Source organism: Xiphophorus couchianus, chromosome 3 (assembly GCF_001444195.1).
Source record: "Xiphophorus couchianus chromosome 3, X_couchianus-1.0, whole genome shotgun sequence".
NCBI classification, from domain to species: domain Eukaryota; kingdom Metazoa; phylum Chordata; class Actinopteri; order Cyprinodontiformes; family Poeciliidae; genus Xiphophorus; species Xiphophorus couchianus.
The window spans coordinates 6,198,286-6,333,704 of NC_040230.1; the positions used below are offsets into that span (position 1 = coordinate 6,198,286).

At 37.3% G+C, this 135,419-nt stretch overlaps 5 protein-coding genes and 2 long non-coding RNA genes across 9 annotated transcripts; 3 read left to right on the top strand and 4 right to left on the bottom strand.

Annotated features, from left to right (window-relative positions):
• Nucleotides 1–6,381: 6,381 nt before the first annotated feature.
• ica1 (islet cell autoantigen 1) lies at nucleotides 6,382–16,696 on the top strand. The gene is made up of 13 exons (XM_028012033.1): nucleotides 6,382–6,669; nucleotides 8,182–8,211; nucleotides 8,284–8,455; nucleotides 9,520–9,592; nucleotides 10,405–10,528; nucleotides 11,250–11,448; nucleotides 12,444–12,569; nucleotides 12,645–12,743; nucleotides 12,821–12,900; nucleotides 13,244–13,290; nucleotides 14,553–14,756; nucleotides 15,328–15,402; nucleotides 16,264–16,696. The coding sequence occupies exons 2-13, from the start codon at nucleotides 8,195–8,197 to the stop codon at nucleotides 16,383–16,385; spliced, it is 1,338 nt and encodes a 445-aa protein (XP_027867834.1). The 5' UTR covers nucleotides 6,382–6,669; nucleotides 8,182–8,194; the 3' UTR covers nucleotides 16,386–16,696.
• A 2,519-nt stretch (nucleotides 16,697–19,215) lies between these two features.
• On the bottom strand, nucleotides 19,216–52,421 carry LOC114141463 (glucocorticoid-induced transcript 1 protein). The gene is given in 10 exon segments (XM_075410488.1): nucleotides 19,216–22,832; nucleotides 23,226–23,346; nucleotides 23,985–24,177; nucleotides 27,654–27,791; nucleotides 29,037–29,156; nucleotides 31,621–31,710; nucleotides 43,742–43,890; nucleotides 51,625–51,969; nucleotides 51,972–52,006; nucleotides 52,155–52,421. Coding segments are annotated over 10 exon segments (1,530 nt in total). The 5' UTR covers nucleotides 52,172–52,421; the 3' UTR covers nucleotides 19,216–22,510.
• A 4,433-nt stretch (nucleotides 52,422–56,854) lies between these two features.
• mios (missing oocyte, meiosis regulator, homolog (Drosophila)) lies at nucleotides 56,855–70,758 on the bottom strand. Its single transcript, XM_028011984.1, has 12 exons — nucleotides 70,639–70,758; nucleotides 68,502–69,368; nucleotides 66,269–66,758; nucleotides 65,366–65,464; nucleotides 65,031–65,285; nucleotides 62,891–63,060; nucleotides 61,244–61,309; nucleotides 60,990–61,148; nucleotides 60,322–60,474; nucleotides 58,709–58,913; nucleotides 58,409–58,538; nucleotides 56,855–57,229 (listed from the first exon to the last, which is right to left on the bottom strand). The coding sequence occupies exons 2-12, from the start codon at nucleotides 69,318–69,320 to the stop codon at nucleotides 57,139–57,141; spliced, it is 2,637 nt and encodes an 878-aa protein (XP_027867785.1). The 5' UTR covers nucleotides 69,321–69,368; nucleotides 70,639–70,758; the 3' UTR covers nucleotides 56,855–57,138.
• A 4,084-nt stretch (nucleotides 70,759–74,842) lies between these two features.
• On the top strand, nucleotides 74,843–99,873 carry col28a1b (collagen, type XXVIII, alpha 1b). The gene is made up of 35 exons (XM_028011982.1): nucleotides 74,843–74,892; nucleotides 75,707–75,908; nucleotides 78,374–78,939; nucleotides 79,555–79,575; nucleotides 79,657–79,707; nucleotides 80,133–80,186; nucleotides 80,273–80,317; nucleotides 80,393–80,419; nucleotides 80,499–80,543; nucleotides 80,625–80,669; nucleotides 82,739–82,792; nucleotides 83,923–83,991; nucleotides 84,880–84,948; nucleotides 85,138–85,206; nucleotides 85,548–85,616; nucleotides 85,742–85,810; nucleotides 86,362–86,430; nucleotides 86,854–86,922; nucleotides 88,809–88,880; nucleotides 89,442–89,510; nucleotides 89,607–89,678; nucleotides 90,329–90,397; nucleotides 90,474–90,542; nucleotides 90,613–90,681; nucleotides 90,779–90,847; nucleotides 91,189–91,257; nucleotides 92,942–93,010; nucleotides 93,170–93,238; nucleotides 93,344–93,424; nucleotides 93,536–93,571; nucleotides 94,392–94,428; nucleotides 94,928–95,482; nucleotides 96,607–96,794; nucleotides 98,930–99,212; nucleotides 99,326–99,873. The coding sequence occupies exons 1-35, from the start codon at nucleotides 74,860–74,862 to the stop codon at nucleotides 99,493–99,495; spliced, it is 3,672 nt and encodes a 1,223-aa protein (XP_027867783.1). The 5' UTR covers nucleotides 74,843–74,859; the 3' UTR covers nucleotides 99,496–99,873.
• Nucleotides 99,874–102,028: 2,155 nt separating this feature from the next.
• On the top strand, nucleotides 102,029–106,590 carry LOC114141509 (uncharacterized). 2 transcript variants are annotated; one of them, XR_003594863.1, is made up of 3 exons: nucleotides 102,029–102,337; nucleotides 103,247–103,356; nucleotides 106,295–106,590. It is a non-coding gene; the product is annotated as an uncharacterized LOC114141509 (long non-coding RNA). The 2 variants fall into 2 exon arrangements; XR_003594864.1 differs by lacking the exon at nucleotides 106,295–106,590 and adding an exon at nucleotides 103,517–103,835.
• A 6,553-nt stretch (nucleotides 106,591–113,143) lies between these two features.
• LOC114141453 (uncharacterized) lies at nucleotides 113,144–124,186 on the bottom strand. Of its 2 annotated transcripts, none has more exons than XM_028012001.1 (12): nucleotides 123,383–124,186; nucleotides 122,325–122,461; nucleotides 121,244–121,419; nucleotides 120,361–120,521; nucleotides 119,505–119,645; nucleotides 118,342–118,463; nucleotides 117,437–117,605; nucleotides 116,444–116,589; nucleotides 115,030–115,154; nucleotides 114,824–114,950; nucleotides 113,730–113,863; nucleotides 113,144–113,351 (listed from the first exon to the last, which is right to left on the bottom strand). In XM_028012001.1, the coding sequence occupies exons 1-12, from the start codon at nucleotides 123,802–123,804 to the stop codon at nucleotides 113,226–113,228; spliced, it is 1,986 nt and encodes a 661-aa protein (XP_027867802.1). In that variant the 5' UTR covers nucleotides 123,805–124,186; the 3' UTR covers nucleotides 113,144–113,225. The 2 variants fall into 2 exon arrangements, with proteins under 2 accessions (XP_027867802.1, XP_027867797.1); XM_028011996.1 differs by having other exon boundaries at nucleotides 122,325–122,464; nucleotides 123,383–124,183.
• A 1,225-nt stretch (nucleotides 124,187–125,411) lies between these two features.
• LOC114141510 (uncharacterized) lies at nucleotides 125,412–127,732 on the bottom strand. The gene is made up of 2 exons (XR_003594865.1): nucleotides 126,885–127,732; nucleotides 125,412–126,282 (listed from the first exon to the last, which is right to left on the bottom strand). It is a non-coding gene; the product is annotated as an uncharacterized LOC114141510 (long non-coding RNA).
• Nucleotides 127,733–135,419: the final 7,687 nt, after the last annotated feature.

Sequence of the window (135,419 nt, forward strand, 5' to 3'; positions counted from 1 at the left end):
CTGCTGGGAGCCACCAGTGAACCTATATTTTCTGAGCAAAATGTCTTCTAGGCTGTTATGGTACACATAAAGCTTGTGGACTAAGAGATGTAGTGTGCATACAAACATTAGAAATAAAACACCTTCCAAGCAAGAACTCCCCGCTTTCCAATTTAGTTTCTGGGAAGAGACTATTATCAGTATCTGACTTGGTTTTTTTTAAACTTCCTCCACATTCATTGAGACATGTCATCCATCTATCTCAGCCTCGGGGTCCAGAAGCTCCTCGGCCATGAGTGCCTGCTGCGGCGGGGCTGTATTTCAGCATGTTGAAGTGCATGGAGAATTCCCATGAAGGGTAAGGGATTATGGATTTTGGCCTCTAAGCTGCCTGGATGCCCAGTGCGGATGTCTCTGAGCGTAGTAATCTTCAAACAGCACGCAGAGTGATGAGTGGGCACCGAGGAGTTCTACTCAGGATCTAAATGTGTTCCACCGAGTTAGAAAGAGATAGAAAAAAAAGAGCAAGAGAGGGAGGAAAAAAAACCATTTGATGCAGAAATGGAAAGGATCGACTCGGTGGCTCCTCGGGGCGAGAGACACTTTTGATCCTGTGACCTGTTTTAAGCCTAAAGTCTGCGTTGAAAACTGCTGCGGAGCTGCAGATCGCTTTGGAGTGGTGCAAATGTAAATGTCACGGTTCCTCATCACTACAGGTAACTGCGGATGGAAAAAGTCAATTGAGAAATTTTTGGGGTCATGCCAGGTACCCCAGGAAGAGCAGGGTGCCACTCATGTGAATGGGTCCCAGAAAAATGGCCGCTCTGTTTCAGGGTTCCTGAAGTTAACGGTGACCCATTATGCTTTACTGGTTAAGATAGTTTTATTCGCTACACAGAACACGTTTATTACATTATTTGTACAAAATCAGACTTATGTCATGAGACTCTCTGCCCACTTTGAGCTCCTCCATTTGTCTTAGGGTGTCCTGTCACTTTAAATCTTCACCGTTTATGGCTGGAAACAAATTCACAATTATACAACTGTACAGCTTTGAAAAGCAGAAGTAGAGCCTCCTGCGCAACCAACAAGAATACAGCAAGTGTTTTTTGATTTGTAAGTGAACAACAAAACAGTTGTCTTTTCCACAGAGTTGGGTAGAGTACCCAACTCTAGTTGGGTAAAGGTACCCATAGTTGTACTCAACTAAAAGTAGCACTACTTCAACATATTTTTAATCAAGCAAAAGTAAAAAGTACCCTTACTAAGTAGCATATCAAAACATCAATCGTTTAATATTCAAAAGTTAACAGACTGACCTAAATATGCATTTATGTGGGAACTATGGTATTTTAAGGACCAAAATTAAAGTAATTGATCAGAATTAAAAATCTAAAAAACAACACAATCATTCAAGACACATTTTTCCCAAATCAGTTTCTTTCAATATAAGACATAAGAATTTGTGAAAATCTGCAGGTGTGTCTGTATTTGGTGATTTTTTTTAGTTAAAATAATCAAGCTTGTTCTTCATTCAGTGAAGTTACTCCCAGTGGGTAGAGTATCCAGAAATTTTTCACAAAAGTAGCGATACTTTATAATAAAATTACTCAAGCGAAAGTAAAAAACATTTAGAATCGTAGAATTATTCTTAAAACTAAATTTTTCCCCAAAAGATTTCTCAAGTAAATGTAACTAGTTACTACCCAATTCTACTTTCCAGCAGTCATTGTGCAGTTCATATAGCAGTAAAACCAGCAGTCCAAACGGGCAGCTAATAACCCACTAATAACCCCAGTGGGTCACACTGGGGTTATTAGTCAAGGGCTTGCTGATTTATGACGTTAAATCCCAGAGGTTTTTGAAATGGCTCATTTTCTAGACACCAAAAAACATTAACTTATTGCCAAAAATAGGCCAGGTGTTTTTTTAAAGTGTCTGGTCTGTTTTTAGAAGCAATAGAGATGAAAATGGAGGTACAAAAATATGCAAAATGTGAATTTTTCATAATTAGCCTATGGCTTCTGAGGTGGAATAATAAAAACACGCCTCATTCTGTATAAAAAATCTCACGAGTGAAACAGCAGAATCTCCGAGTTAGAAAATGTCAGAGAAAATCAATAGTGACGTATGTCCCTGATCAATATCTGAAAGGAATTTCCCTGACTCTGTCTTGATTAAATTAGATCCCCTCAAAAAGCATCTCTTAATTTAATACCCTGATTGGTTCCTGCCTTATTCAAGTGAACTCAAATTGCTTTAATACAATGTAGGACCTGAACTTAAGATTGGAAGTGGACAAGGAAGATCAGATAGGTTCAAGGACACGGGCATTTAGAGAGATTACATTCGCTTTTCGTTATAGCCACTGTATCTTCCTGTTTGTATCAAAGACCTTTAGATGATATCGCAAGTCACGGTTAGGAGCTGTGTCGAAAAACTTCCTGCAGCAAATCAGGAGATATTTTGAAATTAAAGATGCAAAACACTCCAACAACGACGTGTTTTCTGAGAGCGCAGCGGATGAAAACAAGCTGCATTGTACATGACGTGACCTTCGGCGGCTGAAGGATCAAAGGGTTCAACATTACCTCAGTGATAATCAAATTAAGTCTGCAAAGCTTTACACAGAGCTCACTTTCCAACTATAAATCCATAACCTGCTGTTTAAATGTACCTCACGGTAACTGCTCAGAGAGCTGTATGCTGCTCACACACTCCTCAAGACTCTGCAGCACAAATACTGTCCAAGGCTACAAACAGGTACATCAATTTGGGAGCTTGACAAGAAATTCCCCTTTAGGTGACAACAAAATGTACATGCCATTAGATCAGCTGCAGTATACTGTGATGAAATAAATTGAAGCCAACAGATGAAAGCTTGGGGCCCCAAACACCAGAGAGAGGACTATTAAAGGTGTTTTCCCACTTCCTTTGTGCTACACTGCCATCTTTTGGTCAGAAACAGAACTGCACCTCGGTTGAGGTCTGATTGAGGCGTGGAAAAGAAAATCTAGTGAGGTTTTTTAATGGATAATTTGCTGCTACTGATTTTCTAGTGAATTTTACAACCTTTGTTACCTTCTTACATTTTATATCTTCCAGTCATAAAATGTGTGAATTTTGTGTTTTGCAACGCTCACACATTCAGGTTCGCAATATGTTTTTTTCCGAGTTTAGGATATTTCTTTACTTCCCTCACCATCGTCCACATTATGTGTGGTGGCCAGGGCCGCATTCAGGAGAATAAGAGCCCTGGGCAGGAGCCGGTTTTGGTTCCCTATAATTTATGCAAATTACAGAACATTATAAAGTAGTGTTGCACATTTACAGGCACAAACTAAAGGATTGTTGGTTTAAAATGTCTGGCAGATGACTCTACGTTGGCCCCAAAACTGTGATAATTTTCAAATATTACATATATTATTGTGTTTAAATTGATAAAAATACAATATTTTAAAGGGGAAGTTTTATGGTTTCCACGCACATTGTGATATAAAATGGCACAATCAGGTAACTAGGTGACCTTCAGTTGTTATAAAAACACTATATATGTCAAATATCACTTAAAAGAAATTACACTTTGTAATTATACGCATTGAAATTGGGCCTCTGTCACTTTAAAAACTCCGGATTTTTCTGAAACTACGCTTTTAGGAAGTCATCACAACAGCACTCCTCTATCAACCTTCTAACAACATTTTTACTAGTGGCTCCTATAATGACCTCAGCAGATCCTCAGTTCAACCAGGTGTTTGCTGATTGCTGCTGGCTAGTCTGAAGGAGCAGAGTGGGGGAGTCGTAGAGAATGACTGCTCTGTGAGGAGAAAGCTCAGAGGTTTGGAAACTGCAGCTCAGAAGAGGAACTGCGCCACGAAGGCTGAGCTAGATCCAACCAGGCGTTTTGAACAGCTGAATGGTTGCCATGGAGATTTAAGGATTTCTCAATCATGAATGAAAGAATTAAGGCAAAAATCAAGGTATGATTTTGAAAGCATTATAATATGAAGTAAAGCTTTCAAATGATTGGTAAACATCAACAATGCACATCAAATTTTTTTGGTTGGGCTTCCCCCCAAAACTCTGAGCCCTGGGCTACTGCCACTCTGAGCATGTTTTAAGTCTGGTCCTGGTGGTGGCAATGAAAACTTTGGTTTGTTTGTCACACTTGTTCACCCCACTCTGAATTTATAAAAGTGGTTATTTTCCCCCTCTCTATTACTCTTTCTGGATTTAAATATGTTTTAAATCATATTTCTAAAAGATATTCCATGGGTAACAAAGCTTATAAAAGCGATACATGAAAACCTATTATTTTTGTAAGAGTAGACGTTTAAACTGTAAATGCAGAGTTGTGGTAAGAAGTAAAATCTAATTTAAAAGCTTGATTCATTTTGTTTCCATACATCATAGTGCTATTATTCTACTTTTCTAGAGGAAAAAATAAATCAATGGCCATATACTGATTGCTCCTTTCACTTTACTTATACAAGCATTTATTTGATTTCAAATGACTGGATTGATTCCTTTGCCCACTCTGGGACATTACAACATTATCTGTAGAGCAGACAGAAGCTTTCAGCTGAACCACGCTGGAAAATGTATGGAGATAATTATGGAGGCTAATGTTTCACATACCCTTTAGTGAGACGTCACTGTCACTAAGGACGGATTCTGGAGAAAATCTGGCAGCAAACAGCAATGTTCATGAAGGCCACATTTTCTTTCATCACATATTTTTATACTGTCAACATAGAAAAAACTTTACTACAACCAAAGAGAAAACAAAAACACCTTTTGCTGTCAAATTACTAATTGATTAATCCAAAAACTAAGGGCTGACCTGTTTATTAGTTTATTAATGATCGGGCTGCTGATTGCAGCCAGTCCACAATGTTAGCAGAACTAGAGGGCCCCAAAACCACATTTTGCTTAGGGCCCCATGGAGGCTTGGGCCGCCTGTCCCTATATAATAGACTATAATTAGCCCAATATTAACTGGGCTAATTATAGACAGGCTATTGATTCTGTTAGCATGCACAGTTATCTAGCCTGTTAGCATGCTAAGATGTAACACATTACATTAACATCAGTAATGGAGTGGCGCTTCTTTCCAAACAACAAAACGTCTTTCTTGTAGACAGAACTGTGTAGAAGTGACAGAAAATGTGTAAAAAAATATATTTTTTAAATGGGTAAAAGAGCCTTAATGTGATCATACAATAAACTGTGGAAACCCTTTATATGTAAAAACTAGAATTTTTAAAACTGTGCTTTACCTTCAGAGAGGTAACCAGCTTCTCTTTGCAGACAGGAAACTCAGAGCAGATGAGAATTGTAAGAGAAATACAGAAAAGATACACGGTGGAGGTATAAAATAAAGCTATTTCATTTGTCTAATAAAACCACAAGGTATGGACCTGTCCTACACACCATAACTTTAAAAAAAAGTCAATATTTCTACACACCTTTGAAAGAAGCTTGAATACAGAGTAGTGTTTCCATAAAGCTGTTTGATTTTGTAAAATAAAACATGCGCAATAGAGCTCAGTAAATTGTTCAGTAGAGTTATTTAGCGCAAAACATTATTCTTAATGCACTTAATGACTAAAATCAGCAGAACTTTATTAGCGTTAGGTTTTATTTAATCACTTGTCCTCGGTTCAATTTGTTCCGGCGATACAGTTAACTTGGCACGATCCAATTCAGATTAAACCATTTTAAATTTTATTTTATTTTTAAAATGCATGTCTATCATTAAAATAGAGAATATAAACCTTTAAAAACTCCCACCTGTTGTTTTTTCCGTCTTTTGAGAGGATCAAAATGTCGTGGGGAAAGAAGCGCATGCGCAGATGTAGTCTTAATTAACGCAGTTAAATTAGACAGCAGGTATTCTCTGAATGTATAGGTGGGTGTACAACTGAAATGAGAATACAAATTGTAAAAAGAAATCAATTTTTAAAAGTAAGTAATGAAATCTTGAAATATTTCTCTCCCATTTTTTGATTCATTTCGTAGTTTTCTCCCCATTTCCCACTTTTGTTAATATTTTGCACATTTTCTGATTTCTTCAGTCAATTTCAAAACTACTGTTAAGTAAAAACACGCAAATTTTCATTGAAGCTTTGTGCAGGTGTTGGACTTAATTACTTGCATAAAAGTACAGAAGGAAACCGGAGGAAAAACATGTAAAATATAATATAATTTATTATTTAATTTGAAGCTAAAACGTATTAATAAACTGTTAATAAGAATCTAAATTCATTTTCATGTAAGCATAAAGTATACTGCAGTATATTTTATATTTTTTTTCAAATAGTTATTTAGTCTGGAGACCTTCTATTATCCGTTTTCCTCCGCTAATAGTGCACAACCATCTACATAAATCCGCTCAATGGGGCGTGTTGCCATGTTTGCGCCAGACAAACACTCCTGAATTGTGCGCTGCGGTGTGCAGAGTGGATGCAGGATGCGGGGATGTTTGTGTCTGCTCTATGAAGAGGAGGGGAGTGCGCTCTGATTGACGTCAGCTGGTTTCGTGCAGACGGACAATGAGCAGCTGTGTGTACAAATTCACAGAATAAACCCGGGCCTGAAATCCCGGCATCGCTGCTGCTGCTGCTGCTATTTATGCATCGATAGAAGAGATGCGACGTGCCGTTTCTGCATGCTGCCTTTTTCGCTCAGGTAAGTGAGGTTTATGTTGTTACTTTGTCTCTGATCGCAACTCGTTTCGACGTGATGCTCATGGATAATTCAGAGACACAGAAGCGCCGCTGGGCTTCCGCATAATGAGTCTGTTTATTTTATAAAAAATATTCCCAATTAAGACATTTTACGATCACTGATGATAAAGAAACAAATAAATGTAGTTTTTAAAGGTGACTCAGTTCGGTACTGAGGCTTAACGACGGACGGTTTGGTGAAACCCATCTCATTAACAGGAGTCGTGACGCGCGAGCTGCAGATGACGCTCCTCGCGCAGGAGGGAAGCCCGGAAGGGGGCGCCATTTTTAAACCAATATCTAAACATTTATGGTAGTGTAATAATATATATATTTACAGAAAAGCTTCCCTTTACTTAAATATATTACACAGATCTGATCTAGTCTTTTTTTGTTCAGAGTATTTTTAAATATAGCGAGTATAAATAAAATAAAATCCAAAACAGGCTTGAATGAGAATCACAAAACTTCCTCCATCTCACAGTTTTTCCAAATAATAGAAAAATAGATTGATGGGTATTGAGTAGTTAATATCTTATATTAATATTTAAATGCATTATGCATTTAAATAAATGCTTTATTTAAATAATTTAAATAAATGCATTTAAATAATGAAAATATATAGGCTATATATACTATATGTGGCATACGTATAGTCTATATCTGCACCGTTTCCAATCTAAAGAGTTATTTTATTGTCAGGCTAGCCAAATAAAAGGTGTTTAAAAAAACAAATATCTTCTGACATTTTGAAAATATCTACTTAGAAAATTTGTTGTAATTTGTAACCACCATTTTATTTCCATTTTTAGGAATTAAAATAAAGATAGACACAATTTAGCAAAAAGAAGATGTAAAAAATATTTTTAAAAATCCAACCTGATAAGGAGCAGGTCTGCACTAAAAGTACTGGGACTTTTAGTGTCATTCCATGTAGAAATGTAATGCATATAGAAAAAAAACTTAAAATCAGTTTTAAAAATCTGAGTTTCTTATTTAAGTTTATAAACAAAAGCTGGTTATTTTTAATGTTATTGAGAGTCATTGTGAAAGGTCCAAAAAGCTAATAAATTTACTTCTATAAACGTAAATTAAGTTTAAATTTTAAATATACGTCAAAAATATGCAAGAAAAAAAAACAAGGAATTTTTTAGATAAATATCAGTAATTTTCTAGCAAAAACTTGGATAATTTTGAATTTCAAAAGTCACAAATTTTTAGATTAATTTGAATTTTTTTGTAGCAGATTTTCACCTCTTCAGTCTCAGAAATTTCTGATTTTTTTCTAGAAAATTTTTGAGATCAGTCTCAAACTTTCTAATTTTTTTCTAGTGAACGTTCAACTTTTCAAGCTCAGAAATTTTCATTTGTTTCTGGGAAATTTCTGAGATTAATCTGAATTTTTGGGTGAAAATTTAGTCCTTTTTTTCTACAATTGTTCCAGTGTGTCTTCATACTTTCATTTCTTCCCCAGGTCTTCTTAAAAAATGGAGGGCAAACATTTGTGAGTATTCCTCAGTATTTAATGGGTTCTAACACCAGCTGTAGCACTGATCCAGTCCTCCTCTCTTCGTAGCGGCTCCTCTGGAGAATACCTGGACCGCTTCATCCAGAACCGAGACTCATCGGTGGTGAACAAGTTCCAGAAGAAGTTCTGGAAAACCAAGCAGACGCTGATCAAAGTCACCGGGAAGAAAGAGGATGAACACGTGGTGGCGTCAGACGCGGACCTGGACGCCAAGCTGGAGGCGAGGCAACAGCTTTTTTCTCACAGCTTTAAACTTTTAGTTATCACGTGACGTCACACTTCCGGTAACTTTGCCGCTGACAACATCTTGGAGGTCACCGTAGCAGCCATGGCAGTTGCTATGACAACAGTGAACTAGCCGCAATCTTAAAACTAGCTCTCGCCTCGTTCTTATCTTACTCATAAACAATATTAATACAACTGTTACTCGATTACATTAATTGAGCACTCTACCCACCTCTTTGTAATACGAAGATAAATATGAATGACATTTACTGTAGTACTCACTGCCGAACTAGCAAAATTAGCTTAGCTAATGTAGCTTTTAGCTGCTATAAGCTAAGGCTGGCATGTAGCCTACGTTTATACAGCTAGGTCCACTGATTGTATGTTTAGCCAAGTTTTTCATTCACAAGTGTAAATTCAGTAGAAAAATCCCTTGCTTTCTGACTATTTAACTACTTTTAGTTACTATGTCTTTCAAAAAAAAGTGTAAGGCAATTAAACCACTCAGTGTTTTATCTAACTTCAATTACACGATGTTACAACGCCTGCTGATGTTACTAATATTTCATTGTATACTGTTCTTTGTACACTTGTTGTTCTTTGTTTTCTAATACCGTAATAATAATTAAACAACAACAACAACAAACGTGTGCACAGGTGGGTAAAGTATCTGAAAATGTTACTCAAGTAATAGTAGCACTACTTCTACTTTTACTCAAGTAGTACTTTTACTCAAAGAAATGACTCAAGTAAGAGTAAAAAACACTTGAGTCACTTGTCTACCAAGATGGTGCTGACCACTTCTGGTTGGAACTATGCATTTCATTACTATTTAGTTTCATTACTAATATCACATCTCTTGTTTGTGGAAAAACACTTTAGTCTTTCCTGGCTTATAATGATCACTTTGTTCTAGATATCCACCTAATAAACTACTGAACTAAAGTATTAAACAGTGCTGAAGCATCAATCATACTTTCACAGAAATGACTATTTAGTTACCATTACTATTTAGTTATGTACGTAAAAATGTTCATGTTTTTTAAATCTCATCGGCAGGTCTTCCACTCCATCCAGAGAACATGCATGGAGCTGCTAAAGGTCATTGAGCAGTACCAGAGGAGGATCTGTTGTAAGTCCAGAAAACTCAGAAATATCAGATTGATGAAACTGAGCCAGTCAACCGGGGTATATTACTGTTCAAAATACCAGTAAGTGAGCAACAGGAACAAAAGGAATAGAAATACTTCAATACATTTTTTACTCTAGTGAAAGTAAGTAGCATTTCCAAGAAATTACCTCAAGTAATTTGGTAAAAAGGCTACTCAAGTATCTTTTCACCAAGTACTGAGTAACTGATCAAAACATCAATAATTTAACATCTAAAAATTATGTCAGACATACCAGAATATAAAGTTATGTGAAAATGCTAGTATTTTAAGAACCAAAGTTAAAATCACTTAGCTAAATAATAAAATATGGCAATATGTATTTTTTTTTTCAAATCAGTTTCTTTCAGTAAAGAACTTATGAAACTTTAACAAAAACTGCAGATGTTTGTCTGTGTTTGGTGAATGATTGGTTAAAACATGTTTGTTCTTCATTTAGTGAAGTTACTCACAGTGAATAAAGTACCAGAACGTTTACTCAGAAGTAGCAATACTTCATAGTAAAATTAGTCAAGCAAAGGTAAAAAGTAAAGCATAATAAAAATACTCCTGAAAGTAAATATAAGTAGTTACAACTCTGTTGACTAATGCCTACTTTTAAACATTTAGTTTGTATTAAATTTGGTCATCTGGATTACTTTTGTTCCTCTTTAAAACTCTTTATATGTTGGCTTATTAAGGTTTTAGTGGCTGGTTTTAATAGCAAAGACTGGGAATCAGATGAGAATCAGTATTTTATTTTCCTAAAACAACATTTTTCATCTTTACTTCTCAGTCCTCTCTCAGGAGGAAAACGAGCTGGGTCGTTTCCTTCGCTTCCAGGGGTCGCAGGATAAAAGCCGGGCTGGGAAGATCATGCAGGCGACAGGGAAAGCTCTCTGCTTCTCCTCCCAGCAGAGGTAGCCATCTCATATTCTGACATTATACCCACATAAATCCCTTCCTGGATCATTAGATTTAGGGATATAAAATTTCCACAAAATCATTCACATAAAGATAAAAGAGCCTAACATGGCGCAGCTGTTCACAAGGACCAAAAAAAAAGAAATTGAGTTAGCCACTGAAAAATAAAAAAAAATGTTCAAGATGGCCACCACAATTGTCATGTAAAATGTATTTATTTTTGCAGTAAAATCACCAACTAGATTATTGGTGATTGCTTGTCAACCAATCAATTGACAACTGGTGTGAGACCTGCAAACGGCGAGTCCTCAGTTTCAGTTTGGTGTCTGATTTTGCTTCGTATTATCACTTTAAATTTGTACAAAAAGGAACAAAGTCCAAAACATATGGCAGTGGGTAACATTTTTTGGCAATAATTGGTTTAATAAGCTCAAAAATGGTGGCCATCTTGAGAAATGGCCGTCATCCTGAACTTCAAGTGGCTAATGGGAAAAACCTGAGAGTGAGCATGCAATTTTTTATGCTTGTATCCACATTAGAATGATTTTTAAAGTAATATGCTAAATTATCAGGGGCCTAACATGTTAAAATCCCTCTAACAGACCTCAAAAAGCCAATCAGTGTCACAACGTTCATGATATTGTAAAATAAACATAGTTCTTGGATTATAGACTTTTGGAGGCTTGATTTTGAGGACAGCTCTTCTTCTTCTTCTAGGCTGGCTCTGAGGAAACCTCTGTGCCGTCTGTACCAGGAGATCGAGACTTTCCGTTACCGGGCCATCTCTGACACGTGGCTGACGGTGAATCGGATGGAGCAGTCCCGGACCGAGTACCGCGGAGCTTTGCTTTGGATGAAGGACGTCTCTCAGGAGCTCGATCCAGACACGCACAAACAGATGGAGAAATTTCGCAAGGTTTGTCCTCCACATAGAAAGGTCTACGGAAATAACAGATGGGAGTTCACCACTAAATATTCTAAATATCAACTAGTTCGCAGTAATTAGCAATATCTAACGGATTGTGGAGTGGTGTGACCAATGGATATCCAGGCTTTCTATGAGTCTTTGGCTGCTTTTACGATTGGCCTATGGGCCTTACAGAACATGATCATTACATTTTTTGCATAAGAGATTTTAGTCTGGTCAGTTCTGTCTATATTAATTTAGGTCTATTGTCACTTTAAATCTAAATAACCAGTTGTTGGCCACGCCCCCAACTCAGTGTTTACAATCACACGTGAAAATCACTGCAAACAGATGCACAATTGTACAACCATACAATACTGAAAAGCATTAGTAGAGCCTCCTGCACAGTCAACAAGAATGCAGCAAGTAGTTTCTTAAAATAACTTGTCTTTTCTAGCAGCCATTGTACAAATCTTGAGATGAACTTAAAAAGTTTAAAATTTGCTAAAAAAAACTTTGACATTTTTGATTAATCTCAGAAATTCTAATGAAAAGAAACATGAAAATTTCTGAGATTCTGTCTTTTGAAACCTAGAAATGCTTTTCGAATTAAATTTTTGAGAATAATCTCAAAATGTACGTTTTTTTAAGCACATTTTCGACTTTCCTTGTTTTTTTTTCTAGAAAATTTCTGATATTAATCCAAAAATTTCTGAGTTTTATTTGGTGGAAATTTACTCCTCTTCTTTTCTACCAACAATGGCCCTAATGCGCTATCGCAGAGTTGACTCCCAAAATTGAAAACTTTGCATACAGTAGATGAGCTGAACAAAACTTCATCTCTCATGTCCTCTATCAGATGTTTTCAACTCATCTTGTAAAGAAACAAGTTTCAGATTCTGTTTTTATGCGCCACTAGAGGGCAGAACTCGCCCAAAAACCACAACCAGTCAGCACTTTGCCCAGTTCAACTTGTTTATTTCTCCTTTTTAATTAAATCTTAGGTTCAGGCTCAGGTTCGGACGACTAAAAGCAGCTTCGACAAGTTAAAGAACGACGTCTGCCAGAAGGTTGACCTGCTGGGGGCGAGCCGCTGCAACCTCCTCTCACACATTCTGTCCACATACCAGGTTCATCTCCTCTATTGAGCTCTAATCAGAAAACCAATGGGAAATTGAATTAAACAGAAATTATCTGTGTTTCAGACGACTCTTTTGCACTTCTGGGGGAAAACGTCTCACACCATGGCGGCCATACACGAGAGCTTTAAGGGCTGCCAGCATAATGAGGTTTCCACAGTGAAGGTCAGAGCGTTTTTCCATGAGGAAAAGAATTACAGGCAAAAAATAAAGAACATGATAAGTTGGGTTATTGTTTACAGGATTCCATGGACAAAACGATGGAGAAGAAAACTTTGGAAAGGGAAACAGAGGAGAGAAGAAATGGGACAACTAATGACCAGCAAGTTTTCCATTTAGTTTTTACTTTTGATCACACTTCAGGGGAGAAAGGGGGAAAACATGCTAACAAAAACTGTTTTTACATATTCAGATGTGGCACCAATATTAGTACATCTAAAAATTTCTTTAAATGAACTGAATTTCTAGGAATTTATTAATCACTTCCTGTTTGACCGGAGCAACTATAAATGTGACACTTTACTGGTGTGCAGATTGAAGATAAAATGTTTCTGTTATTTTTATGCTTCTTTATTGATGTTGTCAACAAATGTGTTTAAATAGATACCAAAGCTCTTCCTTTGTATGTGCAAATTACTCTGATATTCTGCTTCTTAATTTTACAGACTAATCTCATTAGGACATGAAGAAAAAAGTGAAAATTTGAGAGAAGGTAAAATATGTTCAATACTCTTGCTTTTTAATTTTTACATTTTTTTGATGTTGTTGCATCACCAATTACTAATATATGCTTCTATTTTATAGACGTTGCCTTAATAATAAGAGTTGATTGAGTATCAATAATAAATTAGCATAAAATGGTGAGAAACTTAACTCTTCAATGCTCTGATTATTAGTGTAAACACATATAATAATGCAATAAAATAATAATTGCATTTGTATCAACGATATGTGGTTCAGAAAGCAGAATATATTACATTTTGACAGCAAACTCGGGTGTTTTTGTCATCAGAATGTCATTTTTATGCTTTACAAATAAAGTAAACTATTAACCTTGCTAGTATATTTTATATACTGTAAAAAGAAAAAATGAAATTATCAACTACAGCAGGGGAAAGCTGCTTATACTTAAGAATAGCACTATTTCAGCATACTTTTACTCAAATGAAAACAATTCAGCCATCCAGCAAAAAAGTATTTGGTAAAAAGGCTAATCAAGTAAACAATATAATATTTAAAAATTACATCATCAAAATGGACCAAAATATAAAGTTATGTGAGAAATGTTTGTATTTTAAAGATCAGAATGAAAATATCTGATAAAAATATTTTCCCAAACCATTTTCTTTCAATATAAAACCTATGAAACATTAATAAAAACTGAGCGTCTGTAGCTGTGTTTCCATTACAAATGTTAGCTATTTTTTTGTGTTTTAGAAACACAATTAAAATCACACGTGAATATGTTTGTTCATGCGATAAGTTTTTAAAAAACATATCGTACCGTTAAAAACTTCCTGTCTTCTGCGGGGTTGTGCCAATTGTTGCATCCGATTTTTGATCATGTGACTCGTGTGATGCAAAAAAAATTGTTTCCACTGCAGTTTTGCAAAATAAATAAATTTCTATATGGCTAAAAAAAACAACCACCTTTTCATCAAAAAATTAATTAGCGTGTTTCTATTAATCAAATTTATTTCTGAAATGTCAAATTGCTCAATTATATGGTCAATAGAAACAGATCTTGTGCCTGGTTAATTTTTTGAACAATAGCTTGTTCTTTATTTATTGGTAGAGTATCCAGATATTTTACTCCAGAAAGAGTAACTTAATAATAAAGCTACTCCAGTAAAAGTAAAGTGTAATACTCCTATTAGTATATTTTTGCCCAAAGTAAATGTAACTAGTTACTACCCATCTCTGAACTAGTAATTAAGCTGATAAGATTAAAAAGATTGCTTTCTCCTTTCTCAGAGTTGGATGGTGAGGAGGACAGTCTGGCTCTGCTCAATGAAATCCTGGGCGGTTTGTTTGTGGACGATTTTTCCCAGGAATGGACCAAAGGGTCTGGAGACACGGAGGCGAGCGCCGGGCCGCCCGACACCCAGCAGCAGGAACACTCGTTCTTTTTGCCGTCACAGCTTTTGGACCAAAGCTTGAACAAGTCTTCTGCCTCAGGTCAGAAAACAACCAAACCTCTGATTGTGCAGTTTGTTTTCCTTCAAACTTAAAACTTGTGGAATAATTAAAAGTTATATACTGTACTTTGTGGAAGTCTGTCTCACAAAAAGATCCTAATAAAATACATCAAAGCTAATGCACCTGTATTTGGGCCTATACTAAGAAATGGAAAATAAAACTAAATTAAGAGAACAAAGTTGTAACATATGAGAATAGTCATAATATTACGAGAGTAAAGTTGACATAATGAGACTAGAATTTATATTATGTCTTTATTCTTTGACTTTATACTTACACAAGCTTATTATCGCACTTTTTTTTTTCTTTCTTAGTAACCCTGTTGTAATATTGTCCATCCCTCCTCTGGATAATTAGTGCCAAATTAATAAATGCAAACAAAACAAGCAACATTCACATTTCTCAATGAAATATTCCTACATAATCTATTTCCTGGAAACATAAACGTGCCTAAAACAACATTTAAGAGCTGATAAGGAAACTTTTCAGACATTTATCAGATGTGTGGAATGATTTCTCTTTGAGTTGTCTTATTTTATTTGTGAATCAGACTGGACCGGGATCGTCCCACAGCCAGACTTATCACCTGGATCTGGACAGAACCCCGTAAAGCCAGCGGTGAAAGGTAGGACTAATGGATGCAAGTGGATTAATGGTATATTTGATTAAAATTTGTTCTAATTGATTAACTAATAGCGTCCGATTAGAACTTCTTTTAGAGTTGTAGTTTCGCCGCCATCCAACAGAGAGCGCTGCTTGTCATTCTTAAGCGGCGTGGTTGATACAGAAATTTAAGATGGCGGCGGTGCCGTAACAGAACGGTTAAGAGAAACGGTCCAGAGTTCGTTATGGAATGTAAAATCCACTTTATATTTTGAAATATAAACACTCAACAAGCTCCTTCAGTTATTGTCTGAATGTCGCTCATTCAGTCGAGCTTCATGACGGAGAATTATACAACGAGGAAGAAAAACATGGCGGCAATAAGTACGGTTGATTTTTTAGGCTGTAGCGAGTTAAAGCGCTTCATGGAGCGAAAGGTTTACCTTTCCTTCAAGAGCAACAACCGACGGTACTTCTGAATGGGAAATTAAGTGTGTCATATTTTATTCTTTTCGTGTTTTTATTTTTCTATTCAGCAACCTAATAGGTTTTGTTATGTTATATAAGTAAGTTTAAGACCAGAATTTTCTGTTTATTGAGTCAGTATTTACTTCAGTGGACATAAAATAATGTAAAAAATTTAAGGATTTTTTAAAATGCATCATATGAAAAATTTAGTCCTTCATGTTATGGAAAAACGGTCGGTTCTCGTGTTACAAACGAAAACTAAGAATTTTAAGAAAATGACTAATAATCAACTTTAGATTAACTCATTAACCGATAACTTGCATCCGTAGTAGCACTGAATTTCGACACTTTGAGAAACAAAGCAAGTTTAGATTTTCATTTTATGACTCGCATGTTTTGTTTTCCTGCTGTGTAGAAACAAGCGGACCATCCAAAGATCTGTCAGCGTGGTTCAACCTGTTCGCGGACCTGGACCCTCTCTCCAACCCAGATGCAATCGGAGCAGCCAGCAGAGAAAACGAGCTTCACAATGCATAATTCTTCCTGAGCAACGTGACACATTTAAAAACTACATCCATTTGTTTTGGTTTCAGCTGCAAACTGTTTCCAGTATGATGATAATCAGTGGTCAGAGGCTGGAAGACTGGATTTCTAAACTTCTTCCAAACGCCAAAAGAAACTAACACACAACAATCAAGTCAGAACAAGTTACCATATATAAAATCAATCACATTAAATTATAACAAAACGTAATGTACCAAATTTGTTGTAGTAATAGCTGCGTTTTCATTAACTATATAATTGTGTAATTTAACATTTTGAAAATAAATTCTCTTAATGGACACACGCCAATTTAGAAAAAAAATAGTTTTTTGATAAAAAGCTTTGATGTTAGGTGGTTTGAAATTGGTTTATTATTCAAAACTAAATTTGAAATATTGTTTTTTGCATTATGCACAAGTCAAATAATCAACAATTGGATGTTACTACTGGTAGAAACCACAAAGAAGAAGAAAGGAAGCAATATGAGGAAGATGGCAGAGCATTTACTTAAATGACTTATTGTGTGAACAAACTTATTCACACATGATTTAATTGCATTTCTTATTTAATAGAAATTGCAAAATTGTGTTTTTATATTAGCAAAATATAAAAGTTTTGCACACATTTGTAATGGAAACACAGGGATTGTCTTGAGGAATATTCCCCATAAAAATTAACCCTCCATTGCTGTTGTCATAACTCTTAACTATAGATGAAATTCTGCAATTATTCTTCAATTAAACAGTCAATGTTTCAGTAATCCAATTAAAATTTTGAAATTATATAGTGCAACTTTTAAACATTAATTTGTGTTTTAATTTGTATAACTTTCAACAAATAAAAGCAAAGTGTTGATTTGATTAGGGAATATTGTCATCTAAAGGTGGAAAAATGTAAAAAATAAAAATAATTTTAAAAAAAGACTCACCTACTGAAAATTTTAGCAAAAAGAAGTGAGAAAATCCAGCTTTCATCCAAACTCTGCTGTATTTTACAGCTGCAAAAGTTAGAAACTGGTCACAAAAAGTTGGTATTTTGATTCTTTATAACCATTATTACAAAAGTTTAACTTTAGCAATTGTTTGGAGATTTTAATCTAGATTTAAACTTGGTGAAATATTTAGAAAGTGTTTAATTTAAAAAATATTCAGATAATTTAAGTTTCACAAGGGATTTTATTAATCAAAACAGCGACTCGTGTTGCTGTCAGATGCAAAATGCACATCTGTTATTTTTCAGCTTAAATTTTTGTTTTGTAAACTTGAATTTAAGAACCTGTTAAGAGTCGTAGAAAGCAGACGTTTCTTCCACTCACAGTTCAAGCTTTCAATCAACACAACTTAATGGTTTTGCACTGTGAGTTTTTATAAGACATCCAGTTGGTGTTTAAACTGTTTGCTTTATTTGAAGAGATTCCCTCAGTAGTTGCATAAACTCATTACTGCATGCTGTCGCTAGTTATACTGTTGGTCATCACTGCTTTATTTCTTTTTCCAAAGTCTTTAGACGTATATATTTTCCAGGGCTGCTCCTTTTGGGCAATATTCAGCTTTAATTTTATTTTTTGAGCCAATAAAACAGAATAAGACACTATTTACTAACGTTGATGAAAATGCTGCATCAACAAGATATATATGAGGAGGAATGTCTTAAGACTGCCGTGTCAAACTCATTCTCATTGTGGGCCATATCAAAACAGTGAATGATTTCAAGAGCCGGTTGTGGCAGAATAAAACTGTCAAAATATTCACACTGATCAGTCCCTTCAGGATTTTGATATTGTTTTTGTGAGTTTTTTTTGTAATCACAGATTTTGTGATGTTAATTTAGAAATATTTTCATGGATTTTGTGATATTTGAGCTTCTGTATGATGGTAAATGTGACTTAAAGCTGAGGCAGCAGTGTAGTAGAAGTGAAAAATACTGCCACCTGCAGGTGGGAGTTGCAATTACAAATGTTGGCAAATCTTTGTAATCGGCCAAAGTTGAGATCCACAATTTTATAATTTTCATTATATAAGAAATGCAATTGAAATCACACAGAAATAAGTTTGTTTACGCGATAAGGCGTTAAAAAACATGCACCGCCACGGTTCTCCAACTACTTCCTGTCGTCTTCTCCTTCATGGTTTCCACCAGTGGTAACATCCTGTTTTTGATCATGTGACGTGATGTGAAAAATTGTTTCCATTGCAGTTTTGCAAAAAAAACCACCTCATCCTAAAGCTCAAAAACATATTAAAAAAAAAAAGCAGGATTTTTCTAAATTTGCTTGTATCCATTAAGAAAATATTACCAAAATGTCAGTTTGCGCAGTTATAAGGTAAATGGAAACACAGCTATGCACTTAAATGTTTCTGAACATTTTCGCACAAAATTAGCATTAAACTAATAATTATGCATTACCATGAAAAGATGCGGGGATCTGTTGATTTGTGGAAATTGTTCAATCGCAAAAAACTGCAGGGACTGATAGAAACTTTAGGATATGTTTAGTGCTCAAATATTATGTCAATCAAATCAAAGCGGTTTTTAAATTAAAATCTGTAAAATTCGTTTGTCAAGAGGCCCACATAAAAAGCTACGGTGGGCCGGATTTGCCCCCCAAGCCTCAAGTTTGACACACCAGCCCTAAGATATTTACAGATGAGACTCGTTGTGACTCTTGAAGCTACACGTTGTTTTAATTTTCCATCATCATATCGACTTTATGAAGAGCCTTAACTTTACCTCAGCCTCTACATGTGAGATGTTACCGAATGCTGATGTTTGTCCATGTGTGTCTCTACGCCCTTTAAAAAGAGAAGACATATCAATTCAAAAAGGCTTTTCTGTTTCCTTTATTGAAAAAAACAAGATCTACACAAAAACATATAAAACACAGAAGATTCATCATCATCGCCAACAACGGCAACTACTTCTTTAAACGTTCGGCATACTGAATGGATACGGTCGAAGATTCTGAAGTTGCAGAACAGATTTCATTTTTGAGGAATCGGTCATTATTTAGATAAATCTCAACAGGGTGTCATCAGCATATGAACTGCAACGTTTATGCTTTAATATCTCTGAAACGTGCTGAGAACTCAGCAGTAATATCAGACGTTACATGAGCGTTTTCCTTTATGGAGCCCAAACTATAAAACAAACTAGTGTCGTTTTTCTGCTAAATAAAAATCCATTGCACATTCTTCTGATTGTTTTAAGTAACAAACTGGAATACAGCACAGAACAGTGATTATCTTTTCCTTTCCAATTAAGTGCTTAAGCTTGGGTTTACAAAAAAAAAGAAAAGTTTGTGTGTTTCTCAAATTATGCAGCAATGGTTTTATGTTGAGCTGGTCATTTTTGCCCCCTTTTTTTATTTCTAATAATCCCCTGATAGCCTAATGTAAGGAAATGTTTTTATTCTAATAAACTTCATCAACCCTCAGAAGATCAGTCAAGGTCAAATCTGTCAATTTTGACCCAACAGGATTTATTTAAAGCTAGAAAACCAAAAAATCTTGAAAGAATGCTACAAATAAATCACAATCAGTGTTTAGATTAAATAATAAAGCAGGTAAAGAATTTTGATTGAAGCCGTCTACAACAGGAAGGCAACTGTAAACTGAGAATTGATTGTTTTCTTAAAGAAAAACATTTTCTATATAAATATGTTGGGTAGATGTGTGCTTACCTGTGGAGAACACAAAAAGATTAAATTAGCTCTTTTCCTAACAAGATCAGCTGGGAAATCTATAACTGAAGCAGGAAATCAATAGATTGCAGCTGTTTTTTTGAGCCTTTTTGGTAAAAAATACAGTTTTTTTCATCAATATTTAGCAACATTTGTTTTTCTTTTCTATGCATTTTAAATTCTCTCTGATCCACCACATGCACAGCTTTAGCTTCAGTGATGTTTTAGAGTCAGAAAACTAGATTTTCTAGAGTTTGAGTGGCAGATTAACCTAAAAGCAGCCAGAACACGATTAAAAAGAGAGACCTGCATATGTGCTCACCTAATATAAATTATTTTGGTTGCAGTTATTTCATGGATAGAAATCAATACTATCCATAAACAGGAGCAGAAATTACAATGTCCATCTACCAGGGGTGTCCAAAGTGCGGGGCGGGGGCCATTTGTGGCCCTTTGTACCCAAATTTGATCCGATGGAGACATTTTATTTCAAATCAAGATAAAATTATTGCTGATTTAATTTTCTTACAATAGAAAATAAATATGCCACAAAGTTTTACAAAGCTTTTGTAATATTAAAATCACATTTATTCATACACTTTATTTTAACGGAAAAGCCAACTTTAATGTACCAAAATCAGCTTTTTTAACTCATTAAACATGGCAAAATATAGCAAGCATTTAAAAAGAAAATCCTGTTATAACTGAGAATTGTTTTTTTTAATACAGCAAACAAGCAAAATCCTTGTAAAATTTGGGATCTACCATGAATAATTTCTCTTGGTTACAAAATGATGCTGGCAAGTAAACTTTTGGCCCACATGTCAGTTTGTGGTGATCTGATCTAAAACGTTCCCCTTATTGGTAAAATACAAACTCATTATGTAAAGAAATGTAAGAACTTCACTTTATAGCTTAAAAATATAAAGTAAAGTATTCTATTCTGCTGACATGTTTTTTTGGCAGGGGGGATTTTTGCCCTTTAAATGTACATTTTTTTCCCTGGTTTGATTTTTTTTCCATCTCATTGTTATATTGGACAGATATCATCCTCTTTCTCCATTCTGCTACCATCAGAAAACATTTTTCCAATCTCCCTCCTCACTCAATAAACCCCTTTATAAAACTTTTTGCATCCAAACAGGAAACTTTGCCTTCAGTTATTTCAGATTTTGAATAGCTGCCAGACTCTTTCAGCTTTTTTGTGTTTTTATTTCCCATTTTTATCGATTTTGACCACTGAAATAGATAAAACAGCAGCTTATTTACAGGTATAAAGTGGGGATACCGGTCCTGAAAGGGGCAAATAGACCCAGAGCCTCATATGACACTGAATCACTTTACAAAAATGAAAAACACACAAACATTCTGGCACAAAAAAATGCCCTGATATCTCGAATATGACGGTCTCTGTGCCGTTTTGTAGTTTGCTTTGGTTTGTGTTTAATATAATTGTTACGTAGCTGCAAAATTCTCATGCCAAATCAAAACAGCTTGTGAATTAAAGTAACTTATGCAGCTCGTTGTGGAATGTGTCGTAGACACCTGGAACTGGTTTCAATGTCAAAACCTAAAAAATTAAACCTGCGTTTCCTGGGAATGAAAAACAAAAGAGGACATTTTGGAAAAAAAATCTCCTTGTGAGAAAATCACTATAAACGCTGAGGAATGGCAGCACAGCCCCACCATTCGCTTCTAAACAACCTGAGTTACTGCTAACAGTCGGTTGAGCCAATAAGAAGGCGATAGGAAAGTCGTGTGCTTTGTGTTTACTTGGTCACTCATTAAACAGCTCGTATTTTTGCATTTTGTGCTTAGCTCGTCCTGTTGCCATGGTAATCACACTGTGTACAGGTTCAGGCCTGGCCTGAAGAAAACCTGCAACTGCATTCAACAAGTACTGCTGCTTCTCATTAACAAAACGCAACAAGTACATTCAAACATATATGTCAGAAATAATAACAATAACAATAAAAATGCCTTGTGCCCTTTAGAGCCAAAATGGGGTAAATTATAAGAAATCCCATTTGTGTTTTAGCTTCAACACTGAACAGCTGGACAATAACATGAACACAATGCAGTTTCTGCTGATATTGCATGGTTACAATTCTGGATTTTTTTTCTTTTTAAAATTTGTATTTATTTTATCTTGATAAGACTGCCAACGCTACATATAATTTAATTATTCAGTTCTATTTATTGCAGGATAAGCAAACGATTTCCTGCTATATGTGACGATGGTGGGTTAGGTTAGTGATGGGAGGAGAGCGGTCAGCAACAATGCCCAAACATCAAGTATTATCCTCAAACAGGAATCCATTTCCACGCCGAGGGCGCCCCCTGCTGGCTAATGTTAGGATTATCAGAGTGCAATTTTTTTGTTGTCATTTTTTTTCCTTTTTGTTTTTAAGCCAAACCACCAGGCTATTTGTAGGTGGTTTTATTTGTAGGTGGTTTGGTCATGAATACCTGAGGACCAGCTGGTGAGGACTACATGTGCTGAGCCGTCTCCTGACTCGGCACTCAGGCCGCCGCCGCCCCTCAGGTCTGCGGACGACAAAAACGTAGCTGCTGGCGCTGCGGGCTGAGTCGGGGTCACCTGAGTTGTGAGGCCGCTGTTGGCGTGAAAGCTGGGGCTGATTGGGGAGAACAGGGAGGAGCAGAGGAGTTTGACGGGGCAGAAGGCCGAGCCTCTGGGGATGAAGTTCACCTTGTTTTTGTCAGGGCACGAGAACAGAGGGAAGCCTTTGGATTTGCCCGATCTGAAAAGGACAGAAGTTACTCTTAAATTACGATGGCCTCCATTTTGTTCACAGCAATTTTGTTTTTTTATAAAAGAAATGTGGGAATATTTTAGTTTTTCTGCAATTAACAAACGACTAACAATTAATCGAATTAATCATAATTAATCAATTATTGAAATAATTGGCAACTAATTTAGTAATCAATTAATCATTAACTGGAGTATATTATATTATATATATTATTTCACTTGTAACTTGGGAAAATGTCTTATGTTATCCTGTTTCTCCTACAAGTAATTGTGGCGCAATGCCATGACAAAATGAAAGCTGCCACACCTTCAGAATGAGGTTTAAAAAAAAAATACATGTTAAAACTATGTAATAATGTAAATGCATCATGATGGCACTTACACCAGCTCATCAAACACTTTGACCCTCTCACATCCCTCTGGAGGTTCCCGTTTGAACATGTAGCTGTTGTTTGGTTTGGGCGAAGTGGCGAACTTGGGAAGAGGAGAGCTGCACCCGCTGTCTGAAAACAGAGAAAAACAAAGTAACGAATGGTGAGCAGGCCTGTCCCGATACGCAATAAACCAATTAATCGCACGATAATCGATCACAGTCTGGTGTCTTGGTCTTAACTAGCCGTCTTATGAAATACAAACACAGACTTCATAATTCATGCACTCCTATGTGTTGCATGTAGTGCAGGGGTGTTCAAAGTGCTGCCTGAGGCCATTTGTGGCCCCCAACTGCAGATCAACAGTAATACAAGTTTTAATGAGGGTTAAATTATCACCAACGTCATTTTCTTACAACGGAAAACGTTAAGTACAGCATAAAGTATTCATCATTTTATAGCCAACAGGTTTATCTCTGGACATTTAGTCTTTGACTAAAAAGCCGACTTTGCTGCAAAGGAATAAGCTTTTATTTAATTTATTGAATTTGGCTAAATATTAGCAAGTGTTTTGAAAGAAACAGACCCAATTTTATTCTAAAAGAATTTGAAAACTAGACAACTTTCTTTTAATATAGCAAACGTGCAAAATCCTATTTACTCGCTGAATCTATGATAAATAACATCCCTTTCCTTCCAAAAAATAAATAAATAAAATTGGACGACTTTATTTTAGAACAATAATACAACAAACTACCATCAGGACAAACCTTTATCGATTTCCTCAGCAGAACAGGGACTTCCGTCATGGGAGTGAAGGTGGTCGGAGCTGCTGGGTCGGGGCGACGGGCTCGATTCGCCGCTGGACGGGGCCTGTGTGTCCGTGTCCCGGGTGTCACCGCTACTGCTGCTGTAGCGGTTCGGAGGGAAGGGCGGGCGGCGGCCATCCACCGCCTCCATGGCCTGTGAGGAAATGAGGTGGTACAAAAATAGTGATGCAAATGATCGATTATTGGGTTAATCTAGAGTTTGATCGACTAAAGATTAATTGCAAAACGGTCATTTTCTTAGAAATTAGTTTTCTCTTTTATACAGAGGGTCGACCATCTTTCCATAACAGGAAGTGTTAAATAAAGGGCAGAATTTAAAAAAAATCATTAAAATGTAACATTATTTTGTGTTAGTTATGTTCAATACTCACTGAATAAATAGAAAACTGTGGTTTCCTCACGATTAAACTTAGACATATATATAAAATATAACAAACAAGACGTATAAGATTGCAGAATAGAAACATTTAAAAATGAAAATTACATTTGTGAAACGCTTAATTTCCCATGAACAGACATAAGAACCGTCTTGTTGCTCTTAAAGGAAAGTTAAAACTTCACTACGTGAAGTCTTGTATCCTCTTTGCTTTTCTATCGCCTTCGTAGCACATCAGTGACTTTTGGATGGGAAGCTAAAGCTACTCCGCCACACAAGTCGGCTGAATGAAGCGCCTTTAAAACCTAAGGAGCTTTTCTAATGTTTATATTTCAAAACAGAACGACATAAAGTGAATTTTACATTCCAAATCGGACTAAGTCTGGATCGATGCGGCCGCCATCTTTGTTTCTGAGTCAAAGGCTCCGGCTTAGGGAAGACCAGCGGCGCCACCTGCTGGCCGGCGGCCACACTACAACACTAATAGTGTAAAATCTGAATGTTCTTAAAGGTCCGGTTGTGCCAGAATGTATTGACAAAACCCATTAAAGTGTTAAAATTTCAATAAATAGCTGTTTGTTTCAGCATTCAGTAAGCGATTCTTAAAATAAACAAAATGGACTGACAAAGGTCAGTCCATTTTGCGATTGTTTTTGTGGGGTTTTTTGCAATCAAAATCATGAATTTTGAGGCGCTAATTTAGAAATATTTGTAAGGAACTTTTATGATCTTTGCGCAAATGTATGATATTAAATGTGACTTTTTAATTAATCGGCGTATTGATCAGAGACGATAACTTGACACCAAGTAAGGCTGATGGTGTGTTTACACCAAACGCTTCTGGTTTACATTCAGTCTATGTGGAGGCGTATTGAGGCGTGCAAGACGAGCCAAAATCGCTCTAGCTGTTGTTTTTCATTGCCGGCCTATTTGTTGGATGCATCTGACACATCAAAAGCTCCAAACGCGCCGGAACTTTTGGACCCTGCAAAGGGCCCTTTCAAAGTCCACATAGACTTTAAATGTAAACCTGACGCACCCGACGTGTGAAACGCGTTTGGGGTGAATGCAACCTAAGGCAGCAGGCATTCTTTTTAGCCAATGTTGAGAAAAATCTGCGGTGAAAATCTGATAAAATGTGGGGATCTGTTGATTTTGTGTGAATTTTGTAGATCTGTGAAACTGGAGGGACTTATTGATGTAATTTAAAGTCTAGAGGGCCACACAAAAGGATAAAGCGGGGCAGATCTTTAATTTATCAATTTGAAGTTGGAACAAATTTTTATCTAATAAATCATCAATGGACATCCCAGGTTAGAAATCATCTGTTAAAGTTTGTGAATGTGGTCGGACTGTCAGAGGAGAGAGAACTTTCTCAATTGGACTTGAGTTCTTCGAGTACCGATGCCAACAGATGGAGGGACTTTCAGTGAAACGTCTCTCTCTTCGGATGACGTCACATTAAACTCAAAGTGCCATCTAAAATGCCCAAAATCTTAAAACATCTCCAACTAAAAGCCCTGTGATGTGTTTATCTAAAGGGCAACTGCAGAAGCAAAAGGCACACCAGATGGTTCTTGCGAACAGCGTGATGTGAATTGTGTTGAGCTTTGGCTCAGCTGACTGAAAAGAGCGAACAGAAGGAAGGCAGAGTGCACAGCAAGCTGTAAATCTGCAGGTTAGCATGTGTTTGTTTGTGTGTTTAAGCCATGTGGGTGTGGAGCATCGCAGCCCTGCCAAGGTTTACAACCTCATATCAGGGCGGATTTACAGGCTTCTAAACAAGTGGACTCTCACGCTGTACAAATATATGCAGAAACTGACTTTACAAGCTTGGTTTTGCACAAATTTAACGAATCCTAAGCATAACTAACAAGTTTAATAGTAGTTCCATGTCTTTTTTTTAGTGAAGCCATTAAAAAGGCTCTTAAATGTTTAGTTTATGCAATAATTACTTTCGTAAAATGCAAAATGGAGATGATTTCTTCTGAGGTCCATGACAAAACGTATACACATTTAATTACCAAATTAATAATTGACAAACGGAACAAATGCAGAGCAGAGATCGGTATGTGTACGACTGAATTTACATGCACAATGGTGTGAAAAAGTATTATAGATTTCTTCTGTTTTTGCTTTTTTTTTTTTTTTTAAATCACACTTTAATATTTCAGATCAGACCAATTTTAATGTTGGATGAAGAAAACTTCATTAAGTCAAATGGAACCAAGGAAAAAGTGATAGTTGAAGCAATTAATTGAGATTAAACTATGTTTTTTGTAGACATTTTAAAACAGTAGAAGAACAAAAGGTATCCAGCTGTTTATGTACAACTTTAAGGCTTTATAATAAATAAGTAATCTTTGCAGAACTTCACTTCCATCCCTTACTGACTGTTGGAAGCTCAAGGAACTGCCAGATTATGACACAACTCCACTTAAAGCTGCAGTATGTAACTTTTATATAAAATATAAAAGAGATAACAGACAGATAATCCGTGAAAAAAAATCTAACTGCTTGTCAGTTTTAGCGCTGTCAATCACTCTCATTGTGGTGTTGCTCATGCCCATCTGTTTCTCCTCTCCTGTTATGAATGCTAAAGCTAGTTAGCATGGCTACAGATGACGGCGAATAAACGGAAAGTTGTTTCTCCAACATTACCACATTTAGCAGTGAGTACAAGAGGCTGATTGACAGCGCTGAGACCCTCCTTCTGGCTCTGATTGGTTGTTTTTGGTGCATTTCTCCAGACACCAATAGCAGCTCAGGAAGGAGGTGGAAGAGATCGATGTTTTTGCAAAACATTTTGTCATATAACAAACTGTCACAACATGGTGAAAAAATTTTATAACCCAAGACGGCGACGCCGCTGCACACGCCCTTTTCTCCAGACGTCCTTACAAACATACCCATCTCTGGTGTGGTTGTGGACTAAATGTCTTTCAAATTGGACATTTCCTGTCGGGTTCATAACAGTTTGTAGAAAAGGACAAAAACAAAGTGCAGATGCAGGATTGAATCACAACTTTATGAGTTTTCCCCTCATGATTCAGGTCCTAAAAGTGGTCTCAAAATGCCATTTGCAGTATTTTTGTTTTGTAGGAGATGCATTGTGAGCATTCCTTATTTAATGACTGAACTAAATTAGTCAGATAATAAACTTTACAGAACTTCATTGAGGTATAACAAGCAGTGGGCAGTAAATAATTACATATCGCAGCCAGATGCTGTACCTGCAGGCCGTGCTCCCAGTCGTCTCGGATGAAAACGTTTTCCAGCTCGTGGTTGATTCCCTCCACGCTGCTCGGCACTCTGCATATCAGCGACTTAGCCATCGGGTTTGACGTTAAAGTCGAAGAAGTTCCCTTGTACTGGAAAGAAACATCACACTTTTTGAAGGCGGATTAATTTTTTAGACATCTTGAAATAAGACAAAAATAACTTACAAGTAACTTCTCGGCACAATACTGCTATAATTTATTTAATATTGATTTTTTTAAAAAGTATTAGTTCCACTGGCAGATTATTTCACTTGCAACATGAAAAAATATTGTTAGAAATAAAAATAATTTACCAGTGGAAATAGTACTTTTTAGATACACTTTAAAGGAATTATTGACTTAAACCAAGCTCCAATATTTAGCTTAAAAGTCTTTTTTTAAAGTGTACTGAGATATTTGCACTAGAAAGACACGAGGGTTAAAATTAGATGCAACCACAACACTGCAAAACACAAAATCTTACCAAGTATTTTGTCTAGTTTCTAATGCAAATGAGACAAAACAAACTTACAAGTAACTTTTCAGTGATTTATAGGAGCCTGTTTTAAGTAAGTAATTCCTTAATATCCATAAAAAAGAACTAGTTTCACTGGCAGGTTATTTCATTTATAAAATGGGAAAAATGTCTTGTTATAAGTGAAATAATCTGTAGTACTTTAAAATAAATATTAAGGAATTGTTTACTCAAATAAACCTCCTATATCTTGCTGAAAAGTTACTTGTAAGTTAGTTTTGTCTCAAGATATCTGCACTAGAAATGAAACCAAAAATACTTGGTATGATTTTGTGTTTTTTAAAAAGAAAAGGTTTCAGTTAAAACGAACAGAGTTGTGGTCAGAAGCATCAGTATTAATGCTATGTGTGTGCAGCATTTCTTTTCCTGGGTCTCTGCTAATGAATGAGCTGCAGCTCAGAGGAAGACATGCCCAGACACATTCCCTCTCCTCTGCCTCCGTTTGACCTCAAAGATCAACTTCTCCTGTTTAGGAAAAGTTAGCGCACCCTGCATGTTAAACACATAATAAATCATGATATTTAATTAACACACAAATATAAACAACATACCACTAAATATAGATGCTGAAAGCTTAAATAAATATGAATTTAAAGGTATAAAATGTAGCTACACTGAATTGTTTACACAGTTTTATAATCTCCAGCAGCTGTGTTATAGTTTGGTAACCGTCCGTTTCGTTTAGATGTTGTCCTCCAAACTGCTAAGCTCCCTTATCATATCTGTGTGGCCTGTGTAAAATCTTGCATCATGAAGTTGAGTTAATGATAATGTTTTCACCCTAACGGAGCATGACGGCGAGCGTGACGTGAGAAGCCTACCTGTGATTGGCACGCGGCGCTGTGCTGCTGCTGCAGCTGCAGTGAGCTCTGCTCCCTGTCTTTGCTCTGCCTGGTCACCTGTTTGCTGCGCTGCAGCTGCAGGCGCAGCTTAGCGATCTGCTGAAAGTGAAATAAGACGGAGCCAGTAAACCAACATGAAAGACTCTGTTAAACGTCACAGCGATTGCAGTTTTCTGGCCGGTCACCGATTACTGATCTTTAACAAGCCTGACCTGCCGACTCTGATTTTTGTCTGAAATGTTGCTAAATGTAGCAAGAAAGTAGTTGAGTTGGCGACAGTGGAGTCTGAAAACATGCAGACATGAGCTGGTGGGCCGGTCTATTAGACAGACCTGAGGAAGAGGACAGTGGTTGGTTTTTATACCATGTAAGTATCAGCCGATCTCCCAAAATTAAGAAAATCAGAGCCGGTAAATTGGTCCACAACTCGTCACATGCCTCCAAATATTTAGGATCAGTTAAGAATTTATTTTGCAACAGTTAATGTATTTCTTTACTGCAGCTGCTTTTCCGTTAATGTTCAATAAAATCTTTGTTTTCTTATAAAAAAAAATGTTTTTAATTATTTGCATCTTTAAATGGTGTTTAAAATATCGTGTCAAAAAGGTTTAACTGGTTAAATGAAAATTTTTATCTGATTAATCATCAAAATAATCGTTTAATAAAATGCGATGAGTACTTTTGCTTTCTTTTGAAAAGATTTACTAAAACAAACTCGACTTGAATGCAGCCCTGCCACAACATCAAAATCTTCTGAACGATAAATTTCTCTAAGTTAATGCAATAAACATTAATATTGTTGTTTTGAGACAATTTTCCAGTAATATAACAGCAATAATGGCATAATAATGCAAGAACACATACTAAAGATCAATAAACTTTCAATTCTAATGAACATTTAAAGCTGGAACTGGAAGACATTTTAAATATCCAAAATAAACAAACAAAACAACAAATAAAATTAATTATGAAGTCTCTGTTAAAATTGTTCTTAAGAAAGAGATAGTTGAGACCAGAGTGAAGACTTTTAGGGTCCAGTTTTTGGTAGAAAAAGAGAAAAGAGAAAGATAATAAATCATTGAGCTTGTTTAAATTTATCATGAGATTTATTGCTTATTGCAACAGGCCTAGTTGAATGTTGCTGCAACACTTCCAGAATCAGTCTGCTGATGAAATGAGTTGGGTCAGTGGGTGTTGCTACATCTGGCCGAGTAACAGCACACAAAACAAAAAAACAGGATACCCTTTGTAAGACTAACAGACAGTTGTGGTGTGCAGACAAAGGTGTGGTTCTTCAACACAGATCTTGTACTCCAGGCAACACAGTCAACAAAGAGACGTGCTGCTTTTAGATGTCCTCCCACTCGTTAAATTGCAGAGGTTAGAGAGCAGGAATCCTGCTCTCTGCGCTCGCTTAGTGGAAGCAGTCGATAACGACAAGTCCAGGCAACCCGGGTGTAATCTTAGTTGATGGGAAAAGGGAGATTTTCCTGGCTGTGTTGAGCTATTGATTTCTAGGCCAAGTTGTTCAGGGATTGTCTGCAGATCAGTGAACACAACATTTTCCAGGCAGGTCAAGTTATAAAGTTAGAGGTGTGCTTAAAGGTGATTTATGAAATACGTAGCAGGAGGCCAGAAGCTGCTGCAAATGTATTTCATAAAAGATTTCATAACTTGTTTTATACCTGCTGTGTTGCACTGACAGTTTGCTTAATTTCAGCTAAACTGGAGCCACTACTGACTTCATGCACTACAAAAACACAAAGTCTCACCAAGTATTTTCTATCTAGTTTCTGAAATAAAACAAAGCTAACTGACTAGGAACTTTTCAACAAAATATATGAGCTTGGTTTAAGTAAATTATTCTTTATTTTTTATTTTAAAAACACTAATTCCACTGGCAATTTATTTCACTTATAACAAGACATTTTTTCCATGTTAGAAGTGAAATAATCTGCCTGTGAAACTAATACTTTTTGTATCAATATTAAAGGAATAATTTACTTAAACCAAGCAGCGTCCTGCTGAAAAGTTATTTGTAAGTTAGTTTTGTCTTCCAAGTGTACTAAGAAATTCGATCAAACATATTTGGTAAGAATTTATATTTTTGCAGTGTGGAGCGAAGGTGGAGCTCTCTAGAAGGAAAAAAAAGATCTGCTGATTTTAAAACGGGAAAGACGCAGCTGCATACTCTGCCCTCCTTCAGTGTGGATCCTCTATGACGTCTGAAAAACAACAGTCCATGATGAGATTCACACAGTGCAGCCGTGCGGAGAACAGAGGAGGATAAATTTAGCCTGTGGTCTGGAGGCATGGAGTCCATGTGGTCGGCTGGATGGCCTGCCAAGGCCAGCAGATAGACAGGAGTGGAAACCGACTTTAAGGAGGGTAATATTTAGGCTGACCTCAGACTCTGACAAATAAAAACACACTTTAAGTAAATGAAGAACCTCACGAATGACAGAAACATTTTCTTCACCCAGCTGTGTGGATATAATGACGCGTTAGCTGTGAGCAGCAGCAGTGACCGGATCGTCTGGGGGGTTAAAGAAGGGGAAAGTACCTCTTTCAGATGATCTGCGCTCCCCCACGACGCTGATCGCTGGTGAGGACTTCCCAGTTCAGCGGCTTCGTCAATCCAGAGACATGGAGTCTGAGAAAAACAAACAAAACAAAGAACATTACATGGTATCAAGTCAAAATTAAGACTCTTTAAGACCCTTTTTTAATGCCAGCTTGAACAAAATTTAGGCTGACAACACTATAAATATACAATATAAGTGACTCAGTGGCAAAATCAAACGTCCACTCAGTTGATGATACGTTTGCACTAAATTACCTGTGAGAGACGCAATAAATAGCTAAGTAGCTAGCTAGCAAGCATATATTAGCAGATAGTTACAAACCGCCTCTGCAACTTTCACCTTGCAGAAAAATCCTACAAGAATAATTAAAAAGAACTGCAATAGTCCAGCCAAACAAAATTTAAGAACCGCGATTAACGTATTTAAGACCGACTTACATTTTCTTAAATGAATTTAAGACATTTTAAGGCCTTTATTTTAAATACATGAGTTTAAGACTTTTTAAGGATATGTGGACAGTTACTAAAATGTTATCAAAACTTCTTGCACATCTGTTGTTCCCATTAAGTTGCACCTTTTCTGCAGAAAAGGCCGACAGATCCGAATGCTTGTTTGTGCAATTCAAAATGGGTGGAGTGCATGTTTCTGCATCTGGGTGAAAGTAAAAAAAAAGACTTGTTCACATTTGATTTAACTGCCTGTACATGAAATGTAAAATTGAAATACCATAAACCCATAAAAGAACAAATGTTTACAGCTACACTTGTTTGAAATGTACTAGAACACCATGAAAAATCTTCAATATTGCGTAAAAGTGCAATATTTTTTACCAGTCATCTTAGAAAGTGGAACTCGTTTGTTATATAGAATCGTCACACATACAGCAATCAAGCTTGTTACTCATAAATTGTATAACTTTAGTTTGTAGATAATGAAAACCCAAAATTCTGTGTCTTGGAAAATTAGAATTGGAAACTCCTGGCGTCACACAGCTAACTAACTCTAAACACCTTAAGATTAAATTTAAATATAATTGCATTGTTTTTGTTAACATCTTTTCAACAATAACATAGATATGCAATATTTTAATGAAAGTTGTTGGATTTTTGCTGAAGAATCTGCATTTTAAGTTTGTTTTTTGGTATAGAAAATAATTATTTTGTCCACTTTTCAGCAAAAAGAAGAGGCTGTGGATCCCGTTCTGGTCATAAGTCTCCATTTAAGTAAAAGTTTGGATATTTGTGGTTCTACTTACTATGAAAATAAAAAAGCAAGGAATAATGTGATTAATAACAGATGAATACGTTTGCCTTGCACCGAAAGTTTCTCATTTTAAGACTGTTTAATTTACCATAATCATAAACAATCTTACCCAAAATATTTTAAAAAGTTTGATCTGCACAAACCACCAAATGTGGACCATTTTGAAAACATTCGGAGGCCTCCAAATGGCCCATGCGCCGCACTTTGTACGCCCCTGATTTAAGGCCTCCAACAGAAACTTCATTTCAACAAAAACTGTTCAGAAAAATGATCAGAAAAATGTTCAGAAAACCCCATCTGAAAGCAAGTGGTGTGTGTTTCAAAATAAAGCTGCATACCTGGAATCAATGAAAATAAGTATAGCAGTCATGGGATACCATCCCTGAGGAAACAATCTCTTAAACAAAAACTTTTCCTTTTCTTCCTATTGCAAAGCAGAGTTGCACCAAACTGTGTTGCAAGACACTGAGCTCACATATTTGTCTTCTGACAAGAAAAACACTCCAAACAAAATCCAAACACATTTAAGAATCACGCTTACTTGCCATGAAGACATCTTTGTTAGTTAAAGGTGACATAAAGTTTCCGTCTTTATGTTCTTTCACCTTCAGCAATACAAATCCAGAAATTATCCAACAATGCTGACTCCAGTTACAACTGCAGGCGTATCAAAGCTGAATGAGCCAAGCAATAAACGTTGGGATGTTTGTAGATGATTACAGAAAATCAGCTGATAAACGAGATATTTCCTCCTAGACAGCATAGAGACAGTTCTGTCTCGATGAACTCGCCTTTTCGACCTCTGCTGAATGAATGAGGCAACGGTTAAATTATGTAAATTAATGCAAAACCAGAAGCAGGGAGCGGATCTTTCATAGGCCTGCAGAAACCACATACTTCCCCCTGATTGTGTGTATCAGCGCTCCGACATCACGAGCACAGCGGCGCAACACATCGTAAATGTCACCGTCTTCGCCCTGCCTTACGCCCGACTCCGCGCAAACAGAATCTTCTTTCTCTAAACAGCGCAGGGTGATATTCTATATCACCCTGCGAATAATGACGAACACCCATGGAGTTGTGTGAGCCGGCGCGCTGGCCATGGTTCCCTCCAGGAAAGGACACACATTAAATGGACGCTTGTGCTCTCGTAAAAAGGGACCTCTGTGCTTGGCCGCGCTGGATGGCAGATGTGTAACTAGCCTTTAGCATTAACATTTTGTCCATGGCCTCTGGAATGACTTGTGCAGTTTGAAGTTTCTGCCAAACATTCAGGAACTGGAAGCTGCAGTCAAATCTGTTCTTACTCAATGCAAATGGGTAGAAAGGGCACAGTGGCTTCACACAGTTCACTGCTGAGGAAAAAACTAAAGTTTCACTGGTGAACTGCATCAGAAATACAGCTTTAACACAAGGCATACATATATCTTTTAAACCTTTTATGATTTAAACAACTCTGAAAGCTAAAGATCTGAAGCATCTGTCTAGATTTGCAATCTGGAAACTGGAGCCACAAGTTGCTTTTAACAACTGGCTTCAGATGATTAGGAATCAACTAACGTTTTTAATACAAATATAATAACAAATGCTGCTTAAAGCCGTTTTTATCATGTAATAAATATTTATTTCACGACATAAATCACACTAATATTTCTAGCGGTGTTGTATTAGATTTATTTTTGTTAAGTTAAGTTGTAAACGATGTACCTGCTGCAGTCGAATCAACACAAATGGCTAGAAAGCGCTTCACACTGCTGAGGAACAAATAAAGTTTCACTGGCAAAATGAGTTTACTTGTGTCAGAGATGCAGTTTTAATGCGAGGCATATACTGTATATATGTTTTAAACTTTTTATGATTTGAACAACTTCAGTTGTTAAAGATTTGGTGCATGTTTCTACATCGTGTTCAAAATTATTATGCAAATTGAATTTAAGTGTCACAAAGATTAAATTTTTATTGTGCTATTAAATTTATAGATGGTATTGTGTGTCACTTATGAAGGATGTTCCACATTATTAATCAAGCCACAGGTTTCAAGCAATATGGGAAAGAGAAAGAATCTCTGCTGACTAAAATCATCAGATAGTGTAGTGTCGTATGACAAGATATGAAAACATTAGATATTTAAAGAAAATATCTAATGCGTTGTCGTACCGTGAAGAGATTAGTGGCTGATTCAGAACAAATGTGGGTTTGTACAGATAGAGGCATAATGAGGAAGGTTTCTGTTGGACAAATTCATCGGATTAAGAGAGCAGCTGTTAAAATGTCCTTACAAAGCAGCAAACAGTTATTTGAAGCTGCTGGAGCCTCAAGGTGGAGGATCCTCCAGAGGCCTGCGGTGCATGAACCTACTATTGGGCTACTGTTGACACTATTGATTTATACTGTAATCGTTCATGACTTGAAAATTATACTGACCATCATTTGCATTGACCATTTAGGAAAATCTGAGAAAATATCACTTGATAATAATCTGGAACATGGTGTAGATATGCAACCCGAGGTTCTAGGGTCCAACTCATTTTTGTTTTAGGCCAAATCAAGATCATGAATGATCTTCAAGAACCGGTATGTATTGATAAGACCTGTTAATATATCAATGAATTCTTAAAACTGCATTAATTTGACTGATAACATTATATTTAAGCACACTTCGTGTTTAGTCTAGAAGAGGGCCATATAAAAAGCTGTGGCGGGCCTGATTTGGCCCACGGGCCTCAACTTTGACACGTGTTCTAGAGCCACAAGTGGCTTTGCTTAAAATGATAAGGAATCAACTAATGTTTTTAATATAAATGTAATAAATGCTGTTTAAAGCAGTTTTTATCTAATAAAATGATATTCCTTGACAGAATCACATTAAAAATACCAGTGGTGGTGTTTAAATCTATTTTTTTTGCTTAAGTTGTGAACTACGTACGTTCTCCATTTCATTTTCCATAAATTTAAACCCCTCACAGAGGAAAACATATCCATCTTCTTTCTCCAAAAGGTTTGTTTTTCTGTAGTTTGAAATCTAAAAACAGAAATAGAATGGGATTCTTTTAACATGATAAGTTCCCTAAAGTAGACGTTTATCAAAAATTTAAGTTGCATTCTTTGTGGCTCTAAACGAGTCTTATTTAGCTGGACTGAAGGCAAACATGGGGCCGATACCGATATGTTAAACAACGACCGATACCGATGTTAATGTTGATATATTGTGCATCAGCAGCTGAAACTAGATGTTTCTCTCCTGGTGACATCAAATCAGACTAAAAACTTTGTTTCAGGTCAACTGATAACTCCAAAATTATTTATTTGTGCATCTTTTATTCACACTTTGTCCCATTTGATAGAATTGTTCTTTTAAAAATCAATTACTTGGGTCACATTTTAGGCCTCTGCTTACTATAATTACGGCTCATTTCTCCTGCCTGAATTAGCATAATTGGAGATTTTCATTCTGTGATTTACACATTTATTAACAGAAACGTCCCACCTCAGAATGAATTGAAGTCGACCCACCAGTATCACGTGTCTGATCCGTTATAGAGAAAGGTTTTGAGACACAAAGCAAAGATCAGCACAGAGCGGAAACACTTTATCATCCTCTACCGTTGAGTCGAGAAAATGTGTTGGTCGTAATATTAAATGCAGATAACAGACAACGGATGGCACGCCACAACGTTACCCGTATTTTAAGCTTTTTGATTTCCTGCACACATAAAGCACAGCTGCGTGAGGTTTCACCAAAGGTTTTCTATCAAAGCATTTCATCAGCTTCGATGTGAAAGGGCAAAGTGCTAACGAGTTTATTGTAGCATGCTACAATAACGGCTACATCATTCATTCATTTATTCTCAAGCTTTTATTTAACATCTACATCAGTGGTGTCCAAACTTTCTGCATCAAGGGCCAAAATCCACAAGTTGAAAGTATTCAGGGGCCAAAATTTCAATTAAAAACACAAAAATATTGAGGTGAATTCTCTCTCATTTACCTCCACAACAACAAAAATAAAACATATAACATTTTACATTTGCCTAAATGTTTAATTATTTACCTTTTTGAGCTAGTTACTTTCCGTTTATTAAGTCTATTAAACGTTTTTAAGCTTATTCCCAGCAACAAAAGTTAGAATTTTCTTCCATGACGTCTTCAGTATTTAGGCCAAATGTAACTTTTTAACATTACAGTTTTTTTGTTTTTTTTAACTCAAAAATATTTATATTTTTGAGTAAAAACTTCCTTGATATTAGGGGCACAATGTAATATAATAATTAAAAAATACTATTAAAAAGTCATTGTGTTGTTCTTAACATTTTCAGTTTTACAAGATATAAACTTGCCACGGAAATCTCATCCTAAAAAAAAGTACAAAAAGTGTTGAATGGCCAAATTTGTGCCATTCTTGAATTAAGGTCAGGGGCCACACAAAATTAATCCAAGGGCCACAAATGGCCACCGGGCCACATTTTGAACACCCCTGATCCAGTTGACTCAGATTTACTACGTCAACAGCAACACCTTGGCGGATGACATACAACTTCCTAATTCTGTCTCCACGGCCCAATAGAGTCCAAAATACTGACTGATGACTGAATTGGTCAGAGAAAAGACTGAAGCCACTGTTTTAGCAAAAATAATTTAAAAAATGGACCCAGTTTTACCAACCACAAGACGTTTAATACTAAATTAGTCATCTTTACAACATTGCCAGAGTAAAGGGTTTCCTACCAACGCCTGGTCTAAAAGCTCACATGTAGCTTAGATAATTGTGATGGTCTATAAAGCAGTCGCTGGAAAAACCAATCAGGTAGCTGCAACTTATCCAAAATCCTGTCTGAGCCCTGACCAACACCAGGAAAAAGAAATCAATGAGAAAACCTGACATGTGCAAAAACTATTGGTTTCTTCAAACCAGAACTGAGAACATTTTGGTTTACTGTAGCTTTCCTTTAGAGGCAGAACACTGCTGCCTTGCTTTACGTGTTTCATTGTGTTAATTTGTATTTATGTTATTCTTACAAGCTCTCTATTGTTGTTTTAATTGTTTCTTGTGTTTATTTTATTCATTTATCTATATTCCTTTATTTTCATGTAAAACACTTTGTGCATGTTTATGTTTTTGACAGGAAACCTCAAGCAAGAAGAAAAGTTTAAACGTTTTAAACAAGACGCCAGTGAAGTGAGAATCTTGTGAGGTTTTTGGTCCCATTGTTTGCATTTTTATTTATATTAATAAGAGATTTTGTTTTAAAAGAAGTCAAGCAAGCACATGTGGCAGGCACCGGTGGTAAGGCGCCTTAATGGTAATTAAGGCACCATTAAGGCGTGGTGCCTTAATCCCAATTCAATATGCTTCAAAGTGACCTGCTATGTTTTCTTGAACAGCATAAGACAAATCTATCGGCTATACAACATGTTCATTACATCATCTAAAATCATTCTTAGATAATGTGATTTTATAGTGCTCCGTTGTGCACACTAAAATCACAGTTTCAGACATCTTGTCCTTTAAATCCAAATGATCTGCTGCTGGCCACACCTTGAACTCAACGTTTACACTCGCACGTAAAAATGGCTGCAAACAGATGTGCAATTACACAACCGTACTTCTTCGAAAAGCAAAAGTAGAGCCTCCTGCACAACCAACAATAATGCAGCAAGTGGTTTCTGGATGGTAAGTCAACAACAAATCCCTTGTCTTTTCCAGCAGCCATTGTACAGCGCATACAGCGGTAAAACCAGCTGACCAAACGTGCTGGAGTTTGGCTGTGGTTGCTAGGTAACGGCACAGTGCTAGTCAACTGTGACAATGACACCATAAAATATTAACTTTTTGAGCTTGGGCTTCTTTTTTTTTTAGAAGCAGAGGAAAGTCATATGGAAGAATAAAAACGGCAAAATATGAATATTGCAAAAGAGGTTCTCTTTAAACCCCACTCTTAGTTTAAATTACAAAAGAAATGTTATGATAATTTTCTATTGACTACATTTCCACTCCCAACAACAGATTATCACAGACGGCCACTTTTATTGAACCTGCAGCCTTAGCTTGTGCGCCTTGTGAACAGGGTGCCAGGTGTTGTGCCTGATAATGTAATGCTGCACAGATAAAACTCATAGCCTGCAGCTCGCTTCCTATTGTGATTCCCACCCAAACGGTTACATGCCGACAACATCCTCAAGAATCCAGCTCAGCTCCAAAGCAGGAAATAATGACTGGGCTTCAATTGAATCACAGTGGAATTTGGGCTGTTTTGTTTAGATTGCACGCCGAGACATGCATGCAGAGTCCTGCTGCTATCATTTGGTGGGAGGGTTGAGGAAAGTGTGATGTGTTGGTTTAGCCACTAAATTGTTTATTTGAATGTTTTAAAGTTTAGGCACTTCTGCCTATGAGTTGTTGACGAAAGCTACGTATTAGAGGCATAACGTCCAATTTTCAAGTTCAGTCTGGGAGGATTATATTGATTTATGATCATGTCTGGGTTTTATTGTTTTTTTGGGACCAATAAGCATCCTTAAATTGACTATCGCGATACGGCAGCCTTTCTCCACCGGGAGCTGCTGCCTGGTGGCCGGTGTTCAGAGCGAACGGTGGTGAAGTGCGCAGCGGGTGTATTTATACAGGTGAGCGGGATAAACTCAACATGGCGGGCTGCTTCTCTGTCTTTGATGCTTAACGTAAGTGTAGCTTTATGGACGAATGAGAAAATAAATTTCATATCATCCCAATCTCAACAATTGAGTGACGGAGCGCATCGTGGGGGTACATAGATGGTAGATGTGCTTCTGTGTGTGACGAACGAAGGTGTCAAATCCCGTCGCTAACATGGAGACAAGAGCTATAAATGGCTGGACAAGGTGAGAATTCATCTGTTAAATTGACAGAGGATGAATGCAGAAACGAAAAGCTGGAGTATAGTCTTTATGATTAGATTTTTGTATACATTTTTCTTCAAGTTAACTTAGAAAGTGAGCTATTGTTGTTACAGGTTCATTTTCTAAACCACAGAAAAGTTATTGTTAGGGATGCTCAAATATGAAAATATCCAGTAGTAATAATGCTGCTATGGTAGAATTGACCAATATTTCATTTGATCCAATTTTTATTCGATTACTTGATTACGCATCAGAATAATCAACAGAATACTCGATTACTAAAATAATTGTAAATAAATATTTACAACAGACTTAATCTCAACATTTTTGTTCATTCACACTCCACAAACCAACAGGACTTTCCAGACAAGTGGACTGGGGTTGGATTAAAGCGGACTAAACACAACTGCTGTGGATGCACCCGTATTTAATGGCTCACCGCAAATTGCGATACTGTGTTTTTTTGACAAAGACTTGCATACATTCAAACGCAGCTACTGACGATCTGTGGTTTGTGCTCAGATATAACTAATAATGTAAAATGTCAGGCTACACAAACTGTTTGATCAGCCTGCCTTTCTTGTGTGTGAATTGGTGTGCCAGAGCTTTAATCTTCATACGGATTCTCTGTGCTCTGTAACCGCAGGGTCTAGGGCTTGCAGACATATCCTGGAAGCGCGATTAGCATATGTATGGACCCTCTGCTCCTCAACTCCCACACAAAAGGCAGGCAGCCATGAGGGCCAGGTGGTAAGCAGTGGGAATTCTCCTCGCCTCGCCTGGGGGACAGGTGCAAACAACGTCACCTCCATGCAGAGCTGCATTACAGCTCAAAGGAGAGGCCGTCTTGAACTGGCGCAATGCAAAACAAAAGAGAGCAGGGACCTTTTGTCTGCTGCTTTCTGCTGTCGTCTTATAAAAAAAGAGATGGGCTCAGGCAGAGCTTGCAAACAGGAAGTGGTCTATGACTATTCCTAAAGTGGGTACAAGCACCAAATCGTTCTGGGACTGTGAAAAAGTGCGTCGCATTTTTTCACATTATGATTTTTACTACCATAACAAATATTTTCCATCATTCACAGCTTTGGGTGAGTCAGACTCTTATGAGCTCATCTCACCGGGACAGGACAGGCTCAACATCACGATGTGCCAAAAAGGCATGAAGTCTATGAGATAACTGCATGTCTGGATGTTTCTCTGCATTTTTATCCTCTCTTTGATAATTGTCAAACTGATTTTCCATACTTTCCAGATCCAGACAGGAACCCTGTAATTAGATGTGTTTACTTTGCACATAGCCACTTCGAGAAATCTCACCAGCTCCCCTACCACTTCCTCAGAGTACAAACAAAGAAACGCAAGGCAAATGAGGGGTAAAGGGACGAAGCCCATGTAAATTAGGCTTGGCGGTCTTCATTCAGTCACATGAAAGGCTTCTGTTAGCAATAGGGAGAGCTGCCCTCTTGCAAATCATACATATTCAATATTCTTTCATAACACAACCCTGCAACAAGCCTCGGTCCTTCAAAAATTAAGCTTTTTCTGAAACTGGATAATCATGCGTGGGCTGCCAACCAACAGTGAAATCAGGCTAAATGTAAAACCGATGCATGGATATGGAGGGTCAATGGCAACAAACATCAGAAAAAAAGACTAATCAATTCTGGCAGATCAATACATTTTGAAATTTCTTTGGTTGTCAGCCAGTAATTTAGAAAAATCCTAATCCTTAACAAACTGCATCCAAACTTTTTGGACAATTATTCCGTCTGGTTTAGGATGCTTTAGGTAGTCGGACAGGTGATCACTTTTGTTTTGTTTGTTTTTTTTACAATTGGGAACAGCTAATTAGTTAGCATCTTAAAGCTAAAGTAATACATGAACTATGACCCCAAATCCCAGAGGAGGGCAGGACCAGAGAGCAAAGAGGAGGAGAAATTTCAAACCATCTCTTCCATCAATCACAATGATGATGAGCTCTAATCCCCTACTCCAACATCTCTCTGCCAAGACTTTCTAACCATACAGCCAGAGATGAAAAGATGAGCAGTAAAAGCAAGTGATGTGGATTAGCAGTGCTCGTCAACAACTGATGCTATTATGAAATATCGTCTTCGCTGCCCAGATATTATCAAGTCATGAAAGACAATCAGAACCAGCCATAAAACTGGATCCAGAACGACTCTTTGAAGACACTTGGATGACACAAGTTAAGACATTTAATTTCCATTTGGAACCGAATAAAACACATCAATATTTTTGATTCCCCTAATTTTGTTGAACAGAATGAGAACAAAATTCTCATTCTGTTCATTGATTGATTTTTCTTAAATCAATAAGAAAAAAGCACTTCCAGTTTCATTTCTTCTAATAATTACAAGTAGAAAATAAAAGGTAATATTCAGCCGTCAGACTGTTCAGGAATAAGACTGGACTTCATGAAGATGCTGGCTAAAGATGGAAAGAGAGTGAAATGAAACCTGAGGCCATTTGGGCTGAAAGGCCATTCAGCCAAGAAGAGGACATTACTTCAAAACCAGCATAAAAGTTAAATTACAATTTCCAAACCACTGAAGGATCAAGGCCTTACTTTCCAGAGACGTGTCCCGTGGTAGGATGAAGCTAAAATACAAGAGGCCAAAATGACTTTTGCCACAATTGGAGGAAAAGGGAGAAGGTTGTCAACCTGATTTTACAAGCAAGACTGTGACATTTTGTGTTGCATGGATTGTGTGTTGCAAGAGGAACTGGTTCACTTCATGGAATAAATGGGATCAGGAGGAACGAACATCATTTGGAAATATTGAAACAGCCAAAGTTTGTGCTTTCAAATGGAGAATGATGACCCAGAGCAAACAACTAAATTAATTACAAGGCGATGTTCGGACAAAAAAAGTTAATATTTTGCAGATGGACTAATAAACCCGTGATCTCAATTCTGTAGAAAATTTGTAGTCAGAGATGGAAACCTGACTTGTTTGCACAAATTATTTCAGGATGAATTGGCCAGATTTCCAGCAAACTGCTGGAAGAATCTTCTGGAAGGCCCAAACTGTTTGACCCGAGTCATATAGTTTAGAAACAGGTGAACGAAACTACTAAATATGTAATAAACTCAATTTGAATGATGTAAGAGGGCTACAATCAAATAAACTTTGATTTAAAACTTTTTAAATACAAAATTGGAAGTACATTAAAAGTTGCAAATAAAGAAATAATTCAATTCCTTTTATATAGGAAAATTAAACAGTTTTTGCCTAAATTGCTTTTTTTTAGTCTGTATACTCCAGTTTAATCAATTACCAAATTAGATGCCAATTATTTCAGTAATCAATTCATCATGATTAGTCCAATTAATCGTTTCAGCCCTACTCAAAATGTTTGACCCAAGTCATATAGTTTGAAAAGAAGACGTACAAAATGTAAACACTACAAAACTTCAAAGTCTTACCAAGTAATTTTGGTCTAGTTTCTAGTACAAATATCTTAGTACACTTGAAATAAGACAACATTAACTTGCATGTAAGTTTTAGTAATATAGAGGCTTATTTACAATAAACAATTCCTTAATATTGGTGAAAACCTTCTAGTTCCAATTAGCTTATAACAAGACATTTTCCCATGTTGTTAGTTAATTTATCTGCCAGTGAAACTAATACTTTTTCATCAAAATTGAGGAATTATTTACTTAAAACAAGCCTCTATATTTTCCTGAAAAGTTGCTTTTAATTTAGTTTGTTTTATTTCAAATGTATTAAGATATTTACACTAGAAACAAAAAGAAAAATATTTGGCAAGATTTTGTGTTTTTGCAGTGAAGGAATTGCATGCAAATGTGGAAAGTTATAAAAATCCTTGTATTATCTAAATAATTTTGGTAATGCGAGGTGAAAGGACTGTGATGGTTCCAGTAAACACCTGGTTTGAGCTGGACTCTGCTGTGGTTTGAGTGGTATGTACCTGTGTGGCTTTGTCTTTCATACAGGAAGGGTACGGAGCGTGGGAGTCCCGAGGCCACTGGCCAGTCAGGTAAGGTCCTGTGATGGCGTCCAAGGAAGACGCTCTCCGTATGGCACTGGAGCTCCGCACCTGTAGTTTGGATCGTTCCGCTGTGAAGCAGGACAGGAAACATTTGCTTTAACACACCATCTAAACGCAACATCAAAAAACTGAAGCAAAACAATTTCTCAGTTGGTTCATGTGTGAGTGACGTTACTTCAGCTTTTCATGTTTGACCTGAGGAGTTTGACCTTGATACCTTCTTATTTTCAAAGATGAAAGAAAGAAAGAGAGAGAGACAGAAAGAGCGAGAGAGAGAGAAAAAGAGAGAAAGAAAGAAAGGAGAGTGAAAGCAGAGAGAAAAGCCAGAGGCTGAGCAGGAGTATCTCATGTTATGGGAGCAATCTGCTGTGACCTAGAGCAGTTCAGCACACACCACCCACATAAAGAGCTCATAAGCCGCCACACTGCAATGCACATCAAAACTGCCTGCATCCACACAACAAGCCTGCAGAGGCACGCCCTGGAAGACCAAACAGGACACAACAAAACATGCAAATCCAAACCAACCACTAGACTATTTGAGGCTGTAGTGAAACGTGTTCGTTAGCCGAAATGAAACCATTCAGGTGTGTAATTACTGCAATTAAGCTGCTTCGTTTTGACGTCAAATGCTGAAGGACAGAATCATAGGTGGGAGATGTGCACATTTGTTTTACTTCTTGCCAGAGGAGCCAAGGCAAAGGCCTTTCACACATGCACAAAGCACACACAGACTAAACCATCTACATGAGGCGCCCCTTCCCTCGTGGAGCTGCACAGCCAGTCATTGTTGTTCTTTGTTCATAAAACACACAAGGCTACCCACCCAAAGGTATTGCCTAAGTAAGCTTACTGGGCTACAGTAAAATTCCCTGAAGCATTGCAGACAAGGGAAGCAAGCTAAATTTCCATCAATAAGCCATCGCTCCCTGAACTGGGATTGTGGTTATTTTCCATTCCCCCACTAACTCCCTCCTTCCCATTCACCAGACTACAATAATCTCCTTATGAGAAAAAAAAGGAAACAGTGAAAGAAGACGAGACATTAAAGAAGTCCATCTGCTGATTTCAGTAGTAAGAAAGTGGCACTGAAGGAAAAGTTTCATGTTGGGTTTTAACGTGAGCTTTCCCTTCACAACACATTTCCAGGCTTTTAGATGTTTGGCTTTATTAACTGAGAGGCAGAAGAAAATATAAAAACAAACATGCAGTTTGTCAGCAGTTTCCTGTGGGTTTTCACAAGGGTTCATCCTGACAACATCTGAAAACAAAATTCCCAGAACTTCTGATCTGAGAATCGCAAAACAAAAATCAGTCAGGATTTAGATTCACGCTTCACCTGTGGTTACAAACTTAACCCCAAGCATTTTCCAGATTTTATTATGACAGCAAAGTTTGATTATATTTATTCTTCTACTCCAGTGCTTTTCAAACTTTTTATACCAAGAAATGGTGCAGCATATGCCAACATTACACTGAAGCCTTTTAATGCAGAACTTGGATGTTACCAGTTGGTTTCTGGTTATTTTGTCACTTTGTACCCTAAATTTCCACTTACAAAATGGTGCTATAGGTAATGCAAAGTTTTTAAACAACATATACAGTGCAAGTAAAAATTTCAGTGTTTTTATGACCATTTATCTCCACAATTCATTAAGTTAAAATAAACTGATATGCAGTCATTTAAGGCATTCTTTCTCACTCAAACTAGCACTAAAAAGTTCCTTTTTTTGTTGCTTTTTTTAAACTTATTTTTCTTAATGTTTTTACGTCATTGTTTCTTTCACAGACAATGTCAGTTTTCCCAAACTAGCATCAGTTGTATTTCTATTTTACAGATGGTTTCATTATGTATAAAAACATAACAAAAGTAAAAACACTGCCCCTCTGTTGTTTGAAGCACATAATTCAATAATCCATTTCAGTTTTACTCTGAAGAAGAGATTTCAGTTTCATTCAACAAAATTATCAAAAGGGTTTTTCTGATTCCTACAGTCCAAGTAGGAAAATTACAGACTATCATCACCTTTGTTGGTAACAGATGAACGTTGTACTGTAAAACTGGCAATAAATTTTACATGATATTGTTAGTTGCAAAAAATTTAGCTAACTAGCTAGCAAGGGCACATTAGAGGCTAATTAGCAGCAGCCACAATCGCTTCAAGTAACAGAACAGCACAAAAATGTCTGTGAGCAAAACAAATGTTTACCTGACAGAAAAGATCCAGCAAGAAAATTAAACTACACAGAATGTAGGAAAGTAAATGCCACAACAAAATTTAAGACCTGATTAACATATTTAAGGCCAACTTACATTTCTTAAACAAATTTAAGGACATTTTAAGGCCGTACTTTTAGATGCAGGAATTTAATACTTTTTAAAGGATGCAGACACCTTGAGATGCATTTTCTGAAAAAGTAGTTCCTTCGATGACAAATCCTGCAAGTTTGAACATTAATTTTAAGTAGGAATGTCACAATAACAAATTTTGCTGGACGATAAATTGCTCCAACAGGTATTGCGATAAACGATGACACTGTTGCTTTGAGACCATTTTCAAGCAACATAATGGTAATGGCATAATAATGCAAGAACACATTCTCAGAGATTAATGAACTTTAAACTCCAACAAACATTTAACACTGGAGCTGGAAGACATTTTAAATATCCAGCACAAATAAACAAAACAACACAAACAACAAATAAAAGAATCATGTAGTCTCTGTAAACAAAACTGACCTTCAAAGAAATGGCTAGTTGAGACCAAAACACCAGTGTTACATGCCTGGCAGGCTGTTTGTTTCTTTTTCCCCCCCCCCTTTGTTTCTTTACAGGTACTAGGGAAAGCTGGTGTCAATCTCCTCTGATTGATCCTCATCAACTATGGGCCAATCAGCATGCAGGGAGGCCTTATACAAGCAGCCCAGCTGGGGAGAGTGGAGGAGCTGGCTTTGTTACCTGACACATGTCTTGTTGCTCTTTGTGTGAAGGTTTGTGGTGGGAGTTAGAGGGCGAGGTAAGTTTGGGGTACCCTGTACATCTCATCACGTAGGTGTATTTTCTGTTAGATACACTAGGTAAGGAGGTGGGTGCCACCCATGTAAAGTTTTGGTGGAAACTTTTGTTAGATTAGATAAACAGGGTTTTTGTTTTCTTTTTGTTTCCTTAGTTCAGACGGTAGTTAGGCCCTGTTTTGTTTTATTATTTTCTATGATTTGGCACCCCCCTAACCGCCCCTTTCTCCCCCACAGTTTGTGTGAGCCTTCCGGGATTTTCGTTATCAATAAATCCCTCTTTTTTTACAACATTCACCTGGACTCTGTCAAATGATTGTGGCTGTCGTGTTACTCCCCTCCTCACAAAAAAAGGGGGGGGGCCGTAACACCAGACTGAAGAATTTCATCATCCAGTTTTTGGTAGAAAGAGAAAAATGCTAAATCATGCTAATGGAAATTATTGAATTGGTTTTATTTTATTATGTAATAAACTGATTTATTGCTTATTGCAACAGTCCCAATATCAAAATGATATTGTGTATAACCAGCTAAAATTTTGTTTGGTAAAGACAACATTTACACTAACAAGTTAAACCATTTATAAAATGTGGCCAAAATATTATTAGAACAGAAATAAAAACTAACTTCGATAGCTTAATTCAACAGAATCAGATACTTAAACCTTTAAATCTCTAGATTTAAAGGTTTTACGGTCAGCTGTTTCAGCAGAGGCAACATTTTGACTGTGAGCAGTAAACAGTGTGGTGAAATGACGTCATGCTAGTGAACCTAAAAGGTCACAACAAGCTAACATGAAACTGTCGATGCATCTAGAAAGCAGGACCATCCTAATCCTCTGAACACAGTGCAAAAAATAGCCATAAAATCTGTGCTGATTGGCCGTTTGAGTGTTGGGAGTTCACCTTCATTTAGGAAAACCTAGCCTCCTCCATCACAACTGACATGAACAACCAGCTGGGGTTAGAGGTCATCTCTTTTGGAGGATTGAGGAATGTGCGGCATGCAGCTGGAGTAGGAAATCAACACCAAGCGCTAGCCGAACATGGCTAGCTCATATTCATCCTGCCTGGCAAATGTGACTTCAGACTTGTTATTGAAGGGACTTTGCTTCCTGTGCTGCATGGTAGGCTGGCCATCAAGGCTGGAGGTCATCCCGTTCAAAGAAACAATAAATGCAAAGCACTTCACAAGCAGTTACACCACAATGACCTGCACTGAGAAAAGTGGAGTACCATTTCAGCTAAAGGTAAGACTATAAGCTAATTTAATTCGATTCAAAAACACTTTATGTATCCCAAAGGGAAAATAAATGTTGTCATAACTCATATCCAAGTATTCTCAAATAGTCAGAGGCAGGATGCAATCATTGTGGTTGGCCTTACCAACCACAATGATTGCATCCTGCCTCTGACTTAAGACTGTAACTTTAACACTTTTATAGCTGTCATATCATGCTAACAGCTAATTATCCAGGCATCAGAGACGATATCCCACGAAGCTTCTCCTATATGGAAGTTCACAAACCAGGCAGATGTGAACCAAATCCACTTTTTCTGCCTATAATGTGACCCATAACAGCTCCCACAAGTTTGAACCGGAAGTGAACCGTGCCACTCAACCGCCATCTTGGTAGGCAAAGGGTAGATGAGCCATGGCTTCGACACCAACAAAATGAAAGTAGAGTACTCAAAAACTGTAATCGAGTAATAGTTGCAATGTACATATATTCTTTATAAATTAGATAGGAACTAGGTTCTAATGCTGCATTAACACCAAGCGCGATTTGAGCATCAGGAGCGTCTGGTTTCCATTCAAAGTCTATATGAACGGACGTCAAGGACTAGCGCTGCGCGACTGAAGTGACGACGTCAAGTGACTTATTTTTTGCAGTCTAGTGTGACACAACTAGACTGCAAAAATTATAAAATGTATAGTTTATAATGAAACAATAAATTGTCCCAGAAATTACTGCGACTAACAATAATATTGTTGTTTTAAGACCATTTTTAAGTAATATATTGGTAATAAAATCAAAACAGAATTTTATGAGTTATTCTCAAAACTCAATAAATTTTAAATTCTAATAAACATTTAACACAGGAACTGGAAAACATTTCAAATATCCAAAAATAAATAAAAACAACAAATATAATGAATTATGAAGTTTCTGTTAGCAAAATTGATCTTCAACAAAAGGGCTAGTTGAGACCAATAAACCAGACTGGAGACTTTTATCATCCAGTTTTTGGTAGAAAGAGTGAAAAGAGGAAAACTATATATTATGCAAATTGAAATTATAGAGCTTGTTTTAAATTATTATGCAATTAATTGATTTATTGCTTATTGTGACAGGCCTATTTGTCATACTAACATCAGAAAGAATTTCTTATTATATTCCCACAGGGAAGGAAAAAAGTAAAATCTTAATTTTCCATTTTTTAAGCATTAGTACAAAATCTGCAAAAACAACTATGAGAAGGAAAAAAGTTAGACAGGCTCAAATAGACAAATGAAAGGAACAAAGTCTGGAAATATAAAATTTTATATATTCTAATTTCCCACATTTTTCCAGACTATATTTATGGTAATAATCCCTAACTCATATTCCAGACCGTGTGGGAATCCTGTTTGTATCCTATTAATGATACACAATAGAATTGCAAACACATGATTTTCTAATATCCTGCAGGACGAACTGGGGCGTTCTGTTTCTGCCCTTTCCAGTGATACCAGTCATTAGGTAACATTCCCTCAGCCGTGTTTCTGCAGGGAATGAACTGGACAGATTACAAGCGGCAGCATGTCTCTCTGCCACGAGGTCCTTTCTCTGCTTCCTCTCAGAAACGGATTTACAGAACTTCTTCTAACCACATCATGAATGCCTAGCTGTGCGTGGAAAAAATACTTTTTTCAGGCTTTTAGATGATGTTTCCAAATGTTACATCCAGGGATGATTTTGTGCACAAAATCTACATTTTTAATGAGTTAACACTTTGTAAACCCCGACTTTTACTATATATGTTTCCAAAGACAATAATAGCAAGCTTTAAATTAAGAATCAGCAACTTTACTGTAACATTGTGAGTCATATTTTCAGCATACAGACAATCACAAAAGTGATGCAATACTATTATTGTTATTATTATCAAAAGGTTTCTTAGAGTGGACAGATATTTTGTTGTCTGAAAACCCTCTAAGACATTGGTCAATGTGTTGGCTACTAGGCTAGATGTGGGAGTTGTAGTTTGTTATATTTGTTATAACATTTTGATTAGGGGTGCAAGTTATCAATTAATGAATTAATATAAAGTTGTTTGATTTTATTGATTTACTAATTATTAATTAATAAGCAGCCACATTCTTAAAAATGTCTGCTTTCTCTTGGACGAAGATGGCCGACCATAAAGAGTTAAATTTTTCATAACATGCTGACTTGGCTGAATGAACGCTACTCAGGTGAAACTTAAGGAGTTTGACGAGTGTTTATATTTCAAAACAGAACTGCAAAAAGTTCATTTTCCATCCCACACTGGACTGCGTTTGGAATATTTCTCTTTCCAGTTCTGGTATTGCCGCCATCTTTGTTTCTGTATCACAGGCTTTGCCTAAGGATGACCAGCGGCGCCCTCTGCTGGATGACTTCCAAACCATGACACTAAAATAAGGTTTAAGCGGACATTATACACGGTTCTCATGTGACGGCACATTTCCGGGAAGTATGTAGCTGACAGCCATGTTGGTAGGTATCCGTAACCTCCATGACAGTTGCTATGGCGTTGCTATGACAACAATAAACTAGCTATAATCTCAGGACTAGCTCATCAATTACCCGATTGCAATTTTTGAACACTCTACAAATCTTTGTGTAATGCCAAGATAAATATCAGTCATATTTTCTGTACTGCGAAACTTGCAAAATTATCTTAGCTAATGTAGCTTTTAGCTGCTAGCTAAGACGGACATGTAGCCTACGTGTATGTTACATGTACTTTCTCTGCCAGTAACCAGAACCTTGTTATTTACCTGAAGAGTTCGCAGATCTTTTACAAATCCGTTTAAACATTGATTGTATGTATCCATGGTGTAGGCGCTGCTCACTAGGTAGTTAACTGTGTCATACTAAACCGGAGGCAGCTTGCCCACATCATCTGTTATGTTTCCATAACATGTTTCTCTGTCTCATACAGGTCGACCCCGACAGCAGCGATTTTGTTGATATATATTTTTCTTGGACACTAGTCAATATTTTTATTTTTGTTGGTCTTGAAGCCATGATTCAGCTACGCTTGACTACAAAGATGGCGGCTCTTTGTGATATTATTGTTTACATTATGTTTAGACACTGTGAGTTTCTCTACTCTCCCCAAACTTTGTTTGGTTTTTCCCCACTGTCTTGACTCTTTATACAGTGGCGATGTGCTACCTCAACCAAATAAATTTTTTAAAAAGTGAACTGTACATAAAGGGAATATTTTCATCCAAACTTCAGTAGAACAAATATTCCACTGGACTGCATGGCAACCAGTCCCAAACACTGATGTGTACCTAATAATCAACAATAGTGTAATCTGCATTCCTGAAAGAAAGTGTGTGTGCATAGGCCTCCACACTGGCTCTAGCCCAGGGGCCCACATGCTCCTAAATCCAGCCCTGAAATTTTAACACATGCTCACTTTCCACTCTAATTACACAACAGTAACAACAGAAAGCACAATGACAAGCTCTCAGGCGACCACACACGTGGCGATATATCATTTATGTGTGTAGTTTTCTTTTCGTTTTACCTTTTGACACTGGGGAGTCTGCGGGACAGGAAGCCTCCTTATTTTCGGGTGACACTCTTTGCTTTGTACTTCCTGAAGTGAGCGGGGGACTGGAGGGTGGGCTGCTACTCGAGACCCGGCTGGTTGTTGTTCCTCCGTGCAGGGTTTGCGGCCGTGTGGGGCTGCTCGGACCCCCACGCAGGAGCTGGTAAGGCACGGTGGCACGGATGGGGTGCAAGCGGCTGCAGCTGCTGCCGCTCTGGGTGAACGAGCCCGGGGAGCCCGCATTGCTGCGCCTCACCCTCGGCTGCTGAAGGGAGTTACTGGGCGCTGACATCTTCCGAAACTGGCTGCTTATCGCAGGGGGAAACACGCACTGCCCAAGGCTGCTGCTGCTGCTTCTCTAGAAAAGGAGGAGAAGGTTGGAGAACTATTGAGATAAACATCAGCCTGTTAGCGAAAAACGTTAGCTTCCTTTAAAATTTCTCAACTCCTGCGTTTAAGGAGGGTAAAAAAACAATCCGACATGACTTATTTTGAAGCAAACTTACCTGTAGGTTACTAACATGTGCTGTGATAAACTCCAAACATGGCATGGATAACTTTTAAAGTTGTTTTTACAACTTCTCGTTGCATTTTCTGCGTGTTTTCGCTGCTCAAGCCGTCCCCATCCTGTTCACTCACTTGACAGTTTTTCAGCTCGACTACTGGCTGGCGTAAGTGGGCGGGCCTTCGCTATGAGTCCCTTGGATTCTGATTGGTCAGTCACCGTGTACAGTAAGATCAGTGATTGGCTTCTGCCAGCCCACAGAGCGTTACTTTCAACCAATCAAAACTACATTATGTTAAACATTTTTCACGGTTTTTATTTTAAGAAAATAAAATATAATCAAATGTGTAAAGTTATTAATCCTTTCTGAACTTTATTCAGAAGTGTTTTATGTTTTCATACAAAACTTAATTGCAGTTAAAAGCTGTAGCTGTTCTGGAGCTTTCATTCATTGTAAAACAATTGAAATGATAAACATACTTACATTTACACGTAATAAATTATTTCCCCAATATGTTTCTGAAAAGTTTACTTCTAAACTATCATATTGCATTTGAATTGTTTAACCAGTAGAATATAACAGATTAAAATGTTCATCTCATCGTTTATATGCATTAATTTGACATAACTGCATACATTCAAGATCCAATGTTTAGTTATTGCAGTGTTTGTTTTTACTGCTCCTTATTCTCCATAGAAATGCTCGGAGAGCTTCAAGGAACTTGAGTCAAATTCCTTTGAACAACAAATTTCAATTAGTTTGCTTGAAAGACGTCAGACTGTCATGCAATCTTTCATGACTCAAAGGAAGTATTTCTAGATACACAAAGCAAAATGTTTTGTTACACCAGAACCACAAACCTCAGTGTATTTTAGGATCGCCACTGATGACTATTTTAGTAATTGATTAATCTGATTTTAAAAGTTGGCATATTCTACAGATTTTGCATTTAACCACTTAAGCTTATTTGGTACGATATAAGAAATACAATATAATACACAAATAACCATATAATTACATTAATTAAATAATGAACATTTTACTGCCCAAAATGCAATAATATAGCATTTCTTTAGTTTACATTTGATCATTTGTAGTAAAAGATGCATCTGCAGCTGAAAAAATACTCAGCTCTTTCTGCTTAAGATCTATATAATGTAGAGCTGATCGGTTGAATTTATTGATTAATAATTGGATAGAAACTTTGTCCTCATTCTCTGTTTTGAAACGCTTACTGTTTGAAGTTTTTGTACTTTGAAGTACCATGACTGAATAGAAAATGTCCAACAAACTCCTGGAAATTTATTGATTACCAATTTGAAATATTACAAGGAGTCTGAAAATAGAAAATGAGTGTCTATGGCCTATACAAAACATTTTCATTAGATATTTTTGTAACATAATCATTTTTAAATTAGATTTTATTCTGTCACTTTAAAATCCAAATAATCTGCTTCTGGCCATTCTCCCCAACTCAACATTTACAGTCATACATGAAAATAGCTGCAAACAGTTGCGCAATTATACAACCTTACATCTTTGAAAAGCAGACGTTGAGCCTCCTGCACAACCAAGAAAGTTGTAGCAAGTGGTTTCTGGATGGTAAGTTAACAACAAAGCACTTGTCTTTTCCAGCAGCCATTGTACAGTGCATACAGCAGTAAAACCAGCTGACCAAACGTGCTGGAACTCAGCTTGGGTTGCTAGGTAACGGCGCAGTGGTCGTCAAATGTGATTTAAAAATCAACACCAAAAAAAAAAAATTAACACACTACCAAAAAGGGCTAGGTGTATTTTTAAATGCTTAGGCTGTTTTTAGAAGCAGTTATGACCCAAGTGAAAATATAAAAATGTGTAAAAAGTGAATTTTGCATAATAAGTCCCCTTTAAAACTTTTTGCAAAGCACTGTTTTTGTGTAAACCTGTTTGGTTGGATTTTGAAAGGAAAGTCCAAATGTCCAAAATATATTGAATTCCCAGTTTATCTCCTGTAGTCAGGTGAAAATTTGAAATTCTGTTGACGTTTCCACATAAGATGAGGAAAAGATTCAGGAAGCACAAAACCACACCATCTGCGTCTATAAAACTTAACGTAAAATAAACCATGCAAACGTATGGAAAACACTTCCAATTCAACAGCACTTCGATTTGTCAACTGAGATTTATTTAAAAGGCAAAAACACAAAAAACGGTTGAAAAGGATGAAATCCCAGCCGCTCTGTTTTCCAGGGCTCACCAATTTGTCCGCCCAGATCCAAGATGGCCCACAAAGGGGAACGCAGGCCTTCAGAACCTCGGTGAACTCCTCCTCAGCACTCCATGACTAAGTGATTTAGCCAGCTATGGGGAAGGCCGTCCAATTTACAATCAGTTCCTGCGCTGGAGACCGCGCAAAGAAAGACAAAAACGCCATTTACAGACGACCGCTACCCCACAGATGGCGGCCGTCCCTGGATTCATGCGGTATGCATAGATTTTGGGTGCAATTTGGGCATTGGCGAGGGGAGAAAAGAAAGAGCAGGGCAGTGTGTTGATGTGGAGGTTGTGGGAGGGAGGGGAGTCGCTGTTCTGTCGTTTTCTCTTTGAGTCAATAGTGTTCCGGCAGCTGAGCTTCTTTATGAGGGGAACAATCTGGAGGGTCTTGTCAGGGTGCCGAGCAGCTGCCGTTTTCTGGGGAGCTTCTTTCACAGACCACAGGCCTGGAGTAGGCTGGTGAATACAGACGCACCCTCCCACACTCCTCTTCCTCCACAACGGCTCTAATCCGCCCCCCGTCCCTCCCTCCACAGCAAACCTTTCACACTGGAGAGCATCGCTGGAAAAACACCAAAGCTTATCAAGTCTAGTTTCTAATGCAGAGGTGTCAAACTCATCAAGATCATGGATCTCCTTAAGGGTGCAGTATGTAACTTTAATAAAAAAATATGTCTCTGTACATATTAAAACCATGTTGTCACACTTTGTTATGAGACAGATAATCTGTGAAACCATAAAGCTCCTCCGCCTTCTCCTTGAGCTATCATCACCTGAAGAAATGCAACACTCCCGGTAGAAAACAACCAATCAGAGCCAGGAGGAGGGACTTGGCGCTGTCAATCATGCTCATGCAATCGCTGCTAAATGTGCTAATTGCAGAGAAAAAACTTGCCATAACAGGAAAACCATTTATCTGTCATCATCCATGCTAGCTAGCCTTAGCATTCACAACAGGCAGAGAGCAATGGGAGGATGGGCAGCACCGTACAGAGGGTGATGGACAGCGCTAAGACCCACTTCCTGGCTCTGATTGGTTGTTAGCACTGTGAGAAGACAGGGAGCTCAACGCTTTCACAGATTAGCTGTCTCATAACAACATAGTGACAGTTTCAACATATATGTAAAAATATATTTTTTTATAAAAGTTACATACTGTGAATTTAAAGGGCCGTTTTTGCTATTACCATCTGAAGAAACGCACCACTCCCAACCAAAAACAACCAATCAGAGCCTTTTCAAGTCATATCAACTGGCACAACCTGTTCTGTAAAAAATAAAAAGAACAAATAAATAGCTTTCTCTGCATATGATGGAAACTTCTTCAAATTAAATAAAATTAAATTCTTTTCACATTGATGCAATTTGGCAATACAGATAAAAACTGTTTTAATTTGACTTATAAAATAATATTATGTGACCTACAATAGGTTCTAGTGGGCCACAAAAATAGCTATAGCGGGCCAGATTTGGCCCGTGCACCTCGAGTTTGACACGTGCTCTAGTGCAAACATCTTAGTACAATTTCAATAAGAAAAAAATAGCTTACAAGTAACTTTTCAGTAATAAATAGAAGCTTGTTTCAAGTAAATAATTCCTCAATATTAATTTATAAAAAGTGCTGGTTTCACTGGAAGATTATTTCACTAAGACATTTTCCCTTGTTTTACATAAAACTTGCAAGTTTAGCTAGAACTATTTAATCAATATTAAAGAATTATTTACTTAAAACAAGCTCATATATGTTTCTGTAAAAATACTTCTAAGTTAGCTTTGTCTTATTTCAAGTGTGCTAAGATATTTGCACTAAAAACTAGAATAAAAATACTTGGTAAGATTTGATGTTTTTGCAGTGCGTTATTATTGTAATCGCTCTCCGAACAAAACGTTTATGAGGTATGTGAAGGCTTTTTTTTTCCTCCACCAGACGATAAATACGGACTAAAACACAACAAAGCTCACTTCAGGAATAATGGCACGACCTGATATCTGACTGTATAGTTAAAAACAGCAGCATCCTGATCCAGGTTAGACTGGAAGAGGCTGGAAACAGCACAGCCTCTTGTGATTCTCCTGAGAGTGATTTTTATTAGTAGAGCAGTAAATTAGTATTTTACTTTTCACTTTAACATGGTTAGTCAAATCATTACCCACACTTTGATTCCCTTCTTCATATTGACCTCTGGTGTGATGCAACATTCCCTGGACTAATGCTTAACAGCATCACTCCAAACAACAAACATTTTTCATATTTTTGTTTAGTTTCAAGAGCAAATATCTTAGTAGATTTAAAATAAGACAAAACTAACTCACAAGTAACTTTAAGCAAGAAACAGGAGCTTTTAAAGTCAATAATTCCTTAATATTTTTGAAAAAGTACTAGTTCCATTGGTAGATTCTAAGATTTTTCATCAGTTTTAAGGAATTGTTGACTTAAACGAGCTGCTATTTCTTGCTGAAAGGTTACTTAAAGTTTGGTTTTATTTCAAACATGCTAGGATATTTGCAAAAGAAACTAGACAAAAACACTTGATAAGATTTTGTGTTTTTGCAGTGTAACTTTCAATCCAAGCAGCCACTTCAGAGCGGGTCGTCGCCGACGCTCACCGGTGTGCCGGCGCAGCAGCCAGTCTGCAGCAGCCAGTCTGCAGCAGCCAGCCTGCAGCAGCCAGCCTGCACCAGTTGGCTCCCGGTTCGTGTTTAGCTTCGGTTTCCGACACGCGTGTCCCGTTTAGCTGCTGTCTACCGGCACCAGGTTCCCTGTGGTGTCCAGCTGCATGCATTTACACGCACAGGCCGACACCGGGCACTCTGTGTGGTCTCTGTGGAGCACATATAGACACGTTTTTATTCACAGTTACCTGTAATGTGTTAGGGCTGCAACGAGGGAGGGGAACTGGGATCAATAAAGTATCGTTGAATTTGAATTGAATTTGATACGATTGCATTATCAATCTTGCTTATCGAGACAATTCCTCATTGAGTTAGGAAATAAACTCTTTAATTCAACATATGCATCAAGTTTTAATTTTCTTTGTTCGATTCAAACTACCGTAAATTAAAACTTGCTTAAACAATAAAATCTCCCTGTCACTTTAACACAAAATGCAACATTCTGAACATCAACAGTTTTTGTTTTTAACATAATAAACGAGCCTCGTCTGAAACCAAGTTCTAATTTATTAAATATGACTGTAAATGTTGGAGATTATTTGGTCAGAATGGTGCTAATATTAACACAATAACCAGGAAGTGGAAGAGTTTGATGCTAACTGGAACATTCATAGCAGGAGACGCTGGAATCCTTTTATTGTGATTAAAGTTTTGAGCAACCGACCCAACAATCATCTTTCTTTGTGTGTAATACGTATTTTCGAGCGTCTCTGAGCGACGCCATCTTGGTTATTCTCTAGCGCAGAATACGTAGCGTGTTCAATACATCACAAGTTACAGGAAGTGATAATGATTCTAAGTAACTGAACTCCTGAGAACCGGTCCTCGGTTCCCATCCCCAGCTGCACCTAACAATCTATCAATCGATTATTCTGACGGTTAATCAAATTCTTAAAAACTGCACAATCTGTCAATTTTTAGAAACACATTAGAAACACATTACACTATATGAAAGAAAAACTGCATTATACTTTAAGTCGTCTCTCAACTTGAATTATTTTGTTTGGAAGAAGTCAGAATATCAGGTTACCTTTCATAACTCAAACTCTGGACTTGTTTTCACGTGTTTGACCAAGTTTGTGAAGCTATTGGTGCTGAACTGGTGCAGAATTATCAAAGAAATTTTAAATTAAGTAAATTTATGTCTGTATTTAAAAAAAAGAAACTTTCGATTCAGCTCTGTTTTTCTGTATCGGATCGGTATCAGTCGATACTGAACCTCTGATATCTGTATCGATATCATAAGTGAATCCCTAACTTGAATACAATTTTTGGGTGTTACATGTGAATTTCAAAAACATGAAAATAATTTTCAAAATGTCTCCCACCTGAACCAGCTCAGCATGTGACCGGCATGGCCACCATGTCGACAGTTGTGACACCAGGTGAACCAGTTGTTGAACTGGGCGAGTTTGTTCTCCCTTGTTAAGTCCATTTTCTCATCCGACTTTCCAGTTCCTGAATCCAAAAGATTCAACATTTAAATCCGACTATCAGAGCTGTTAGGAGTGATGTCACAGCAGTAAATGTCCAGGTGCTAACGGGTTTTAAACGGCGACCAAAGTCCAGTCATTCCTCCTGAAGTCAAGCATTACAGCAGCTTCTGCTCCACGTTCGACTGATCCTACCTGAGCAACTGGAAACAGGTGTGCCCATGTTCATGAGGCAGAGTGCGCAGCGCGGCAGAGGCTTCCTGCAGCCAGGACAGCTGGTGACTTTTGATTTGGTGGGTGACCCGCTGACCCCGTACTGGCTGAAGCCCCGGCCCTGATGAGGCATCGCAGAGCAGCTGTAGGAGATGGACTTCCCGCAGAAATTACAGCTCACAAACACCTGCAGAGAGCAAAACACAGGACTGGAACTGAAACGATTAATCGATTATTTCAATAGCTTTATATCATAAAAACATCATAGAGACACCGAGTGTGAAAAAGCAATAAACATCACAATTTGTCAACATGAAATATGTTGATCAATATTCCACTTTCTACTAGGGCTGCAACTAAAGAATATTTGATTAATCGGATTAAAAAATGGCACATTCAACAAATTTTCTATTTAACCTTTTTTTAAAATACTATATTAGAAATAGTTCAATTAATTTTTTAATAAGAAAATAATCATTTAATTGACTAAAATGTAATCCCTTAGTGTTCCTTAGTTAATCTGAACCAGTATTTCAGATTAACTAATTTTGGCTAAAACATATTTACAGACAAATGTGTTTTACCTTCAATGCAAAATACATATTTTTTGTGGAGTTTTAACTTAATTCCTGCTCTGAATTTGTTGGATTTTTTCACCAAATGGCCTTTATTGAGATTGTATACTTCAGTTAACGATTAATCGATTAATAAATTAGTTGACAATGACTTCAAATATCGATTTCAACATCACTTACTACTAATCAAAGGCAACTCAGAACAGGAACTCATAGGAACTCAGTGTTTCAGCTGTTTTGAAGTTTTCTGGAAGTCAACTAATTTAGCAATTGTTAACTGGAGTACATAAGACTTCAAAAAGGTCATTTGCTGAAAGAACAACATACTTAGAGCAAGATTTAGGCCAAAAATATACTAAAAATATATGTATGTTCCACCTAGTATGTTTTGTATTTATTTTTGCAGTTATTTTTATTTCTGAATTTATCTATGTTATGTATTTTTTGTTGTTCATGTTTTATGTGTAGATGCAGGGAATTGCAACTAATGGGGATCCAAATGAAAGAAACCTGGTTCAAATTCTTAAAAACAATCTCCTATTAAGTTTTTGTTATCCAGTTATTAATTGGTTAATGCAAAAATTAATCCCCAGATCAGCCCTACACTGCATTGATAAGCAGAAATGTCTGAGCTTTTCACATGTTGATGTTAGAAGTATTTTTTTAAGTTGCTTAATTGGATCATTTTCTACAAATGATCAAGTATTTACAAAATGGATGCCATGTTATTGCATTTTAGGCAATAAAATGTTTATTTACTTAAAAAATGTATTAAATTGCATTTTTAATGTGTAATCATATTTTATTAAAGGTGGTTAAATGAAAAATCAACAGAATGTAGCAATTTTTTAAATCCGATTAATCGACAGAAGAATCGATTATTAAATTAATCGATAGTTGTAACCTTGTGTAGGACTAAAGGCATAATGAGTGTAAAACCAACAGCTTCATGCTCACCGGCTGCCTGGGTTTACATTTTGTTGGGTTTAAAGGCTCTGCAGCAGAAATGAACGTCGTTACCTGAGCTAGTGGTTTGGAGCTGGGGTCCAGTTTGCCTCTGAGGATGTCAAACTCGGCTCGTTTGTGCCAGAACCTCCATGCGTCCAGCAGGTTGCGGTAGTTTTCGATCCAGCACTGGACCCGGGGGTCTTTCAACACGTCGCCAGGGGAGCCCTGACAGCACAGATCAGGTGTGAAAGCACCCTTTGACCTTTTCATTTTAGAGCAGTTAGCAGAGCAACAGACAGCCTCATGGTAGCAACATGTTGCTCTATAAAGGCGCGGCTGCGGGTGAGTGCTTCAGTACCAATGGCATGTTAGAACAAGAAAGCTAAAGTAACAATTAAATAACACTTTAATGTTTTAGTGTCGCTTTATCGGAATAAGTAGATTTGCAGGTTTAGTACACAAAATTTAGGGTTTTTTCCCCCTCTCACTTTTACTGTAAGCAATTACTTTGCAAGATGATGAAACTTTCTAGAGAAAATGTTATGATTCGCTTGTTTTTAGCTACTAACTATATATCAGCTACGGCTATTATAAATGACTATTTTAGAAATCAAATAATCTATTGGATATTCTGATGATTAATCAAGTAATCAAGTGAAACATAATCACGTTCCGTAGTAGCTATGTAAGCTAGCAAAAGAAACATATGGAAGAGAAAATGCTAGTGTTCATCAGAGTACCTTTAGCATGCAGAAGCTGGCGGTCTGAACGTCCCCGGTCCGGTCCACATAGCTCTCCATCAGATCGACGCCATCTTTGGTGAGTCCGGTCAGCAGGATTCCCTCCAGGTTTCCTGCCCCCTTCATCTCGGTGGTCAGTTTGTCGATGTAACGCGGCAGCTGCAGAGAAAACAGCAGCAGACTCAGATGAAGCCGCTTCATTGCATGTGACACTCGGCACCTCGATGTGCTGCAAGAAGTTTCGCTCTGATTACCTGAGCATCGTTGAGAAACATGCAGGCGAAGGCGACTCTGTCCCGGACGGCAACTTTGCTCTCATACTGAAACAGAAACAAAGGAAATGCAACATAATGCTTCTCTACCAGGGCAGAGGTGACGAGAAAATACTTACATTTAGTTGAGTAACTTTTTGGGGGAAAAAAATTATTTTTACTACTCTGTACTTTATATTTATACTTGAGTAAAATTTATGGATTCTCCAGCAACTGAATGAAAAACAAAAAATTCCCCAGACAGACACACACCTGCAGTTTTTGTTTCATAAACTTTATATTGAAAGCAAATTATATTTTGCCTAATTTTGTTATTTTGTAATTGTGTTATTTCTATTAACTATTTTCATTTCAAAATGCCAAAATAAGCTCATTTTTAAACTGTTCTTTAAGCTTTTTTCAAGAACATTTAACACTAACTGTTCAGGTGATTATTAAAAATAGATAGAAATAAATTAAGTATTTTAATATTTATTTCAACCAATGAAAGGTGGAAATTTTATCAGATTTGATTAAAGTGTGACAATTTTAAATATTAAGCCACGTCACTAATGTCCAGGAACTTTTTACTCAAAAACGTAATTATTTTTGAGTAAAAAAATAAATAAAATTCAGTAATGATCAAAAAATTATTACTGAGGTCATGCTGTATTTAGCATGACCTCTGCTGTATTTAGCATGACCTCTGCTGTATTTAGCATGACCTCTGCTGTATTTAGCATGACCTCTGCTAAATACAGCAGAGGTCATGGAAGAGAATTCTTGTTTTTATTGCTGGGAATAAACCTAAAAACATTTCACAGATTTAAAAAATGAAAATTAGAAAATTATTAAACATTTAGGCAAACGTAAAATATTCTATGTTTTTTTTTTTATTGTTGTGCAGGTAAAAGAGAAAATATTAACAACAATATTTTAGTGTTTTTCAATTAAATGTTGGACCCTTAATACTTTCAGCCTGGGGATTTTGGCCCTTGGACAGCACTGCTGTAAGTTTTTTTAAATTTTTTTTACCTGGAATAAATTTGATAATGTTTCTTTTGATAATACATATAAGAAATAAAATCATTAAGTAGAATTTTTTTGTGTTCCTTATCATTTTATCAGACCAGAAAAAGTAAATATGCAGTTTTTTTAAGACTGCATGGGAACTCGTGCTTGTGTTTTAGACTTTGAGCCTGAACAGTGACATTGCAGGGTCAGCCTGATCTGGAAACATTTCTGAAGGCAAACATCCACAGCTCCTCATCATTTCTATAAAAATCCAACCAGCCCGGCTTGGAAATGACTCACTGGATAGTCTTATCTCATTACGCGGTTTTACCAAGAAAAGGTTTGAGAGAATTTTCAGCTGAAAGGAAAAACAAACATGGATTCTGGCCTGGGCTGCAGTTTCTCCTTTACGCAACAGTTTTATGACTAATAAAGCCAACAGTGGAAATGGAAAACAAGTCTCTTCCTGTGCACCTGAAGTTTTTCCACATAAAACCACTGAAGTAATACCAGCCAATTTATTACTCTGTTAAGTATAAATAAACCTCTTTACGGACTCAGAACAAAAGGGCCACTGTCTTGGCTTTTCTGTATCGACTAACTGGCTCGCTAAAAGTCGACGGCGCAGATATTTACCAGCACGCCGTCGTAGGCTCCAGGCTCACTGGTGAGGAAGGCGAACATGACACAGAGGTAGGGATTCTTCAGCTGCAGCCTCAGAGAGCTGCACATCTCCCTCCACAGGGACGACTTCTCGTCGGTGTAGCCCGACAGCGCCATGGCAACAACGTTCAGGTTCAGGTCGCCTGTAAGTAACACGAAACTATTGATAGAGTCGTTCATGGCCTGCTGTTAAGGAGAGAAGCCTCTGGAAACGTCTGATATAAACCTTTATTTATACTTCAGTTTGTTTGTCTAGAACAGGGGTCAAACTCAAGGCCCGGGGTCCAAATCCGGCTACACAGCTTTATATGTGGCCCTCTGGTCTCTAGAGCTTTTAAATATAATTTTATGAGTCAAATCAAACCAGTTTTTATCTCTATGCTGCCATGTTTCATCAATTAGTCCCTCCAGTTTTTCGGGAATCCACAATCGCCAAAATTCATGCAATAATCAGCAAATTCCCACACTTTTGCATGCTAATAATAGTAATAATAATGCTTTTTATAAAGTGTTTTCAAACAGAGTGCTGAACAATTACAATGAGATAAAAGCAAAACAAAACAATACAGTTTATAATGCATAAATGTGAGTTTATTGCAATTTTTCAGCAAAAATAGTCAAAAATATTGGGGTGAGGTGATGCTACCTCCCACCTGCAGGTGGCAGTATAACTATGTTCTGCTTGGTGTAAAATTATCCAGGAATATTTATACATTTTGAACAGATTTGGTTTAATTACTGCTCTGAATGTGTTATATTTATTCAGGAAATAACTTTTTTTAATATGTATACTCTAGTTAGTGATTAATCAATTACTAAATTAGTTGAGGATTATCTGAACAATCGATTAATCACGACTAATCCAACTAAACAAAAGATAATAAAAACATTGCTAATCTGCAGATTACATGATGTTTTTTCAACGAGTTATTACATAAGTTTGTCAGGTTAGACATATTTTCTCTTGTGTGTGCAGAGGAATCAACACATTCAGTAGAAAATAAAGCAGCGGCTCTGTTGACACACCTTATCCAAAGAACGACTCCATCAGTCGTGAATTCTTCACCTACATTAGTGAAATTTTTCCTCACACAAGTGTAAACAGCAGCACCGTGAACGCACTGTGTGCTGTGAAAACATGACTCCGGCCGCCACATTCTGCTTTATTCTCCCTATGAACTTTATTTTACTTTATTTAAATATTCTGTTTGGTTTTTAACTTAATTTACAGCCTGTATTCATAACACATTTGGAATCAAAATGAGTGATTTTCCCCAGCTCAGACTTTGGGGAGAATATCTCTAATACAAGCAATAAATCCATTATAAAGCATATTAAACACAAAATACAGAGTTTAATGAATAGAGCACAAAGAAGAGCAGTCAAATATTTCCAGAAATAAACTCCTAAACTGCAAAGACAGACTTCCTGGAGGAGTAGAAGCTGCACTGAATACCATATTAAGGCTGTTGTATTGAAAATAGGATATTAAAGTGTATAAAGTTAAGTAACTTTACTTTTGGTAAAGTATAATTCAACTGCAAGCATATTCGATTAATATCCCATATTTGTTGTGTCGTTCTTTTGGTACCTTATCTGCATTTTATCCACTTGGATAGTATTTTAAAGTTAGTTTGTAACCAGTTTGTCTATTTAATATAATTTATTTGTTGGCACTTTAGTACAGCATATTGAACAGGCACATGAATATCAAAACGTGGCTTTAATTACAAATTTTTGATAATTATTCAGTCGTTAAGTAATATATTTAACTAAGCATGTTGTCGTGAGATTTAAGTTAAAAGCTGAAAATATCAGTTATGAGGGAAACTCTTTACCAAAGTGCTTCTTGTACTTTACATGTTTAAGTTGAGTTTGCCGCCACCTACTGGCTTAAAATGGAAATATATTTTACTATCATCCAGCTTGTATGATTCCTAAATTTTGTTTTCATTTTCACAATCTCTATGCTGGATAAATTTAGTGTTCCAGGTCTTTACAAGCAGAATTTAAGACCTTATTTGGAGTTATATTTCCTCTGGCAGACAGTTTATTCTGTAATACAGAAATGTTCTAGCCTTGAGGGTTCATTCAGCCTCGATGCTCCGCTCACCTTTTTCGGTGACGGCTCCCTTGCTGAGGATCTGGATGGCGCGGCGGATATTCAGGTTGAAGAGAGCGATGGCCGCCGCTCGCTCCCACTCGCGTTCCTGCTCCAGAGACCGCAGGAAGGTTTCCACGTCGATGTCCGGACCGCGGCTGATCCATCCGCAGAGCCGCAGGGCGAGGCAGCGCTCGTCGCTCTGGAAGCGGGTTACGTCTGTCTGCCGGTCAGAGCCGCTCCAGCACCTGCGGCTCTCCGTCGTGCCTTCAGGAAAACAGAGAATTAAAGAGGAGTGGCAATAACAACCCAGGTGGATGTTTCAGGTCGATGATTTGTTTTCTTACCTGAGCTCGACTTCACAATGTTCTTGATGCCAGAATAAACCACAAACTGTTTGTTTCCTTGCAGTTTTAGCTCTGCGTCCTCTGAACACTGCTTCATATGTGATACTTGAATAGGAAATATAACAAATGTTCCAGTTTTGATAAAAAATGAACTGACTCAATATTAATATGTCTATTGATCCCAATACTGGTATTGAGAATGAACACATAAGATCCATAACGGCAGATCTATTCAATCCTCCAGAACGCTGCTGCTGGTGTTCTGACTAAAACCAGGAAGACAGAGCACATCACCCCAGTTCTACAGTCCCTACACTGTAGAGGACAGACTTTAAAATACTGCTGTTAGTTTATAAATAACTAAATAAATAAATAAATTTTAACCAAAACACCAGACTGAAGACTTTCATCATCCAGTTTTTGGTAGAAAAAGAAAAACGATAGATCATGCTAAAGGAAATTATTGAGCTTATTTTAATTTATCATGTAATTAATTAATTTATTGCTTATTACAAAAGGCCTATAATTAGTTACTTGATAAAAACAAAAAAAACGTTTTTCACAAAACGGTAATCTGCACACTGTTGGTATTCACCCTGCAGGGTTTCCCCCCATCGTATTACAAGCCTGGCGGGCCATCAGGCTTTAATTGCATCTCCACCAGGCTAAGTATTTCTTGGTTATTTTATTTTTTTATGTTTGTTTTTGATTCTAGTTGATGCTTAGATGTTGTTAATAATGACTTCCAATAACACATAATTGCCTAGTTGTATTTTCAAATTTCCTGTCAACTTTAAACATTTTCTTAATTAAAAACCCCTAGCTAAGGCTTCGACCGGGCTTGGCTGGTGTTAAAGAGGAAATCCTGTCACAGGTACGAAAGGTTTCATTGTGGAAGGATATAGAACAGATCGAACCATAAAGACCTGAGCTGTGGGTCGCTCCCTCCAGCCAGCAGGTGGTTCCTCCAAACCTGGACGGTGTCGTGTCCGTACCTGGACTGAGCTCGCTCCCTCATCTTGGTGGCGATGTCTTTCTCGGCTGCGCCGTCCGTCCCTTCGGCCTCGTCCTCGACGCAGCTGTACAGGTGTCGGCCGCAGGCCCACATGAGCGACGCCGTGGAGCTCCAGGCCAGAGAGATGCGCTCAAACACGGTGAAGTCGGTCATGACCCGGTTGGCGGCGGAGACCACCACCATGCGGTTTTGGGAGGAGGGGTGCCAGGCGAAGCTGCCGATCTGGCTGTCGCAGGGCTGCACGCTTCGCTCGATGATGGTGGGCTCCGTCTCGTCGCCTATGGGGGTGGGAGTGTGCTGCATGTCGTACAGGCGGATGATGTTGCTGTCGCGTGTCAGCGTCGCCAGAAGGCCGGTGCGAGTCGGACACCACGCCACCTGATGGTAAGAGAGGAAAACTGGGATCAACAATATAAAATGGACTCAATAAATCTGTAGAAACATCTGTATCGGCAGATATTTGTCATTTTTAAACATATAAGTGTTGGTCGGAAAACTTAAACTATTCTGATGTTAATAAACAATCTTTATTTACCATCCATTTCTGCCACAGAAAAGTTCAAGCACTTTTAAGGTAAGTTTTCAAACTTTTCCAGCACCACACTTTGGAGATAAAAACAATACAAATGAAGTAGGAGTGTACTGATTACAGTTTTAATGTCTATTGCTGATTACCAACCTGCCGATTCCGATTTTGGCTGATGCCAAGTTTTTTGTGTCTGAAACGTCGCTAAATATACAAAAACAGCAAACAGAACAGTGGTTGATATTTAAACCTTTGCCGAGGTGGATAAGATCAACTTCACATGCAAGTATCAGCCGATCAACGATGTCCCAAAATTAAGGAAAATGGCATCAGTGCACAACTACATTTAAGTAATAAAGACAGTTTTAAATGTATGATTATATAATGTAAATATTACTAAATCAAGTTTTTTATTTGCTTGTATCCCCTTTTGGGCCTTATCGCCTTTACTTAGTTTTATGAAAGAATAACTTCTGGTTTTATGTTTGATGTTTTTATTTTGAAGTTATGTATTCGTTATGTGTTAAACGGCAGTTTGACAACAACATCTTGTTTTTAGCAGCCCCTCTGATAGCGACACAAGGTGTGCATGATGTAAATAAGAACATGTTTTAAACATGCATTTTTCATTACGTGCTAAAACTAAAGTTGTTTTTAGATAGTATTTTAAGTTGCAAACGTAAACTTTTCTAAGTTTGGTTATTTTGGCTTAGACTTTTTTAATATATGCATTTCCAGCTCTTACAGTGAATTTAAGGGTTTATTGTTATTAAACCTGCATGTTCATCAGTAAAGTCGTCCTTATTTGGGCGGTATGCAACGTTTAACATAATTTATTACAGTTATTAATGTAAAATGTTGTTTTGAAACATCTCTCTCACACATGCCTGGTTAGTCAGAGAACATACTGATTTAACAGAAAAAAATTTAAACATTCCATTTTAATTACATTGTTTAACGTATAAAATATAAGACAATCTTTATTTCAACTACACAGATCAAAACGCCACTGAGAAATTCGGAAAAATAAATATTAATTACATTCAAACAATCCAGACAATTTATGTTACAGTAAAAAACTTTCCTGCTCAAATTAAAAGCTTAAACACAATAAAAAAAGTTACAAAAAAATGTCACACTAAATTCTCTGGCATTTAGCAAATAGAAATAATTTTTGGTAATTCTCCCTGACCTAAAACAAGAAAAGTTTTATCTTCTCTCACTTCAGACAGTGATAAAAAAATATGTGAATCTTTTTATGATTTATTTATTACTCAACTTTTTTCTGAACTGAAACTGGATTTTTTTTATTTTTGCACTCTGGTATAAAGTAGAAAAACAAACAGCAGCGTGAATCTCTTTTAAAGACTTTTATAACTGACGAGCGCCACTGCTGTTCTTAAACTGGACCTTGTCCCTTTATGTTTACTTTTTTTGTTTTGTTTTGTTTATTCAGTTTGATGATCATGTCAAACTTTTCTCTTGTAACGTTAAGCCTTATTTGCTACATTTCCTTAAAAAATTAAAAGGTTGTTAATCTTGAAGAGCTTCCTGTTTGAATAAATCAATAAAACAGAGAAAATGTCTGACCGTACCTTAGTGAGAGGCTTTGGCTGCTCTGTGAGGGTCAGAACCGGCTTTTCAAACTTCCTCAGGTCCCAAATGGCCACCTGACCTTCGAAGAAGGACGCCACACGGTCGGGAAAGTGTGGATCGACCGTCACCCCCTGGATGGCCTTAGTGTTCACAAACGTTTTCTGGCTCGTGTTCCTCAGGTCAAATATTGCGAGGTTTCTGTGCATGCCAGCCAAGAGCAGCTTCGTGTCTCGAAGCAGCCAGCAGAGGGACAGGCAGGCGTCGTTTTGGCCCAGCTCATACAGCGGCTTGGTCACCACCGTGCTGGAGTCCAGATCAACAGACGAGAGGCGGATTTTCTCAGCTGCTATGCTGGTTTCTGGGGCAAATTTACTGCTAATATCCCATATGAGGACAGAGAAGTCTGCACGGTGCTTATCCAGCCCAGCTGCTAGTAGGTTGCTGTCCACCGGATTCCAGGCTAACGTGTTGCACTGCCGGGCATGCTTGGGCACAAACTCTTTCCCCACCAGCTCTTTACACGTAGAGTTGTGGTTCTGGCCCAAACTGGTGAGCACAACTCTGCCGTTAGCTTGTCCCACAGCCAGCAAACATTCAGGCTCATGTTTTGGGTACCAGGCCACACATTTCATGTATGGAGTGTCAGAGTTTATGGCTAGTAATGTAGCAGCAGTTTCCTCAGAGAGGGAGAGAGTGCCGGGTTTTGTTTCGGTGCTGCCCACAGGTCCGATGCTGTACAGGCCCAGCTCAGAGTCGCAGATGACGTAGCGGTCGGGGTGGTGAGGAGACCAAAGGATGTCCGGCTTTGAGCCACTCATGATGGAGAAACAGCGAGGAGGATTTCAGGAGAGTCCGTCTTCTGTAGCCTGAAGAAAGTCACACAAAGACACAGAAAAATTAAACATTTAAATTAAAAAATTAACAATCTCTAGCCTCAGAAAAAACAACAGCATACATGTTAAAACTAATCAAACACTATGACTGTGTTACATGTAAACTATTTATTTTTTTTTAACAAACAAAAAGTAAAAACAAGAAAAAATAAAAAGTAAAGCAAATTATGTAACAATTGACATGCCATTTTAGATTATTTTTAAAAGGACCATGTAAAGGATACAGGACCTTATAATTTCCTTCCCCTCTTATACTTATAACCTACAAACATTTAATAGTTGCCTGATTTTATTACTTTGTAAATATGTTACATATATAATAAATTATTTTCATTTTGATCCTTAAATTCCAAAATTTCCACATAACCATATTTAAGTCCACATGTTTGTACAATTTTTAAATATTAAATTACTGAGGTTTTGATACTTGTTACTCAGTACTTCAGTCGAACTTTTACCAAATAGTTTTTACTCTTGAGAAATTTCTTGGATGGCTACTTTTTACTTTTATTTCAGTCAAAAATATGCTGAACTCTTAGTTGAATAAAATTTTTGGGTACCCGTCTCTGGTTATTTGTTTGTTTTTTTCCTCATTTTAGTCTTTAAAAACACCAGAATTTGCACATAATGTAATATTTTTGTCTATTGAATTGCATAATTCTTAAGTAATCAATCAGATATTATGCTCAAATACTCAGTACTAGAGAACCTTCTCTACCAAGTACACTTAATTAACTAGTTTTACTAATGAAAGTTGTGCTACTCTTACTTTAGTAAAATGCATAGTTTCTCCAGCTATACCTGCTTGTAAACTTTATTTTTACTGTCAATCACCAACCAATACGGATATATCTGGTAATGGAGAACTCTGTGTTTGGCTCGGAGACCGTTAGACATGTGACACACGGGTCCATAAGCGTTCACTGTCCTCTTAAAGCCACAGCAACGTGTTCATTAGCTGAAATATCATTGAAATTTAAGCGACTAACTTTAATCCGAGAAATCAAAACGGCGCTAAATAATTAATAACAGTAAAGTTCCTACAAATTACATCATCAATGTGTGGCTAAATCGTTTGAAGGATCACAAAAAGCCAAATGCTTCACTCGGTAGAAGAAGAGTTCAAAGTTTGTTGACAAGCTAGCTCCGAGCTAATGCTAAGGAGAGCAGCTAAACCGCTTCTAACAGCTTGATACGGAAGTCAAAACTATTTTTACGATATACGACTAACAACAGTACTTACACCGAGAGCGAGTAAACTACAGGAAGTTTTACGTTTTGATGTACACATGTCTCTAGGAGGAAGGTTGCAGCACCGCGAAGATGTTATGGGTTACACCAAAACAAGTCCGTGTTGTGTGACGTGTTCACCACATCAGTTCCGCTGGGTGGAGCGGCTTTACGTCAGCCGAGTGGTAGTAAATATTTACTTAACTGGTCGAACGGTTGATAACTTAAATGCGAAATTTTACCATTTCGTAACTGAACAAATACATTTATCTACAATGCTCAACTTTAGTAACACAGTTATTTGCTGAGGTGGCTACCCCCCCAAAAAGGCAGAGTACATATTTTTACTCAAGTAAAAAAAAAAAAAAGAAAAAAAAAAAGGCGTTCAAGAATTTAGTCAAGAGTAAAAAAAAAAAAAAAATATATATATATATATATATATATATATAAAGGTGACTTGAGAACCACGTACCATATCTGATTAAATAATATCAAATAATGGAATCAGACAAACAAAAATGTAAAGTAGTATGCAAATTCTTGTATTTTAAAGACTAAAATGGAAAAAGTATTAAAGAAATAATAATATTACAAATTTAGGCATATATATATATATATATATATATATATATATATATATGTTAAAAAATTGTGACAATGAACCCAGTGACAATACCTGGCGTTTGCAGTATGCAAAAATAGTATTAGAACAAAGCTTGTGAACAAACAAGAAGTCTCACTTTTACATGAATTGTAGGTTTGTCTGCATCTGCTGCATTGTTGGTTAAAACATGTTTGTTCTTCATTTAGTAAAGAAAAGCATAATAGAAATATTTTTAAAATAAGAGCAGTGATCCTTTATAATAATACACATTGTAGTAAAACGTTCAATATGGGTTTTTTTTTGTTTTTTGCTTGTCAAAATAAAACTTTCCAACTACAATTAAATAGTTTATAGGATAAAAATGTGTGTGCATTTCATAAACTTCACTGTCTCTCGTCTCTTTGTTTCTAGACAGACTATTCTACATTGATGAAAGAAAAAAACATATTTTTCATTTTTTTAAAATACTGCGGCTCTGCTGAATTTTAAAGATGAATTAAGTTACTTTAATAAAGAATTGTTGATAATAAATTATCATGCTAATTTATTGATAACCTCTAACTTTTTTCCATCTCTTAATACTGAAATTCATGAATACTTACAAATAATTCCGAGTTATTTTGACTGTACAACATGAAATACTTTGCATATAATAAAAGCAAGAAGATCACCACAAAAGGGCGCCACATGCGACCAATTTCACACCTAATCAGTCTAATTAGGCGACACCACCATTTGACCAACACCTTTTTAGAAAACTGAATGTCATGAATAATATCTGAGGCAAATAGAGGTTTTTACAAGTGTTGGTTTCTGCAATGAGATTGTAAAGTTCATCCTTGAAATGATCAAAATTACAATATAACTAAAATAGCTATTATTTTATATGTATTTATCTATCTTCTTCATGGATCCAGACAGCTGGATAAACTCCAGACATGTTTTGAAAGGCCCTGCGACAGACTGGCGACCTGCCCAGGGCGACCCCGCCTCTCACCCGGAACGCTGGATGGAGATGGGCACCAGCAGCCCTCCTGACCCCACTGGGGGACAAGGGTGTAAGAAAATGGATGGATGGATGTTTTGAAAGACATTAAAAAAAAACTGGATTACTCTACATTTTTTCTAATTCAGCACAGACAGAAGTTGTCATCTTTGAACCAGAACCTCTGAAACAGAAAGTCAGCTTTCTCAATCATTTGATCTCTTTTTTTTCTGGCTAAGTTAAATGCCCATATAAGCAGGTTTCTCCAATTTTCTTCATTTACTTCTGGAATATTTCCAAAATTAGAAACATCCTGTCCAGGAGTGATGATAAAAACTAGTCCATGCACTTGGTACTTTAAAGCTGGACTGTTGTAATTCTTTACTTTTAGGAAGTCCACAAAATGCAGTTAAAATGGCAGATTTCCTCTCCTCTGTCGCCACATGTATGACAGACTGGTTAAAAGTCAACGACAAAACGCAAACTAATGTCGACTATCTCTGTGTTCCCATCCAGGAGGAGTGACTGGTGCAAGTCAAAGACTCAGTCTGCTGGGTTTCCTTAGATAGAAAACATTTAAAACTGAATAACAAACTGAGCTTGACTGCATCGTTTAGTAGTAGTCTTAGTTTATTACATACTGGCAAAAACATTGCTAAAATATATTGTCTTCTTTTGTCATTTGGTGAATTTGTATCTTGCCAAAATCCTTCAACATAAAAATGTATCTTTAAAAACCAAAGTTAAATTATTGTCCTGCAAAAAGTAAGAGTACTTTGTGATAATGTGAGTTCTTAAACAAGTACTTTATTTTGAAACATCTTAAAGTGATAGAACTAAAAATCTTTAAATGTTTTTGTCACAGATTCAATTAGCAATGCCAGTGTAAAAAAAACAAAGAATAATCATCCACTATAAAATACTCCAAGTTTCTCTTAGTGTTGCTCATATTCACAGGCTTTTAAATGTACAGAAAAAAAACTAAATATAAACAGCTTTGGGGAAAAAAAGAGCCCACTGCACTGAACCCCATAGAAAACCTCCTGGGTATTTCATCAAATATTAATTTTGAACTCTTCCTGAGTTAAAACAATAATATTGTTGTTTCTAAATGAATATGAACTTGTTTTCTTTGCATTATTTGAGGTCTGCAAGCTCTGCATCTTTTCTTATTATGAAGCCTATGAAAAAATTCAAACTGGACACCATTCATCTCACCTGCTCAGCCAAGCATCTCATTATGCGCCCCGATTCCAACCTATCGGTGTCGGTCTCCTCCAATCATCATGCTCTCTCGATGAGGTCCAGCTGTTCGTCTGCTTCTGCTCTTTGGCTGAGCTACAACCTTCCTCCACCCTCCGCCTTCATCTTAAGACTTCTTCAACATCCGTTCGGTCTTCGGCATCCTCTCCACCACCAGTGGTGGCCCAATGGGGGAAGACGTCTCTAATCTTCATACACAGCGGCTCATTTTTTCTGACAGCGGTCACCAGCACAACGTCTTCCTCCTGGGTCCGAGCGCCAAAGACTTTCATTTGTCAATTAAACTTTCTAATACCACTCTCTCTCTCTCTCACTGTGTGTGAGTCTTTCCAGGCTGAATTGTCCATTTCTCATTTTCTGCAAATAAATACTAAATTTTTGCTTGGAATTTCAGAGATATGTTGTCAGTAGTTCATAGAATAAAAGAACAATGTTCATTTTACCCAAATATATACCTATAAAGAGTAAAATCAGAGAAACTGATCATTTAAAATTGTCTCTTAATTTTTTCCAGAGCTGTATAGAAAAAAAAAAGTGTAAATTTCAACTTTATTTTTAGAGCACTTCACAACAAACAGGCTGCAGCAAAATCCAAAAACAATAATAGCAGTTAAGAAGAAAAAGATGCAGAATACATGAACAAAATTATTAATTAGTTTAAAAAGAAAAAAATTTGAAAAGATTTAAACAAATCCCAAATTACTATATTTTCACTACATCATTTGAATGTTATTCAGATGAGACCAATAACTTAGAGTTAAAAGCAGGATGTCCATCTCTACTGTCGCCCCATTATTGCTGAGGTTTCCTGACAAATTTCAAATAAACACTCTACTAAATCTGACTAAACTGTATTAATCTGTATAATTAGATTAGAAGAAGCACTACCTCAACATATTTTTACTCAAGTGAGTCTGAAGTTTGCAGATTCCTCCCATCGGCTTCTGAAAACCAGTAAATAGTTAACAAGACAGTTTCCCCATAATATAAGTGAAATAATCTGCCGGTGGAACCAGAACTTTTTCATCAATATCTTGCTGAAAAGTTACTTTTAACTTAGTTTGTCTAATTTCAAGTGTACAAAGATATTTGCACTAGAAACTAGACCAAAAATATTTGGTAAGATTTTGTGTTTTTGCAGTGAATTACATCAAAAATCTCTAATGTGAATGTGTAGTTTACGATTTTAGCTAATTTTTACCAGCTTCATATTTTCTTCTGAAATAACAAAGCCCAACATTACTGTGACTCACCCAAGATTAAAAGGTTGGCAGTAAGCCACGGCGTATCAGCTCGCCTGCTGCTCCTCTGGTCATGTCAGTCGAGTTTATAAAGACCCGATGTTGTGGGAACAGAGAAATGCCCCGAAGAGCCTCAGATGAATGAACAAGAGTCACTCACCATCACTAAATGAGGTAAAGCAACATTCCAGTCCATTTAAAACCGTTTTCATTTTGTTTAAACTTTTTTTTTTTTACTTGTTTGCAGACAAATGCAAAGTTTTAGCTGCAGTATTTGACATCAGGTAGACGTGGATATAGTACCCAAAAATTGTACTCAAGTAAAAGTTACTTTTTTACTTAAGAGTAAAAAAAGTATTTGGTAAAAAGTCTACTCAAGTACTGAGTAACTGATCAAATTATTAATCATTTAATATTTAAAAATTGCAACATTAGATTGAGCAAAATATGAAGTTAAGTGGAAATTTTGGTATTTTAAGGACCAAAATGATAATAATTCATATAAGTAACAAAAAATAACAAGATCATGCAAAATATATTTTTTTCCAAGTCAGTTTTTTTCAATAACTTTTGAAACTTTAACAGAAACTGCAGGTCTATGTCTGTTAACAAATTTCTGGTTAAAACATGTTTGGTTTTTATTCAGTGGGTAGAAAATCCTGAAATTTTACTCAAGTGAAAGTAGAAATACTTCATTATAAAATAACTAAAGTAAAAGTAAAAAGTACAGCGTAGTAAAAATACTTCTAAAAAAGTTATTCAAGTAGATGTAATGGAGTAAATGTAACTAGTTACTACCCAACTCTGCTGTTCAGTGTTTAAATCCAAAGTGAAAGTTGTTGTTTACCTGCGGTTCTATGAAATGAATGACTAACGTCACTTAATTTAAATGTCTGATCCATTTTTGTCCGGGTTCTCTGAATCTACAGTCATGCAAACGCCAGCTCTCTGCTTGTTTTGCGTTTTAAACACTTATTTCTTGTATCAGTCTCTCCACCTGCTGCAGGTTCTCAGTTTGAAAATGTTCCTGCACAGAAGTCCAATCAGAGGCGTGGGGCTTTGGCTTCTTCTGCTCGCTTTCACGCATGGCGCCTCAGGCCAGAGGAGGAAGGAGGCAAAAAGCAGCAACTACAAACTGCAAGACGACGGAGGAAATGGTATCTTTGTTACGAAGTCTTTGTATCCTCTTGGTGAGTTTAATTTACTTGATTATTGACAGATTAAAAGGAGTAACATTTATTTGTTGGTAGGTCTTTAAAAGTCTTGTTCAACCTCTTTTAATAGTTGTTTATTTTTCCACTGAACAAATCCCAAAGGACTTTGTTTTGTTTCCAAACTTTCACCCACATCGGCCTCTTGTACTTATATATTCATATAACTGACAGCTAATTAAAAACACAATAAACTAAAACAATTACACAGTTCACACCAGCTACAATTAGAAATTATTTTTGTCTAGTTTCTAGTGCAATTTTCTTAGAGCACTTGAAATAAGACAAAACTAACTTACAAGTAACTTTTCAGCAAGATATAGGAGCTTGTTTTAAATCAATAATTCCTCAATATTGATGAAGAACTACTAGTTAAATTGGCAGATTGTTTCACTTGGATCAAGACATTTTTCCCTTGTTACAAGCGAAATAAACTGCCTACTTTTTTATCAGTACTAAGGAATTATTAACTTAAAACAAGCTCCTAAATGTTGCTGAACAGTTACTTGTAATTTAGTTTAGCCTTTTTTCAAGTGCATTAAAATATTTGCACCAGAAACAAAATGAAAAATACTTGGTAAGACTTTGTGTTTTTGCAGTGTTAAACTCTGATGGAAAGTTACCAAAATCAACAAAATGTCACCTTGTAAACACACTTCAATCTGATTTTTAACAACCCGATCATCAATTCATAAACTTCAAAACCTATTTCAGTATAATCAATTTATATCATTCAATGAATTGACATTGAGGGATAAAGCTGGAAAAGTACATTTCCTCTGCTGTCAATAACATAAATCCACCATTAAATCTAAAACAAACTTAGGTAATAACTCACTGGACCCGCCTCAATTATTTGATATATTAATGAAAACAAATAATTAAAGTTATCCAGACTATTTTTAAAAAACGTGATACACATATATTTAATCTTCCATCGCAATCATACTTCACTGTGCATAGTTAACAGACTACACAGGAATCTTTAACATAATATTTTTACACATTTTCTTTGTTCACTCATTCTTACTGACCTTATTCATCTTGTTTACCTCATAATAAAGAACAAACAAACAGAAATGCAGGACAAAACTGATCTATGGAGCCCTAATATCATAGCAAACTATTTTGTTTTCTATTTTATGACAATAAAGCCATTCTGTAGTACGACACATGCAGCACATCCTTCATGTCTTCCTTGTTTTTCCAGCGCACCCTTTGAGGTCAGGTCAACACTGTGTTCAAACTAATGGCAGCTACTTTTCTAAAGCCGTGTGTGATCTGTGCAAACAAAACTGCCAAGAAGAGTACAGATCTCTTTTTGGAGCAGGTTTTAGTTTTAGCCACTTGTAGAAAACTTGAACCCACCAGTGAAGAGAGTGGGTGACAGGACCCAAAAGAAATATTATGTCTGTACTGGGACTGAAGTTACTTGTGAGCAAGAAAGCATTGTCACAACTGAAAGGTTTTTGGTTAAAGATCCCAAGTGTAACGAGCCACAAGAGAAAATCAGTGAGATTCTTAATGACAATAAATGTGAAATTCAGGGTAGAATCCATCAGTAAATTAAAGAAGAGGAACTTAAATACCAGGGAGCTGAATTAAAGGAGGCGGCTGATTAGAAACAGGGAGCAGCTGTGAGGAGGGACCGGGCAGGCAGGCTGAGGGAGAGCAAAAGACACAGAGAGCAAATATAACAAAGGAGAGAGGAATAAATAAACTAAAAGATATAAGAAATAAACTAAATATAAAATGACTAGTCAAATGAGAGCTAGGTGTAAGTAAATAAACGGCTGGAGAAAACTGATCCAGTGTCTGAGACAGAAATAATAACTAAGCCAAAGCACAAAATGAACTAGTGATCAAAAATGCACATCCTGGTTTTTTGGGCCTATTGAAATATTTCACAAAACTGCAATGGAAACACTTTTTTCACATCACAAACATGATCAACAACTAGAGGTTTCCACTGGTGCAACCAATGAAGAAGACGACAGGAAGTAGTTGGCGGATGATAGCGTGGCATGTTTTTTAATGACTTATCACACGATCGTGTGATTTTTATGGAGTTTCTTATTTAAAAGATACTGCAATTGTAAAATCGTCTTTTTCGACAGTAGCAGAACATTGACAAAGATTTGGGCACATTTGTAATGGAAATGCAGCTACTGTGAAAGTTGTGCCAGTGCAGAGATTTGATTTTGGACATTCATTGCAAAATTATCAACGTGAAGATTTTGGTTTTTTTATAAAACATGATAAGGATGAAGGATAGCATCTCAAATAAAAAAAAACCTACTTGCCAAGTACTAAGAGAGTAGCAGCATAATAAGTAACTAAGCACAAAGTATTTTTGTTCTTGTAAAAGGTTGTGTAGCTCAGGAAAGTAGATCCACTGTCAGCGTTTAGAGTGCTTCACTGTCTGTCGTTTGCTTGACTCGCAGGACGTAACTGTAGCCTGGAGGTGATTTTCATTCTGGACAGCTCTGAAAGTGCAAAAACTAAACTATTCCAGCAGGAGAAGATCTTTGTGTTGAGGTTCAGCACAAAGCTCTCTATGCTCAAGATGACCGGCGTTTCGCTGAAGGTCCGAATGGCTGCACTCCAGTACAGCAGCTCTGTGTCCGTCGAGCACAGATTTGTTGACTGGAAAGACCTGGACTTGTTCCACAGTAAAATCAACGACATGAGCTACATCGGCCAAGGAACCTTCACCTCTTTCGCCATCACCAACGCCACGCAGATGCTGCTGCAGGAAACGCAAAAGGAGGCTGTCAGGATCGCGGTGCTCATGACCGACGGGGTCGACCATCCCCGCGGCCCCAACGTGATTGTGGCTGCCGAAGAGGCCAAGCGCCACGGCATCAAGATCTTCACTGTCGGGTTATCATATGTCTCCTTTCAGAAAGAGAACAAGGAAAAGCTCCAGGCCATCGCAAGTTCCCCTGCGGAGCGGTTCGTCCACAGTATGGAGGACCCCCAACTGCAAGAGAAGCTGCTCAAAGAGATGGTGAGTGCAGAGGTCAGATGGCATGGTAACAGGGCTGCCAGATCTGACTGACAGTTTCCAGCCTAAAAACAACAAAAAACAAAACACCCAACTCCCCAAAAAACAGCCCAAATCTCAACCTTGAATGAAATTCATGTTGATAGTGCCAGATATACTCATATATGTGTAATATACCGGTATATATGATCTCGTGTCCCATACGTCAATTATATATATATATATATATACATATATATATATATATATATATATAATTATAATTATAAAATATAAGTAAAACAAAATACTCAAGATGAAGACAGAAATATGCTTTACTGTTCCACAGAGGGGAAATTCAAGAAAATGCCAAATGCAATGCGTATTTTTCTGATTGGTTTCCAGTCAAATTTATCAAGTTGCTTTGCTCATCAAGGTAGAAATGGAAAGTTTTCTAAGAAAAATGCCGAAGGAACCGCCCAGCAGCTCTGTTGTGGAGGACTCCTCTGCAAAAAACCCCAAACTGTTGAGATTAAATAAAGTTTGATGCAAATATATGAGATATTCATCACTGTTAGTGAAGGACAATAAAACTGGACCAAACGATTTCTGACAGATTTTGTTTTGTGTTTCTTGCAGGGAGCCGTCGCAGTGGAAGGCGTGAGTTTGTGGACGAATTTAATCATTTTATTTTGCTACTAAATCTGTAAATTACTGCACTAACAGTTATTTCTTTCTCAGTGCCCACCATGTGTGTGTGAAAAAGGAGAGAAAGGCAGTTCAGGCAGTCCTGTAAGTTTGTAATCTTTAAAAAAAAACATGTTCCTGTTTCGAGTTGAAGTCACACAAAAAAGCTTCATCAACATTCCATTAAATAGATTTTCTTATATTGCAAAACTGTTTTTTTCATGTATTTTAATACTTAATGTTTTCATGATCTTAAACCAGCACTTTGAAAGCAAATGTGAAATGTTTGTATTTCATAATGACAAGATAAAAATGCAATAAAGCCATGTGAATCTCTGAAAACCCAGGTCTGTATAACAACATTATTCAGATTTGTTTACGTTACTAGAACAGCTGGTGCAAAAGTAATGACAGCTTTAGGTTGGTTTTCAAAGAGATTTTAAAAGCCAACCTTAAAGTTTACATGAAGTGTTCTTGAAGAGTGGAAACTGCCTGGTTGTTTTTTAACATTGTGATTATTCTGAAAACAGGGAAGAAAAGGAGACCAAGGCGACGAAGGGCCATCGGGTCAAAAAGGAGCGAAGGTTAAGTTTTAACAAAAAGAAGTGCTTATAAAATGGTTTACTGTTTAATTCTGTGCAACTAAGTGTGATGTGGGTTATTTTTAAAGGGTGAACCTGGATTAAATGGCAAACCAGGAAATGATGGCTCAAAGGTAAAAATATACCAAATCATTGCTTGTTCTGCATCTAACATCATGATGAATCTCTTATGACTGATCTCTTTTCAGGGATTTCCAGGTTTTAAGGGCAACAAAGTAAGTTACAGTGTTGTTTATTTGCTTAATTTAAAATGTGAGTTTCCTCAGGCATTAAGCAGCTGAGTCTGTCTTGCAGGGGATGAAAGGAAACTGTGGTCTTCCAGGAGGAAAGGGTGCCACTGTATGACTAAAGTTCATTTAAATATTTTATTGAACATCAGGGACGCTGTGCCTTTGTGGTGAGATAAGTCTTATCTTTCAGGGACTTGAAGGACCTCCAGGCCCACCAGGATTAAAAGGAGAACAGGTAGAGCTTTCAGGAGTCTGAATTTTTATATAATTGTGAGTTATTATGCTTCCTTGAACAGGTTAGGATATGTTTATTGGCTATAAAAACATTTTCATTACATTCTTACGGATTTTAGTCGGGTCAGTTCTGTCTATTTTGAGCTTTTTGTCAAAATGACCCGTTTTAGGGCTCTGTCACTTTAAATCCAAATAAGCTTCTGCTAACCGCGCCCATCAACTCAACGATTACGCTCACACGTCAAAATGTGTGAATTGCGGACAAACTGTACATTTTTGAAAAGCCGAAAAAGAGCCTCCTGTACAACCAGCAAGAATGGAGAAAGTTGTTTCTGAAAGGTAAGTCAACAACAAAACACTTGTCATTTCCAGCAGCCTTTGTACAGCGCACACTGCGGTAAAACTAGTTGACCAAAATTCCTGGCGCTTCGCTTTGGTTGCTAGGTAACGGGGCTGGGCTTGGCTGAGGTTGCTAGGTAACGGAGCAGTGCCCGTAAAATGTAACTTAAGGAGGTTTTTGAAACGGTTGATTGTTTTGAAACGCCTCAAAACAATAACAGTGTGTAAAGGTTAAAGTTAGGCTACAAAAACACAATATCTTAGCATTTTTGGTATTTTATTAGTGGACATATCTACAGGTCAGGATACTTAGGAGTTTATATTAATAAAATAATTCCTTAATATTGATTTTTTTTAAAGTACTAGTTATTTAATTTTATTTCATTTATATCAAGACATTTTCCCCATGCTGTAAGGGAAATAATCTGCAGTGGAACTAATACTTTTTCATCAATATTACGGAATTGTGGACTTAAAACAAGCCCCAAACTCTTGCTGAAAAGTTACTTGTAACTTAGTTTGATCTTATTTCAAGTGTATTACAATATTTCCACTAAAATGTAGACCAACAATACTTGGTGTGAGTTTGTGTTTTTGCTGTGCAGACCCTGGTCCCAGTGCCATTTACCACCCTCCGACACTGTGACAACCCCCTGGCATTATTATGTAGTATATAAACGTTCAGCCTAATCCAGTCCGTATCATGCTAAGCTATACTGAAAAACACAAAATATTACCAAGTATTTTGGATTGAGTTTCTACTGCAAATATCTTTGTACACTTGAAATAAGACTAAACTAACTTGCAAGTAATTTTTCAGCACAATATAGGAGCTTGTTTTAAGTAAATAATTTCTTCATATTGGTAGATTATATAATTTGTAGAGTGAGGTAAGTGTATTGTTATAAGTGAAATAATCTGCCAGTGGCACTAGTCCCTTTTTAATCGATACTAAGCTATTGTTTGCTTAAAACACGATCCTGTATCTTGCTGAAAAGTTACTTGTAATTTTGTTTTGTTTTGTTTCCAATGTATTTAGATATTTCCACTAAAAAGTAGACCAACAATACTTGGTGTGATTTTGTGTTTTTGAAGTGTAAGTGGCCTTCAAAAGGTCACATCCGCTCTGATTCTCCTGTTACACCTGGCTGACATTCAGAAGTGTCCGATTCCCCTCCAGCTTTTTTTATTGTTCTTCGAGTATCCATGTTCTCCATTACAAGCACCATGGCAGTCATTTTGCTATCCGGCAGCCACAGTAAAACAAGAACATCAGGATTTGCCCTCATCAGACCGTCTGTCTTCCACTCATTCAACCTGAAAAACTTTAGTCCTGTCTGCACTAATGGAATGTGAGTTTTGGATTATTGGTAATCCCGACACCAAAGCTGTGAAATCCAGGCTTGCAGGATGTTATTCTTCATTGGGATCAGACTTTGTGCTGTGAGATTAGTGGAAGGACCTGGCCACCGTTCTTTTTTCTCCTGCGCTACTAGCAAAGAGCCGGTCTAGCCTTGTTGTTTTATGAGCATGGTCTGTTAATCAATTGGAATGAAAGCCATGCTTGTTGATGTTGGCTGGCCACCAAATGTAACACATAATTTTTAACCCATTCATGAACGATTTGATTAGATTTTTTCTATCAGATGACAAAGAAAAGAGGTTGTAGAGAAAAAAACTTGTTGATGATAGTAAAGAATGTTCCCATGCGGGTTTTTTGTTTTTTTGCAGGGCGAAATAGGACCAGTGGGAGACGTTGGGCCTGAAGGCCCAGCAGGACCTAAAGTAAGACTTTATAATACTTCTAATTTCAATGACTAAAATCACTTTATTTTTTTACTGACTGCACAGTTTTTCAAAGCCTGTTTCTTTAAGGGCAATTTAGAAATATTTGTTTTGTTTTTTGGCAAGAACAAAAATATGTTACACTTTAAAAATGTGAAAGTTAAAATTGCACAAAAATATGTCTTCACAATTGTCACGATAACAAATTTTGCTGGACGATAAATTGTCCAGCAATAATATTATTGCGATAAACAATATCATAAAACCATTTTTAGTAATATAATGGTGATGGCATAACAATGCAAGAACACATTAAGAAAGATCTGATTGAAGGCTCTGTTTATCGTAAGAAGAGGTTTGTCCATCATATTCTTGCTGATTATTATTAATTATTCTTATTTTTAAGTATTTGCTGAGACGTGTTGAAGGACAAACTGAAAGGCTAAACGTGCATAAATACAATAACAAAACAATCACACTATGAAGATATTTTATTTACATTTCTACAAAATAAACTTTATTATTCCCTTAAATGTTAAAATCTTTTAATTTATCAAAGCTTAAAGTCAAACTTTATAAACTTTATTCTCATTCTCTATAACATTTTAAATCTATTCTCTATGGTTAAATTCAAGCATTTATAGGAAACCACTGGAGCCTTTGGTTTCCTAATATTTTTTTTACATGTGAAAATTTTAATTTCGGAACTTTTACACATGTGAAACATGGTTTTAGAATAATTTTTCAGTGTGAAAGATTAGTTATGGTTTTGGAAATGTTTTATCCCTATGTGAAATGTATGGATTTTGAAAAACATTTCTTCAAATTTGAAAAATACATTTGGATATTCTCCTTCTCAAGTTAATTAATTGAGAATACATTTTACACATGTATAAAATGTGTAAAATATGTGGCGTTGGCATTTAAAAAGCTTTAAATAAGTTTGTGTTTTGATTTATGGAGACAGAAAAACTTTGTATATTCATTCAAAGGTTTTATTTATAAATTAATAGCAGCCATACTGGTTTGGTTTCTGTGTAATTTTGCATACCAGTGGTTACTGGTTGCAATTTAATTCAACATTTTACCAACTCTGTTAATTTGCCATGATGTGACCCTGCCTCCCTCAGGGGGACAGAGGGCATTCTGGTGAACCTGGACCACCAGGAGACTTTGGGATCGGTCCTCCGGGAGCCAAGGTGACTTCCTTATACAATCTCAATAAAACATGTGATCCATGTCTAAGCTTTCATTTCTACTTTAGAAGAGTAAAATATGAAGCAAAAATGTAAAAAAAAACCACACAAAATCCCAATTTATATGGTTCATGTGTAACTGAAACATTTGAAATAACTTGAAACTGCATTTTAACTTCAGGTTTTGTGTCACTGGATTTGGTCTTCAGGCTGCAACTAATAATGATTTGATAATTGCCTTTTTTTTTCAATTAATCTGTCGATTAATCGGATAGAATTGGCACAATCTGGAGATTTTTCATCTAACCACCTACAAATTATTTTATACAATGTTATAAATACGTTGAAAGATGCAAATAAGAAAATAATTTAATTTTTTTAAAATAAGAAAATAATTTTATTAACAACATTCCTTTAATGTACAATTGATCATTTGTAGGAAAGATTGGATTTGCTATTTAAAAGAAATACTTCTAACATGTGAAAAGCTCAACATTTTATGCTGACCTTAATAACACCAGGACGGTGTAGAGGTGATCTGGTGATTATTGTTTTGATTAACCATTTAATAATTGCATAGAAAACGGCGCTTAATAGGAAATTTTTAAAAAGTATTTAAACTGGGTGAAATAAAGCTACGCCACTCAAGGAGTTTTGGTTACAACATATTTACAGACAAATGGTCTTTTGTAAAGTTTTGGCTTAATTACTGCTCTGTGTGTGTTGGTTATTTTTTCAGAAAATGTTTTTTTTTTAGTCTGTGTACTCCAGTTAACGATTAATCAAGTACTAAATTAATTGCCGATTATTTCAATAATTGATAAATCATGATTAATTACGATTGATGGTCCAATTAATCAGCCCTAGTTTGACGCTTCAGTCTGCTTACAGGGTGAAAAGGGAATTCAGGGAAAGCCCGGTGGAATTGGACCAGCTGGGAAAGGAGATCCAGGACCGCCTGTGAGTATGAATATACCGACTGAATGGGGCTTTTCTAAAGCACTATTTCTGTTTCCCATCAGAAACAATGAAATGTTCGTTTTCCCTCACACTAGTGACAAAGTTAACAGAAAAATAAAAAGGTGTTATGGATGATTTCCCCACAGCAGTATAAATAAATGTTTTTATTCAGATCAGTATTTCTTTTAGGGCCCCCAAGGACCAGCCGGACCCCAAGGAAAACCTGGAATTCCAGGAGAAGGGTTTCCAGGACCAAAAGTGGGTAATTCTACAACGCTGGCATTCAGCCTTGCACAAATTTCTCATGTTTATGGCTGAAAATATTTTTAGCACATAAGGTATTATTTACAATTTTTATTATTTTTTTCAGATTCAAAAAAATTAATCACAAGTTAAATTTGTGATTTGTTTAATTTAATGATTCAGTCAAAGTCTTGTCAAAAACACGCAGAGTGATATTTGACTTCAGTAAAAAGAAAAGTAAAAAGAAATCTCCTTTACTTAAAATGTTTTTATCCCTAGAAGTAAAAGCATACATATATTTATAACCTGGATATTTTGTGGCCACTCTATGCTAAATTTTGTCATTTTTGTTGCAGGGGGACAGAGGATTTGAAGGTCCACGAGGAAACCGCGGGCCTCCTGGTATCGGGATCAAAGGTGACAAGGTACAGAAATAAAACACTAATTATTAATTAAAGTTAACTGTCTCCAGTTGTTTTTTTGTTTTGTTTTGTCTTGTTCTTGTAGTTGTCACATTTTTCAGAACTGGTTCTGTAATCATTGTCTTCAGGGTAATTATGGGCTTCCAGGACCCCAAGGTCCAGTTGGTGAACCAGGAATTGGACTTCCTGGGGAAAAGGTACAAATTAGATTATGGACGCAACTCATTTATGATTAATTGTCATTAGTTCCTATCAAATCACTAAGAACATCCAGTTAGACCTGCTTTTTAGTGTTGTAGTTTGGCCGCCATCCAAAAGAGGGCGCCACTAATTATCCTTAAAGGCAGCCAGGCGATGCAGGACTAAAGATGGCGGCCATTACCTGAATGGTAAAGAGAAACGCTCTAAATACTGTGGGATGCAAAATGTACTTTAAGTAATTATGTTATGAAATATAAACACTTGATTTGTGTATACAGAATCAATTTGTACAAAAATGAAGCACTTTCCAAACCTTGAAAACACCACATTGAAATTCAAGGATTTCAAGCACCCATATAAACCCTGTGATATTTTTTTCTCTCTTGTGAATGTTGATGATGCAGAACACAGTAGACCATTTATGTCTAACTTAACGTTTTGTGGAATAGCTCAGAAAGAATGGCAGCAAATGAAAACCTCCAGAAATCCCCACTAAATCTCTGCTGTTTAATTTTTAAAGTGTAAAACCTAATGTTTTGTCTCTTAGGGAGTCCAGGGTCCAGTTGGACTTACAGGACCCAGAGGAGCTCCAGGAATAGGACTAACGGGGCAAAAGGTAAGGACACCGTGTCTAAATTTAAAGGTTACTGTTGTTTGGACTGAGTTAAATTTACATGAGCTGTTATTGGCGAAGTAATTAAAATACAAACGTTGTTCTGCATTTAGTTCAGAGAGTTAAGCCAATTTATTTTAGATTTGAAATTCAGATTAGAGTTTTATTTTCAATGTAAACGTTTTGATTGGATTCTGTTTATGGTCCAAACTGAAATGTATCATGTTTGTTTCTTCAAATTCCAGTTTATTTTCACAAAAACCAACAGCTTATATGTCTACCTAACAACAGACAAATGTATGTTTTATATGTTTGGATAGTCTTTTTTCTACCATTTGACTTAATAAATGGAACAAAACAGTGTAACAGACTGCTACACCAGTTTTACTGTAATGTTAAAAATACTTTCTGACCGATAATTTTTAGGGGAACCAGGGTCTCCCGGGTGAGCCTGGACTACCAGGAGAGAGGGGAGCAGGAGGACCAGGACCAAAGGTATGTACAACCACATCTGGAACAGAGAAATAAACAAGAGGTGGTACATTAACATGTTAATTTCAATTAATTAATTACATACAGTAGATTTTAATGCAATTAACTGCTTCATTTTTGTTAATTTTTACATACGAAAGTCCCAAGCCGGAACCTTTGTTGTACGTTTCTGGTACGCCCATAAATCTTAGGCACAGGCTAAATCCACAAACAAAGCTTTGACTGACAAGGCCGCTTCTCTGGGCCCACTAGGGGTTAATTTTCACTTCCAAAAACGATCTGATCTGACGCTGAAAAAGGCTGTTGAGTGCAATTTGTGCTAAAAGTAAATGTAAATGCTAAGCAAATGTTTGCGTCCACAATCCACATAATTTCTAAAGTAGTTTTTGAAGGATTTTCATGAATGATCGTGGGTTGCTGAAACACAGATGGGTTTAATTGCACTTTTCACCAATCTGATGGTTGAATAACATAAGAAACAGATTAGAAACAATAAATATGCCTATTCCTCTCCTTGGGCTGCCTCCTTATCGTGGTGGAGGGGTTTGAGTGCCCCAGTGATCCCAGGAGCTATGCTGTCTGGGGCTTCATGCCCCTGGTAAGGTCACCCAAGGCAGATAGGTCCTAGGTGAAGGGCCAGACAAAGCGCAGCCTGAAGATCCCTTAGGATGAGTTATAACAATGGACTTGGTGTTCCCTCGCTCGGACACGGGTCACCGGGGCCCCACTCTGGAGCCAGGCCTGGAGGGGAGGCACGATGGCGAGCGCCTGGTGGCCGGGCTTTTACCCATGGAGCCCGGCCGGGCTCAGCCCGAAGAGGAGACATGGGTCCCCCTCCCATGGGCCCACCACCTATGAGAGGGGCCAAATGGGTCCCCTCTCATAGGTGTGATGGGTGGTGGCCGAGGGAGGGGGCCCTGGCGGTCCGATCCTCAGTTGCAGAAGCTGGCTCTTGGGACGTGGAATGTCACCTGTCTGGTGGGGAAGGAGCCGGAGCTAGTGCGTGAGGCTGAGAGGTTCCGGCTAGAAATAGTCGGTCTCACCTCGACGCATGTCTCTGGTTCTGGAACCAGCCTCCTTGAGAGGGGCGGGACATACTTCCACTCTGGAGTTGCCCACGGTGAGAGGCGTCGGGCAGGAGTGGGCATACTTGTTGCTCTCCATCTCGGCGCCTGTATGTTGGGGTTTACCCCAGTGAACGAGAGGGTAGCCTCCCTCTGCCTATGGGTGGGGGGCGGGTTCTGACTTTTGTTTGTGCTTACGGGCCGAACGACAGTTCAGATTACCTGGGAGGAGGCCCCGGGGAAGACCCAGGACACGCTGGTGAGAATGTTTCTCGGCTGGCCTGGGAACTCCTTGGTATTCCCCCGGAGGAGCTGGAACAAGTGGCTGGGGAGAGGGAAGTCTGGGCCTCCCTTCTTTAGCTGTTACCCCCGACCCGACCCCGGATAAAGCGGAAGAAAATGAATGGATGGATGGAAGGAATATGTCTATTTACTAATTTAGCACCAAAAATGGTTTTTGAATTGTATATGTTTGTTTTGTAGATGTATATTTTCAATTATAGTGCAATTAAATTTTATTAATTACAAGCCCTGCAATTAACTCAACAAAAAAAATCAAGTCTCACCACTAAAACACTTTTCTATTCATATACTATAAACATCAATGTGTAGAGTAAATTAGCTACTAGACGCACCATCCAACAGAAATATCTTAACTTTATTTTCCTCAAAACTACCAAGAAAATTTTCTGATTGCTCAACCAAGACTTTATAAATTAGATGGGCGAAAACATAACTTATTTATTCTTTAATATGTAACCCTTTTTTTTCTACAAATCTGAGAAAAGTCTAATCTTCATTTTTATCTCCTTTTCCTCTCTTTAGGGTGATTCTGGAGTTCCAGGTTCATCAGGATTCCCTGGTATACCGGGAGAGGACGGGAGTCCGGGACAAAAAGTACAATTTAAGCACTTTTCTCTTTTGTTAAAATTAGGGATGCAAACAATTAATCGACTTACGATTAATGTTTATCATATAAAATGTAGTTCTAATCAAATAACTAATAACATCCACTTTAGACCTCTTTTTTTAGTGTTGTAATTTGGCCCCCATCCAGCAGAGGGCGCCGCTGGTCATCCTTAAGTGGAGCCTTTGATACAAGAATTAAAGATGGCGGCGGGGCCAAACGGCTCAAAGGAGGTGTGGGATGGAAAATGCACTTTATGCGGTTCTGTTTTGAAATATAAACACGCGATAAGGTCCTAAAGTTATCACCACAATAGTGCTCAACCGAACTGCATGACGGAGCAGCGTCAGAATATTACGATCGGCAAGAGAAAACTTTTTTGTTTTGTTGGTTAAATCAATGAATTGTTAATCGATCAATAAGATCAATCAACGTTAGACTTACTCATTAATCTATAGCTTGCATCCCTAATGGACCCGGTTTGGAACATTTCAAACCAGCTCGTTATTTTTTCTGTATTCTATTCTGACTTTATTTTAAAACAACAATAGGGTGATGTTGGTTTGCCAGGACCCAGAGGACCTGATGGGATTCCCGGGAGAGGAGTTCCTGGAGGAAAGGTAGCAATTAATGGACATTTGTTAAAGAACAAAATGTTGGGGTTTATTCTGTCTGTTTCTGATTAAAGTAAAACATTTTTGATGACACCTTGGCAGGGCGACAAAGGGGACAGGGGCAGCAGAGGCCAGCCAGGTCCGTCCGGTCCAATGGGACCACTGGGTCCAAAGGTATGGGAAGCCTGAGTAGGAAAATCTGATAATGGAGTGAATTATTTTTCAAGGTACTTAAAAGTATGACGGAGTATCGGGGCCATAAAATTTAAATTAATTAATCAATTAATTAATCACAAGAAAAAAACTAATAAAATGATGAGAATAAATTTGTATGGGAATAAAGTCAAAATATTACAAGAATAAAATCATAACATAATGAGGGGGAAGTCATAACATTGTGAGAATAGTCATAATAATATGAGGAGAAATGTATAATGTTTCCAGAATGACGTCATATTTTGTGAATGAAGTTGTAATAGAAAATAAAGTCATAATATTACGAGAATAAAGATGTATGAGAGTAAAGTCGAAATAATATAAGAATAAATCACATTAAAGTTAAAATATTAGACATAATATTTTGAAAATAAAGTCATAATATTACAAGAATAAGGTTGTAATATGACTTTATCATCAAATTACTATAAAAAATACTGTTATTCTCATAATATTATGACTTCAGTCTCATAATTAATTTTTTTTATTTTCTGATTGTGGCCCTAATATTATAATTATAATATGTATAAAAGTCTCGTTACACTAAAAGTGAAATCTCATGATTTTTCTTTTTTAAAAATGTCCTCTGATAATTATTTCCGTCTTAGGGCGATTCAGGAAACGTCGGACTGCCAGGAGCGACTGGACCTCCAGGGAGGGGCATTTCTGGTCCCAAGGTCAGTGGATGGTTCTCAAACTAAAACCCTCACATATTTCAAGAACAACAGTTTCTTTATTTATTTTTCTGTTCAGGGAGATCAAGGCCCACCGGGTCCAGTTGGACAAATGGGAGAGCCTGGTGTTGGTTTACCTGGACCCAAGGTGAGACCAGTTCAGGTTTTCATGATCTTCACTGGAAATCTTTAGAGTGAGTCCAAGTCCGTTTCTGCAGGGCGACCGAGGGCCGCCTTGTCCTCCTGGGCTTCCAGGACCGAAAGGTGACGGTTTCGTCGGCCCTCCAGTGAGTATCAAACGACTCAAGAAGATTTTTTTTTTATTTCATTTTGGTGTTGCAGGAAAGTCCACTAAGATCTGGGATGTGTGTCGTTTTTTAAAAGGGACTCCCAGGACCTCCTGGCCTGCCAGGAGAGACTGGACTTGATGGCATTGGTTTGCCGGGGCCCAAGGTAAATGTCTCACCATCCAGCATGAAAACATGATTTCATGAACAAAACTTTAAACAAAAAATTTATAAAATAAATAATATTTTACTAAAACTTCAATGTTTCTATGATGTAAAGAACCACTGATGTGTAATATAAATATAGATTGTAGAAAAATATAATGGAAAAAACAATCTTTGCTAATGTGCAGTTGCAATTATGCAGCTTGTACATCTTGAAAAGCAAAAGTAGAGCCTCCTGCACAACCAACAGGAATGCAGCAAGTGGTTTCTTTGTGGTAAAAACTAATTTATTGATAAAACCATCAATATATGTTGTCTTAAGTAAGCCTGTTTGATTTTCAGGGGGACAGGGGTTTTCCTGGACCGCCTGGTCCTGCTGGGCCTCCAGGAATTGGTCTGTTCGGTCCTAAGGTAATCAGTTAACATTTAATACAAATTCAGAATAAAATATTTGTGGCTTTAATTAGAACTCTGGAATCTCTCTGAGTCACTGGAGTAGAGAGGATAGTAAGCCAAAAGATTTTATGTCTGATCTACAAACAGGTTTTATAAGATACAAACATATTTTTAAAGGTGACCTATTATGCCTCCTTTAACTGGTTAGGATAAGAATATGGGCAATAACAAAACATGTTCACTACGGTTTTTGCACAAAATCATTCTTGATGAGATTTTAGTCTGGTCAGTTCTGTCTATTTTGAACTCCTTTCTGAATGAGCCGTTTTAGGGCTCTGTCACTTTAAATCCAAATAAGCTGCTGCTGGCCACACCCCTCCCAACTCAATGTTTATACTCGCACGTGAAAACGGCTGCAAAACAGATGCACAATTATGCAACCATACATATTTGAAAAGCAGAAGTGGAGCCTTCTGCGCAACCAACAAGAATGCAGCAAATGGTTTCTGGATGGTAAGTCAACAATAAAATACTTGTCTTTTCCAACAGCCACTGTACAGCGCATACAGTGGTAAAACCAGTTGACCAAACATGCAGGAGCTCCACATTGCTAGGTGACGGGCTGGGCTTGGCTAGGGTTGCTAGGTAACGGCGCAGTTCCTGTGGAATGTGACTTGACAATCTGGAGGTTTTTGAAATGGCTCGATTTCCAGATACCAAAAAACAGATACCCCAGTGTATTATAAGTCTGGCAGCCCGCCATGCTTTGCTAGCACCCCCGCCAGCCTAAGCATTCCTTGTTTTTATTTGTAGAAAAATTAATAATTGTGGCAAAAAAATAGCTTAATTTTTTTGGGATAAATCTTTAAGCCAGATTGCAAGCGTCTCTGTACTGAGCGTTCCACTCGCAGAGTAGATTTATGTCTATAAGGTTTAGAGTTTATGCATTTAAAGCCGGAGAGCGGACCAGTCACACAGCTGGTGCCTCTGCGCATTGCCTCGCGCTCTGCCGCTGCTTTATTAAGTTAACCTCAGTGCAGATCGCGCGCTCCTCCTTTCACTCGAACTGGACACAGGCTGACCTGTATGGATATTTACATCAACCCAGTGTGGGTAGTTATTTTTCTTTGGAGAACTCTATGTCAAGGTAGCAGTTTAAACCCCACCGTGTTAGCTCTGGTTGCACAGCTCTACGTGAACCGCAGGAATAACTTGTAGTCGGGCGTCTGTTTGCGGCCATTTGCGCGTTGAGCGAGTGGTGAGAATGACTTATCGTTGTGGACAGAATTATGTCCGCTGTTTACATCTGAACACGCTGCCCTGCGTGTGGCTCTGTCTTCCCTGTAGAGTTTCTGTTTGGCCCTGGGTGGCCGGTGCGAACCAGCGCTAGCCTCATCATGCAAGTTCAGCCTTAGCAAGTTTTCTGGGGGAAACCCTGAAAAAACATTAACTTATTGCCAGAAAACAGCTGGGTGTTTTTTCTTAATCACTTGGGTTGTTTTGAGAAGCAGTAGAAACCCAAATGGAAATATAAAACCGTTAAAATATGTATTTTGCATAATAGGTCCCTTTTAAAAAAAACTTTAAAAAACTGTGCTGTTAGGTTAAGTTTTATAATTAAAACTTAATTATAAAACTTGACGTAATGGCTTTAGATTGCTATTACTGTCTGCAATTAAACAATATTTGTTTCCTGCAGGGTTCAACAGGTCCAGCTGGTCCTCCTGGCCTTCCAGGTTTACCAGGAGAAGGTGCACAAGGAGAGAAGGTACTAATTTATTCTACACTAAAACATTGGTAGCTGAATTACTGTATAAAATACAACATACCCACATCTACACCGTTGTTCTTAATAAAAACCACTTCCTTCCTAGAGATAGTGTGGCTATGTTGTAACCCCTCATAAAGGGAGTTTGTTTTTTTCCAGGGGGATCGTGGATTTCAGGGGATTCCAGGACCCAGAGGTCCTCCAGGACAAGGTCTGCAAGGAGACAAGGTACTATTTAAATTTTTAGATTTGTTTTTGAAATAAAACTTTATTGTTTATGTTTTAATTATGTGAGAAAAAGATGAAGATGTTTGAGTTACTTTGCTCCTGCAGGGAGACAGAGGACTCAGAGGTGAGACTGGAAAAAAGGGAGACAGAGGACAGACTGGACAGTCAGGAGACAAAGGATCTGCGGTAATGAACTTTGTCACCAGATATTCTATCACTGGTTGATAGTTTGTGATTTTACTTAAGTTTAAGTGTTTAATTCATAGCTCATTGTATATGACCTGTTTTGAATAACAGGGCAGAATGGGGCAGAAAGGGGAAGCTGGACTAACAGTGAGTGTAAAGAATTATTTTTCATTAATAAATGCTTTAAAATACTTTACAAACTTCTAATCTGAAGCCATTTTGGGTCCAAGATGATTTATACACCTTGCAGATTTTAGATTTGAAATGATTTTCATTCAACCAAAGATTTTGTAATCTGTAATATGTTTTCAAAACAGCTAAGCTTTCAGCAAGTATAAGACAGGGCTGTCCAAAGGGTGGCCCGCAGGCCATTTGCAGCCCTCAGACACTTTCTTGCGGCTCCTGACTGCAATTAAAAAAAGAATTAAAATTTGCCCCCCAGGCAGAAGGTTGGTTTAAGCAAAGCCTTTTTGTTTTTCAAAATGGAGCAAAAAAAATGATCAGACTAAAAATATTTTTACAGTAGAAGATTCTGACTACAACAAAAGCAAACTTTGCTCCACCCAGATCTGCTTTTAATACATTTACTAAACTTGGATAAATACAGGTAGTATTTTCAAATAAAGAATGGTGCAAATCTTGTTTTTATTTATTGCTCAGAATTTATTTACCAAATCTGTTTTGTTTTTCAATTGAGACATAAATACATTTGAAAATTGGATGCCTTTCTTTTAAGGCGGCAAACCTGCAAAACTCTTTAAGTTTTATATCTACAGTAATTTACAAATCAAGAAATCTGACTACTTCACTTGATTAAAGTACTCAGGCTTAGTTTATTGGTAAGAAGGAAAAACTAATTTTCCTTTGAGTCTTTTCACTTGATTGTGGTCCATGTGACAAAACGTTTTGACATCCCTGGTATATCATCTTAGTTTTTAATCAATCTTTGCTCTTTTTTTCCCCACAGGAGACTGAGATTATAGAGCTAATCAGAAAGATATGCAGTAAGTGTCTAATTTTAGCTACATTAGCTGCTTTTGAATTACAAATGTGCCCAAAACCTTGTCGATAATCTTCTGTCAAATTTTTTTTTTCCGCAACTGCAGTGTTTATTACATATGAATTACATTGAAAATCGCAGGTGAATAAGTTTGTTAATGCGATAAGTCATTAAAAAAACATGCCGCGCCATCATCCTCCTGCCATTTCCTGTCGTCTTCTTCAAAGTTTCCACCAGTAGTAATATCCGGTTGCTGATCACATCGTGCAATGCGAAAAAAAGTTGCAGTTTTGAAAAATACACCAATTTCGATATGGCTGAAAAACCACCTCATCCTAGTGCAAAAGCTTTTATTGAAAAACACATGAAGCAAATTTATTTTTGTATCTCCAATTTGCGCAAATTTATAGTCAATGGAAATGCAGCTGATGCTGAGCGTGGCTTCCTCTTACCAATGTAAACCTTCTTCACCTTCCTCTGTTTTATCTGCTCTTCCTCATTAGACTGTAGCGAGCCCTGCAAGCAAAAACCTCTGGAACTGGTCTTTGTAATCGATAGCTCAGAGAGCGTGGGGCCTCAAAACTTCCAAGTGATCAAAGACTTGGTGAACGCTGTGGTGGACCGCACCACAGTCAGCTGGAACGCCACGCGTGTGGGTGTTGTCCTCTACAGCGACATTAACGTAGTCGTGGTCGACCTCAAGCAGGAAGCCACAGCGGATGAGGTCAAATCCGCAGTTTACGCCATGGACTACCTGGGCGAGGGAACCTACACGGGCAGCGCCATCAAAAAAGCCAACCAGATGTTTGAGGCGGCACGGCGGGATGTGAGGAAGGTGGCGGTCATCATCACAGATGGACAGACTGACACAAGGGACGTGGTTAGCCTGGAGAGCGCGGTCCTGAAAGCTAATGAAAGTCAAATTGAGAGGTTTGTTATTGGCGTTGTGAATGAAAGTGACCCCAACTCAGAGGAGTTCAAGAAGGAGCTCAACTTCATCGCCTCAGATCCTGACCAGGATTACATGTTCCTGATCAAAGACTTCAAAGTGCTTAAAGGTGACATGTTCATAATCTTATGGCATTTTTTTACCTTTAGCACTAAGCTACAGCTTGAACCAATTGTTTCCAAACACTAACATGTTTTCCTTCACATTAAATCACTCTAAACATTTCCTATTCAACTCAGTTAATATCAGTAAAATATTCATGCTTGGTAAATGCCAGGATTTTAGGACTTTGCACAACATTTTCCAAAGTCAGAAGTTTACATGCACTGCTCCTTTTTCTTTTTGTGACTGTTTTCACCATGTAACTTATTCATTAAAAATGTCTCAGTTTAAACTAAATAGTTAGCAAGCTAAATATTTTGTTAATAAACTGAATAGGTAGCTTCAAACGAAATATTTAACTAAAAAAATATTTGGTTTTTGCTATATATGTTGCTAATAAGGTAAATATTTAGTTGGCAGTTTGGAGCTAAATATTTAGTTTGTAAAGTAAACATTTAGCTTTTTATGTAAATTACATTTATGAATGCCCAACAGCTATCTATGGTACATTCAAGCACACTGTGTACAACTCCTTTAAACTTTTTCCCATCCCAAATGTCTTATATTTATTTAATTTGAAGCTAAATATTTAATTAGCCAGGTATGATCCAAATTAACTATTTAGTTCAAACTAAACATATAGTTAAATATTTAGGAAGCAAGTACTAAGTTTTGAACTATATATTTAGTTTCTGAATATATAGTATGGAGCTAGATATTTAGATTGTAAACTAAACATTTAACTTGTTAAATAAATATTTAAATTGAAACTAACACTTTTAAATTAATGAATAACATGGTGAAAATATGTTTCTTTCTCTTTTCACAATTGGTCAAAAGAATGGTCAAATTATTGGTTTTAATGTCTGACTAATCTTAAAAATATAACATTTAGGGTGCATTCAAAATATACAACCGTCATTTTGCAACACATCGTGGGGGCCAGAGAGCAGATGTTCCCATAAAAGTTAACTTCCTGTGTAGTGGATATTTAGATTTTTTAAAAAGCATAAATAGATGTGCATATTTCAGACTGAGTTTTGCTAAAAAAAACCCACAAAAAAACAAACTGCTGGTTTGAATGAAACCCAACGGAGCTTCAGGCTCATGGTTGATGTTTCGGTTTTGCAGTTCTTGAGAAAAGACTCCTGCGTTGTGTCTTTGAAGAAGGAAAGGTTGCCCTTTTTGACCACCCAACGATAGCCACGTTCCTTCTTCCTGGGATTTCACAAGGGACTGGTAAAAATGGAGGAGCTCCATTTAGGACGGGTGGAGACACTCCCACTTTCCCAGGAGACTCCAGGAGGGACAAGATAGTGGTAAGAAGAAGGAACTTTTTCTCTTATCTTGGTCACAACAGTCCAACTTTACCTTATCAGTAGCTGCTTTTCCATTTCAAAGTAGGGCTAGGCGATGTATCTAATATACTCAATGTATCGCGATATTTTCAATTTACAATAGTTAAAATGGCTATATCGCAACTATCGAGAATAAATTGTTCAAATAATAAACTTCCGCCGTCAAATTCACTGCGAGTGTGGTTTATCCGACACCCTGTGAATGCATCACTAGTTCCTCTCCCGCCCTCCCAACCTGAACATTTTCTACCAATCATGCTGTGAGAATGAAACAAACGATACGATGACAGGAGAGTTTGAGGCGAGCGGCTGAATGAGACGGTAACTGAAGACGAATCAGATGAACTAGTCTAGTTCCGAAGAGAAACAGCGATGGATCAATAATTTGGCAGTGGTTTGGATTTTATATGGAGGATGTCAAAAAAAATGAGGTAATTTGCGAAACATGTTATAAAACTACTGCCACAAAAGGTTGTACCACAAATTTATTTCACCACCTACTCAGACTATTCGGTTACATGCCGTTCATAGCTGCGCTGCCGCGGTAGAACTAGTCCGTTAAAGTGAAATGGCATTTAGTGGCATTTAGTGCTGGGAAATGGGAAAAATAACTCAAAACTACTGTTTTTTTTTTTATCTCGCTCTTGTCGGCTTTATGATACACGCAGTCTCGTTGCCATAGCAACAGACAACAACGCAACTTTCTGTATCAGTATTCAGCACCAAAAAGACTCAAACTTAGAGCATAACATTCAGTTCGTTACAGTTTTATGCTTTTAGACCTGATGTGTATTTTGCTTTTATTAATAAGTGATCACTGTGGTAGATTAGCCACCGCTGCTATTAGCCACGCTAACACAGCAGTGGTTGATTAGCTAATTTAAACACATGCTTTACTGATGATCTGTCCAAAACACACCTTATTCCACAGCACATCTATTTGTTAAGTTTGTCAAAGTCAAGCATAAATGACCTACTTCCCTCTCCCTTGCTATTTTTTTTCTAAGTTAAAACTTATTTCTCACCTTGGTATCTAGTCATAGTGTGTGGACAGTTCATAGCAAAACACGGCATCCTTTTTTATATGAGCTTACATTTAAGTCTAGCAGGGAAATGGGGCGGGAACGTGCGTGGGTGACATCATGCTATAGTTTAAAATAACATTGGAGCTCATTTAAGAATATCATGATATATATCGTGTATCGTGATATAGCAAAAAAATATATCAAGATATTAGATTTTTCTCATATCCCCCAGCCCTATTTCAAAGGTGTGCAAAGACTTTAGAGATGTTCCAGAAATGGCAAAAAACACAATTTTCCACATGAATGTTTATTTACATGATAAATCATTAGATAATATGCCGTGACATCATCGTCCTATCACTTCCTGTCATCGTCTTTGTTTTTCCTGCCAGTAGCAACATCTGGTTGTTGATTACATGACTTGTGTGATGTGAAAAAAAAAACAGAAAACAATCAGTTTTTGCAAAACCACCTCTTCCTAGAGCAAAAACCTTTTATAGAAAAACGTTTTTTGAGATTGGTGTGTGTTCATTAAGCAGGTTTATTTTTGTAATTCCAATTTGCGCAATGTTATTGTTAATGGAAGCACAGCTGATGTGCTGATGTATTTTCTACTTGTTATTGTAACAACTATAGTTCTACTAATCATAGAATTGCAAATTAGAATTCCGAAAATAAATTTGCTTAATGGAAACACAGCAATGTCGTAAAAACTCATTTTGATAAAAAGATTTTGCGCTAAGGTCATCGGGATTTTTCAGCTGTATCGAAGTTGGTGCGTCTTGCAAAACTGCAATGGATACATTTTCGCATAACAACCGGATGTTACTACTGGCAGAAACGAAGAAGAAGACTCACAGCGTTAAATTTATTTACATCAGATTTTAACTGTGCTTCTTATTTAATGGAAACACCCCAATTGCGAAATTGTTTTTCAACATTAGCGGAATATTGACAAGGTTCTGCGGCCATTTGTAATAGGAACATAGATAAGTCTCCTTCTTTATGGAAGGGGTCACACTTGCTGATGAGCAGTTTATTAAGTTCATTTAAATATATATTTTTTAACAGCCAGGTTACCCAGCATCCCAATTAGAGCCGGAGTTGGTCCTTCCCGAGAGACCAAACACAGACGAGGACAGAAATCCTACAGAACCTCAGAGGTTCCCCTTCTTTGACAGGGAGCTTTACCGACCTGTAGAAGAGTTCCTCCCACCGTTTGATGCAAACAAACCCAAACACCAAGAGCCTGGAGCCAACGGACAAGCCGGTGCTTCAACGAGGGCTCTGACCAAGAAAGAGTCGTCTTTGGTAATTTCTCCTCCACTAAAGCCATCAGACTCCTGGAGATCAGGTACAATATTTGGACCGAAGAACAGTTTTTGAGTTCAATCTGTAAGGAATTAAGTTCTGTTTCCAGACCAAATCTTGTTTTCCTGAGAACTGTGACATTTTTTCCACTAACAGCGGGTTGCAGCCAGAACCTGGATCCAGGCCCATGTCGGGACTACGTGGTGAAGTGGTACTATGATGCCACATCGAACTCCTGCGCCCAGTTCTGGTTTGGCAGCTGTCAAGGAAACCAAAACCGGTTTGATACAGAGAAGAAATGTAGAGAAACCTGTGTAAAGGTCTAATTCTCTTAGCAATGAAAATGTATGTTATTAAGTAAACACTAGTGAAACATTTTGGTCTGATATACATGTGACTGTTCCAGTAATTTCCTCTTTAGTGCTTTCATTTCTCTTTATTATTGAGCATTACTAACCATGAAGTGATTAGATCAAATCAACAAATGATTACAATTTTACAATGTAAGAGGATGGTCATGAATAAATGTATGTTTTCTTTATACTGTTGACAGGAAATGTCGGTATATTGTGTGAATAAAGCTATAGCACAGAAAAGGACTGGTCTGCCAAGACTGCAGTCCCTCCTGGTGGTTGATGAAAGATTTATACTAACAGAAACTTTAAATATGAAAAAGGCTGCCAAAAATTGAATAAAATGAATTCAACTAACAGGTGATGGTTTCTAGAAATTGGTTTTGCATCATTGTTTGTCCAAAGTGTAAAATTAAGCTAAATATTTGCTTGTCCTCCAATTTGACAATCTTCTAATCAGAAAGATGGCAAATATTTATTTAGGTTATTTCAACTTATTTTATAATAATAATTAAACATTTGATTTTATGGTAAACTATAATTAAACTTGTATTGTTAAAAATTAGATTAAATGTTTTTATTTCTGCTTCTTTCCCCTCATCTTCCCTCCAAATTTGAGGCCCCATTTTGAAAAACCTGTCCTTCCTAGCATGGGCTATACAAAACATGTTCATTACATTTAATTTTTTTGAACAAAATCATTCTTACATAATGAGATTTTAGTTTGCCCAGTTCTGCCTATTTGGAGCTCCTTTCTACGGTTTCCCTGAGGTGCAAACCACTACAACATTAACGAAACCACTACAACACGGAAAGGGTATGTCCCAGTAGGAGACCTGAGAGATCCTGATTGGACGACAGTGCTTTTGATGTAATTATTGTGCCCCAAAACAATTAAATAATCACATAAAAAAGTTTGAAACATTGTCCTTTTTAAAACAATTATTGTTATTCCCATATATAATAACGTGTGAGAGATTGTGTCAGTGGCATTCATTAACTTGAAATACTTTGCAGAACGGCACTTTATGAAGTTCAGTCCATTTACTTGTATTAGCTTGCTGGGAGATAAGCTACTTTCAATATGGCGGACATTATAAAGTATCGCAACAACGGGCCAACCCGCTCAAGCATAATTTCCGGTTCAAAAGCACTGTCGTCCAATCAGCGATCTCTCAGGTCTCTAACTGGGACATACCCTTTCCGTTTTGTTAATGTTGTGGTTTGTTAATGTTGTAGCGCTTTTGAATGTATGGCTCTTTGCACCTCAGCTTCCGCATTCGGGGAAAAGCGGCTCAACCGTTTCTGATCTATTGAAAAAGGCTCTTTCCACTGGGTGTTTGCAGGGCTTGTCCAAGGTAACAGTTAATGATGTACATGATCCGAAGCCCCGACAAGTAAGCTGGAGAAAGGTTTTAAGATGTTCGCTTTGTTATACACAGATACAAGGTGAGATTTACTTTCTTTAAACTTTGTGGCTAACATTAGCTTTAGCTTATGCTAGACATTTTTCTTGTAAAAATGTGCTATTTAAGTATCTAAACATTTTTCAACCATTCTAATGGACAATGTTTTTACCTTGTTTTCAAGTGTATTACGTGGTTTATTGTCGTTAGTGTCAGAGACCAAGTAATGGAGGATTTTACGGTTCAGGATTTTTGCTTCTGAAGCCTGAGGAACAACAAGCCCATAGCTTAACAGTAGAGCAGCTCTGGTGTCGGAGTTCTAGTTCAGCTGACTGTTCAGGTTTAAAGTTGTTGCTTTTAGAAAAATATGGCCGTGTTCCGTAATGTCTCCGTGTTACTTCGCTTTATTAGTTTTGCATGCTTCTTGTGAAGCAGGACGGTGTTCACAGCGGTGTGTACAGGCGGATCAGTAGCTCGGCTGTCTGGCTCTGGTCTGCTCTCTCGTTCCCATAAACTCGATCATTCAGGCTGAATACAGAAGTGATTCCATGGAAATAACACAGAAAGCTCCTTTACCTTCTGCTTTAGGCTGAAGAAGTTGATCCGGAGTGAAGTGAAGGCTGTAAACTTTGCTGTGCGGCATTAGCTTTAATTGTTAGCGACGAATATTTACAAGCTACCATCTTCTTAATTCAGGACCGCTTGGAAATCCATGAAAACTTAAAAGCCCATTATATTAGGAAGACAGCAATGTTCATAGTATTGTTTTATTTGCGTCTGAAATAAGACTTTGTCTTTTCTAGCTGTCATGGTAACTCAAAGCGCGGGAAAAAGAGAGCCGCATTTGCGCATGCGGTTGTGACGTCAGCGCGGCAGGTGCAAAGAGCCCATTGTGCTTCGTTAATGGACCTTACCAAGCTCCGCCCACAACCGACCCACGTGACCGCAAGTCTCACAAGCAAAGCCTCGCGGCGCGTTGTTTCTATGTAAACATGACTCGATTACTGCATCATTTCTACCGGATTTTCACAATATATCAGTTGCTACAATGGACAGAGGAATTAACAAGTTCATGTCATCATCTGCAGGCACGTGCAGAGGGGGGGGGGGGGCTGGGGGGGCTTGAGCACCTGCCCTTTTTGCTCCTTGCCCTAAAGTGCCCTTTTGGTCCAATTTTTTTTTTTTTTTTAAAGTTAATTTCCCAAGCCCTCCTCTGATATGTACTAAAATTATTATTTTTTGTTGTTGTTGTTTTTATTTAAAGAAAAACAACATAATAAGCCCTTCGGGTCACCTTGTTACCTTTGACCTTTTGTCCGTGACGCATGACGCAGCTGCCTCCCGCTCAGTCAGTGAGACTGCGCAGTAGCTTACTGCGGAGCTCAACGTGGAGGAGGAAGGAAGGAAAAGTAAGGAAAAACTGTTCTTATCTATCGATTCAGTATTTTATCATACAGACATTAGGCTGTTGTTGTTGTCCTATTAGCTAGCTGTTAGCTAACGAGTTTGGTAGCAAAGCAAGATAACTAAAAAGCTTCTTCCCTGTATCGCTAATGATAGCGGTCATTCTTCATTATTGCTGATGGGGCCACATCAACGATCCAAAACCGATCATCTCTCTATAATGAATATATGTCCGATTATCTAATTTCCTTTGCTGCATAATGTATATTAATTGCATTTATTCTGGCATTAGGTTAATGTATCTTGAAGGGGAATAGAATTTACAAAACTGCTTGAATTATAATGATTTATTTTTTTTAAACAAAAAGTTTTATTTTAATTTTTTTAATTAAATAACTAAATTTTGTCTTGTTAACTTAAAAAGTTCTTTGCAAAACAAACTTTTATTTGCACACATCAGAATTCTTTTGTTGCAATTTTCGGCCCTGCCCACGACGTCATGTGAGAAGCAAGCAAAACTTTGAATCACAAACAAAAACTTACAATAGCAAGAAAAGATTTATGACATGAGCAAATAAGTTTGTTCACAAATAATTTTTCTCACTTTGAGACATAAATCTCTGATTTTAATTTAAAAAAAAAATTTTAAGCAAAACTTTTGTTTAAAAATTGTTTCAATTCAAAATGTATTGATCACAATTGTATTTTATTTAATTGAGGTTATTATTATATTTTTAATAGAATAATTGTGAAACATATTGAGCTCCACAGCAGAGGCCTCCTTTTCTCTGAAATTAATATTATGTTGTGCTAAGGTACTGAAAAACATATTGGTTTAAACACAAAGGTAAATAATTGGTAGTGTGGTTAATACAGTGTTCTTATCATAATTCATTATGTTTTGCTTTTTTCAGTTCAAAGATGCCACGTAAAGAAAGACGGCAGAAACAAAAAAGAAAAGAATTGATAGATGCAGCAAAAGGTAGTGGATTGTTGACCGACTGGGTCAGAACGAGTACTGCAGGTACGAACAAAAAAAAAAAAATGTTCTTAACATTATCAACATGTAACTTTTGGTAGTAAACAATATATTTAATATTACAGGGCATCTGTTGTGTTTTTCTTATGCTAAGATGTACTAAATTTAGGTGTAGAATAATGATTAGTTTGTTTCTTGCTCCCAGATGGACAGAAGGAAAGTGATAGATCAGAGGAGGAGACAAAAATGCAGTCAACAACACAGGAAGACAGGCAAGGAGAGGGACAACAGTCAGAAATAAACACTATGGATGAAAATGCAGAGCAACAAGTCAGAGAGAAGCCATTCATATTTTTAATGGACCTTCCACACCCAAATGACCCAGCACATGTCTTGCAATTCAACATAAAATATGATGAAGCATTTATCCAAAATTGTGTAAACCAAGGACCATGCCAACCAGAGCTGTCATTTCCTAAAAATGAAGAAGGAAGGTCTTTTCAGAATAAATGGTATAAGAGTAACCCATGGCTGGAGTATTCTCCCAGTTTAAATTCCATGTTTTGTTTTAGCTGTCGTGTTTTTTTGAATGAAGAAAAGCACATGTTCCGCAAATCATGGAAGACAATAGGATTAAACAGATGGAACAAAGCATTACAGAAAATTAAAGAGCACAGTGGATCAGAGTCCCATATGTGTGCTATGGTAAAGTGGAACACTTTTCAGAAAAAATCCCTGGAGGCAGTTTTGGAAACAGGTAACCTTCAATCACAAGCTGCAAAAGACAAAGAAAAGCAGAGGAACAGAGAAATTTTATCTCGGTTGATTTCCATTACACTTTATCTGGCAAGACAGGGCATGTCATTTAGAGGAGATGATGAGACTTCAGGAAGCCTAAATCGAGGCAACTTTTTAGAGCTTGTCGAGTTATTCGGCAAGTATGATAGTGTCATTAAATTGCACCTTGATAGATTGAAAGAAACACTGGACAGTAACAAAAGACCACTGGTCTCACTACTATCAAACAGAACACAAAATGACATAATAAAAGCATTAGGTATAGCAGTAAGACATGCAATCAAAACTGAAATAGAAGAAAGTGAGCTGTATTCCATTCTTATTGACGAAACCACAGATGTTTCACACATGGAACAAGTGTCATTTGTGGTCAGATACGTGCACAATATGCAGATTAAGGAGCGATTTATTCAGGTGTGCAACATTCAGTCCACAAGTGGAGAAGCCCTTGAAAATCTGGTTCTGGACGTACTGAAGGAAAACAATCTAAAAATGGATAACATCAGAGGTCAGGGATACGATGGAGCAGCTAACATGAGAGGACACTACAAGGGACTTCAGGCAAGAATTCTCAGGCACAATCCCGAGGCTTTGTATGTCCACTGTCAGGCACACTGTCTTAATTTGGTGTTAGTTGAAAGTGCCAAATCAAATATATGTTTTGTCACATTTTTCAACTTGGTTGAAAAACTTTACGCTTTCATTGGGAACTCATCAAAAAGACATACTGCATTTATTGAGGTTCAGAAAGGAATGCAACCACATCAGCGCCCAGTTGAACTGCAAAAGTTGTCTGACACTCGTTGGGCCTGCCGAGAAAGAGTCCTGAAGTCTCTCAAGAAGGTCCTTCCAGCTGTTATGAAGTTCTTAGAGAATATGACTCAGGAAGGCCCCCCTGATCCATCAGCAGGTGACGCAGCAATCCTTTTGAAGAACATCAATTTTGAATTCTTCTTATGTCTGGAAATTACTTGCCCCATCTTCCAAGTAACTGCAGTTGCATCAGATGCGTTACAGCAGAAAGATATGGACCTGGCTGCAGCCTACAAAATTGTTGAAGGGGTACTACAGACACTGGAGCATTGCAGATCAGAAGAAGAATTTGAGGAAATGTATAAGAAAGCCACAGAAAAGGCTGCAGCTGTGGGGCTTGACCCCACTGAAGAAGTCAGTGGACACAGAAGGAAGAGGAAAGTGCCAGCAAAGTTTACTGCGGTTGGTACAGGCGCTTCTGATGACCATGTTTTCCATACCTTGAAGGAGTCCTACTGTGCACAGGTATATTATGTTTTTGTAGACTCCATTACACAAGAGCTTCAGAAACGGTTTAAGGGAGTAGATAATGCTACCTGAGAAATATTAAATGCCCTCCACTGCCTTACTGTCCCAGAAAACTGGACCAATGCAACAGTTCCTCCATAAGCACTTCAAGCTCTAAAGATGCTCTGCCAGTTTTATGAAATTGATGACCAAGAAAAATTGAAGACAGAGCTGAAGGTTTTTCACAATTCATATTTGGAGTTTTCATCTTACAGTGTGTCATCAATGCTGTCTGTCATCAAAGAAAACAATGCTGATCTGGTTTTTCCCAACCTGACTGGACTATTGAAAACATACGCCACCTTACCAGTGTCTACAGCAACCGTTGAGCGTTCCTTCTCAAAACTGAAGCTAGTGAAAACAAAACTACGCAGCTTATGCAAGGAGGATAGGTTGTCAGACCTTCTTTTGCTGGCAATTGAGAAGGATGTGCCAATCATTCAGGTTATTGACATTTTTCGAGACATGACCAACAGAAAACTGCTGCTGTGAACAGAAGAGAACAAAAATAACAAAAATGCTTAAAAGTTGGAAGTTTGTTTTTAAACAGTTAAATCACCATGAAGGAAAATAAGATTTTGGATAATAATCTTAGATTCAGTTTGGGGGAAAAAAGAGACTGAAATAAATAAGAGACATCGGCCTCCACTCAACACAGAGAAGATGAGACAATGAAGAAAAAAAAGAGAAACTGAGAAGAAAAAAAGAAGAGGAAAGATTGAAGAAAATGTATATAGGTACTTACAAAATACACTAAGACACAAATAGAGATATAGGCATACATTTTGGTAGGCAGTAAGTCTCAGTAGGCTTTTCTCATGGTGACATGCATTAACAATTCAATTTGTGCTTTTTTTTTCTGCAGTTCCACGTTAAAGTTTGATGCAGCTCTGCTTTCCTGAATCTTCATTTCCAATGTAAGTGCAGCAAACAGGCAGCTCTTTTTTTTTTTTTTATAAATTACAGTACACTAAAAGGTTGTATTGTGCCCTTGTTTATATTTTTAATAGTGTAATTCTGTAAAGACAAAATATGTAAATCGGAGCTAAACCATCAGCTCTGATTTACATATTTTGCTAAATTGCGGGTTTGAATATTGCAATACTTTCCTATAACAAAATAGACCTGCAGAAAGAAATTACTAATAAAATATCTAACATATGCATAGTGTTATGCTCCATATAGAGTTTTTCCTTAGCTTATATTGTATGTCTCACAATTTTGTAATTTATCATTTTTATTAAGCTCTGAAAGCTGTGTGGTTTTGTTAATAGTCTTTCCTAGAATGCGGTTAGATGTGCCCTTTTTTTTTTTTGAGCACCTGCCCTTTCAGTGGTCTCTGCACGGGCCTGATCATCTGGGAGGAGGTTACTGGTTTCTCAGTCACAAGCTGGTTGCAAACCTGAGGCCAGCAGGTGTCAGTCAGTTATGGTAGATCTGAACTTTGGTTTGATGACGTCAATATGAGAAGCTACAGACTGATAGGAGGAACCAAAGAGCTCTGGAAAGGTAAAGGCAAATCTTCTGAAGTTGGGATATAATTAATTTAATTTCACATAATTATCGCGGTAGAAGCCATTTGTTTGTTAAAAATTTATGAAATATATTTGTTCTGTTTGATGTTTGTTGTGAATGACGTAAACTCACAAACGAACGAGGTAATTAGTCCAACGTTTAGAAACTACAGCGGCTGTAATGCGCCACAGCAAAGGTAAACAAAGGTAAAATAACCCGAACACGTGATCAACTCAAAACCACTCTTACCTTTTTACTCTCTCTCTCTGTAGTTTAAGCACACCTGTTACCGTGGCAACCGCCTGCGCCCCGCAAGACGAGCAAAGATTACGTTAAAAACATAACATTCAGTCCGTTATGATATCAAGTTTCCAGGCTTGATATTTATTTCTCGATTATTAATCAGCGCTTCCCTGAACACAGCGATGGTTGATTGACCAGCTGTACTTGGTGCTAACGTGGCTAACACGAGTAACAGTTTAGTCCAAAGCCTTTTCTGATAAAATAAAATCTTTAGTGTATGTCAGATACAGACACATTGCATATTGATCTGTTTAGCTAACGTAAGACTGTGTAGCAGACAGGCTTCAAGGTGTAGAAGTTGTATCAGTTCTGCCATTATGCTGTTCTTAGCTGACAGGAAGCTAAGTGTGTTTGTGAGACGGCATCAGCCAATGAAAAGCGGCCCCTGTGGTAAGGTCCATAATAATCAAACATACACAATGGACGTTTGCCAGAACAAATCAGACATTAAATCCTCTTAGCCAGTGATAAAATTAAGGCACTCTGACCTTATTCATTCACAAAAATACAAGGCATCTTTCGGCCCCAAACGCCGGGGCCCCGGGCTGCAGCCCCGGTAAACCTGTGCTAATATCCGGGCTTGACTGTTCTCTTGTGAAGACACGGCCCTCAGCTCCCTGTTGGAGGGAAGAAAACCATTCACCAACTGTCATTGGTTTTAGCTAAGTTAGCTTGACTTTGACAACCTTAATATGTAGATGTGCTGAGGAATGCGGCGTTCTGCGGTTCACTTGCAAGAAAACGGCGACCCACATATGAACTCTGACAGATCATCAGTAGAGCAGGTGTTTAACGTAGCTAATCAACCTCTGCTGTGTTAGCCATTTATTTAGAGTCAGATATAAAGATTGCAATGGATGAACGTGGATGTTGGACAGAATGGCGAAGCCGGAGGGAACCCATGCATACACGGGGAAACTCTGCCACCGTGCAGCCCTTGCTTTTTTATATATGTTGCCTCACATTACTACTGGTTAATGTGATGTTTATTTATGTGAAGTATCTCTGTCATGTTTGGTGGTGTAGTGGAGCCAACTGCAGCACTGAGAACAATTCGTTCAGCATGTCATGTTTTCATCATTAGCTGTAAGTGGAAAATCGACAGAATTTCTCTGAAATGTCTTGTATTGAATTCCTTTAAAGGCCATCATGTTTTTCCATAGTATGTTGTATGTTTAACATAGTATGTTGTGTGTATATATATATATATATATATATATATATATATAATGAACGGGGGAAGCCGGAGAACCCGGTGGGAACCCATGCATACACGTGGAAACTGCCACCTTGCAGCCCTTGCTTTTTTATAAACAGAAGTATAAAGGACTAAAACTACTGTAACTAATAAAAACTATAATAAAACAAAGCAAAATTTAATCAATTAATAACTAATAAAAATGACCAACTACACTCTAAAAATGAATTAAAACAAGTCACAAAACAATTTATTGATTGCAATAAATTGCAACCAATTACTGGTTGCATTTTTAGAGTCAGATATAAACACTGCAATGGATGAACGTGGATGTTGGACTGAATGGGGGAAGCTGGAGTACCCGGAGGGAACCCATGCATACACGGGGAAACTGCCACCGTTCAGCCCTCGCTTTTTTAAACAGACGAATACAAGAACTAAAACTTCCACCAAGCAATATTTAACTAAAAATAACTAATAGAAATAAGCAAATACTAGGGAGGCCCAGATTAGCTAACTCTCACCTCTCTTTTGAATAAAAAATATCAGAGGTCCATGTTGGGTGGTTTTCGCTTGTCTTTATACTGCCGCATAAATGATGGAGTGACGGCTTTTTTAAAACGCCTCCAAAGTGAAACCTCTTTTACTGGGCTATCGTCTTCGTCAGAGATGTTGTGCTGGTTTTGTCCGGGTTTTGACTGGCGCCTGGTTTCCAGTACGTCCATCTTGGTGTGTGTGACAATTGTTGGATGGACTGCTTTTGATTGCCGCCTGATTTTCTTTGCTGAAACAGATTGGCGATGGACTGTTTTCAACTTTGAGGTCTCTGGAAATTCTGTCTGTGTTTTGACAGAGGCCATTTTGTTCTTGCTTTCTCCTTGTGAGCTAATTTTCTTCAGCATGTTTTCCTGGCACTTGAGTTTAGCATTTAGCTGAAGATTGTTTTTGTGCATCTCATTTTGCAGTTTCATCAGATTTTTCTGTGCTGTATTTTGTCCCATTTCAGACTCCTCAGATCTGGCTTCACACTTTGCTGTCTTTGAGGTTCTGGGGACTTGGGCAAATTTGCTATTTCTGTCGAGTCTTCAAGCAGTCACATCTTTTCATAGAGGTGGAGCTGTGTCAAACAGCACTCATAATTATTTTCCAAGAAAGTTCTCCTTTCAATTCCCTCAGGTAGCGATGCAGTGGTTTTCCACAGTTCTTGAAGAAGATGGTGTAAATACTGTTGAAGGTCAACAATCAGTTTAAGTAAAGTTTGTGGCTCTTTTGGACAAGGGAGAAGCAAAGTGATGGGGATTTGAGTGTTGTTGTGACTTTGAGTTTTGTAGTCTGCAGCTTCGGAGGTTTGGTTGTCAGGGACCTCAGGGACGTTCTCTAACTGGACATTTTCGTGGGTTTGTTTGTGACAGACACCAGGGACATTCTGTTCTTCAACATTTCCTCGGGTTTGTTCGTCATTGACATTGTCCACTTGAACATTTTCTCCGGTTTGTTCGTGAGAGACATGAGGGATATTCTCTACCTGGATGTGTTCTGGTTCAGACACAATTAGAGACTGTAGTGTTTTGTTCATGTCCTCACAGGTCAATGGTTCTTTCTCCACCTGCTCATCCTCTGTCTCCGGTGTTTTAGACATGGATTCATTTTCAGTAACCAGTTGAGTAGAGAAGACAGTTTCCCTGGCACGAGCCTCCTTTTCTAAGGAGACTGCCAGATCATCTTGTTTTTTCAGAACACTACTATCACGTTTTTCATCCGCATTTTCAGTGGATGAAATCTTACAAACCGATGTTGGAGGGAAAACTTCTTCTAAGGTCTTCTTAACATCCTGAATAGATTGTTCCTCCTGTGTTTGAGCCACTGCCTCTTGTGTTTTAGGGATGGTTTCTGTTATGGTGATCAGTAAGGCTTCTTGCATTTCAGTGATTTCAACTGAAATATTTTGATCAATAGGAGCGCGTAGCTCCACCCAGACCTGCAATGGTAGCTGCTGCTTCTTCCTATTCTTCCTCTTCCTCTCAGGTGGTCTATTCTTTCCCTTTTCATCCACAGTCTCCTGTGTTGCAGCGATGGTTTCAATGATCAGTGAATCGTAAAGATTTCCAGTATTGTCATCAAAACTATGTTTATGTTCTTCAAAACACATCTTGAAGGGCACCTTTTTCTCACTGTGCCTCGTCGTCGGTGGCTCAACTTCTCTCACAACAGCATTGTTGGGTGTATCTATCTTAACGATAAGCTGGTTTGACGGCATCCTTCTTTCACAGTCAGAGATAAATCAGTTTTCTAGTAGATTCAAAAACTAATACTGCAATATTTCAAATAGTCAAGAAAAAATCAGTTTATTCAATACCATTTATACATAAGTAACATACATTATATTGTGAACTGTTTATTTCTTTAGCAGAATGACACGTTATGGTTTACAACAATCATCTTTGGTGTCAAGTGTGTTAGTTTCATAATTTTGGTGCTTTTTCACCTCTAATTTTCTCATTCTTAGCTTCCTAAAACTAGACTTGAATTGAAAACAAGGTGGACAGCAGAAGAAATACAAGGCCTAAAAAATACAATATCATTCAAACAGTAGCTGCAAAATCAGATAATCAAGAAAATCCAGCAAAGACCTCAGAGATGCATCTCCTACATGTAAAAACGTATTTGCTGAGTTACAAATTTTGAGGGTTTTTTGTCACATAAATACATCTATATGTATGTTACCTTTTAAAGAATATAGTTTATAAAAAATATAACAAATTATTTTAATCATTTAACTCTACGAATAACTTTGCAAGTCATAATAAACTATTTTATGTGGAAAATAAAATAGTTTTATTGGCATTGCCGTGGAAAATATTTGCTTAGTTACAATTTTCTTGTGCTTATTTAGTTACATAAATTATTCAGATGCTGAAACACCATAATATCATAACCTAACGTAAGACTGTGTAGCAGACAGGCTGCAAGGTGTAGAAGTTGTATCAGTGCTGCCATTATGCTGTAGTTAGCTAACGGGAAGCTAAGTGTGTTTGTGAGACGGCCACGCACGTGACCACGTAGAATGGGCATCAGCCAATGAAAAGCGGCCCCTGTGGTAAGGTCCATGTTGTAGTGGTTTCGTTGATGTTGTAGTGGTTTGCACCTCAGGGCCACCGTACCTTTCTGATCCGTTTTAGGGCCTCTTCTCACTTTAAATCCAAATAAGCTGCTGCTGGCCACACCCCCAACTCGACATTTACACTTACACTTAATATACTTGAAAATGGCTGCAAACAGATGCGCAGTTGTACAACCATACATCTTTGACAGTGAGTTATACCCAGAAGCAGAGAACGTGGAACCTCAGCAGATTCTGAATGCAAGTCAACAGACCCATGAACAAAAAAATCGTACCTTTTCCTGCAACCACTTAGCCTGGTCATTGTCTTCCTGTGCAATTCCGTGCCAATCAGCAAACAGAAGAAGGTGTGAACGTTTATGAGCTGTTGTGGTCTGCTAGTAGTTTTAGCAGTGGCAGCAGATAAAGTGAACGAAGCCATTCAGACCGACACTTCCACATACTGAATGACCATCAGCAGCCACCTCCGTCAGCTCGTCTCTTCTCTCTTTGCAGTAGAATGTGGTCGTTTACAGCGCAGGCAACTTCCGATGCGTTTCTTAGCGTTGAACTGGCGCATGTCGGGGACAAACGGTAGCGATTAGCTCAAATGTAAGACTTCAACACAGTCCACGACTCCAGGAAGCGACGGGGAGCCTAGACCCTCCGTACGAAGCAAATAGAACAAGGGGCTGATTTTTACCAAGCTAGCAACCATTACATGCTACGTATTCATGTCTATGGGTAAAACCAAGTACTTTAATTTCAGCAAAAGTACTGGAGCTCCGCTTGGGTTGCTAGGTAACGGCGCAGTGCCCGTAGAATGTGACGTAGGCGGTTTAAAATGTAATGTTTAAAAGGACACAGTGTCTGCCGATCAACAAAGTAGTTTTGAAACTGCTAGTTTCCTACACAAAAAACATCACCATCCAGTTACTGCCAGAAAGTGGCTGGACGGGTTTTATTAAGCACCTGGACTATTTATAGAAGCAATAGAAATCCTTAATGAAAGTACAAAAATTTTAAAATTTAATTACTAATTGAATATACTCTTCTTTATACTTTCACAAACAGTACATGCTGAACTGAGTGGTGAACACCATGATTTTGCTATTAGCTGCATATCTATGGTATGTGACATACTTATGTTATGAGGTATAAGTATTTGCTCATTACAGTTTGTTAGTCCCCCTGGGAAAAGTTTACTCTTGGAAACTCAAATCAATTGTTGAATCTCAATTTGTGACTTTGAGGACAAAGTTTAAACAATTTAGAAACATTTTTTCATCTATTTGAGCTCTGAATACAAACTCAAACCAAAAGTAGAGAAAACTACTGAATTTACTTTGATTTATAACAAGAAAAGTCTGAATTCATATTTTGAATTAAATGAAAATGAAAATCTTTTGAGCTTCAGAGTTTCAAATTAACGATGATTATATGCAATTATGGAGAAGAGGCTCTTGAGATGCAAGGTCGTTTCTTGAAGAGTGTAAGATGTTTAGAGTCCTCTTGGTGAATGAAGAAAACATTTTAAAAGCTAGGTGCTTTAGTCACAGCATTCCTGGAAAGATAAAGTAAATAAAAAGACTGAAAAACAAAGTGAAAAAGTAGAAATTTATTCTTTGATTACACATTAAAAGTAATATTGAATCAGGATTAAGATTTATTGTAGTGGCATCATTTGTAGAAGATGAGAAAAGACGACATGATGATATATCCAGGCTGTTGAGCTGGATTTGGATCCTTCCCGTTAAACCAGCCAAAATAGACAACGGTGTTGGAATCAAAGTCGCTCATGTTCAACTGAAAGACAGAAAGAGACAAAAGAAATATAGTGAGTCTGAGACATTTAGCATTACTTAGTGAAGCCTAATATCTTAAACATGAAAACAGGCCAATATCTCACTTCAGTGTAATTAAGGACTCCTCTAATTTAATTGTTTGCTTCAGACATTCATTGCTGTGGAGAATTGTTGTAATTATGCTATGGAAGATCATCTAATACATTACGGCTGAAACGATTAATCATTTGAAAATGCAACCTAATGATTAATCGTTAGGTTCTAATTAACTTCAGAAATATTAAGTCCAAGATGATTTCATTCATGTACTTCAACTCTCACTGACATCTCTTGTTTGATTACATGTTGTAAGAACGAAGCTTTGTGTTGGTGGACAAACCTGTTTGGTGACGTCGACCCTCCAGGGGTCAACCTGCAGGCCATCACACCAGCCTCCTCGCCCATACAGCCATGTGCCGTGTTCATTAGGTACGGCGCCGTCTTTTACCCGCATTGTGCAACCAAGAGCCGTTCCTGTGGGTCCAAATGCCACAATTAAAACACATTAATGCACAACAACTAGTGCAGAACTCACTTCATTACCAGTTTTACACAGGATTTTAGGCAATTGACAATTTGATCATAATGATGATTAATCAGATTTTTTATTTAACAAGTTTAGCTTATTTTACACAAATTTAGAAATACAGCTAAAGATCCAAATAAACAATTCAATGAATTTTTAAATAGGAAAATAAAAACATTTTGCTGCATAAAATTTAATAGCAGCCTTAAGTGTACAGTTGATTATTTGCAGCTAAAGATATTTCTACCATCAACATGTGAAAAGCTCAGCCAATTGACAAGTCTGCTTGACTTATCAATACAGTGTAGGGCTGATCTGATGGTTATTGTTTTAATTAAAAATACATCATACATCATTGTTTAGATTAATAACAAAAAGAATATATCTTTATATGTATATCAATTTAGTGGCTAACAAAGATAAAAATATTTAGCAAAAATAATAATAATAAATAAAACCAAATCTTTGTTACTATTATAGTGGCCACTTTTGTTTCTCTTGATTGAAAACCTGAAAATGTATCAAATCATGATTTAGAGCTAAATAATAATAATAATTTATTGATCCCCTAAAGGGGGGACATTTAGTTTGTCCCAGCATTGCACACAATAACAACAATAATAAATAACAATAATAAACTTCTATGGTTCAAAAAAATTAGCTAAAACTGCATTCAGAAGTGAAAGATAATTATTGATCTGAATATTTTTTTGGCTTACTGATCACTTCCTAGTGTTATGATATAAACAATTACCTGAATTTTAAAATTTAGGTAATATTGAGGAAAAATAGCTGAGGTTTGCTTAAACACTGCGCTTGTTTCATTACTTATTCTGCATCTATTGATTAAACATTATTCATTTTAATCAAGTATTTGGTTAAAAAGTGTTTTTGTGGGCTTTTCTTACCTGCCGTGTCAAACGTGTGAGTGTTGTTGTAAACGCCGTTGATCAGGAAATGGTGGGAGGTGACGCAGAACTCCCCGCAGCCATTCTCGTCGCTGCCGTGGCCCGTAATAACGGCATAAAGCTCCACCTGGAACCAACCACAGCTGGTGAGACACTCCAGACATGAAGGATGTAAAAAAGCCATTGATTTCCAAACCATCTGGTACCTTCTTAGTAAATGAAGGAATGAGGATCTTCGTTGGCTGGTACCTCTTGTTGTAGTTTTTGTCAAAGGTTCCCCCACTGAACAGAGGCGTCACTTTGAATGGATGAAGCTTGGCCACATCTTCATCTGTAATACCAAATATTTGTATCTGTTACACAAATATACTTTTAGTTCAGCACAAATAAACTGTACTAAAATCTTTACTGGTTTTTCAGCTTCAATTTAACATTAAATGTGACAAAAGATTTTATGTCTGATTTAGAAATAAGTTTTATAAGATGGAAGTGAAAATGGAGATAAATACATATTTTTATAAAGGTGACTTATGCTTTCTTGAACAGGTTTGGATACGTCTATGGGCTGCACAAAACATGTTAATTACATGATTCTTAGATAATGAGATTTTAGTCTGATCAGTTCTGTATTTTGGGGTGTCTTGTCACTTTAAATCCAAATAAGCTGCTGCTGGCCACGTCTCCAACTCAACATTACACTCACATATGAAAATGGCTGCAAACAGATGCACAATTTTCCAACCGTACATCTTTGAAAAGCAGAAGTGGAGCCTCCTGTACAACCAACAAGAGTGCAACAACAAAACGTGTCATTTCCAGCAGCCTTTGTACAGCCCACACAGCGGTAAAACTAGCTGACCAAACTTCCTAGAGCTCTGCTTTGGTTGCTAGGTAACAGGGCTGGGCTCGGCTGGGGTTGCTAGGTAGGTGATTTAAAATGTAAAAATGTATTTGGTAAAAAAGCTACTCAAGTACTGAATAATTGATCAAAACATCAATTATCTAATATCTAAAATTGCACCAGATGGATCAGAATATAAAGTTATGTGGAAATGTTGGTATTTTAAGCAAAATAATTAAATGAATTCATAAAAATACCATAAATATAAAATAACAAAATCAGACAAAGGGAAAATTGTTGTTTTTTATTCTTTCAGTATAAAAAACGTTTTTAAAAAAACTTTCACAAAAACTGCAGGTCTTAATTCTGAGAAGTTACTCTCAGTGGGTAGAGAATCCAGAAATTTTACTCTAGAGTAGCGATACTTTATGATAAAATTATTCATGTAAAAGCAAAATGTTCTGCATAATAAAAAACATTACTCTAGTAAATGTAACTCTCCTTTTTAGCTGCCATTGTACAGAACTAATACCAGCTGGCTAAATGTGCTCGAGCTCAGCTTGGGTTGCTAGGTAACGGGGCAGCGCCTGCTGACTTATAACATTACATTCTGGTTTTTGAAATGGGTCCTAAAAATTATTAACTTATCATCAAAAACTGCTAGGTGGGGTTTTTCAAACACTTGGGATGCGTTTAGAAGCAGTAAAATCCCAAAATGAAACATTAAAAACTAGAAAAATGTGAATTTTGCATGATGCGTCTCCGGGAGCTGTGTTTACCTGTGTGGTTGCTGACGCTAAATCTGAGGTTGAGGGAGGCGACCCAGGGCATCGCCCAGGGCACCGTCTTCATAGTGAAGGTGCATTTGCTGCTGTCCAGCACAGGGATGAGAGGGGACACATCTGTCAGCCAGTGTCCAGTCCCTCTGCCAAAACAAAACCGACTCTTATGTCTCACACTTCAGCAAAATAAGCAATCAAATAAACGGATGCAGATGTTTTAGTCTGCCTTTTGATATTTCTGTATTTTAAATGTGCCTTGCAAACTTGTGAATTAATATACCTTGAACTTTTTCAGATTTTGTCATGAAATGACCACAAACATAAAGATATTTTTTTAAAACTCTTTCCTACTTGTCAACTGAAAGCAACTTGTTGGAATGGATTTTATTTAAAGAGCAATATTTATTTTATGTAGAATAAAAAACATATAAACTAAATTCATATTTTTTACCTTCACAATTATGCACTACTTTGCAACAAAATAAATTTTTGTTGTCATTTGGCTCAAGACAGTTTAAGGGGTATTAATAATTTTCAGGAGTCTAGAAATTATAATCTTAAAATAGAACTTTTCCATTTGACTCAATTGAGAAAAAAATTGTATGCAGAGATTTATGAACAGGTGTTTAAAAATGATAAAGTCTAATTAAAATTCAACTTAAACAATTGAAAAATATTTTAACTCAACTTCTGCCTTCAAATAGTTAGTACTTTAATTTCAGCAAAAGAAAAAGAACCAATTTTTTTTTAAATGTGCATTTATTTCTTCTCCCTTTATGAGTTGTAATTTTACTTATTTATTATTATTAATATTATTAAAATGTTGCATCTGATTTTAGCTACATAGTTTAGCCAACTGAAGGCTGTAAAAGATGATTTGCATCTTAAAATATCAGCACTTTGTGATGTTTTTATGCTTCCTTTTCTGTAAAATAAAGTGTTCAAATGAAAGAGAAGAAGCAGGAAGCAGCAGCATGTTGTGGGCGCTACCGTCGAAAGGCAGTGATCCACCGTCCCAGCTCCGTGTTGCAGTACGGACTCAGCTGATCGCAGCAGACGAACAGCTGGACGGTGTGATCCCACTCAGCGCAGGACGAGTCCCTCCTGCCGGGACACGACAGCGACGCGTCGAGCTCCAGCGTGTCAAAGTCCCACACATCTGCCAACAAAAAAAACAAATAGAATATAAAACATGCGTCTGAAGTCAAATGCAAGAGAAAAATGCATATTTTTTCACTTTTTGTGTCTGGGGTATCCAAACTTTTCCATGTAATTTCCCCCCTAAGTGCATTAACCTTTGACCTCATTTGCAAATGCACAGACAATGCAACAAAATATATAAAGAAGCATCAACTTTAAGAATATATTTTATTCACTATTCAATAATTAGTAACTCAGAACTCCAGAAGAACCTCATAATAGTGTATTTCACAAATACGTGTTCTTTTTTTAGATCATTGCTTTTTGACATAAGCATAAATGCTTCCTCACAACGTCTTATTTTACATGGCAATAAGTTTTGTGGCAGAAAATTTGATTTCCAGACAATAGATTACAAGTTTATCACCAAGCAACCTGATGAATTTGACAGGCAGGCAATCAGAAAATGAGCTTCAGAAGCAACATTTAAAACAATTATTTTAAATAATCATTGAATAACAGAATATCAAAAAAATATGAAATTCAGCTTTTAATAGTTTTGCTTTTTTCTCTCTCATCTTTCCTACAACTTTCTGAAAAACAACTTTGACAAACCCTGCTTCTTATGACCTAAAAACTAATCTACTGACAGATGAACTGTACAACCAGTCCGCTCGTGACCAGTCACATTAGCAGGTGGATAAACAAACTTAACAATGGTTCTCGTATCTCATAGATAGAGCTGATTATCTCACCTGCCGGCAGTTCGACTGTGGCCACCGCTCCTTTGTCGCCTTGCATCGTGACTTGGTCAAACACTGGAATGATTTTTGCAGGACTTTGGATTTTGTTACGCAGACCAGCAGCAAATTCAAACCTGGAGATAAAAACCCCCAGCAAAAACAAAGTGTGAGAGAAGTTTCTGCTGTATGTTTAAATATAACACCAGCTGACAAAGGTTTAAGACGTATGGGCAATAATCAGACATGCTGGTAGGGGCATCATCTTTGGGTTTTGCATAAATTAACCAATGAAACATAATGCAGCATTTAAAATAAGCTCCACAGGGTTTTCTGAAGTGTGTATTTAAAATAATATACCCAAATCTATGTTAGTTTTTCTCATCAATTACAAACTCTATTTCATTAAGTTAACACTTTGGTCGACTCCATCAGAAGTGCAACTATCAGCAGCTGCCATAGTTCCAGAGAAAATGAGGATGGATCATAAAATATTTTTATTTTTTGCAATATACAATATATGAACCTTTTAGAAATGCCATAAATAAGGCTATACATTTTTGGAAACTCGATCTGCCTACAGACATACCTGTGCAAAGATTGATGCAGCGTAGGTACAAATAAAACTAATTTACAGAGATTTCACTAAAAATCAGACCTAGAAAACTGGATAGTTCTTGTTTTTTTTTACTTACAAACTTAAACTTATTTTTAAATGTCTAATTTTTTAAATACCTGAATTTATTTTACGGAATTACAATTAAACAATTGAAAAAAATTATATTTGGCTCCAATTGAACGGTAATTTTTGGAAATCCAGTAAATGTAAAATGAAAAGATAAATTATTTAGGCACACTTTACTAAGAAGAAAAAAAATTAAACCATCAACATACAGTATATATATATATATATATTTATTTATTTAGGCACTACTAGAACTCCATACATTGTCTTTTTGACTCTGTACTGCAACCATTGGGCTTAAACTCAAATGCTTCTTATCAGCTTCCAGCCAAGATTCTGACGTTTCCATGGATACCTTGTATGTTTACGTTTGACAGACTGAGGGGAGACTGTGCAGTAATAATGAGTGGAGGGGGAAAAAAGTTAAACTCTGCCCCCGTTTCCAGGCCTTAGACAGATTTTAGCCAATAAAGAGTGATTTTATTGTCCTCACCACTGGGCCTGCCAGTTGATGAAGCTAAATGAAGGGTAGAGGAACCAGCCCGTCTCAGCCAGCGCCCCCTGCTGGTCAATACTCATGAAGAAATTTGGGGACGGTGTGGTCTGAAAGGAAACATTCACCAACTTTCCAGACCTACAAAACAAAACAAAAAAAAAGCAGAAAGATAGGTTGAACCTTAAAAATACTAATAATTGCTAAATAATACTTTAAAAAATGGCTTTAAAATGTGGTCTATGGGTTAGGAATAGACAAATAGATGCGTGAATAAAGTCGTAATATTATGAGAACACAAAAAAACAATCTTTGCAATTGCTGTGAAGTTATTCTTTGACATTGGTTTTACAAATGAGGAAATTATCAGTAGTTTATTACAACTTTATTCTGATACAATTACAACTTTTTAGCATCGTTTTAGGACTGTATTCTCAAAAGATTATGACTTTATTCTCGTATTATTTTAAATTTGTTATATATGTTCATTCATCTAATCTTACAATTTATTACATCATATATCCTAATTCTTGAAATATTTAGACTGTATTCTAATAAAATGACTTTATTCTTGTACTATTATGCCTTTTATGATGTACGTTTATTCTTGCAATATGACTATTCTGGTAACATTATTAGGTCTTTATTCTCATTATTATAACTATTTTTCCGTATTTTTTTTACTTTATGTCTAGTAATATTATAACTTTATTCTCGTATTTATTTATTTTCTTAGTCTTGCCCTAATCCTCCATCAAAGTGAATTAATCCGGCCGTCCAGATTTCTGCCTCTGAAACCTTTGAAACCAGCATCAACATTGGGAGGCTTTTAATCCCCCATCTGAGCCGGTCTTACCGGAGCGCCTGAGCGACCGAAAACTCCTGATGCACCATGGCAGCCGGGACGGCGAGAGGAAAGAAACACTCCTCTCCTTCACAGTTCATATCCTGGATCGGGTTGCCAGGGAGCGAGTAGACGAGGACGCCGGACGCGTTGGCTTTAGCCATGTTCCTAACCTGGAGGAACAAATTAATCAGCCAGTGTTGATTTCAACATGTCACAATTCAAGCCCCTGGTATATTATTAAAGTACTCAAAAGGGAGTTTAAATAAAACACACAACTTCTCTTTCACCATGCATTTTTTTAAGCCAACAAACTGATTTCCCATTGATGGTTAATTTTTTACTCATTAAAACTAGCAGTAGGATTTATTTTTAAAGCCTTAAATGTTTGACAACATCTCCTCTTCATGTTTTCACCTAAAATAAATCTAAATTTCCTTATTTTTAGAGACACATAGCACATTATGTCCATGTCAAATTTATTTCTACAGCACTTTACTGCATCAAAGTTCTGTGTGTCAAATGCAAATAGCCAATGTAAATGACAACACAAATCAATAAAATAAAACTATGCGCTAAGAGTAAATAACCTATTTTATGTCTACATATTAGTGGCATTTTATAAGCAGACTGTAATGTTTCTTTGCAACTAGTTGATATATGAAGTTCCTTGTTTAGGTATTAAACAAAAAGGCTAAAAATATGATTTAAAATAAGACATTTAAAGACATTTGGAAAGCCTGGAGAACTGTCAACAAAGACCACTTTAACATTTCTGTGAAAGTCTGGCTCATTTGCTAGACAGAAAGGAATAGTTGGTAGTGTAAACTTTTTTCACAGCACTTTATATACTTAGAAAAATACAGCTATTTTTTAAGAGTTGAATTTAACATACCTTAGTGAAGAAAGAGCAGTTTCCTTCTGACACCCAGGCCACAGCGCCCCTTAGAGGCGGTGAGGGTTCACACCCATCTCCAGCATCAGCCAGCTGATGTGTCTTCGGACTCCAGCGTCCCATGAGCCAATCATACCTGGCATCCAGCCGCTTAACAATGATGGGCATTTTCCACCCTGCCGGAAGTAGCATGGTCAGTAATGGACGACCTGGTCTTCAAAAGTCAAAAAACTAACACAAAATAAAACTCCTCTCTATTGAGATGCAACTAATTAATCTATTTACAATTAATTTTTTATTAGATTAAAATTAGTTTCAATTGGTTAACTAATAATGTACTCTTAGACCATAAATAAGGCTATAAACTTTTAGTGTTGTAGTTTGACCGCCATCCTGCAGAGGGCGCCGCTGGTCATCTTTAACCAGAGTGTTAATAAAGAAATTAAAGATGGCGGAGCTATTCTTGAACGATAAAGGGACACGGTCCAAACAGAGTCCGGTGTGGGACGCTAAACGCATTTTAAGTTGATCTGTTTTTAAATAAACACTCGACAAAAATCATTAAGTTATCAATTTATTTTTAAAATTTGAATTAATAGCGGTTATTCAGCTGAGCTGTATGACAGGGCCATGTTCTGAGCTAATGCATGAAGCTAAGTTTTTACTTTTTAAAAAAGTAACTACAGACGGTACTTCTGTATGAACATATCTCTGTTTATGGGAAATGAAGTTTCACCTAATTTAGTCTTTTTATCTTTTATTTTTCCATTTAGCAACCTAAGATATTATTGTTTTGCTACATTTTATAGATAAGTCTAAGTTTAATAATGTAAAAAACACACAGCTTTCAGTCTATTTAGTTAGTATTTAATACAGTTTAGACTATTTATTTATTTATTTTAATTCAGCAGTTACGAAAACTTTACCCTTATGGAAAGGCCCTTTGTGTTATGAAAGACAGTTGACCCTCTTAGTACAAGAGTAAACAGGTTTTTAAGAAAATGGCCGCTTATCCATAAATCAATAAGATCAATGAATTGTAGATTAACTCATTAATCGATAACTAGCATAATCTCCTTACCATCAGAGATGAAAACAGCCTGTGAGAGGCCACAGTTGTGTCCCAGGCAGCCCCAGTAATAAAGCACATAGGGGATCCAGTTACCCAAAGCGAAGACCGGCACTGGAGAGAAGTGCAGCCGGGTCAGAACCTCCTTCCTGCTGTTGGGCCAAAGAGTCTAGTTAAAGTAAAGACTCAGCACTGAGTTTGTCTCTTCACACAGCTGTTAGCTTTAGCAAGGAGTGTGACAAAGCACAGAGCTTTGCAGGAATATTATTATCCATTGTACTTTTCACATTTAATCACAATAAAAAACAATCTTCTAATATATTTAGAGGCACCAGGGGGTCAAATACAAATACACACCACACTTTCCAGAGTTTTATTGGTGAAAAGCTTTTAAAAACATGCTTCATTTGCAAGTTTTAAATTCTGTACCAAATTTTTGTGTTAATTCATTTTAGAAAATCCCAATAAATTACATTGAAGTTTGCGATGTATGCAAATGTGGAAAGCTCAATGATGATGAATATTTTCTAAGGAATTATGAGCATAAACCACAAAAAAACAAACAAAACAAAAAACACATGAGTGCTACTATGAGTTCACTTCAGTTTCACTTCCTCATCTGAAATAAAAAAAAAAAACTCCACACTTCCCTTTATGGCTGTTTTGGTCAGAGTTGGCGCTTTTTGTTTGCAAACAGATGTTTAGGTTTCCATTTAATTTTATCTGTACGTACTCAATTATTACATTTGTTTATATTGTTTTTTTATACTCAATGGGGTATATTTTGTCACTGTGCTGCTACAAGTAAAATTCCTCCAAATTAAAAAATTAGCTTGTCAATCTTCTCCCAGTGCCAACTAGAAACAACCAATCAGAGCCAGGAGGCGGGTCTTAGGAAATCGATCTTTTCACAGATTATCTGTCTCATGCTGTTACAATATGGTGACAGTTTTAACAAAATGTAAAAGATCTATTTTATTTATTTATTTATTTTATAAAAGTTACATGCTCCTAACTAAATATTTAGCTCCAAACTGCGCCCCACTAGAAGGGAGTCCCTCCCAGCTCACCTGTTGGCGGCGGCCCGGTGCAGCTGCTCCCGCATCCACAGGGCATCACTGACCGCTGAGTCGTCCAGTGACAGGAACAGCACCTGGGTCCGGTTCGGCAGCCCCTCAACCAGACTCTTCAGGGAGGACTCGGAGCTCCAGAGACACTCCAGGAACCCGGACTTGTTGGTGAAGGCGTGGATGACCAGAGAATCCTTCACGGCTCCACCATCGGGCTGGTAGGAGAACATCCCGTCCAAAGTCGGGACGTGAAACGCTGTGGCCCGGTCGCCAGGCTCCGGACCAGCACCGGGCTGCGGACCGGAGGTGACCGGGTGGAGATGGGAGGTCTCGGTCAGGATCAGACGGCTCCTCTTCGGCCCCAGCTGAGCGTCAGTCACATGAGCTGTCACAACAAGCAGGAGCCAGAGCAGCAAGGCCATTTTTCCCACCGCCACACAGGACAATGAACTCACCACGGAGAGCTCTGCACCTGCATCACCGAGAAACGTCCAACCGACTTAAAACGCTTCCAACACAACAGAACTCACCGTTTATATTCATACATCCACTTTCGATTCGGAGGCGGGACGGGCCGCCTTTTACGGCAGCCCTGCAGTGCCAAAAAGCTGAGAAGCTACTTTAGTATCCGCGGTTATTTTATTTATTTTAGTTAGTTTGCTTTGAATCCGCAAAACAATTTATGTGTAAGTAAACAACTCCAGTAAAGAGCAAAAATAATTCAATGTTTTGATTATTCTATAGCGCAAGAGGCGCTTTGGACCATCCACTTAGACTAAAATCCAAAATCAATAATTGAAAAGACTTTATATATATAATACAGATTTTTTTTTATGACAGCATAATTGCAGGTAGAAAAAAAAATGTAAATTTAGATAATTTCAGAGATTTTCTAGAAAATAACAAGGACATATCTGAGCTTGAAAAGTCAAGAATTTGGTAGAAAAAAACTCAGAAATTTTGAGATTAATCTCAGAAATGTTCTAAAAAATAAAAAAAATACCTTTCTGAGCTTGAAGGCAAAAGAATTGCAAGAAAGATATACTCACATTTTCTATATAAAAAAAACTTGGACATTTCGGAGTTTCCTTAATCTAAACATTTCTGTATTTTTTCTTGGAAATTTTTGACTTTTCATACTCAGAAATGTCCATATTTTTTCTAAAAAACATCTGAGATTAATCTAAAAATTTCTTCATTTTTTTGGCGAAAATGTACTTGTTTTATCTACAAAGGCGCTATTAATAAATCGTTGTAGATTTAAGCATTTTTATTTTTTGCATTTAATAAATCCTATACTTAATTACCACAACAAAATGACAGGTATCAGTAATATGTATTTATTTTTTTAATTAAGGTGGAAACTAAGTGCTTCATTATTTTTCACATCAACATCCCATAGAAAAATTATAATTTTTTTTATATATGTACGAAATAAGTTGTTAAAAACAGCACTCTTAAATTTAATTTGACTATCATTTCTGAATAATTTTAGTACAGTTAATATATTCTGGATGAGGAAACTAAATGCCTTCTCGTTGTTTTTGGAGACAATCTGAAGTGATCAGTTCAGTTTTATTGTTCATGAATGTCTCTGAAACTCAAAGAATCACACAAATTAATATCATACTCAAAGAATTAATGTAATAAATGCCAGCAATATTCACAGAAGAATTTCATCCCACATAATTGCCTCATGCTGTGCGTAAAAGCGTGCTCATGCCCCGTTATAAACCCACAATTCCTCTCTATAAACTCAGAACTATCAAGCTGTAAAATATTAACTATTATCCAGAATAAAGCTGTTAATTCAGAGATATATGGCGATATGTGGTCTTTTTTACTTTCCCTGCTTGTCTCCAGTGTTTTCTCTCAAGAATTTGACAGGTCACTCAGAAATCCAAAAGGTAAGACACACCTCAACTTTCCCTTGTTTCAGCTTACTAAACAGAAATAAATCATTTATTTTGTTTCTATAGTAGAACAAATGGCCAAACAGTGATGTAGTTTTAGCACACCAAGTAATGAATTTGTGGTTTTGCGGGTTTCTTTATTGAGGTAGACTGTTAACAGACAAGATATAAGAGCAACAATGAGCATCTCCATTAATTAATAGCTGTTACAGCACTGAATTATCTTTGACCTGAATCCAAATAAATATTTATTTATATTTACATTGCCAATTTCATCTCCAGAAAAGTTACCTTTTGTGTTAAACATTGGAAATAAAGTAAAACAGTCCAGATACAGTAAACCTTAAACATTAAGGGTAATGTTACGCAGTGGAGATAAAATAAATTGGGAACATTAAACATCTGGAGAACTTTAAACATTGGGGATAATATTGTCCCAGATGTTTAATATCGCCTCCTTTTCTGTCATCTCAAAGCAATCTTCATGTCGAATCTCCACATTCAAAGACAAACTCCAAGGATTTTCTGGTTTTATTAATTTTTATTTTAACAGATTGTGAGAACATCCCTGTAAAGACATCAAAATGGTCACGCAGGAATGGAAGGGAACCAGGATGGATGGATGGATGGAGAGAACCCAGATGGCTGGAGGGACAGAACCAAGAATGGATGGAGTTCATCTGGGTCAGAAAGCAGCTACTCATCAGGACGATATAGTTAAATCTTCATTTTCTTCTCTCAGATCTGGTCAGTAGGAGAAGCTCGCTGCGTCTCCTCTTTTTCAGTGTCCGTCGGCTCAATGTGACGTAGAGACTCAAACTGAACAGGCGAGGCCGTTTTTAGGCCGTTTGATCTCAAATCTCCACCACCAATGGAGCCTCAGATGAGCGAGTCGTAGCGACACACCGCCGACCCGTTCGGCTCATTACTGACGGCACCGGAGTCCGAGTCCATGGAGCTGCTGTGGGACACCTGATGAATCGCTCCCTGCTCAGACACAAATAAAAAGGAGAAAGAGCAGAAGTTATTGCCAAAAACGGTATTGAGACAATTTTCAACTAATACAATGGCTACGGTACAATAATGAAAGAACACATTCTCAAAGACCAATAAACTTTAAAAACCCAACTGAGAAGAAAGAAGCTGCTGAGTGGAGGACCAAAGCGAAGAAGTCCTCTTCATTCTCAAACTTTAAATTCTACTGAATATTTAACACTGGAACTGTAAGACATTTAAAATATCCTAAATAAACAGAAACTACAAAATAAAATGATTTATGAAGTCTCTGGTCTCAACTAAACCTTTTTCTTAAAAGAACAATTTTGTTTACAAAACAACAGATTGAAAACTTTATTCATCCAGTATTTGGTAGAAACAGAAGCAAATCATGCAAATGGAAATTGAGAACGGAAAGGCAACAGGACAGGTGCAGGTTTCCAGGTTAGGGTGACGACTAACCCTTTAATGACTCGGAATGAAAACACCGCTTTTTAAAAACTCACTTAAACAGCAAAATACCTGCAGCATTCCACAAAGATGATTTCTAAGAAAGTTTCAAGTCAAAATGGAGAACAATCAGGAAGCATCACCTGGGAAAGCTTCCAGGGTTTCCTCCAGAAAACATGCTGAGCCCAGTGGAAGAGCTGCTGGGATCATCCATCAGTGGTCTGCTGCGTGTTTGGGTTAAAAAATGTCAAGTTACAGAAAGTCAAAGGTGCAGGATCAGGCATCAAAACTCAGAAATAACAGCATGTGAAGCCAACAGGCAACTGATGGGACGGCACAATTGGTTCACAACTCCTGTCAGTTTAATCCCTCAACTATAAACCTTTAGCCTAATCTGTCTTTACTGTCACTGGTGGAGAAAAATCCCTATTTAAAAAAACAACCCATAGCCTGGTGGGGGGAAATAAAGGCTGATAAAACACCGGAAAAACTGACTTCTGTCTATAGCTCTGGTTGTAGGCAGGAACACTGTCTATATCGCTGTCTCTAAACAGGAACACTGTTTATATTTCTAAGCGACATTTGGGCTGCTCTTGGTCCGATCCCTCACCTAGGACCCGTTTGCCCCGGCAGACCCGACCCAAATAGGCATGAAGCCTCCGACAGCTCCTAGGATCACTGGGACACTCAAACCCCTCCACCACGATAAGGTGGCAGCCCACGGAGGGGAAAAAACAAAGACAGAAACAGTTCCATTCTCTGACCTGAACTGATCTGGAGAGGGGCCAGAAGGTGGCGCTCTGGTGTTTCTAACTAAACAAGAAGTTTAGTTAGAAACGAAACCTTTTCTAACTAAAAAGTTTAGTTAGAAACTAAACTGTTTATTTTCTCTGTCATTTTTCTCTCCATAGAAGCTGCACCTGGTCTGGCGTTGATTAGCTGTGGTTGCTTCCTGGAAAAGGGCATCGGTTGACATGATGCTGCCATCACCTAACCGTTCTCCCTTTCATTTCCACAAACATGGAAAGTTCTCATGATCAGTTGATCTGTTGTTGTGTCTCTGCTTTGTCTTCTCTCAGCTCCAGTCGGTCATGGCAGATGGCTGCTGGTACTGAGCCCGGTTCTGGTTCTGCTGGAGGTTTCTTCCTGCTAGAGGGGAGTTCTTCCTCTCCACTGTCACAACATGCATGCCCTGTATGAGGGACTGCTGTAAAGTCAACGACTGAACACAAGCGATTTGCTTTCGCCCCCTGCTGGTCAGGGGGAGTGAATGGTGTAAGTAATGACTCCATACAATCTGCTGGGTTTTATTTGGTACCAACTTTTTAAACTACTTTATAATTAACTCAAGCTAATGAATTGATAACTTGGACCAATAGTAATCTGACTAAATTGAAATGACTTTTCATAAAATGCCTTGAAAACAACATTGTTGTGAATTAATGTTATAATTATAAGCTTTTAATTTTTTTATATCTACTTTTGGGGTTTTGACTGTTTTGGTATCTACTTTTGGGGTTTTGACTGTTTTGATATCTACTTTTGGGGTTTTGAACTTTCTTGTATTGGTTGTTGGGGTTTTTGTTTGTTTTATTATATTGTTTATTGGTGGGGCTCATTTGTTAGTTTGAAAGTTCAGTTTTATATATTGTCAATTCACAACAAATGTCATCTCAATGCACTTTGAAGTAATGTTAGTTTAATCACATGTACTCCAATTGCTACAGTTGATTATTAAAGTAGTTTAAAAAGTTGGTACCAAATAAAACCCAGCAGATTGTATGGAGTCATTACTTACACCATTCACTCCATCTGACCAGCAGGGGGGCGACGGCAAATCGCTTGTGTTCAGTTGTTGACTTTCTAGCAGTTCCTCATGCAGAAGTTGCATGAAGCGACAGTGGAGAGGAAGAACTCCCCTCTAGCAGGAAGAAACCTCTAGCAGAACCAGAACCGGGCTCAGTACCAGCAGCCATCTGCCATGACCAACTGGAGCTGAGAGAAGACAAAGCAGAGACACAACAACAGATCAACTGATCAGGAGAACTTTCCATGTTTGTGGAAATGAAAGGGAGAACGGTTAGGTGATGGCAGCATCATGTCAGCCAATGCCCTTTTCCAGGAAGCAACCACAGCTAATCAACGCCAGACCAGGTGCAGCTTCTATGGAGAGAAAAATGACAGAGAAAAAAAAGACAGTTTTAATAAATAATGTAGTAGAAACAGAAAATGACAAACAGCAGCATAATACAGACGGATCATAATACATCAGTCCAAGCCTTTTCATAATCAATGCCATAACCATGGTAATGCTAAAATGATGCAAGAACATATTCTCAAATAAATAAACATTAAATTTTAACATCAACACTGAAGTTGGAAGACATTTTAAATATCAAAAATAAATAAACAAAAACAAAATTAATTATGAAGTCTCTAAAGAAAATTGTCCATTAAAAAAAAGAAAAAAAATGGCTAGATGACGCCAAAGTACCAGACCGAAGACATATCCAGCTTTTGGTAGAAAGAAAGAAAGAAAAAAAAGAAAGAAAAAACGTCGTCGTTGGGGCGATGAGCGCTTCTTCCGTCGGTCGTTGGGGGTCAGATGAAGGGCGAAATCCATGACGATAAACCAGATGATCCGAGAGGATTCCTGAAGGAAAACAGGACAGAAAGACAGGACGGATGCAGGTTTAAGGTTAAACCTTTTAACAACTCTGAAATCATCACATTTCAAAAACTCAAAAGATCTGTTAAATAATAGCAAAATACCTGCTGCATTTCTTGAGGCAGACTTCTGAGCCTGATGGTAGGATCACTGAGGTCATCCATCAGCGGTGAGTGTGACGGCCTTTTCCGTCTGTCATTGTCGGGAGCAGTCAGGGAGTGGATGAGCCACTTGAGGACTTTTCCCCCCAATGAGTCGTTGCTCTTGTCGGTTTTTGCCGTCACTGCAATAGAATCCAAGTTTGGTTGGTTAGTTTTCACACCGTTACCTATTGGTCGGGTTCGTTTTCACACAAACCCGACCAAAGAGTAACGCTAATCCCTTACCCGTCGGTCAGGTTTGTTTTCACACAAACCTGACCGAAAGGCAACTAGCCTCTTACCCGTCGGCAGGGTTCGTTTTCACACAAACCCGACCGAAGGGCAATTAGTCCTTTACCCGTCGGCAGGGTTCGTTTTCACACAAACCCGGCCGAAAGGCAACTAGCCCCTTACCCGTCGGCAGGGTTCGTTTTCACACAAACCCAACCGAAGGGTAATGCTAATCCCTTACCCGTCGGTCGGGTTTGTTTTCACACAAACCTGACCGAAAGGCAACTAGCCCCTTAGCCGTCGGCAGGGTTCGTTTTCACACAAACCCGGCCGAAAGGCAACTAGCCCCTTACCCGTCGGCAGGGTTCGTTTTCACACAAACCCGACCGAAGGGCAATTAGTCCTTTACCCGTCGGCAGGGTTCGTTTTCACACAAACCCGGCCGAAAGGCAACTAGCCCCTTACCCGTCGGCAGGGTTCGTTTTCACACAAACCCGACCGAAGGGTAATGCTAGTCCCTTACCCGTCGGTCGGGTTTGTTTTCACACAAACCTGACCGAAAGGCAACTAACCCTTTACCCGTCGGCAGGGTTCGTTTTCACACAAACCTGACCGAAGGGCAACTAGCCCCTTACCCGTCGGCAGGGTTTGTTTTCACACAAACCCGACCGAAAGGCAACTAACCCCTTTTCCCGCCGTGAGGGTTAGTTTTCACATACACTCAACCGAAGGGCAACTAACCCTTTACCTGTCGTGACCTTTTGTAACCAAGATCAGAACCACCTTTCAAATAGCCTACCGTGTTTTTCTTTCGAGGAGCATTGTGAATGGAGTGGATCGATCCCGTCATTGTACTCGTTTGTTACCAAATTCCTTGAACTCATCTGATGATTTCATAGCCTTTAGGAGTGGCTACAGAAGTACCAAACCACATTTTCTGGTTCTGGATTCACACTCTGAGGCCATCTGGTGTCTTCAGAGTTGTTGTTCCATCTCAACAAAAACTATTGATCGGCTTCTACATCTTCCCGGTCCATATACCATGTCTTCCCGGTCCATAAACCATGTCCATATTCCATGTCTTCCCGGTCCATATACCATGTTTTGACAGGGCCTTAAATTCCCAACCATGAGCTCAAAACAATCATCCACCAAAAACCAAAAAAAAAACTGCAGTTATCAAACATTGATTAAAAGTTATGCAAGCTGAAGTAGAGACTCGTACTCAAAATGTATGCTGCGACAGTGAATAGGAAAGACTTCCCTTTAACAGGAAGACTTTCCAAAATAAGGTTAACACTGCACCAATTATTTAAATTGGTTAAAAGGTAAGCTAAAGCAATGACTTGTACTGGGAATCCCACTTGGTGACAGTGGAGAGGAAAAACGTCCCTTTAACAGCAAAACTTTCTAGAAGAAGTTAGCACTGCACCAATTTAAATTTAAGTTATACAAGTAAGCTTAGGCAATGCCTCATAATGAACATGCATGTAGTGACAGAAAGGAAAAGCTTCCCTTTAACAGCAAGTCTTTCCAACAATAAATAAAATAAAAACCAGTTACCAAACTTTGGCTAAAAGTTATGAAAGCTTAAGCAATGCCTGATGTTGAGGATACATGTGGTGACACAGTGGAAAGGAAAAACTTCCATTTAACAGGAAGACTTCCAAAAAACACTGCACCAATTACGTAAATTCATTAAAAATAAGCTTAAGCAATGCTTCCTACTGAGGATCCACATGGTAACAAGAATGGAAAAACTTCCCTTTAACAGGAAGACTTTCCAAAATAAGGTTAACACACTAGACCAATTATTTAAATTGGTTAATAGTTAAGCTAAAGCAATGACTTGTACTGAATATCCATCTGGTGACAGTGGAGATGAAAAGACTTCCCTTTAACAGGAAGACTTTCCAAAAAAAATAATTAAGCACTGCACCAATTATTTAAATTCATTAAAAGTAAAGTAAGCTTAAGCAAGGCCTCCTACTGAGGATTCAAGTGGCGACTGTGGAGAGGAAAAGCTTCCCTTTAACAGGAAGATTTTCCAAAAAGAAGAACTTCCCTTTAACAGGAAGACTTTCCAAAATGAGGCCAACACTGTACCGTTTATTTAAATTGGTTAACAGTTAAGTAAGCTAAATCAATGCCTCATATTTAGGATGCATGTAGTGACAGTGGAGAGGATAAACTTCCCTTTAACAGGAAGAACCCTCCAGCAGAACCAGAAGTTGGCTCTGTATGAAAGGCCATCTGTCACTACCCCCGGGGGATTTGAAAGGACAGGATAAAGAGAGAGACAGAAAAAGAAAGAGCTGCTCCAGGAGTGTTTCTATAGGAGAAAAGAGTTAGTTGTAGTAGAAGCTCTTTTGGTGGCATCATCTATGAGGAAAAAAAAAAGTTATTTGCAACAAAAGGTCTGCCAGTTGCTAGGAGAAAAAAAATGGGTTAAAAGAAACGTAAACACTGAAGCACAGGTCCCAGTCGATCCTCTCCAGAAGGAAAACATGGAGTTCAGCTGAAAACCTGCAAATAAGAGATGGTGGATTACAGTGTGAACATTACCTCTGTGACGTCCGGCCTGCAGCTCCAGGAGATCTCTCCGTTGTCGTCCAGAAGAAATTAAGTCGCACGAGGCCACGCGTTGTTTCGGCGCAAAAAATTAATCGGTTTTCACGTTTAAATTGAACGTAAATTAAATTTGTTTGAGTTATTAAAGTATGGACCCTAAATTTCAAACTAAATATTAAGTAGGTACAAAAAATAAAAAAATAATTATGTATGTTGTAGTATAAAGATCTCATTTTCAACCAAAAACATATTTGATATTTATTGGGAATATAATTATCCTAATGCATCTATGCTAATGTGAACATAGCCACATTAGATTAGCACTGATAAGTAGGTATGCTATCAAGATTTATTAGTGATATTTACCAAACCTAAGCTGAATTACGTCTTACAGCCTCTAAACTGTGTTTGCCAAATCCTTGGCAGCCATCTTTCTTTCATGACAACTGACTTTAAGCCAGGAATTTCAGACTGTAGATATCAGATTCTAATTACACCTAAACCTGCACAGGTCACAAGACCACAGCAACTGTTTCAAACACTAAAGACCCAATGACAGAAGGATTTAAAACAGCAGAATCCTTCTCAGCTCATTGACTCTCAGCAGAGAATCAAACCAAACCAGCACATCGAGAGGCCTATAGCGTTGACCTTCAACAGCGTTAGCATCAGAAGCGTAGCGTAGCAAAACCCGCAACAGCTCCTACCCTGAGTTGTCTTCTGGACCCGCCATTGGAACAGTTCTTTGACTTAACAAACCTTTGACGGGTTGGGCGGATCCGCCAGGCACCTTGTAGCGTTTCCTCAGCTTGACGGAAGCGATCCTCAGCTTGATTGAAGGGAATCCTCAGCTTGATTGAAGGGAATCCTCAGCTTGCTTGTAGTAAATCCATAATCGATCAGCTGCTCGCTCCAGACGCCATTACATCTCCTCAGATGTTTCAGGGACGCCAGCAACCTAACAAACCGCCACCGAGAGGCCGTGGTCGGGTCTCTACTTCTGTGCTGCTCTTTCTAGACACAAAAAATGGCTTCACTAATGTCATCGGTGGAAAAAGACAAACAACTTAGAATAAGGGTTCCAAAAAAAATAACTTACCGAATAACCAATGCAGCGATTTCAAACATGGCGCTCCCGCGGCTTACTTGGCATCACTGCGGCCTTCTTGCAGGTCAAGTACAAGACGCCAAACTAGGCCTCGATAAACACCGACACGGTTTCAGTTGGATCCACAAAAGTTTCAGTCATAAGCTGGGCGTCCGCTTGGATTCCGCGTGTTGGGAGATCAGAATATATCCTTTTTAATCCAGGTCAAAATGTCCATGACAATCAGACCAACAGCTTCGTGTCTCCGTGCAACAAAACGCTAGCCGCATTTTTTTTTTTTTTTGTTGAAAACGCTCACCTACGAGCTGCGTCATATTTATATCCAGCAGGCGCATGCGCGTCACCCTAAAAAATGGCGCCATTCGCCACTGTTGCTAGATTTGACATTTTCCAGGCCAAACACAGGATAAACCTAAACCTGTCAAACCTGCCCAACTGCAAAGACAGAAACGAATAATAATAATAATAAAACTCATGTTAATAGCACTATGTGTTTTATTCATAATCTATCTCTAATATATTTTTAGAATATTTTAGAGAAACAGCTAAATTTTATATTAATTTTTTATAATGTAGGACTGATTTAATTTTTTAAGTTTTCAAAATGTACATTTTTCCAAGAACAAACTAATACAGCTTTAGAAAAAATTTGAGAAACAGCAAAAATGTACTTATATTTTTATATATATAAATATATAACTATATCCATCGTTTTTAACCTTAAAATATGAGGGATAAACTTGCTTTTTATATTTTCAAAGCTTAATACCAAACTGCTGCTCCAGTATATCCTGAGTCTTATGGAGTGTCAAATAACAATAAATAACTCATTACTAATTATTGAAGTGTGTCATTAATTTATTAAAACTCTTCACTCTCCATAGATCTGTCTTTTGATCCGTCTTTAAATAATATGTTAATTGCTTTTAAAAAAATGTACAATAAAGTTGTGCAAAATACACATTTATTTTTGATTAAATTATGCAAATATAAATCAAGAGATCTTAATTAAATGTTCATCTTTTGTTTCATTTAAATGTAAATCATGAATAGTATTTATCCATTTGATTATATACTGAAAACTAATGATCTTTCTTCCATTAAACAGTTAAAACTCAATCAGCACGCCGCCATGATCTATTTTTGATTTTAAAAACTACAAAAATTGATTGAACTATGTTTAAATCTTTGTTTTTACCTCCATCAGAGCATAAATTTAAAACTCTTGTAAGTCTGAAGGGCAAAAGGAGCTCCAAATATGAAGGTTATATGAAGTTGCCGCACATCAGTTACTAGGTAAATTACAGCAGATAATTTACCTAGTAACTGATGACGTTCTCTCTCCAGAAGCGCCGTGAACAAGATGACATCAGGGAAGGAAATTAATTGTTTTTCACTTCACTTTCGAAACTGATTTTTGTTGAACATTATTTTATTCAATTGTAAAATGCAGTATATTGTTAAAACACAGGTGCATCTCAGTAAATTAGCGAGCAAAAAAGTGCTCATTTAATACAAACAGTTCAACTTTTAATACAGATTAATGGTGAATTAAGAGTTTGTTATATTTTTTGTTCATGGCTTACAGTCACAGAAAAAAAAACAAGAATACAGCTCCTCAAAGAAATAAAATATTACATAATAGAAAAAGAAAAGACTTTTGGCACCCAAAGCAGTTAGGGTAAACCACTAGACTCATTGCAAAAGATGAGCTGTTCCATTAAGCATGTTAATGGAAAGCTGAATGGAAGGAAAATGTGCACTTCCTTAGCATCTCAGCAGTCACAGGTTTATCAACATACTTTTCAGTAGGCCATTGAGTTCTTTATTCATGTAATATTCTTTCATTAGCTGTAAGTCATAACTGAACATTTTATTTTGATTTGAATTATTGGAAAACTTTAAATTATATTTTTATCTACTGAGATACACCTCTACTGGACTTATTATGCCTCCTTGA

What these genes read in the sequence shown, in the direction of transcription:
- col28a1b (XM_028011982.1), top strand. Translation starts at nt 74,860, where the DNA reads ATGAACAAGAGTCACTCACCATCACTAAATGAG. An exon ending in AAGGGTTTCCAGGACCAAAA is followed by an intron (nt 85,207 to 85,547) that starts GTGGGTAATTCT and finishes TTTTTGTTGCAG; the next exon opens with GGGGACAGAGGATTTGAAGG. An exon ending in ACGGTTTCGTCGGCCCTCCA is followed by an intron (nt 90,682 to 90,778) that starts GTGAGTATCAAA and finishes GTTTTTTAAAAG; the next exon opens with GGACTCCCAGGACCTCCTGG.
- mios (XM_028011984.1), bottom strand. Translation starts at nt 69,320, where the DNA reads ATGAGTGGCTCAAAGCCGGACATCCTTTGGTCTCCTCACCACCCCGAC. An exon ending in GAGCCTACGACGGCGTGCTG is followed by an intron (nt 61,310 to 62,890) that starts GTAAATATCTGC and finishes TTTCTGTTTCAG; the next exon opens with TATGAGAGCAAAGTTGCCGT. An exon ending in GCTCCAAACCACTAGCTCAG is followed by an intron (nt 58,914 to 60,321) that starts GTAACGACGTTC and finishes TGCTCTCTGCAG; the next exon opens with GTGTTTGTGAGCTGTAATTT.
- LOC114141453 (XM_028011996.1), bottom strand. Translation starts at nt 123,804, where the DNA reads ATGGCCTTGCTGCTCTGGCTCCTGCTTGTTGTGACAGCTCATGTGACT. An exon ending in TCGGTCGCTCAGGCGCTCCG is followed by an intron (nt 119,646 to 120,360) that starts GTAAGACCGGCT and finishes TTTGTTTTGTAG; the next exon opens with GTCTGGAAAGTTGGTGAATG. An exon ending in CACAGTCGAACTGCCGGCAG is followed by an intron (nt 117,606 to 118,341) that starts GTGAGATAATCA and finishes TTTTGTTGGCAG; the next exon opens with ATGTGTGGGACTTTGACACG.
- ica1 (XM_028012033.1), top strand. An exon ending in AGATGGAGAAATTTCGCAAG is followed by an intron (nt 11,449 to 12,443) that starts GTTTGTCCTCCA and finishes ATTAAATCTTAG; the next exon opens with GTTCAGGCTCAGGTTCGGAC. An exon ending in AATGGGACAACTAATGACCA is followed by an intron (nt 12,901 to 13,243) that starts GCAAGTTTTCCA and finishes TTAATTTTACAG; the next exon opens with ACTAATCTCATTAGGACATG.